This window comes from Canis aureus, chromosome 6 (genome assembly GCF_053574225.1).
Source record: "Canis aureus isolate CA01 chromosome 6, VMU_Caureus_v.1.0, whole genome shotgun sequence".
NCBI classification, from domain to species: domain Eukaryota; kingdom Metazoa; phylum Chordata; class Mammalia; order Carnivora; family Canidae; genus Canis; species Canis aureus.
In genome coordinates, this window is record NC_135616.1 from 55,136,647 (window position 1) to 55,280,825 (window position 144,179).

The 144,179-nt window shown below is 37.5% G+C and overlaps 1 protein-coding gene, 1 long non-coding RNA gene and 1 pseudogene across 2 annotated transcripts; 1 reads left to right on the forward strand and 2 right to left on the reverse strand.

Moving 5' to 3' along the window:
- Window positions 1-34,008: 34,008 nt before the first annotated feature.
- On the reverse strand, window positions 34,009-38,965 carry LOC144316555 (cytochrome c oxidase subunit 7A2-like, mitochondrial pseudogene; annotated as a pseudogene).
- A 13,321-nt stretch (window positions 38,966-52,286) lies between these two features.
- On the forward strand, window positions 52,287-58,775 carry LOC144315216 (uncharacterized). The gene is made up of 3 exons (XR_013380968.1): window positions 52,287-52,433; window positions 52,716-52,818; window positions 58,322-58,775. It is a non-coding gene; the product is annotated as an uncharacterized LOC144315216 (long non-coding RNA).
- Window positions 58,776-66,725: 7,950 nt separating this feature from the next.
- On the reverse strand, window positions 66,726-92,996 carry TNFSF4 (TNF superfamily member 4). Its single transcript, XM_077899720.1, has 3 exons — window positions 92,674-92,996; window positions 71,298-71,346; window positions 66,726-69,760 (listed from the first exon to the last, which is right to left on the reverse strand). The coding sequence occupies exons 1-3, from the start codon at window positions 92,824-92,826 to the stop codon at window positions 69,411-69,413; spliced, it is 552 nt and encodes a 183-aa protein (XP_077755846.1). The 5' UTR covers window positions 92,827-92,996; the 3' UTR covers window positions 66,726-69,410.
- Window positions 92,997-144,179: the final 51,183 nt, after the last annotated feature.

Consider the following 144,179-nt stretch of genomic DNA (forward strand, 5'->3'; position numbering starts at 1 on the left):
GCAGGTGTCCCGGCGTTTCACTGTATCCGTATCTTTGGGATAAACCCCCAGCAGTGCAATTGCTGGGTCGTAGGGCAGGTCTATTTTTAACTCTTTGAGGAACCTCCACACACTTTTCCAGAGTGGCTGCACCAGTTCACATTCCCACCAACAGTATAAGAGGGTTCCCCTTTCTCCGCATCCTCTCCAACATTTGTGGTTTCCTGCCTTGTTAATTTTCCCCATTCTCACTGGGGTGAGGTGGTATCTCATTGTGGTTTTGACTTGTATTTCCCTGATGGCAAGTGATGCAGAGCATTTTCTCATGTGCATGTTGGCCACGTCTATGTCTTCCTCTGTGAGATTTCTGTTCATGTCTTTTGCCCATTTCATGATTGGATTGTTTTGTTACTTTGCTGTTGAGTTTAATAAGTTCTTTATAGATCTTCAATACTAGCCCTTTATCTGATACGTCGTTTGCAAATATCTTCTCCCATTCTGTAGGTTGTCTTTTAGTTTTGTTGACGGTTTCTTTTGCTGTGCGGAAGCTTTTTATCTTGATGAAGTCCCAATAGTTCATTTTTGCTTTTGTTTCCCTTGCCTTCAAAGATGTATCTTGCAAGAAGTTACTGTGGCCAAGTTCAAAAAGGGTGTTGCCTGTGTTCTCCTCTAGGATTTTGATGGATTCTTGTCTCACATTTAGATCTTTCATCCATTTTGAGTTTATCTTTGTGTATGGTGTAAGAGAGTGGTCTAGTTTTGTTTTGTTTTTTTTTCTAGTTTCATTCTTCTGCACGTGGCTGTCCAATTTTCCCAGCACCATTTATTGAAGAGACTATTCTTTTTCCTGCTTTGTTGAATATTAGTTGACCATAGAGTTGAGGGCCCATTTCTGGATTCTCTATTCTGTTCCATTCATCTATGTGTCTGTTTTTGTGCCAGTACCACACTGTCTTGATGATCACAGCTTTGTAGCACAACCTGAAATCTGGCATTGTGATGCCCCCAGATATGGTTTTCTTTTATAATATTCCCCTGGCTAAAAGATGTAAAGGATCTATACCCTCAAAACTATAGAACACTTCTGAAAGAAATTGAGGAAGACACAAAGAGATGGAAAAATATTCCATGCTCATGGATTGGCAGAATTAATATTGTGAAAATGTCAATGTTACCCAGGGCAATATACACGTTTAATGCAATCCCTATCAAAATACCATGGACTTTCTTCAGAGAGTTAGAACAAATTATTTTAAGATTTGTGTGGAATCAGAAAAGACCCCGAATAGCCAGGGGAATTTTAAAAAAGAAAACCATATATGGGGGCATCACAATGCCAGATTTCAGGTTGTACTACAAAGCTGTGGTCATCAAGACAGTGTGGTACTGGCACAAAAACAGACACATAGATCAGTGGAACAGAATAGAGAATCCAGAAGTGGACCCTGAACTTTATGGGCAACTAATATTCGATAAAGGAGGAAAGACTATCCATTGGAAGAAAGACAGTCTCTTCAATAAATGGTGCTGGGAAAATTGGACATCCACATGCAGAAGAATGAAACTAGACCACTCTCTTTCACCATACACAAAGATAAACTCAAAATGGATGAAAGATCTAAATGTGAGACAAGATTCCATCAAAATCCTAGAGAAGAACACAGGCAACACCCTTTTTGAACTCGGCCATAGTAACTTCTTGCAAGATACATCCACGAAGGCAAAAGAAACAAAAGCAAAAATGAACTATTGGGACTTCATCAAGATAAGAAGCTTTTGCACAGCAAAGGATACAGTCAACAAAACTCAAAGACAACCTACAGAATGGGAGAAGATATTTGCAAATGACATATCAGATAAAGGGCTAGTTTCCAAGATCTATAAAGAACTTATTAAACTCAACACCAAAGAAACAAACAATCCAATCATGAAATGGGCAAAAGACATGAAGAGAAATCTCACAGAGGAAGACATAGACATGGCCAACATGCATATGAGAAAATGCTCTGCATCACTTGCCATCAGGGAAATACAAATGAAAACTACAATGAGATACCACCTCACACCAGTGAGAATGGGGAAAATTAACAAGGCAGGAAACAACAAATGTTGGAGAGGATGCGGAGAAAAGGGAACCCTCTTACACTGTTGGTGGGACTGTGAACTGGTGCAGCCACTCTGGAAAACTGTGTGGAGGTTCCTCAAACAGTTAAAAATAGACCTGCCCTACGACCCAGCAATTGCACTGTTGGGGATTTACCCCAAAGATACAAATGCAATGAAACGCCGGGACACCTGCACCCCGATGTTTCTAGCAGCAATGGCCACGATAGCCAAACTGTGGAAGGAGCCTCGGTGTCCAACGAAAGATGAATGGATAAAGAAGATGTGGTTTATGTATACAATGGAATATTACTCAGCTATTAGAAATGACAAATACCCACCATTTGCTTCAACGTGGATGGAACTGGAGGGTATTATGCTGAGTGAAGTAAGTCAGTCGGAGAAGGACAAACATTATATGTTCTCATTCATTTGGGGAATATAAATAATAGTGAAAGGGAATATAAGGGAAGGGAGAAGAAATGTGTGGGAAATATCAGAAAGGGAGACAGAACGTAAAGACTGCTAACTCTGGGAAACGAACTAGGGGTGGTAGAAGGGGAGGAGGGCGGGGGGTGGGAGTGAATGGGTGACGGGCACTGGGTGTTATTCTGTATGTTAGTAAATTGAACACCAATTAAAAAAATATATATATATATATAAAAAATATTCCCCTGGCTATTCGGGGTCTTTTCTGATTCCACACAAATCTTAAGATGATTTGTTCCAACTCTCTGAAGAAAGTCCATGGTATTTTGACAGGGATTGTATTAAATGTATAAATTTCCCTGCGTAACATTGACATTTTCACAATATTAATTCTTCCAATCCATGAGCATGGAATATTTTTCCATCTCTTTGTGTCTTCCTCAATTTCTTTCAGAAGTGTTCTGTAGTTTTTAGGGTATAGATCCTTTATCTCTTTGGTTAGGTTATTTCCTAGGTATCTTATGCTTTTGGGTGCAATTGTAAATGGGATTGACTCCTTAATTTCTCTTTCCTCAGTGTCATTGTTAGTGTATAGAAATGCCACTGATTTCTGGGCATTTATTCTGTATCCTGCCATGTTGCTGAATTGCTGTATGAGTTCTAGCAATCTTGGGGTGGAGCCTTTTGGGCTTTCTATATACAGTATCATGTAATCTGCAGAGGGAGAGTTTGACTTCTTCTTTGCCAATTTGAATGCCTTTTATTTCTTTTTGTTGCCTGATTGCTGAGGCTAGGACTTCTATCCTTGTCATGTTCCTGATCTTAGGGGAAAGGCTCCCAGTGTTTCCCCATTGAGAATGATATTTGCTGTGGGATTTTCGTAGGTGGCTTTTAAGATACTGAGGAATGTTCCCTCTATCCCTACGCTCTGAAAAGTTTTGATCAGGAATAAATGCCATACTTTGTCAAATGCTTTTTCTGCATCTATTGAGAGGATCATATGGTTCTTGTTTTTTCTCTTGTTATGATCTAGCACATTGATTGCTCTATGAGTGTTAAACCAGCCTTGCATCCCGGGGATAAATCCCACTTGGTCATGGTGAATAATCTTCTTAATGTCCTGTTGGATCCTATTGGCTCGTATCTTGTTGAGAATTTTTGCATCTGTGTTCTTCAGGGATATTGGTCTATAATTCTCCTTTTTGGTGGGGTCTTTGGTTTTGGAATTAGGGTGATGCTGGCCTCATAGAACAAGTTTGGAAGTATTTCATCCCTTTCTATCTTTTGTAACAGCTTTGGTAGAATAAGCATTGTTTCTTCTTTAAGTGTTTGATAGAATTCCCCTCGGAGGCCATATGGCCCTGGACTTTTGTGTCTTGGGAGATTTTCGATGACTGCTTCAATTTCATCCCCGGTTATCAGCCTATTCAGGTTTTCTATTTCTTCCCGTTCCAGTTTTGGTAGTTTGTGGTTTTCCAGAAATGTGTCCATTTCTTCTAGATTGCCTAATTTATTGGCATATAGCTGCTCATAAAATGTTTTTAAAGTCGTTTGTATTTCCTTGGTATTGGTTGTGATCTCTCCTTTTTCATTCATGATTTTGTTAATTAGTCTTTTCTCTTTTGTTTTTAATAAGGCTGGCAAATGATTTATCTATCTTATTAATTCTTTCAAAGAACCAACCCCTGGTTTTGTTGATCTTTTCTAGTTCTTCTGGTCTCTATTTCATTGAGTTCTGCTCGGATCTTTATTAACTCTCTTCTTCTGTTGGGTGTAGGTTTTATTTGCTGTTCTTCCTCCAGTTTCTTTAGGTGCAAGTTTAGCTTGTGTATTTGAGTTTTTTCCAGTTTTTTGAGGGATGCTTGTATTGCAATGTATTTCCCTCTCAGGACTGCTTTTGCTGTATCCCAAAGATTTTGAATGGTTGTATCTTCATTCTCATTAGTTTCCATGAATCTTTTTAATTCTTCTCTAATTTCCTGGTTGACTCTTTCATCTTTAGGTGGTCTTTAACCTCCACATGTTTGAATTTCTTCCAAATTTCTTCTTGTGACTGAGTTCTAGTTTCAAAGCATTATGGTCTGAAAATATGCAGGGGACAATCCCAATCTTTTGGTATTGGTTAAGACCTGATTTGTGACCCAGTATGTGGTCTATTCTGGAGAAAGTTCCATGTACACTTGAGAAGAATGTGTATTCAGTTGCGTTTGGATGTAAAGTTCTGTAAATATCTGTGAAATCCATCTGGTCCAGTGTATCATTTAAAGCTCTTGTTTCTTTGGAGATATTGTGCTTAGAATATCTGTCATTTGCAGAAAGCGCCGTGTTGAAGTTTCCCAGTATAAGTGTATTATTATCTAAGTATGTCTTAACTTTGGTTATTAATTGATTGATATACTTGGCAGCTCCCACATTAGGGGCATAAATATTCATGATTGTTAAGGCCTCTTGTTGGATAGATCCTTTAAATATGATTTGGTGTCCCTCTTCAACTCTTACTACAGTCTTTGGGATAAACTTTAATTAATCTGATATGAAGATTGCTACCCCTGCTTTCTTTTGAGGACCATTTGAATGGTAAATGGTTCTCCAACCTTTCATTTTCAGGCTGTAGGTGTCCTTAAGTCTAAAATGAGTCTCTTGTAGACAACAAATAGATGGGTCTTGCTTTTTTATCCAGTCTGAAATCCTGCATCTTTTGATGGGATCATTAAGCCCATTCATGTTCAGAGTTACTATTGAAAGATATGAATTTAGTTTCATCATAATACCTATTCAGTCCCTGTTTTTGTGGATTATTTCTTTGGACTTCCTCTTTCTTTTACAGAGTCCCCCTTAATATTTCTTGCAGAGCTGGTTTGGTGGTCACATATTCTTTCAGTTTCTGACTATCTTGGAAGCTCTTTATCTCTCCTTCTATTCTGAATGAGAGCCTTGCTGGTAAAGTATTCTTGGCTGCATGTTCTTCTCATTTAGGACCCTGAGTATATCCTGCCAGCCCTTTCTGGCCTGCCAGGTCTCTGTGAAGAGGTCTGCTGTTAATCTAATATTTTTCCCCATATAAGTTAGGGATCTCTTGTCTCTTGCTGCTTTAAGGATTTTCGCTTTATCTTTGGAATGTGCAAGTTTCACAACTAAATGTCGAGGTGCTAAATGTTTTTTATTGATTTTAGGAGGGGAATCTCTATCTCCTGGATCTGAATGCCTGTTTCCCTCCCCAGTTAGGGAAGTTCTCAGCTATGATTTGTTCAAATACACTTTCTGGTCCTTTGTCCCTTGTGGTGCCCTCTGGAACCCCAATTAAATGTAGATTTTTCCCTTCCGAGGCTGTCATTTATTTCCCTTAACCTTTTAATTGTTTTTCTCTTTTTTCCTCAGCTTCCTACCTTGCCATCAACTTGTCCTCTATGTCACTCACTCTTTCTTCTACATCATTAACCCTCATCATTAGGACCTCCAGTTTGGATTGCATCTCATTTAATTGATTTAAAATTTTGGCCTGATTAGATATAAATTCTGCAGTCATGAAGTCTCTTGAATCCTTTATGCTTTTTTCCAGTCACCAGTAGCTTTATAATTGTGCTTCTGAATTGGCTTTCTGACATCGAATTGTAATCCAAATTCTGTAACTCTATGGGAGAGAGTACTGTTTCTGATTCTTTTGTGGTGAGTTCTTTTTAGTCATTTTGCTCAGTACACAGTGGCTAAAAATGAGTTGTACAAAAAGAAGAAAAAAAAAGAGAAAAAAAAAAAAAAAGAACCCCCCCCCCCCCAAAGGAAACAAAAACAAGGAGGGATATCCTCTGGTTCTATATATTGTAAATCCCTTGACTTCTCCTGCAGCTTTCCAGCGCTGCTCTGTTAGAACTTGCTCTTCCCCTGTCCTTCCAGCTGGTCTTCTCGGGGAGGGGCCTGCTGGCTGATTCTCAGGTGTGTGTACATGGGGGAGCTGCCCACCCCCTGCCAGGTGCCAGGCTCAGTGGGAGCTGTTTATCCTGTGAGGCCCCTGTTCCCTGGTGGCCCCGCTCCGACCCAGGCACAGGGTGACACAGGGAGGAACAACAAGACTGGAGGTGGCCAGGTCTCCAGCTCTGGAGTCAGCTCCCGCGGTAACTACTACAGCTCCCAATCCACACTGTCCTGGATGCTCTGGGGGCAGGGGACGCTCATCTGCACAGCTCGGGGGCACCCGGCAGCAGGAGCATCCTCTCTGTCCTGTGCCCTCCTCACTTCCGCCTGTGTTCCCCAGCACCCTGGGACCCAGGGCCTGCACCGCTGGAATCACACTCCCAGGGCTGCGCAGCCCCTCCGTGCGGAGCCGCAGTCTGAGCTTCTCCCAAGGCCCTGCGGGGCACGGGCTCCAGCCCTTTTCCAGCTAGGCCCACCATGTGTGGTGCGCTCTCCCCCGGCCGCACCCCCTCTGTTAGTGACCCTGGGAACCTGGAGGCTCCACTGCCCTTCCTGGGATCCTGCCCGAGTTCCCTGGCAGCGCCTTTCCCTCTGGGAAGAATCTGGTGTGGATTTTTAAAGTTCCTGCTTCTCTGGGGCTGGGCTTTCCTGTCCTGGAGGCTTTTGCTGCCCAGCCTTAGCCCGGCTCCTCACAGGGGCTCTTCCCCCACTTGATTCTTTTTTATCTATCTATTTTTTTCCATCTTCCTACCTTTGTTAGAAGCGCAGACTCTTCTCTCTGTAGCGTTCCAACTGTTCTCTCTTTAAATCTCAGGCCGAATTCACCGGTTTTCAGGATGATTTGAAAGTTATGTAGGTAAGTTGGTGGGGACAGGTGACTTGGGGACCCTACTCTTCTGCCATCTTGCCCCGCCCCTCCCCATTACATATTCTTCATATTCTTTCTTTTATTCCTACTTATCTCAAAATGACTCAGGTTTCCAGATGGAGCCAGATGTGAAATCAAATTTTAAATTAGGATAAAGATACTGTGATGGGAATGTCAAAACTATTTCCAATCATGTAATTTCCCCATGGTATTCAATTTTTCTTAGGAGAAAATGTCAACTGAAAAAAAAATCCCTTTATATTCCAACACTGTATGTATACAGCATATACATACTATACTATATAGCTATATAGTATATATAGCATGCATCTATTTTTAATTTTATCCTTCATTTATTTTAAGGAGGAGAGTAATAGGGCACCTAGATGGCTCAGCCAGTTAAGTGGCTGCCTTCAGCTCAGGTCATGATCCCAGGATCCTGGGATTAAGGTCCTGTGTTGGTCTCCCTGCTCAGCAGGGAGCCTGCTTCTCCCTCTGCCCTTCCCCCTGCTTGTGCTCTCTCTCACTGGCTCTCTCTTTCTCTCTAACACATAAATAAAAAATCTTTAAAGATTAAAAAATGTTGAGAGCAATGATAGTAAAATTTATGGGCAAACACAGAGTCAGTGGGAGTATTAATTATTTTTTAATATTTTATTTATTTATTCTTGAGAGACACACAGAGAAAATCAGAGACACAGGCAAAGGGAGAAGCATGAGGGATTCCATCCCAGGATCCTGGGACCACGACATGAGACAAAGGCAGACACTCAATTGCTGAGCCACCCAGGTGTCCCAGTGAGTATTAATTAAAAGAGAGATTTAGAACTAAGTAGAGTTATGGGAACCAAATATAGGGGTTAGTTGTGGAAGTTTCAATGTAGAAGAAAATAGAGGCCCCAGAAGGTTCACAGGGAAGACAGACAGTATAGTAATTGTAGCTAGGATGACAGATTATTTCAACAGCTGTTAGAGTCATTCATGAATGTCTGGAAGCACAAAGACTCATGAGAAAATTCTACTGACAGTAACAATATTGCAACAATCATGGCAACAATGACAGCTAATGTTTATTGATCACTTTCTGTCTTTTAAGTAGGAGTTGAGTAGCCCATAAAAAGGACTTGACCATGCAGATATGAAGTCATCCAATGGGCAAGGCTATTTTAAGTTCAAGATGAGAAATATGTAAACTCACCACCAGTTGTATTTCTATGAACATGTAAAGCATGTGGTTTGCCAGTGGATGGATGGACAAGAAAATTAAATGGCATGGATTTCTGAAATTTATGAGCCAAGGAAAGGGGAAATGGCTCTGACTCCATCATTTCTCTTTTCTAAGTCCAGCCTGCAATTTGTCCACCTCAATGTTGCATGGTGGCTTGGGGAGGTGGACGTGGGGAGGTCTTACTTTCCCAGCTAGTATTGCTCTGCTGTGTTTAAAATAGGAGAAGGAGCTTCAGGAAAGCACCCTGATAAGATATAAAGAGCCTAGCCAAGGGGCCAGGCATTCTAGATTCAGAGTCTGAAAACTCTAAAGCCCTTCATAAATTGAGATGTTTAGGATGCTTTCCTGTCTTTGCAGATGGATTCACCAGGCCACTTCATACTTCTCATTTTTTTTTTATTTTATTCTCTGTTACAAAGAGTTTTCTGTGTTTCCCTATGGAATCCCCCCCCCCCAGGCACATTCATATGTATACACCACACATGTAATTTTGTGATGGGAAATGAATAAATTATAAAGTAGCCAAATTTGTAAAGTGTTTATTTAGTTGCTATGTTTACATATCTAAGTGAAATGGCAGAGAATTTGGATATTTTTGAGTCTAATATGTGAGTGTACAGATGGGATCCTTAGGATATTCTTTTATCATCTTTATAAATCTAGAATATAAAGCTGAAAACAATTATTTTAACTCCCGCATTTTTCCAATAAAGGAACTGAGGACGCTACTTAAAACTCTTGGTGAGCTACTAGTATTTCTCTAAGTAATAAATACTTCCTTAGAAAGCGTTGCAGCCAGTTCTGGTACAAGATGATGATATAGGAGACTTCTAAACTCACTTCCTCCCATGGACACATCCAGTGCATAGCTACACATAAAGCAATTCCCTCTGAAAGAAATCTGGAAACTATCTGAGCAACTTCTACATATTGGGTGAATGAGGAAAAAAAAAAAAAAACCATATTGAATCTGATAGGAAAGGCTGAGACACACTCTCATCATAAACCCCACCCCAATCATAGCACTATACAATTGGGAGAGAACCCCCAACTCTCACTTTCTCCGTGAGGAACGAAGGATTTGGACTCTACAACTAGCACCCCAAATTTGAATACTCCCATCTGAGGGGTGGTTCTTCAAAATACCTCACTTTGAAGCCAGTGGGGCTCTCTAGCTTCATCCATGTTGTTGCAAATGGCAAGGATCTTCAAAAAAGCACCTCGATAAGGTATAAAGAACCCAGCCAAGGAGTCAAACATTCCAGAATCTAGGTCTGAAGACTCTAAAGCCCTATACAAATATGAGATGACCACAAGACCAATATGAAAAAAAAGACACAACTATTAATAGCCTCTAGATATTAAATGGACTAAATTCTCCAACCAAAATACATAGACTGGCTGAATAGATTAAAAAACAAGATTCTTTTCATATTGGTGAGCATGGGGGGAAATGCAGCTCTTCTGGAAAATAGTATGGAGATTTCTCAAAAAATATGATCCAGTAATTCCACTACTGAGTATTTACTCAAAGAATACAAAGACACTAATTCAAAACAATATATTCACATCTATGTTTTCTACAATAGCCAAATTATGGAAGCAGCCTAAGTGTCTATACATAGATGAATAGGTAAAGAAGATGTAGTATATGTACACAATGGAATATTACTCAGCCAAAAAGAAGAATGAAATCTTGCCATTTGCAACAACATAGATGGACCCAGAAACTATAATGTTAAGCAAAATAAAATAATCAGTTAGAGAAAGACAAGTACCACATGATTTTGCTTATATATGGAATTTAAGAAACAAATGAACAAAGAAAATAATGAGACAAACAAAAAACAGACTCTTAGCTATAGAGAACAGATAGTTACCAGAGGGGAGATGGGTAGGGCATGGGTGAAATAGATGAAGAGGATTAAGGGTACACTTATCACTTGACATGATGAGCACTGGGTGTTATGCTATATGTTGACAAATCGAACTCCAATAAAAATATGTACAAAAAAAAGTACACTTATCATGATTAACACTAAATAATGTAATATCAATCATTCTCAAACTCCTTTAAAAAATACATGAAAAAAAAATACATGAAGAGAAAACACTTCCAAACTCATTTTAAATCCAGCATTACCCTGATACCAAAATTAGACAATAACACTACAAAAAAAGAGTAATTTTAGCCAATATTCCTGGTAATACAGATGAAAAAAAAACCCTCAAAAATATTAGCAAACCTAATTCACTGGTACATTAAAAGGATCACACACCATGATCACATAGGATTTATTCCTGGGATGCAAGGATAGTTTGAAATCTATAAATCAATTAATATGATTTATCCCATTAACAAAATGAAGAATAAAATGATCATCTCAATTCATGCAGAAAAAGCATTTGACAAAATTCAACATTCTTTCATAATAAAAAAAAATACTCAACAAAACTGAGTCAGAGGCCTTTACCTCAACGTGGTAAAAGCCGTACATTCCAAGCTCACAGATAACATTATATTCAATGGTAAAAAGCTTAAAGCTTTTCTTCTAAAATCATAAACAAGAAAAATATGTCCACTTTCATTACCTTTATTCAACATAGTACTAGAAGTCTTAGCCAGAGCAATTAGGTACACATATATACACACATAAGTGGCATCCAAATTGGAAAGAAATAAGTAAAATTGTGTGTACTTGGAGATGACATGATATTTTATATAGAAAATACTAAAGACTCCATCAGAAAAACTCTTAGAACTAATAAGTGAGTTCAGTAAAGTTGCAGGATACAAAATCAATATGCAAAAATCAATTGTGTTTCTAAACACCAACAATGAACTATCAGAAAAGAAATTAAGAAAACAATCATATTTACAATTGCATCAAAAAGAATAAAACACTTAGGAATAATTTTAACCAAGGTGATGAAAGATCTGTATGCTGAAAAGCATAAGACATTGATGAAGAAAATTGAAGAAGACACAAATAAATGGAAAAATACCCCATGCTCATGGTTTGAAAGTATTAATATTGTTAAAATGTCCAAACTGCTCAAAGTAATCTACAGATTCAATAATTCCTATAAAAATTCCATGAATTTTTCACAGAAATTTTTTTTAAATCCTAAAATTTGTATAGAACCACAAAAGACCACAAATAGCCTGAGCAATCTTAAGAAAGAACAACAAAGCTAGAGGCATCACATTTTCTGAACTAAAACTATATTTCAAAGCTTTAGCAATCACAGCAGTATGATATTGGCACAAAAACAGACACATAAAACCATGGAACACAATAGTGATCCCATAAATTGATAGCCACATGCAAAAAAAATAAAAAAAATAATAAAACCGGACCACTATCTTACACTATATGCAAAAATAAACTCAAAATGGATTAAAGTGGTGAATGTAAGACCTGAAGCTATAAAACTTTTAGAAGAAAGGATTAGAGGGTAAGCTATTTAACAACAATATTGGAAATGATTTTTTTTTTGGATTTGACAACAAAAGAAAATGCAACAAAAGCAAAACAACAAGTGGAACTAAATCAAATAAAAAGCTCTGCACAGCAAAGGAAGCCATCAACACAATTAAAAAACAACTTATGGAATAGTAGAAAATATTTAAATCATATATCTGATATAATGTTAATACCCCAAATACATAAATTACACAGAACTCAATAGCAAAAATTCTGATTAAAGAACAGGCAGAGGAACCAAATAGACATTTTTCCAAAGAAGACTTACAAGTGGCCAACAGGTTCATGAAAAAGGTGCTGACATCACTATTCATCAAGGAAATGAAAATCAAAACCACAATGAGATTCACCTCAAACCTGTTAGAATGACTATCATCAAAAAGACAGAATGGTTCTTGATATGCTTCTTCTCCCTGTTCCCTCAGGGGAAAATCTTATTCCAAATAGGCTAATAGACTAATAAATGTCTTAGCTCATGGCAGAAATCTGCTTTCTAGAAGTACCAATATCACAGAGGCCAGGATTACACAAACTCTTCAGTTTTTTCTCATCCTAATCTTCTCCTGATCAATTCTTACCATCCTCTAAAATTCCATGAAGCACTACTTTCCAGAGAAACCATCCCTTGACCTTTTCATTTTCCATCTGCTCTCAAACCTCATTATATTTATCCATTATAGCACTTACCATCCCACAGTATAATCATCTGCTTACTTATACATCTAGTGGTGATATTTTTTTCTAATCTTTTTATACCCAAAACTTACCTAAGGCCTGCTCCATGGATGATTCTCAATGAAAACTGGACGGAGGGAGGGATGGATTGGTGAATGAATGGCTTTACTAACATTAGATTATCACACAGAAGCACCAGACCAGATCTAGCTCCTAAAGCTTGAGTTTATAAGTTCATTCCATTTTTCTCCCACTAGTCAGAAACAGCTATCACCAAAGCCAAGTCTATGCTGAAATTTTTGTTTCACATTGAAGTTCATGATTGTTTTCCCCCAAAGCATTGTAGCACTAATAATAAAAACTTTTTAAAATGTACAGGTGAGATCTGGTGGTCTCATAGCTGGCTAGATTGCTCCAGCCTTTCTCTTTTATGTGATTCTGACTGCTGAGGGCTTTGAGATGACACTGAAGAAAGCAAGCAGATCAGTGTTTGTGCTTATCCCATTGCCTAAACCCTGTAGTATAAATAGCATGACTCATTGGTCTTGTCTAAACTGGAGGCCCAATAGCACCCTGCCTGTGATTTGTAATTACCAGGATCTTACTGGACACCCTGTAGGCACTGAATGATTACTCTGTATGCTTGTTTCCTGATGTATATCAAACGAAGCTGTAATGTAAACCTTGCCACAAAACCACATCCTGTTAAAGGAGTAAATACAGTGAGTAGATTCTTACCAAGAGGGATAATCGTTATCAGCTCATCTAAAATGGTCTGCCCCCCGAGCAACTCTTGTTTGTTGTCAGTCTAGTTTTGTTCACTCTTTCACTTACTTTGGTGCATTGTACCTATCCCCATAATGGTATCTTCATCTGTATATCAAATTGCAAGGCCCTGAAGGGCTGGGACTGTGTTTGTCTCTATATCTATAGTACCTCACATAGTATGAGTGTTCAATAAACATGTATGGGAAGAGTAAATGAATAAATGAAAGAATATATTGATCCTTTTTAAGTCAAATGTTACATATAATTTGTATTATCTTTCCAAGTAGGAATGGGCTCACCCATCATTTTCACGCATTTGTCCTATATTTTATAGTAGTCAAAAACATACATTGAAGAGGCTAAGTTCAGTCTCTGGCCTTGGATCAAAACAAAATTAACTGGTTCCTACTATTCAGACTCAATGTCTTGATCTTGTTAGGATCATTTCTTTGCTTGTTTCTTTCAATTGTGACTGATACGATATGTAAAGATAAATTTGCCATTTGGGTTTAGATAAGAAATCTGAAAATATTACATTATCCAAGTAGAAATTCCTAATGCCCTTAAGGTGCAGGATGGTATGCAAAAGGAATTTCAGAAAATAAAAATTGTTAAATGAAATTGATATTATGAAGAAAGGGGGACTTTTATTTTCAAATTTTTAGCCATAAAAACACCACGTGAAATAGGAGCAGTAAATGAGGGGTGACACATGATCAGAATACATACATTCTAAGAAATGGAGAAAGTCAAACGAAGACAACATTTTGACTGGAATTACTTTGGTTGAACAGTTTGCTGTTCAGCTATGCAAATATGTTTTCATGAAACCTTAATGTTTTAGCCCTTTGCTAAAGATTCTTTGGTGAAATATCATTCAAGTTTCACTTTTTTTGATACCCATGATGATTATTCTATGCAACTTCTCTGTTTAGACAGCCTCATTTGTCTCCATTTCTGCATACCTATTGTTTCTACCTCCATCATTCTACAGTTCCAAGTCCAATTGCCTTGTCTCAGTCATTATTTTATTTGAACTTTTTGTACGTCTTAAAATTATTGATCAAACACCTCTTGAAAACTTTTCTCAGCTTAGTTTCTAGCCTACCATCCTCTTTTGGTTCTCTCTATGCCTTTTTTTGTCTTATATTCATGCATTTCTATGAATTATTTCTTGATTTCTCTTCCATAATATGTCCGTTAGAGTTCAGTCTTTAGTTCTCTTTTCAGATTACAAAATGTCTCTGGAAAAGTGATGTCAGCAAAATGGTAAACTAGAAAACTCTAGCCCCCCATTTCTCTCTAGAAACACTAAGTAGTCAACAATACATTGACCAAAATAATTATGTGGGGGCCCTAGAAACTAGTCAAAGGAGCTAAAAACTTATATCCACACATAAACGTGTTCGCAGATACTTATAATAGTTTTATTCATAATTGCCAAAACTAGAAGTAACCAAGATATCCTTCAGTAGGTGAATGGACAAACTGTGGTACATCTAGACAACGGAATTTTATTCATTACTAAAAAGAAATGGATAAAACTTAAATGCATATTACTAAGCGAAAGAAGTCCATCTAAAAAGGCTACATACTATATAATGTCAATAAAATGACATTCTGGAAAAGGCAAACTTATGGAATCAGTGGTTGCCAGGGGTACAGTGCAGAGGAAAGATAAATAGGTAGAGCACAGAGGGTTTTTAGGTCAGTGAAAATAAAGTATATTACAATGATGAATATATGCCATTATACATTTGTCCAAACCTATACAATGTACAAAACTAAGAGTAACTCTAAAATAAGCTATAAACTTTGAGTGACTACTGTGTCAGTGTAGATTCATCCTTTGTATAAATTAATTAATTAATTAATTGATTATTTCATTCTGGTGAGTGACATTGATAATGGGAGAAGTTGTGTTTGGGTGCAGGAGGCATATGGAAAATATCTGTACCTTCTTTTTAATTTCATTGTAAACCTAAAAATGTTATTTAAAAAGTTTTTTAAAGTATTTATTCTGTGGAGAAAAAAGAATAAAGTAAAGAGAGCCTAGGATACTTATGAAACACCAAGTGGATAAATACATGCATTATGGGAGAAGATGGGGGAAAGGGAAGTGGAGAAGAAGGAGGACAAATGAAGAAAGGGAAAGGGTCAGAGAGCTAATTTGAAGAAATAATGGTGCATAACTTCCTAAATTTGAGGAAGACATTGATATACAAATAAAAGAAGCTCAGTACAATCCTAGTAGGATAAACTCAGACCTATACCAAAACATGTTATAATAAAATTGTTGAAAGTAAAAGACAAAAAGAGAATATTGCAATCTGCAAGAGAAAAATAACTCATCATTTACAATGGATCCTTAATAAGATTATCAGTGAGTTTCTCAGGACAAACGTTGTATGACAAAAGGCACTGAGATGATAGTTAAAATACTGAAAAAAGCTGTCAACAAAGAATTTTGTATCTAGTGAAACTGTCCTTTAAAAAATAAGGAAGAAAAAAAAAATAAGGAAGAAATTAAGTCATTCCTCGATAAGCGAAAACTGAGAGAGTTTATTACTACTACATCTTCCCTACATGAAATGCTAAAAGGAGTTCTTCAATTTGAAAGAGAAAGATTCTAGATAGTAAATTGAAACCATATGAAAAATAAAGTTGTCCCATAAAGATAAATACACGAACAAACATAAAAACCTGTTGTAATTTTATGTTTAAAATTTTATGTAATTTTATGTTTAAAATTATGTTGCAATTTTACCTCATAATCCCCACTTTTAATTCCCTTATAGAATTTAAAAGATAAAGCATTAAAAATAATTATAAATCTATGTTAATGGGTAGCACAATATATGAATATACTGTGTGACATCAATAACATAAAGTGGTAGGGCTATATGAGTAGAATTTTTGTATGTAATTGAAGTTAAGTTGTGTATCAGTTTTAAATTGTTATAACTTTAGAATGTGTTATGTGATCCCCATTAAAACCACAAAGAACATATCTATAGCATACACACAATGAAATGAGAAGGGAACCAAAATATGTTATTGCCAACTAAACACAAAGGAAGGCAGTAAGGGAGGAAATAAGGGACATATAAGCTATAAGACATACAGATTAACAGGTAACAAAATGGCAATAGTAAGTTCTCTTCTATCAGTAATTATTTTAATTATAATGGCTTAATTCCCTAATCAAAAGACATAGATTAGAAGAATGGTTATAGAAATAAGATCCAACTATATGCTGTGTACAGCAGACTCAATTTAAACCTAAGGACACACATAGGTTGAAAGTGAAAGAATGGAAAAATACATTCCATGCACATGGTCACCAAAAGAGAGCAGGGGTAGCTATATTAACATTAGACAAAATAGACTTTAAGTTAAAAACTGTTACAAGGGGCAAAGATGGGTAGTATGTAATAATAAAAAGGCTACTTCACCAAGAAGAATATTTATAAACATATTTGCACCAAACATCAGAGCTTCTGAATATATCAAGCAAACATTGACAGAATTAAATGGAGAAGTAGACAGCTTAACAATAGGAGTACAAGACTTCAATGCCCCACTTTCATTAATGGCAGATCAACTAGATAGAAGATCAAAAAGGAAATAGAGGATTTGAACAACACTATAGACCAATTGGACCTAACAAACATACATAGAACAATTCCACCCAACAAAGGTATAATACATATTTCTCTCAAGCGCACATAAAGGAGATCATATATTAGGCCACAAAATGAGTCAGTAAATTTTAAAAGATTGAAATCATGTAAAATATTTTTTTGTAAAATATTTTTTGTAATCACAATGGAATGAAATTGGAAAGCAATAGCAGAAGGAAAACTAGAAAATTCACTGATCTGTGGAAATTAAACAATATATTCAAACAACCAATAAGCCAAAGAAGAAATCACAAGGGAAACTAGAAGATATCTTGAGAAAAAATAAAATGAGGTTACAACATGCAGAAAAAGCAGTCCTAAGGGAACACTTACCAGCTGTAAATAATTACATTAAAAAGGAAAAAAGATTCCCAAATCAACCACTTAAATGTACACCTTAAAGAAATATAAAAAGAACAAATTAAGCCCAAAACTGATAAAAATAATAATAATAATAAAATTAGAGCAGAGATTAGGCAAAATAAAGAATAAAAAGTAATAGAGAAAATCAGTGAAATCAAGAGTTGGTTTAGTTTTTAAAAAATCAACCAAATTGTCAAAACTTTATCTAAATTGACTAAGAAAAAAAACAGAGAAGATTCAAATAACTAAGATTAGAAATGAAAGAGGAAATATTACCAACTTTACAGAAATAAAAAGGACTATAAGAATACTCTGAATAACTGTACACAAATAAATTGAATAAACTAGATAAAATGGACAAATTTCTAGAAACACATAGCCTACCAAATTTAAATCATAAAAAAAGAGAAAATCTAAACAGACCTATAACTAGTAAGGAGATTGATTCAGTGATCACAAACCTTCCAAAAAAGAAAAGCTAAAGCCAAATGATTTTGCTTTAACAAATGGCGTTGGGAACATTAAATATCAACATGCAAAAAAAGAAAAAAGGATTCCTACCTTATATTATATATGAAAATTAACTCAAAGAGGGCTGAAACTAAACATAAGAGCTAAAAATATAAAACTCTTAAAAGGGACGCCTGGGTGGCTCAGCAGTTGAACATCTGCCTTTGGCTCAGGGCGTGATCCTGGAGTCTGGGATCAAGTCCAATATAGGGCTCCCTGCAAGGAACCTACTTCTCCCTTTGCCTGTGTCTCTGCCTCTCTCTGTGTGTCTCTCATGAATAAATAAATAAAATCTAAACAAACAAACAAACAAACAAAAAACCTTTTAAAAGAAAACACAAGGGAGAATAATCATGACATTGAATTTGGCAGTGATTTGTGGGTTTGACATCAAAAGCCCAAGGGAAGGAAAAAAATAGAAAAACTGAATTCATCAAAATTAAAAACTTGTGTATCAAAGGACACTATTCACAGAATTAAAAGTTAACTTCAGTATGGAAGAAAATATTTGCAAATCATATATCTGATAAAGGATTGATATCTACCATATGTAAGGAACTCCTACAGTTCAACAACAGAACAAAAAACCCAATTCAAAAACAAGCAAAGGACTTGTATACACATTTTTCTAAAGATATACAGATGGCCAATAAGCACATGAAAAGATGAGAAGTGCAAATCACAACCACAATGACACATGATGTTCTCTCCATTAAGATGGCTATTTAGCTTATTAATTTGTTTATAAAATAACAAGTGTTGGTGAGGATGTGGAGAAATTGGAACCATTCATAGCAGTATTATTCACAATAGCCAAAAATATGGAAGCAACCCAAATATCCATTGACAAATGAATGGATAGACAAAATATGTATAATGAACTGTATATGTCCCCTCCCCCCAAAATTCATGTTGAACTCCAGTGAGGAGGCCTCTGAGGAAGTAATTAAGTCTAAATGAAGTTATAAGAGTGGAGCTGCTGATATGATAAGATTAGTATCCTTATAAAAGGAAAAAGAACACCAGGGGTAAGCTCCTTCATATTGGTCCTGGCAATGACTTTTTGGATTTGATTCATAAACAAAGTGAACAAAAGCAAAATAATCAAGAATGATTACATCAAATTTAAAAGCTTCTACACAGAAAAAGAAACCCTTAACAAAATGAGAAGACAACCTATGGAATGGGGGGAAATATTTCCAAATCACATAACCAGTAAGGATTTAATATCCAAAACATACAAGGAATTCATACAACTCAATAACAAAAAACAAATTCCCAATTAAAAAATGGGCAAAGGGGGATCCCTGGATGGCGCAGCGGTTTGGCGCCTGCCTTTGGCCCAGGGCGCGATTCCGGAGACCCGGGATCGAATCCCACGTCGGGCTCCCGGTGCATGGAGCCTGCTTCTCCCTCTGCCTGTGTCTCTGCCTCTCTCTCTCTCTGTGACTATCATAAATAAATAAAAAATTAGAAAAAAAAAAAAAAAAGAACTAGAGGGTCCCCCCTTTAAAAAAAAAAAATGGGCAAAGGACCTGAATAGACATTTCTCCAAAGAAGACATACAATTGGCCAACAGGTATTGAAAAGGTGCTCAACGTTACTATCAGGGAAGTGTAAATCAAAACCATAATGGCTATGTTAGAATGGCTATTATCAAAAAGACAAGAAATAGCAAATGCTGGCAAGGATGTAAAGAAAGCTTCCATCATCTTAGAGTGTATTCAGATACATAAACACACACATCTTCAAGAACAGAATGTTGGTAGAAATATGGATTTTAAAGGCCATTCTGGTGAAGACCCTAACATAAATGAGAAAGAGATCATTGGAAACTAGAGGAAAGATGATCCTCATCACAAAGTAACAAAGAACTTGCATGAATTGTTTTCTAGTGTTTTGTAGAAAGCAGCACTTGCAAGAGGTAAAATTGGATATTTAGCTGAGGAGATTTCCAAGCAAAGTACTGAAAGAGTGGCTTGGTTTCTTCTTACTGCTTATAGTAGAATACAGGAGAGAGACAAATAGAAGAAATTGTTGAGCAAAAGGAACCAGAACGTGAAGATTTGGAAAGTTCTCAGCCTGTCCACATTACAAAAAATGAGAAAGTTCTCTGAAGAGAAAATTTTCTGAAGGGAGTGTCTGAACTATCACTTCATACAATAATTATGGGACTAAATGAGCAGAAGCACTACCAGTTTTCACTGAAGGGGATAGAGTCAGGGTACAATGAAGGAAGGCTATCAGACTTCTTAGATTCCACAGGAAGGGACAGTAAATCTATATAGCTCTAAACAAGTGCTATTCTTTAAAAAAAAAAATAAAAAATAAAAAAAAATTTTTTAATTAAAAAAAAAAAAAAAGGAGGAGAGGGAAGAGAAGGAAGGGGAGGAGAAAAGGAGAAGAGGAAGAGGAATGACCCCAAAGGCTACTCAGAGATCATCAGAGCTGCCTCTTTGGTTTCAAAAGCTGGGGCCTGGGGCCACTGCCTTGTTTTCAACAGGATAGGGCCTCTACCTACTCTGCCTAGAGCCATGGGGTAGAGCATGAGGTGCTCTTGCTGAGCCTAAAATTCATACAAAATTTCTAAGGAGCCTAAATAGCCAAAACAATCTTTCTGAAGATTCCAAATTCCAAAACATTACAAAACTACAGTAATCAAAACAGTATGAGTATACTAACATAAAAATAGACATGTAGACCACTAGAATAGAATAAAAGTCAGAAATAAACCTTCCCAAATATGGCCAAATAATCTTTGATTCAGATTCCAAGGCTATACAATAGATAAAGCATAGTCTTTTCAACCAGTGGTTTTGAAGAAACTGGATATTCACATGCAAAAGAATGAATATGGACTCTAACCTAACATCATATACAAAAAATTAACTCAAACTGGATCAAAGACTTAAACATAAGAGCTAAAACTATAAAACTCTTAGAAGAAAACCGTGGACAGAAGCTTCAAATATTGGATTTGGCAATGATTTCTTGGATACAAGCAAGCATACAAACTACAACATACATACAAACTGCATACAAACTACAGAAGAAAAAATAGACAAATTGGAATTTATAAAATTTAAAAAATATATATGAATCAAAGGACACTATCAACAGAGTGAAAAAGCAAGCAACAGATGGGAAGAAATATTTGCATATTATATATCTGATAAGGAGGAAAATGTATTGGTAGAAATAAAGAGCTGTGTCAGGATAACAGCCCTAGATAACTTTCTTAATAACTACCCTTAAGGTTTAGTACCTGCAAAGTTTATCCATTTATAAAACATAGGCCCTTAAACAGCGACCTTCTGAAGGAGAGGAACTGTATTCTAGTTATATATGTAGCACCATTGCCTGGCATAATGTTTGGCCCATGATAGGCACTCAATCAGTGTGGAAAAAAGGAAGAGAAGGGAGGGAAGGAAAAAGAGAAGAAGGGAGGTCTGAAGGAATGAAATTTGTGGACTCTATCTCTAGAATCTATATTCTACGCAACCAGACTGGTTCAAATGCCTAACTATCATGGAATTAAGATTTGCCTTAAAGGGAGAGTCCACACATTTTCCTGGTGGACTATTCCAACCTTTTATAAGATTTATTGCCAGGGGGCATCCGGATGGCTCAGTGGTTGAGTGTATGCCTTTGGCTCAAGTAGCAGTCTCAGGGTCCTGGGATCAAGTCCCGCATCAGGCTCCCCACGGGGAGCCTGCTTCTCCCTCTGCCTATGTCTCTGCCTCTCTGTCTCTCTCATGAATAAATAAAATCTTAAAAAAAAAAAAAAGGATTTATTACCAGGAAAATCTTCCTGTTGACTAATCCACATCCTTCCTGCTATGCATGTAATCCCCTTCTACCTTTCCATTTTTAAGTGAATGCTAAATAATTACATTTTTTTAAAGATTTTATTTATTTATTCATGAGAGACAGAGAGAGAGAGAGAGAGAGGCAGAGACATAGGCAGAGAGAGAAGCAGCCTCCATGCAGGGAGCCCAATGCGGGGCTTGATTTCGAGACTCCAGGGTCACGTCCTGGGCAGAAGGCAGACGCATTACCACTGAGCCACCCAGGCATCCCATAATGACTTTTCTAATATGCTCTCCTCCCATGTTTCAGAACTATATTAGGTTATTAGCACAGGTTAGCTCAAACCCTCACAGTAGTTCTGCAAAGTGACTATTTAGTTTATTCTTCAGATGGGAAAAGTGATTGGCCCAAGCCTTCAATATCAGGAAGGAGTAGAGTCAAGCTTGAACCTGTCTGTCTCCAAAGACTATGTTCATCTTCCATACAACCTGCCTATACATCTATCCATGCTTCCTTCATTGCTGACCAGCCTGTAATTATTTAGTTAACAAATGCTGATAGGAACTTACTGCATGCTAGGCACTAAGCGCTCTGCATGTATTGAATCCTCATAACAATCCTATGATTGTTAAGTATCATTACTGTTTATATCTTACAGATGAAGAAACTGAAGCACAGAGAAATTAAGTTCTCATTTTACAGATAATAAGACTGAAACACAGAGAATTTAAGTGGTTTTTCCAGGCTATTAGTCTTTAGCAGGACCTAAATGCCAGTAATTTGGACTCAGAGTCTGTGCTTTGAGCCTCTACACTAAACTTCCTTTATTTTTAGTTTTAAAAAATAATTTATTAGTGAATTATTTTGCTAAAAGTTGCAACTCAAGAAATTGATAACAAAATAGAGATTATAACTTAAGGTTAATTTCCCTACTTGCTTTGAGTCTTTGACATATCTAAAACAATTTGTTCCATGACCAGAGACAATCTTGATTTTCTCAATAGTCATTTTGAAAAGATTTTTGTAATTATAGTATAAAACAGAGATGACAGTGTGTAGAGAGTCCATGTGAATTACTCTCTTATTCTAGAAGAGAGCTTTATAAAGGCATGACTAGGTTTTTAGGGGTGAACTTAGTTCTCTCATCCTAACTCTGGTCAGTCAGTAGTAGTTTCTTGGAGGAGTACATTGAACAGCTTTCAAAAACCATGTTCTACTACAAATAAGTTCAAATAAAGATCAATCTTCAAATTATGCAGAAGACTATGAACAACTTTCTGGCTTCCTACAGGCTTTCTTCCTTTTTATACGAAGTGTCGTTCAGCTATAAGTGCAACGATGCACTACTCTTTCCAGTCAGCAACCTACCATGAACAGATTTAAACTCAGCAAAGTAAGAATAAAACTCATGGTGGCCCATTTTCAAAAACTAAACTAACTTTTCTTTAGTCCTTACCAAAGGCTACAACACAGATTTTCATTTAACTCTCACAAATAATTTGATGAAAGGAGGATCCATTTTGCAAACCAAGGAAACAGGCTCACAGAGTTCAAATGGCTTTCCAAGAGTTTAAGTGGCTTCATGCAAGTAGCAAGAGGCAGAGCTGAGATTCAAACTCTGGTATGACTATGAACAAAAGCCATCCTATTTCCAGTATAGGAGACATTAGGATACCAAGCAAAAAGGATGGGCATTATTACATAAAGGACCAATTAGCTTATGATATTTTAGCAAAATACTTGGCTCTGAAGTCTCTGACAGCTATTACAAAAGGGAAGCAAATGTGGTAAGTGATAAAATTTTATTTTTTTAAAGCGCCAAATTACCTGCAGAAAAAAAAGTAAAGTATTTTCTGGAAATGGTATATCTCCGTGAGTAGATAAGATCTGATAATATTACTTTTAAGTCTTATATAAATCCACATTAGAAAATATTATAATAGATTTTATTCTTCTTGTCCCTGAAAAACAATGAGTTAAGGAAACAAATATAATATAGTCTTGTGATCATTTCTAGCTTTTATTCGAGGTTGGATTTATCAGCACAACTAGAAAATGAATGGATTATATCCATTTGAAGCCAACTTTGAGCCAATTCACTATGGTATTATAGCTACCATCTTCTAGAGAACCCAACCAGCTGGGATCTATTTTTTCTTGAGAGGTGGGGAGTATAAGTATGGCTGCCCAAAACCACACTTTTTCTGATTGGCTTTCAAGTGTCTTTCCAGATGAAAATTAGCTCAAATGGAAAATAAAAAAAAAGAAGTAGATAATTTCCAAGCACTCACAAGTGTCAGCAAGTAAATTTCACATTAACTAAAGGAAGTGAAACCTTTTTTATTCCTGTTTTTAACTACAAAAGTATTTTCCCAACGTATTTTTCCTTTCTGAGTGGTTGACGGGTACCTAATTTCCAGAACTGTAGTAAGATTTGTTAAAGTCAGCTGATTCAAAGTGCTACTGAGTCCAAGTGGAAACTGCTCTATAGGACACAGAATCAAGCATTCATGAATTCTTAGCACCAGCTCTGGCAAATTGTGGCACCAGTCATCCTTTGCTGTATATAACCTGAGAGATATATGCCTTAGGACACACACCAGTGCCTAATTTCCATATTTATTAACAAATAATAAATTAGTTAAGTGTTCAATTGCCTGAGGGAATAAAAGGTTTCATCAACAGACCCTAGTGAGCAGTAAAAGAAAAAGAAAAGTCACCTTTTTCTAAATCATATATTATTGTTTTCCATGTAATGAGATGACATATCAAAAAAATAGTTGCTGCCGTATTTATCTGTACAGAGAACTCAGATTCAGATTTTCTGAAGTATTTATTAAGAGAGTAGTTTTCTTCACAAAGTAAAACAATGTGCTATCTGGAGAGAATGGACCTGCAATATTTTGGTAGTATTCAGAGGAGAGACACGTGCTGCCAGTAAAGAAATTCCACACTCAACAACAGCTTATAATCAAAATAGAGAAACAACTCATAGTAGCATCATTTCCAGACTACATCTCTGAGCTTTGACATGAAGGAGTTCTTTAAATACTCCTTTCCTTGGTTTCTCTGTCCTAGTTCCCATTTCTCTATTCCCCCCTTTAGTCTTTATGGTGGAGTCCTCTTTCCTGGTTGATTCCTAAAATATTGGTATTCATTTACATTTGGTCCATGGTCTTTTTCTCATGTGGCCACTCTAAGTAGGTATGTTATCCACTCCAAGAGCATTAATTACCACCATATCTGATGATAAATTCCAACTCTCTACCTCAAGAGATATCATTGGAGATCCAAATGTACATTTTTACCAGTCAAATCCATCTGGAAATCTTATCATTCAACATGTCCAAGATTTAATTCATCAGATGCCCTTTTAACTATTTCCTTCCTTTTGGATTGCCTATTGTGAATCCATCACTCTACCCATAATCCATCCAATTCTTTATGCCTCTTTTTTCCTCACTTCCTCCCCCTGCTTCATCCAAATCTTGAACAACTCTTGAATCTATCCCATTTTTCTCTGGATCCACAGCCAAATTACCACAACACTCTTGCTGTCCTCCAATTCACTCTTTACAATGCTGGCCCCATGATCTTTCAGAAAGAGGGAGAGAGAGAAAGAAAGAGAGAAGGAGTGAGAGAAAAGGAAATGATAGCAAACTGGAGCTAAGCGTTCCTTAGGCCTACAAAATCAGCAGATAGCCTTTTGAAACAATAACATCTAACATTTGGCTAAGTTATGCTTGCACTGAGATGTTCTGCAGACTCCATTCCCCATCAATTCCCAAACCTTTAGTAAAATTCTGGTGCAGATATATTTTATAAATAGTCCTGAGGAAGGGGTTTGGGGCAAGGGGATTGTAGGGAGCAAAAGACACTATTTAATGCCAAAATTGAAACCGGTATATCAAAAGACAGTTATGTCCAGAATTAGGTTTAGAGTAAGGAAAATTCGCTGCAGTACTGACTGACCAAGAAAATATACATTTGTGGGATGCCTGGGTGGCTCAGCAGTTGAGCACCTGCCTTTGGCTCAGGGCATGATCCTGGAGTCCCAGGATCGAGTCCCACATCAGGCTCCCTGCATGTAGCCTGCTTCTCCCTCTGCCTGTGTCTCTGCCTCTCTCTTTCTCTCTCTCTCAAGAATAAATAAATGAAGTCTTTAAAAAAAGAAAAAGAAAATATACATTTGCCTATTTCCTCTTACTCCCAAATATTTTTTTTTGGATTTGCCTTTTACTGAATATAGAAAGTACCAGTAAGGCTGATTTAGAAGCAAAATAATGAGAGAAATGTGCAAAGCTATAGAATTGCCAACTCCCCTACTCACACGTCTCTCTTCTCTCATTTTCACCTAAACTCAGCAGAAGCAGGTCTGTTTTGCTCCACTCAGCAAGTTTCCACTTTACTTCTCTCTTCTCTCTGAATTCCAGCTTAAAAAAAAAAAAAAAAAAAGGAAAGAAGAAAGAACAAAACTTGTCCTCATTTTCCCCTCAGTCCTGATTGCATTTCCTGCCAAAAGATGGTCCAGTCTTCCCAGACTTTTTAATTGTAGGAAGTACACCAAATATCCTACAGTATCTGGGTTGGAAATTAAACCAGTCCCTCCAGTAATAGAAAGGTAACTGGAGAAAGCTGGAGAACTTGGAGTATTTGCATGACATTAGCACTTATCCTCACATACAACTATTGCCTATTTGTTATAAGCAAGTAAAAGGAGTGATTAAGTCTATGGTCTTGTGGACTCCAGAGTCATACTGCTGGTATTCCAACTCTGGTTGTGTGGCCCTGGGCAAGTTATTTAACCTCTGTTCACCTTGACTTTATCATTATCTAAACTGAGGATAATAGCACTTATCCCACTATCAAAGAGTTACTGTGAAATCTTTATTATATACATCATATGCTTTGCACAGTTCCTGGCAAATTTTGGGTTGACATCTACCTTGTATGGTATCATACCCCTAACGCCTAGCATTGTGGTGAGCACATAGTAGGTGCTTTGTGGAAATGGATTAAGTTCATTAATAAATGAATAAATTGTATATCATTCCCTCTGACTAATATGTATTCTCCTACCTCTTCTCCTCACATGAGAAAATCCTTCCCCATCTTTTGTTTTGGGCTTCATATATATTACCACTAGTCCATGAAAAGCCCTCTTTCTCTCTCTCTTTTTTAAATTGCTGTCCCTATTCCAATCCCCTTTATCCCCACAAGGGCTCATTGTAATATGTACAAAATATGTGTGTGTGTGTGTGTGTCTATTTTTCAAAGGTTTATATATATAAAATTTGTATTTGCATATTTACAAAATATATGCATTATAAATATAATGAACACATTTATATAAATATACATATTTGAAAAATATAGTGTTGCTTCAAGTATGTTTATGTTTTCTGTTTGGGGTTTTTTTTTGGTTTGTTTGTTCGGGGTTTTACAGTGTGGAGGAGCAGAAGGAGAGGAAAAGAGAAAATCTTAAGCAGGTTCCATGCCCAGCTTGGAGCCCCAAGACCCTGAGATCATGACCTGAGCCAAAATCGAGAGTTGGTCCCTTAACAGACTGAGCTACTCAGGTGCCCCCAATTTTAAAAAAAATTTTAAATGCGCTCTATATTCAGTGTGGAACCGAACTCAGAGCTTGAACTCAGAACCCTGAGATCAAGACTTGAGCTGAAATTAAGAATCAGACCCTTAACTGATTGAGCCACCCTGGTCCCCCCTCAGGTATCTATGCATTTAAAATTTACTTACATAAATCTCCATCCAAATTTCTCTCTTCTACAATTAGGGTAAAGCATGCAGTATTTCCCAAGATAGACAAATTTGTAAGACTGTGGCAGAATGTCAAATTCCCAATTAGGAAGGCAAGAAGAGGTATTTTGTGAAGATGTTCAAAGGATATGGATGGTGCAGCCAAGCCACTATCCTAGGTTGGAGAGAGACCATAAAGCATAGCGGGATACTTTTTGAGAAGACTAAAGCTCTAAAAAACATGTGTGGATATATACTTAGACATAAAATGTTCTTTTGTTTTTACTTAAGTTCGATTTGCCAACATATAGTATAACACCCAGTGCTCATCCCATCAAGTGCCCCCTTCAGTGTCCATCACCCAGTTACCCCATCCCACAGCTCACCTCCCCTTCCACAACCTTTTGTTCATTTCCCAGAGTTACTAGTCTTTCATGATTTGTCTCCCTTTCTAATTTTTCCCACTCATTTCCCCTCCTTTCCCTTATAATCCCTTTCACTAAAACGTTCTACTCAAAGTGTTAAACACTGCTCTCAACTTCTCTGATATTCAGGGCTTGCAAACAGGAACTAAATAATACAAGAATCTACCTGGAGTAGACTCAGCACAGACAAATTGCTCCTTCCTTTTAAATAAAGCCTTGGAGATTCCACATTATTACTTCTTGTTTTTGTTTCACAAGAAAAAATTTGCAAGTCAGAAGGCCCTTTTACTCTTGAAGTAGAGTTTTGTAACACATATGCCTCTTTGGAATGTTCACATCAGCTCTAAAGATGTTGCTATGGGTATTATTTTATGGAATATTCTCATTTATAGACCAGGAGTCAGACCACACACACACAAACTAATATAAAACCTTGCTCTGCCCATTGCCTATGTTCCTCTCCTGCTGGAGCACCAAGCCTTCTGCCACAGCTTTCCATCCAAAATGAATTTTGAGGTTCCATATAATAGGATATCTCCCACTCAAACAGTTGGTAACAGACTTTAAGGCCACCAAGCCAATCTATAAGCCCCATGGTCTAAGGCTGGATTACCATAAACTCTAAATTACGTTCTATTAACTTTACCAATCCCTCTTAAAAGAATTATCAATCACTAATTTGGGATTTATAAAGTTTTGCCTTCAGATTCATTTCTCAGAATCTGAGGATATGAATCAATTAATGATGCTATAGGGCTCTGGACTTTTGGAAAAATAACCAACTCCACAAGAAATGTATAGAGGTGAATCCCAGAAAAGGGACCAAGGCTTTAGGCATTAAAAGAAAAACATGGGGGTCTTAAATACTTCAAATATACTGATGTAACTGAAAATTCCTGAAAAGAAGTATGACTAACAGATGGATCAGGCAAGACTATGACTCAAAGTACTGCTGTGTCTAAACAAGAGGACATTTTAGAATTAGGCTTCCTATACTGAAGGAAGCATGAAAAGGTTACACGAGAGTAGAAGGGTGGAGGGAAGAGGCTGCTCATAACTCCAGAAGGAGAGTCAGAGAAGGAGAGAAAACAAGATTTCTCAATAATAAGGCCACACTAGCTGTGTTGTATGACTCTGTGCATATGATAGCATCTTTGGGTATGATTTGGCCTGGAATCCTTTTGTGAAAAATTTTGCAGATACCATATTTCTTGCAATATAATGAGGGCAAAAAGCTATTTCTGATTAAGAATGGCAAATGGTCATGGCTTTAAAAAAATACCTCCCCTTTTTTATTAACCACTCAGGTGAAGTCTGTGGAACATGACAAAGCTGGGAAAAGAAAGAGATATTAGTCCCTCTAGATTCAGAGAGTATGTGGGGAGAGAATCTGGTGTCCCTTAGCCTGACAAGGGAACAAAAATCCATGGAACAAAAAGACAGGGCAAGGAAGGACAACCCTACTTGATCCTATCTTTTGTTTTGTTTTGTTTTGTTTTCTGAAGCACAAATTTTTCTCTGAAAGCCATGAGAAAGAGGCAAGAACTGAAATTTTCTGCAAAGAAATGGTTTTATTTAGATCCAGAATTTCATTTCTAGTGTGATGCTTTCTTGGTGAATGAGCATTCTCTGGGCCAGTTTACCACAACACACATTTATCATCACTCTCTTATGTGGCAGGTGCTGGAAATACAACAGAAAATATGAGGACTTCATCTTTTTGAAGTCTGCAGTCTACTAGGAATGCTGTCTGATAAAAGTTGGTGAGTAAGACCAGTTTTGTGTTTCTCAGACAACCCAAAATGTAATAGGTTCCTGGGGAGTTTTTTTCTCAAGGAACCCTCAGCTGGCTGTTGGGATTACTGCAATCCAACCCCAGGAATTACTTAACTATTCAGATAGTTTATTAGTTGAGGCTGTTGGGGGAGGGTGGGGAGGTTCTTTGTGTTTAGTTTAGTTTTGTTTTTGGCAATGCTATAGGTCTCTGCAATGCTATTAGTTCATAGTCCAAAAAGCAGAAGCAAATTCTAAATCAACTCAAATGTGGTGATGGCCTAACCTCATGAAATGCTTCTTTCTTGAACCTGTGACCTTTTGATTGCTTTATTATTATTGTCATTATTATTGTTACCATTCTTCTCATGAATGGAAATGAGTTGCCTCATTCTACAGGTGTGACTTTATCTTATCAAGTGACTGAGAGAAATGTAAACTCACACAGAAGCTAAAAACAAAATTTGAAGGAGTACCAAAGAGGTCTGTGGGTGTGAAAGTGAATCTATTGGAAGTTTGCTCATCCTGCTGCTTTCTTAGTTCTTCCTTCCCCAGAGTCTAAGGAGCTCTAAACTCAGGGAAAGGAACATCTACTGCTTCATTTTTAAGACTGCTATGTTCTCTAAGGCACTCTAGAAGTCCCCTCATTTGTCCACGGTTAGCCCACCAGTGTTTTTCCAGACTCATTTCAAATGCCCTCCCAAAAACTTTGTGGAAGAACCAGTCATTCCAGCATACCAGTTGTTCACACCATTACCATACCACTTGTCATGCTGAATTGGAATTGCTTATGTTCCTATCTATTCTATTGAAGTGTGAGCACTTCTAGAGAAAAAGATTTATCTTATTCCCCTTCTTCCCTACAGAGCATAACAGAAGTTTGGTTCATTATGTGGAATAAATTAATAAATGAATAATAATGTTTTACTTAGGTTCAAGGAAGCATTCTGAAATCTGTCCAATCAAAATAATAAATGCTCATCTTGGAAAAAAAGGAAATAGTAAGAGAAATTAAGAAAAAGAAGCAGTTCAGCCCTACAGATGCATAGTTGACCAAATATACTTACCAGAGGTTTTTTTTTGTTTTATTTATTTATTTTTTTCAAGGAGAATCTCATAAGGATCAGCTTTAAGAGAAAACACTTTACTACTTTATGGATAGTAAAGCCATTGCCTAGAATGAGTAGTTTAAGTTAGTAAAATACACAAAAAGTTGCCCTCCTTTCTTTTAGTAGTATAACAATAACACATTTCAACTAACTATGGGAATTTGAGACTTGAAATTTGAAATGTTTTAGATCAGGAAAAGTCCCTATCCTTCTCAGAAAGGGTAGTGGTAGAACCTTTCCTAAATCAGTTACTCTAATGCTGGACAGATGGACGAATGCTTACATCCTCTGAAGTCTCTACCACTTCTTCTACCACAAAATCTATTAAACTTAACTTGAATAAGAGAGGATGCATAGGCTGCATGGTTTAGGCCAGATGATTTTGTACATTACTTTCAGTCTAGGAGTCTGTTTTATCAAAGGACAGTTGCTTATGATATTTACAGCCTGGAATAGCTTTCATGATTGATTTAGGATTTTTTTAAAAGGGCAATGAGACAATTCGGCAAGGAAAAGGAAATAAAAGGCATCCATGCTGGAAAGAAAAAGTAAAGTGCTCTCTGTTGACAGATGAGATGATCTTCTATGTAGAAAATTCTAAAGATAGCACACACATGCACACACACACACACACCTGTTAATGCTAACAAAGGAATTAAGGAAATTTCCAGGTTATAAAACCAACACACAAAAATCAATTGTATTTCTATGCACTAACAATGACTAATCCAAAAAGGAGGTAAACAGTTCCATTTAAGATAGTATCAAAATGAATAAAATAGTTACAGATGAATTTAAACAAGGAAGCAAAAGATTTGTGCATGAAAAGTTATAAAACTTACTGAAAGAATTTAAAGAATACATAAATAAATGGAAAAACATCCCACGTTTATGGATTGGAAGATTTAATTCTGCTAAGATGACAATACTACTTAAAGTGACCTATAGATTTAATCCAATCCCTATCAAAATCCCAATTTTTTTTTTTTGCAGAAATAGAAAAAACAATCTTAAAATGTATATGAAATCTCAAGGGACTCAGAATAGCTAAAACAATCTTGAAAATAAAGAGCAAAAGTGGAAGAACTCCCTTCTTGATCTCAAAACTTACTACAAAACATAGTCCTCAAAATTGTATGGTACTGGCATAAGGACAGAAATATAGACAAATGGAACAGAATAGAGAATCCAAAATAAGCTTGAATATATAGTCTTGATTTTTAACAAGGATGCCAAAATCATTCAATGGGGAAAGGACAGTCTTTTTAATGACTGGTGCTGGGAAAACTGGATATCCATGTGTAAAACAGTGAAATTGTATGCTTCCTTATACCATATACAAAAATTACCACAATTGGATCAAACACTTAAACCTAAGAAATAAGACTCTTAGAAGAAAACACAGGAAAAAATCTCGTAACACTGCATTTGGCAATGATTTCTTGTATATGACACCAAAGGCCTAGACAAGAAAAGAGTAGACAAGTCAGACTTCATCAAAATTATAAACTGTTGTATATCAAAGGTTGCTGTCAACAGAATGAAGAGGTAACCCATGGAATAGGAGAAAATATTTGCAAAGCACATATCTAATAAGGGACTAATATCCAGAATATTTAAAGAGCTCCTACTACCTAACAACAAAAAACAAAGAATTGAAACATGAGCAAAAGACTTGAACAGACATTTCTCTAAAGAAGATATACAAATGGCCAATAAAACACACGAAAACATGTTCAACATCACTAGCCATAGGGAAACGAAAATCAAAACAACAATGAAATACCACTTGACACCTATTAAAATAACTATTATCCTAAAAAAAAAGGAAAAAATAAAAAGTATTGGTAAAGATGTGGAGATATTGAAACATTTGTGCATTGCTGGTGGGGATATAAAATGATATAGCTACCATGGGAAACACGGTGGCATTTTTCTCAAAAAGCTAAACAGAATTACCGCATGTTTCAGCAATTTCACTCTTTGATATATGCTCAAAAGAGTTGAAAGCAGGTATTCAAACAGGTACTTGTGTACCAGTTTTCATGGCAGCAGTATTCACATAAAACCAGAAAGTAGAAACCACCCAAGTGTTCATCAACAGATGAATGCATAAACAAAATGTGGTATATACATGCAATGGAATATTATCCAGCCTTAAAAAGGAATGAAAATCTAATATATGCTAAATATAATATATTGAAGATGATTTGTTTCTTTTAAAATTTGCTCTGACCTTAGTTCTATCCAGACATACTGGTGTGCCAAAATTCCTAGTAGTTTACTGTCACTTGAAATAAATTTTTTAAAGAGGGGATTTATAATTCCTTTATAATCTTCTAGTAGTTAAAAGAGGGAATTTACAATCCCTTATACTCAAATATCTCAGATGGTATCTTAATTTAGTATATATATCCCATATATGACCCTAGTTAATTGCATTGGACTTTTGTCAACTTGTACATAACTGCAAAGATTTGGAAAATTGAATCATCTAAAATATGTTCACAAATATTTTGCTGGTCACAACTTAATGTTTTCTTTCCAATCCTCACTTTTAATAAAACCATCACATCCTGTTTCTTAAAGATTCAATTCCAAAGTGGCTTTTGATTACACCAAAGACTAAAAATAGTTTGGTATGATTCACGATGTGTTTTTTTGTTGTTGTTGAGATTTTTCATTCATGTATTTATTCCACAATCAAAAAAATCATAATTTAAAGCCATAACATTTTGAAAAGATAAAGGAGACTTTGTGTCACAGTTGCATTAATAAAACACACTGGTCTAATGTGCAACACTAAACAGGTGTTGTCTGTTCCCGAGGTGGAATAAATACATAACAATTACACATAAAATTTCACTAAAGATCTGAGATGATCTTGAAACCTTGAAACTCTCCAACGAACAGAGGCAGATTGCACGTAATTTTTCTTAACATTTTACCACAAGAAGGAAAAATTCTCACGGTGTCGACTAGCGCAAACCCCTCTTTCATGCTCCTGGCCTTGGCTTCTCTCTTCCTCGGGAGCATCCAAATCCAGGAAAGCCTCTGTCCACCCTTCCCCCCCATATTCAAAAACACAACTGTGGGTCCCTAAGGACTTCAGCATAGACTGCTGCCAATAAGCCTAAATGTGCAACCTTCCTCTAGAACCTCCAGGGAAGTCAGGAGCCCAAGGAGCAGCAGCACTGCTTTACACAATAGTTTTAACTGTCCAATGAGCTCTGATGGACCATGTGTATTTCATAAACAAACCAAAATATTGCCTTAATATCTTTCTACTTTTCTAGAAAAATATTAAGTAAACCATTCAAGTAAAAAAGAAAAATATTTACAGAACAGTGAAAAATGAAAATTCAAAGGGTTTATGCCAGAAAGCAAATCAGTCCTCTGCAGCCTAAGTCATTTGTTTCTGCGCTGCAAAGCCAGGTAGAGAGCAATCAGACAGCAGATGGTCCCCCCACAATGTCAGTGCCATGGTGGTCCGGTAAAGCATTTGGTCAGGTAGGCCTCGTTTCAGGTGGATGGGCACACCATCAGACTTCTGGAAAAACTTCTGCAAAGTTCCAGAGGGAACTTTGTTTTTCCCAGCATAATCATATACAGTAAAATAAGAACTCAAGTTTGGTTGGTGTGGCAAATGTGGTAGGTGGTGCTTCTGGGGAAACCACAGGCCTTAATCCCTGCGGGCTATTATAGGCTTCGAAGCCCACGTTCCAATCAACTTCTGCGTGAAGCCGCTAAACCGGTGATACAGGAGGCGGGTGCCCCGGAACCCCGCAGGCGGGCCTGCACGACTGCCTCAGAGAAGGCGATTCACGAGGTTTGTCTATATATGCTGCTTCCCCTCCCTAACCCTGACTGCTGACCATCTTTTAGCATTTCTATGAGAATGTCGACACATAGAAAGATAGATCCCTATTTGACAAAATATTCTCATAATCTTAATGGAAAAAAGTTACTCTGTGATCTAATAAGTTGAGAAATAATTAATAGAATAGAGTTGGTATAAGAGTCTTTTTCTGATTTAGAGAGACAAATTCAGTTTTTTACCCTAAAATTTGAAATTAGAAATTGAATTTTTGTAGCTTCTCTACAAGGAAGCTTCCTTGTTTCTACTGTGTCAATTTTTTTAAAGATTTATTTATTTATTTGTTTGTTTGTTTATTTATTCATGAGAGACAGAGAGAGAGAGAGAGAGAGAGAGAGGCAGAGACACAGGCAGAGGGAGAAGCAGGCTCCATGCCCGGACCCCGACTCAATCCCGGGACTTCAGGATCACGCCCTGGGCCAAAGGCAGGTGCTAAACCGCTGAGCCACCCAGGGATCCCCAAGTTTTTTTTTTTTTTAATCGTGAAAGAGTATTGGAGTTTGTCCAGTGCTTTTTTGTATTAATTGATCATATGCTTTGTTTTATTAATAGTATATTACTTTTATCGATTTTCACATGTTAATGTAACATTGCATTCCTGGGATAAATTTCTCTTGGTCACGGTGTATAATCCTTCTTATGTGTTGTTAGATTCATTTTGCTAGTATTTTTTTTTTTTTTTTTAGGATTTTATTTATTTATCCATGAGAGATACAGAGAGAGAGAGAGAGAGAGAGAGGCAGAGAAGCAGGCTCCACACAGGGAGCCCGATATGGGACTCGATGCCAGGTCTCCAGGATCATGCCCTGGGCTGAAGGCGGTGCTAAACCGATGAGCCACCCGGGCTGCCCCGCATTTTGCTAGTATTTTTTGAAGATTTTTAGATTTACATCCATCAGAGATATTGGTCTGTCATTTTCTTTGTGATATCCTTGTCTGATTTTCAAAACAGGAAAATGCTGGCCTCATAGAATGATTGTAAAGTGTTTCTTTCTCTCTTCCCTCCCCTGCAGCCACTTCAAATAGTCTAGTCAGTATTAATTCTTTTTTAAATGTTTGGTGGAATTCACCAATGGAATCATCTGAACTTGGATTTTTATTTATGAAGTTTTTAAATTACTAATTCAGTCTCTTAATATGTATGGGTCTATTCAGATTTCTTATTTCTGCTTGAGGCTATTTTGGTAGTTTGTGTCCTAGGAATTTGTCCATTTCACCTAAAGTTTTAAGACTTGTCATACAGTTTTTCATATTCCCTTATAATCTTCTCTAATATTGCTAGTAAAGTCCCTCTTATATCCTTGTTAGTCTAGCAAATTGAGTATTCTCTCTTTTTATCTTGCTAGCATGGCTAAAGACTTCTCAATTTTGTTGTATTTTTCAAAAAACTAACTTTTAGATTTTTTTCTATTATTTTTCTATTCTCTATTTCAGTTATTTCTACTCTAATCTTTGTTATTTTCTTCATTCTGTTTGCTTTCAGTTTGGTTTTTGCTTTTTTCTGAATTTATTAAGGTAAAAGTTTATCAATTTGAGATCTTTCTCTTTTTTAAATATAGGCACTTATTTGCACCTATAAGTTGCACCTATAAGTTCTTTTTAGGAACTACTTTAGCTGCATTCCATAATTTAGTATACTTTCTTTTTTTATTTGAATACTTGTCATTGTATTTTCTAATTTCCCTCATGATTTCTTCTTTGATCCATTAGTTATAAATTTCTACATATTTGTGAATTTTCCAAATTTCCTTCTCATTCTTGATACCTAATATAATTCCAGTGGTGTCAAAGAAAATAACTGGTATAGGTGTGAGTCAATGAAATTTACTGATGCCTGTTTTACAGTTTAGCATATAATTTATCCTGACAAATTTTTATATGCACTGAAGAAAAATGTATATTCTGCTATTGTTGAGTGGAACATTTTGTAGATGTTAGATTTAGTTGATTAGTTTTGTTCTTCTAATTCTTTGTTGAATTTTTGGGATTGAACTCTTTTACTTTTACTTTTTTTACTTTTACTTTTTTTCTTTTTTTTTTTTACTTTTTTGGGGGATTGAACTCTTACTTTCAACCTATTTGTGTCTTTGAATTTAAAGCATGTTTCTTGTACACAAAATATAAATGGATTGTATTATGTTTTCATATATTCTGCAAACCTATACCTTTTGATAGGAGTGTTTAATTCACTTATCTTTATTATAATTGCTGATAGATATGATTTATATATGGCATTTTGCTCTTGTTTGTAATATATGGCTTATGTCTTTTCGCTCCTTTGTTTTTCTGTTACTTTATTTTTTTGTGTTAAATACATATTTTCTACTCTACCCATTTGATTTCCTTGTTGTTTCTCTTATTATATTTTTTATTTTAATAGTTGTTGCCTTAGAGATTCAATTAGCATTTTAACTTAAAACAGTCTAGTTCGGGTTAATATTAACTTTATGCAATAGTATATAAAACCTTTGCTTTGATATACCTCTGCTCCCTCTCCCTTTTTAGTATTAGTATTTTCATACAGATTATATATTTATACATTCCAAGTACAACAGTTTTATAGTTATTGCTTTATGCAGTTATCTTTTAAATCAGATAAAAGAATAAAAGAGAAACAAAAATATGTTTATACTGTCTTATATTTATCTACCTACTTACCTTTTCTAGTGCTCTTTATTTATTCATGTGGATTTGAGTTACCATCTGGTGTCTTTTCTTTTTAGCCTGACGGGCTTCTTTTAGTATTTCTTATTGGATAACTACGCTAATAACAAAGTGTCTCAGAATTTGTTTATCTGGGAATATCTTAATTTCCCCTTCATTTGTGAAGGATAGTTTTACTGGATATATCATTCTTGGCTGACAGTCTCTTTCTTTAGTATTTTGAATATGTCATCCCACTTCCTTCTGGCTTCTATGGTTTCTGATGAGTATCCTTTATATGTGATTAGTCACTTTTCTTCTTGCTTTCAAGATTCTATCTTTGTCTTTCAAATGTTTGTTTATGAAGTATCTTTGTGTAGATCTCTCTGAGTTTATCTTATAGTTTATGGAGGTTTTGGGATATGTTGATTTATTAATGCTTTTCATCAAATTTTGGAAGTTTGTGGTTATTATTTCTTCAAGTATTCTTTCTGCCCCATTCTCTTTTCTTTCCTTCTTAGACACTAATTTTTCATATGTTTATATGCTTGAGTGTGTTTGCAGGTCTCTGAGGTACCACTCTTTTTTTTTTTTTTCATTCTTTTCCTTTCTGTTTCTAAGGACTGGACAATCTTAATTGGCCTATCTTCAAACTCATTGATTCTTTCTTCTGCAAGCTCAATTATTTTAGCACCTCTAGTGAACTTTTTAATTTCAATTTTGTACTTTTCAACTCTAGAATGTCTGAGTTATTTTTTAAATTCCTTTTTATTGCTATTCTCCAATTGATAAGATATTATTGTCATACTTTCTTTTAATTATATTATTATCTTAATATTTTATAATAACTGATTTAAAGCCTTGTCTACTAAGTCCATGATTGGTTTTCCTTCAGGGGCATTTTCCCTTAGCTCTCCTTTATTCCTGTGTATGTGTCATATTTTCATTTTTTTGCATGTCTCATAATTTTTGTTGAAAGTGGATACTTTAGATACTATATTTTATATTATAATAACTACGGTATCAGATCCTCATCCCCTCCAAAGTTTGTTATTGTTGCTGATATTCTGTAATATGTGGCCACTGAGTTCTCTGATAGGTTTCTTTTTTTTAAGTTCTCATTTTTAATCTGGACTTCTAAGGGTCATCCTTGAACCAGTATTGTTTAGTGACAGCCAACAATCTTGCATAAGATTTTCCTAAAAGCTTTACTTGTATGTCACCTTTCGCCAATGGGATCTGTGTGTGAAGACATGTCTTCAAACCTCGAGCAATTTATTAAACAGTCTTAGCTTTCATTTCCTGCCTATGCAGGAACTCAATGTCAGCCAAACATGGACTGGAATGACTAGAGCCTTCTTTTTTTCCCAGGTCAAGTCTTGCATACACGCTGTCTTCTAGATCTCTAGCAATATATCAGGGCTTTTTAAAGTTCCCCAGTTCTAGTTGTGGAAGGGTCTCAGTGGAAACATCCAGATGCACATACCTGGGGATCCTGAAGGATGGTACTCAGGTGATTCTGAAGTTCTTTCCTTATTTTCCAAGGCCTGTCCTTGGTACTCAAACATGTGGCCAAATGTTTAGGTGTTGTTAGGAACAGTAGACTGGTTAAGACCCAGTATCTGGATGAAGTAGTTGCCACATTTAAAATATCATATAAATGCCATATACTGTGGATTCTAGCCACAGATGCTTACATGTCCTCCAAAAGGTTAAGTGAAGCCAGTTGTACCTGACAGGTCACCAATGCAAGAAATATATCTGAGTGGCTTTCCACTGAGAATGAGAATAAGGTTTTAGAGAATGCCGCATGCATTCCAATCACTTGTCTTAACTGTTGCCATGAGGTTACACTTGGCAAAGAGAGGGGGGCAGGAGTAGAGATGGGGAGATGAAATCTGAGAAGCATTTACCCAAAAGAGACTAAATCATTCAAAATACATTATTCAAACTGGAAGAGCCTGTGTTGCAAGAAATAGGGAATCTTTGTATAAGAAGAAACATGACTATGCTTTCATTGAGATAGAAGACTCCACTGCTTCTGTTTCCTGAGTCTTGAATGCCCTCCATCTCTACCCCTTTTCCACCTGACTGGCTACCTGTCCCTAATGAATTAACTTGAACATCTGTTTCTTATTCCCCAGTCTGAGTTGAAGACTGGTTCTCTGGCTCCCGCAGTACCTTACCCATCTCTATCTTCCTCCCACCAATACTGCATGTATTCACTTTTCTGTTTCTCCCACTGAACTGTGAGCTCCTGGATGCCTTTTGTCAGTGTTTAATCTAGTACCTGGGAAAAAGAAGTTATTCATTTCAGTATGTATGACTGAAGTATGTAGTACTGACTGTTAATTACTTTTTATTCTGTTTCTTAAATTTTACCACTTTGTACTTTTTATTCACTCGAATTATTGAGCACCTACCATAGATTTAGTACTAAATAAAATTCAGTCCTTAAAGCTGAAGAGCTTATAATTCTTTGGGGCAGATAAATGCAACTTCAAAATCCAATGTATTAAATACTTTAAGAAAAAAAAGTTGTGGGATCAGAATAGACAAAGCTCTAACTTTCATGTGGTATCAAGATAGATCTAATATAGAAGGATATGTTTTATTTGAACCTCAAAGAATAAGTTAAATTTCACAAAAAAATATGGATGTGGTGGAGAGAATCACTGAACAGTATGTGAAAAGCAAGACAAGATTATTCAAGTTTACATGTTTATTTTTTTTCAAGTTTACATGTTTAACATTTATTATTCCATCCAAGACTTGAAAAGATGGAGATAGATTGACTAAAAGCCTCAACTATATTTACTAGGTGGAGTCTAGAAGATACTTGAATTATAACTTTATGTCATAATAACTATGGTATCAGATCCCCATCCCCTCCAAAGTCTGTTATTGTTACATATTCTGTAATATGTGGCCACTGAGTTTTCTGAGAGGTTTCTTTTTTGTTTTTTTAGTTCTCATTTTTATTTTTAATCTGGGTTTCTAAGGGTCATCCTTGAACTACTGAGTTTCAATGTCAAGGTAATTTCTAAATAAAAATGCAGACTTAATCATCGTATCATTCCATCATTAAGTGGGAAAGGATTTTCAGTGTAACGTCTTCCAATTACATTGGAATGAAATGTAACTTCATTTCATTTCATTTCATCCATTTCAGGGATGAAAATGTAAAATTCTTCCTGAAGTATCCATGTCAGGAGTTCATCCCGTAGTCTGGCCCATATTCTGGCCATGCTTTCTCTAGAGTGAAATGCTGAAGAGAGACATGTACTACTTGGGCCTAAATGCCATCTTTATCCAAAACCAGAGACATTAAAGTGCATGAAGATTAAATCAGATGCATATCTGGAATTCCTAACATTTATTATGGTGTGAAGAAGTGAATAATAAAGGACATTGAGATTTTCAGTGTGTGAAACTCTTGAATATTCATGTACACTACCTCGAACAATATCTTGCTTCTCTCTCTCTCTCTCTCTCTCTTTGTGTAGATTATATTCTATTTCCCTTTCTCTGGCTAAGTAAATTTCTGCCTACTACTTGCTCTATTATGTTTGCCTTTCACTCAGTCACTAGTTACCCAAAAATAAACATTGAGTATCTATAATGAGATTTTAACTATAAAGGTAAAACATACACAATAATATAGAGAATACATAACATACTACAGCATACATACAGAATCACAATGTCACACAGCTGAAACTAACATAACACTGTGTGTCAACTATACTCAAATAAAAAATTTTTTAAATAAAATAAGAAGAATAAGCATCAAAAAATTTTAAAGATCAGAGCGGGCACTTGATGGGATAAGCACTGGGTGTTATGCTATATGTTGGCAAATTGAATTTAAATTTAAAAATCTAAAAAATAAATAAAGATCAGAGAGAGAAAGAGGGGTATATGAGGTCAGAAGAAAGATAATCGGAAAGGACAAACATTATATGGCCTCATTCATCTGGGGAATACAAAAATTAATAAAAGGGAATAAAGGGAAAAGAGAGAAAATGAGTGAAAATATCAGTGAGGGTGACAAAATATGAGAGACACCTAACTCTGGGAAATGAACAAAGGGTAGTAGAAGGGGAAGTGAGCAGGGGGTTGGGGTGACTGGGTGATGGGCACTGAGGGGGGAGCACTGGGTGTTATGCTATATGTTGGCAAATTGAACTCCAATAAAATAAAAAAGTAAAAAAATAAAAAGAAGAAAGATAACAGAGATGAGGTGGAATGTGGGGATGGTGGCTTGAGCTAAGAATAGATGAAAAGATGGGGGGTGAGTGTTTACCTTTGAAGAGGAGACAAGAGGATGCAATTAAGGGAATGCAGAGGGCTTCTGATGAGCCAGCAAATTCTAGTTTTTTAATTTGATAATAAATATATGAATGTTCTTTTCACAATATCTTATTAAGCCATTCATTTGTTTTATGAAATTTTCTGTATGTGCTAAATTTTATAATAAAATAGTTTAGAAAAGAGATTGATGGGTGGGAAAAGGCTGAGTTAATTAAAAATAAGGTGTCCTTAAATCCTTAACACTGGGAAGTCAAAGCTAAGTAAGACAAATTTGAGTTTCATGGCTATCCAGAGGCTCCCATTGTATACACCGGAAGGAGAGATGGTAACTGGAGATAAGTCTGGAAAGGTGAACCTAGACAAGATCACAAACACTGTACACATGTTGCTAAAGCACTTCACTTTCTTCCAATAAGTAAGAGAGAACCATAAAGGGCTTTAAGCATATTTATGTGATGAGATTTTCATTATAGAGAGATAACTCTGGTCATAATATAGAATATGGATTGGGGAAATGAGGTAAAACTGAGGGTACAATATCTGATAAAGACTTATATTGTTCTAACTGCTCAGTTACATGTTTTCCTTCCCTAGTAGTTTTGTGACCTGTTGTATCACAATCTTATATTGTCCAGAATAGTGTACACAATCCTTGTGAGTGAACACCAGCTGCTTTAATCCTTTTTATTAGTGTAGAAAAAAAGAAACAGAAATATTAGTTGAATGAATGAATGGACTGCTGAATTATCTTAATGTCTTGATACTTTTAAAACCTGTTGAGAAAAAGAAAAAAAAATAAAAATAAAACCTGTTGAGTTATGCCCAAATTTATCAACATTATTTGGTTAGCTTCTAAATTTTGATATACTCTTAATTGCATTTATCCCATCTCTATCTCCTTCAATCCCTTTCACCATACCAGGAAAATTTAAAAAGCAATTTATAGAACATAAGACCCTATGAGTATATATGTATATAAAAATATAAGTGCAATATAAATAAAGGAGGACATATTGCTAAGCTTTTCTTGTAGGCATCGTAGGGTTTTTGTTTACAAGGTCACAGAGTCACTGACCAGAACCTAGGCTTGAGAAAACATTGATAGGAAAGAAGAAGAGCAAAGAACCAGAAATCATGTTATTGGTGTCAGCAGTTCCTTAACTGTATAATGCTTGCATCATGTCTGTAGGGAAATATGAGAATATGAGTTATTTTTGAATTTTCTTTTCCATGTTCTGACAAGAACCCTTCCCTTTTTTTTTTTTTTTGTCTTAATGGTGTTTTTTTGTTTCTTTGTTTTCTTTTAAGTAAAATGCCCTAGCATTAATAGGAGGAAAGAAGTTCCAGAAAACATCAGTGATATTTTTTCTAGTTTTTTTTTCCAGTTTTTATAGGAATCTTGTGTGGCTCTGTACATATGTGTATAGGTGTTTTTGAGGTTGGAGTGAAAAAAAATGAGTGGAGTGCAGAGGACTTTATTCTTTTCTGCTAATTCTCAACATACCAGGATACAGGAAAACTTCAGGAAGGACCTAAGATAATACAGAATCAATACAAACTAAGGCCAATTTTGAAAAGCTATATAAGACCTCTTACCTTAAACCAGCAAGATAGTAAAGATCAGCCAGTGGTCATATTTGGAAATCTCTAACTACCTCAGACAGTAGACTTTAGGATGGAAACTTCACCAGGTATTACCCAGAAAGAAAAGAAGCCTATCTTATGGGGGAAACATCCTTCTAAGCCGATCTACTTCTAATATTCTCAGGTCTGGGTGTGGAAAAATAAATGAAGAGCCATGTACTATATTCTAAATATTGGAAAGTTCTAAGTCAAACTAAGAGGCTGTTAAATTAAATATGTTTTATCATCTTACATAGATTGTAATAGTTTGGAAGACCAAGTTCAAGTTCAGAATTTGTAGACTCTTCTCAGAGTTCTGTACTTGAATATGGTAGGATGAGAGAGCTAGTCCTCACACCCTCAGCCCAAAGCTTCCTCCCTATTTCCACCTCTGGCTGTGTTCCATAATACAATGAGCTATGAAGACATGCTTAGGCAATCCAGCCTACCCATCCAAGCTCTGTCAGTATCCCCTGGGCCTACCTTTGGGTCATCTTTTGGATGAGTTTTAGAAAAAGTGTGAGTTCATGGACCACAGCATAAGTTACTGGTGTCTGAGAAGAGAAGAGCCAGGGGAGACTGAAGGCCCAAAACAAACTGTACTTTAACTTAATTGAGAATAAGAATTCTTTCTCTGATTCAACCTTAGATTTCACACTTGACCAGCAGGGGAAAACAGGAAGAAATCTAGTAGAAGTGGTTGTTTTTAGTAAGGGTTTGCTGAGCTCATTAAAAGAGTTGAAAGAAATGGCACCTGGGTGGCTCAGTCAGTTCAACATCCATCTCTTGATTTTGGTGCAGGTCATGATTTCAAGGCTGTGATATTGGGCCCCGTGTTGGGCTCTGTGCTGAGTGTGGAACATGGTTAAGACATTCTCTCACTCTCTCCCTTTCCCTCTGCAGCTACCCCAAAGGGGGCGGGGGAGAATTGAGAGAACTTTGACAAAGAAGCAAAGAATATTGAATTTTGGTCCCAGATCTATCACTCACCAACAGGTCTACCCCCAAAATTTGTGGATCCATAGGTAGAGGACAAAGGGAGGTCCTACACTGTATACCTAGCTGTGTAAAAGTTAAAATCAAGTATCAAGCTGTTAAATAAAATATGTTCTGCCCTCTTACTTTGACAAATATGCCCTCATAATGATTTGAAAGGCTGTTACAAATTTGAAATTCTTGGCCTTTTCAAAGTTAGTATGGAAAATGATGGTGCCAAAAGTCTGCTCCTGACCTGACCCTCAACCCTACCCTTGGTTCCTCCTACATATTGAAGGATCTCACCTGAATGTGTGTCAACACCTTAACTTACACATCCAAACAATATTCAGAGCCATCCCCTCTCCCAACCTTTCCTATCCTTGAGGCAAACTGCTGCTCTGACCACTCTGAGGCCTAAGGATGTGCACACCACAAGCATGGTTCAGTCTCTTGTGGATGGACATAGGGAAAAAACCCAAATAGGTAAGCCTAGAAGCAGGTAAATGAAGTAGTCCTCATACTCCAGGTAGGCATAACCACTTGGCTGTATAAATCCTCACCAATGAAGAGCACAGCCAAGGAAAGGCTAGCATGTGGTTCATGTGCTACAAGTACTACCTACACATGTACCTGGCTCCTGGGGACAAACTGCCCCTGGAGGCCATCATCAAGCATCTTTGAAAGCCACTGGGATTCAGGCTTCATGGCCTCCTCACCCTGAAGACTAGTCCAATGGGGGCAAGAAACTGGGAGCTAAAAAGCCTGACCAGTTCAGACTACCTGCTGAGGTCATAGCTGCCAGACACTGGGGAAACAGTTCTTCTAGGTCTCAGGGCTGGAGGTGTCTGAGGTTGATCCTGGACAAGAAGTTGTAGCTGTGGCATTTAATAACAAATAGTGAAGTTCTTTTTTTTTAAATTTCCCAGCTATGGTTAATAAAAAGCAAATTTTATGTTGGTGAAAGACTAGACAAATAGGTCAGTGGGGGGATCCCTGGGTGGCTCAGCAGTTTAGCCCCTGCCTTCGGCCCAGGTTGTGATCCTGGACTCCCAGGATCGAGTCCCGCATCAGTCTCTCTGCATGGAGCCTGCTTCTCTCTCTGCCTGTGTCTCTGCCTCTCTCTCTCTCTCTATGTCTCTCATGAATAACTAAATAAAAATATTTAAACAACAACAACAACAACAAACCAAATAGGCCAATGGAACAAAATAGAGAACTCAGGGATAGACCCACATGTCGACCAATCTTTGACAAAGGGACAAAGGCAATACAATGGAACAAAAATGGTCTTTTCAAAAAATGGTGCTGGAACAACTTGATACCTACATGTAAAAAAACAAAATTTAAACATAAACATTATATGTTTTACAAAAATTAACTCCAAATGTAAAAGACAAAAGTATAAACTTCCTAGAAGATAATATAGGAGAAAATCTGGATGACCTTGGGTTCAGTGATGACTTTTTATTTAAAAAAATTTTTTTAGATTTATTTATTATTTGAGAGGGAGAGAGACAGACTGTGTGGGTGGGGAGGAGCAGAGGGAGAGGGAGAAAAGAATCTCAAGTGGACTCACTGCTGAGCGAGGAGCCTGACACAGGGCTCAATCTCCCAGTCCTGATATCATGATCTGAGTTGAAACCAAGTTGGACACTTAAATGACTGAGCCACTACGATGCCCCATCATGATGATTTTTTAGATACCACAACAAAAGCATGATCCATGAAAGAATTGATAAACTGGATTTCATTCAAATTAAAATTTTCTGCTCTGCAAAAGACACTGTCAAGAGAATGAAAACACAAGTCACAGATTAGTAGAAAATAATTTGCAAAACGTATGTCCGATGAAGAACTGTGACCCAAAATATACAAAGAACTCTTAAAACTTAATGATAAGAAAACAAACAATCCAATTAAAAAATAGACCAAACAGCTTATCAAATAACTCACCAAAAAAGATATACAAATGACAAATAAGCATATGAAAAGATGTTCCACGTCATATGTCATCAGGGAAATACATATTAAAACATAATGACTTAACCACTACACACCTACTAGAATGGCCAAAATCCAGAACACCAACATCAAATGCTGGTGAGAATGTGAAGTAAGGGGAACTCTCATTCATTGCTGGTGTTACGGCCACTTTGGAAAACAGTTTGATAGTTTCTTACAGAACTAAACATATTCTTACCATATAATCCAAAATTGTACTCTTTAGCATTTACTCACTGAAGCTTAAAACTTATATCCACACAAAAACCTACACATATAAGTTCATATCAGCTGTATTCATAATTTCCCAAACCACGAAGCAACTAAGATGTTCTTCAGTAGGGGAGTGGATAAACTGAGGGATATATCCAGACAATGGAATGTCATCCAGCACTAAAGAGATGAATGGGAGGAAGTGGGGCAGAAGGAGAGGGAGAGGGAGAATTCCAAGAAGGATCCATGCCCAGTGCAGAGCCCAACACAGGGCACAATCCCACGATCCTGACTTCATGATGACCCAAGCTGCAATCAAGAGTCGGACACTTAACCAACTAAGCCAGCCAGGTGCCCTTGAATTTTATTTTTAAAAAGATATTGCTGTAGTCTGATTTGTGTCCCCTCAAAATTCATATATTGAAATTTTCATCACTAATGTCATTGGTATTAGGAGGTGGGATTTGGGGGAGATTATTAGGCCATGAGAGGAGAGCCCTCCTGAATGGAATTAATGCCCTTATAAACACATACACACACACAAAACAGAGAGCTCCCTCACCCCTTCCACCATGTGAAGACACAGTTAGAAGATGTCTATCTATGCTTCAGGAAGTCCTCACCAGACACCAAATCTGCCAGAACCTTGATTTTGAACTTCCCAGACTCCAGAACTCTGAGAAATTAATCTCTGTTGTTACAAACCAGCCTGTCTATGGTTTTCTGTTACAGCAGGCTGAACAGACTAAGACAGAAATCTAGGAAGAAAAAAACAAAAACCACAACACAGTTGGTGGTCAACCTACTCCCACCAGTTTCTGTAAAATACTTGTTAATCGTTTTTTATTTTATATAGCTTATCTCATGTAATTTACTTTATCCTCATTTCAGTGATGGGGCATGAAGAGGTTAAAGAATGTGGCAGAAAGCACACAGATAGATAGTACTTGGTGGGACCAGGACTGAACCCTTGTCTGATTTTCTAGAACACACTCTTTAAGCCCTGGGCCTCGCTATCTTCTGGACTTGAAAAACCTGCATCCTACCTAACCCAACAACTAGCCTTGCCATCTTGGGCTGATGTATTTAATCTTTCTGTATTCTTTTGTAAAATAGAGAAAATTATGTCACTTTCCTAGGACTGTTCTAGGGCTGGAGGATTCAAGCTATGAAAAGCACCTATGAAAACAGAATGCTAGGTATGCTGTAAGTGTTGCTTCCTCCTTTCCCTCTTTCCTTCCTTCCTTCTTTCTTTGGCTTGTTGGCTATTTTCTCTGACTACTTTCTTTTGACTCTGAATGTGCAATTCACAGTAATGATACTGATTTTCCTTTTGGCATACTTATTAGCCAAACACTTCCCTCTACCTGTCTTAAGTCTTCATTTCGACTGTGATCACCTTGTTGCTCATTTTGTTTTTGTAATAGGCCACCACAAGTCTTTTGTTCTATGGGGAAGAGAAGAAGACAGGGTGTAATGTACAAATTATGAGAGTAGGAGGCTCTCATAACCCTGTCATCACTCCTGGAAATGATCTTGTAAGGCACATACCCTTTCACTGAAGTCAGCAGTTCTGTTTTGACGCAGAGGGACAGAAAAGCCTCCTGAGGACGTCTGTTCTTCAGTTCCTGCACATACAAGTTAGGGGCTGGCACTTACTTGGTTTGGGCTGTCTTCTACTTTCTACAATTATGAGCCCCTTGAGAACTGCATCCTCTTGACTTTACGGGTGAATCACGAATACCGTATGTGAAATTAAGTTGCTGGCACAGATCTGGAGGATCAATCTCCTTTCCTGAGGAGAATAAGCTATTTTATTCTCTGCTTAATGTGGTCTAAAGCAAGACCGGTCTATAGAAGGAGAGAAAAAAAAAATCAACTTAAAATCAGAGGAGCTGAGTGATTGGGAACAGACTTCATCCCCAAAGCGGTGTCTCCATTCATTGGGTGGATTGGAGAAAGCAAAAGTCTGAGTTGCTTGCTCCTCCCACTGGACAGGGATGCCAATTTTTATCCTAACTGAAAGAAAATCCCCTCTGACTGTTCCGCCCACCAGAGATTCCTCCTGGGCGGGCCCAGGCTGTTTGCATCACTCCTGCTTGCACAGGACCGGTTGCATCACTGAGAAGCGGAAGCCCTGGAGGGATCTGTCTCTGCCAGTTTCTCTAAGTTGTTATTACTTTTAAAAGTGAAACCAAATATCTGCTTCCTCCATTTAGCACATTCCTGAGGAGCTGCAGCCACATGCTAGATTCGCCAGGCAAGGGAGGGAGCCCTGGGCTCAGAAGTAAAGGCCAGCTTCCTTCTTTTGTGATTCAGAGCCTAGTTACAGCTCAAACCTCTGCCAACTTGCCTTTAATTCCCCCCAACTGCCAGGTTTTTTAAGTCATCGAAGAGGTCCTGCCTTCCTAATACCCAAATAAGGAGATTCAGGTGGGGTCCTGCTCTCAGAGAGACTGAAGGGCTTGGAGTAGACTGGGCCTGGGGTTCAGTGCCAAGATGACCCTGGGACCCAAGGATTTGGAATAATGATTCTTTTTGAAATCATGCAAAATAGGCCCATGAGACACTGGCTGGTACCTAATTAAGGCAGCTTTGCAAGTACCAAGTTTATTCCCTTCCTTGTTTTTGAGCTCCTTGTTATGTAAAGCCTAAGAAGGTTTTTTTGAATAAAGAAAGGCTAGAGAGGAAAACCCAACATGTTCTCCTTTGTCTTTGGTGTACCTATAGGTTGAGGGGGATTCCAGTTTGAAGACCTGGCTATAAACATCCCATGGTATTCATCTTGTGCCCCAGCTCCTCGCCTCTACCTTTACCTACTTCTCTGACTTTGAATTTGCTGAACCAGGGGCACCCTTTTCAGCTGCTGTGTGGTGCTACGTCATGGGCTTCCTCTGTTCGCTGGCATCGTGCAGACTGCTCAGTCACTGCCTGCCCAGAAGTGGAAAGAGCTGAGCCAGCTTCTTATGAATGAAAAGGAAGGAATCATCATAGTCACACCCCACTGCTTTTCCCAAGCAGCTTCCCGGGTATTAACTTGTGCTAACAAATGAAGGGGAAATTTCTTAGGTATAAATTTCCACACCTCAACTCCAAACAGCACAAACTTGCTCCATCCTGAAGCCTAAAAGGAATGTTTTGCAGATAATCAGTGTGTTCTAACTTAATTCTTTAGATTCTTTCTTGCATTCCATTGCTGGCCTGGATTTGTACCCAAGAGGCAGTTTGCAGAAGGATAAATACTGAACAAGGCATATGTTTTTCCACTGAATCTTCCAAACATATTACCATTATAAAATTCAGACTATCAGATGTTTTCTAAAGCTCAGGACTCCATCTTAATTGCTGAGACTTAGCCTGGAAAAATGTTTTATAAATAAAAGCCTCAAAAAAAAAAAAAAAAAAGAAAGAAAGAAAAGACTTTCTTTAGGCACTTTTTTAAAGGACAAAGCTAGAAATAACTGGATGCCACCTGTCCTTCACAGTCACATGCTATTCCAAGCAGGCAAACTGAAGGGAGTGCTCTGGGTGGCATGCTCTAAATGGCACTTTCACTGGAGACCAGAAAGTCATTGCCTTATTTTTGTGTAATGTCTCACACACAACTCTTAAGGATAAGGAGGAGTTAGCCAGGTTAGCAATGTAACAAACCCCGGCTGGAACTGGAAATTCAATGGTGCCAAGACTCTCTTTCAGTCTTTTTCTGATTTATCTGCATGTGGACCTCATCCTCTCTCACTGCTGAGTAGTTTTCTACACATTTGGGTAAAACATGCTCACCAACTCTTGAGTTTGACCTCTTGCAACTTCTACCAGCTGAGATGGTATCTCTTCCTCCACCTTCAATTTTTTTCTCTCTCTTCTCAAGCCCAAAAGTCCTTTGGCAGATAGTTCATTGACTCAGTTTGGAAGACCCAGAGAATGGTTGAATCTGACCAGAGATTTGAAACAATGAGATATGTTCATGGAAAACCAAAATGTTTTGAATGGCTCAAGTGAGTAAGTCGCTAGTGGCCAAGATCATGAATGGTCTTCTAGAACGTATTTGAGTTTTACTTTGAAGATAATGAAGGAGTCATCGGCAGATTTTAAACAGAGTAGCAGCAGGATAAGAGTATATTTTAGTAAGCACACATTCACGTGGAAGACAAGACTTGCAAGGTATTGAGTCGGTGCAGCCATGCATCAACACCTGCGAACTACCGTGTCGTCTCCTTTCTGCACATCTGTGCCTCAGGTGAGATGCAGTGCCAGAGTGGCAATGACCTGGGCTCCACCTTTAGCCTTTAGCTAGACCAAGAGCCACAAGGCCTTGCCCCCTTTAATTGGATCAGCAGAATCTAGTGGAATACACTTAGTCCTGACCCAGGGTAAAGAGAGAATATTTGTGGGTCCTGATTCCAAAGAAGCTTTTTCACCACACTCTCTCTGCCCTGCTTGCCATAAGAGAATGCATCTGAGGGATTATGTTAATAGAAACAGCTTTCATTACTTTCTAGAGTCATTATGGCCCTCAAGAAAGAGGGGGGAAAGTTCATTTTAATTGCATGTTTGGGAACTACGTTAGAAGTGTCTCTACTTAAGTGTAGGAGAGCAAAAAAATTTTCTTAAATCTCTTAGAGTTCCTAGCTGGGCCTGAAAATTAAACTGACAAAGACAGCACAAAAACAGATACATAAATAAACGGAACAGAAAAAAAAAAAGCCCAGAAATAAATTCTAATTATATGGTCAATTAATCTATGACAAAAGAGGCAAAAATATGCAATTGGAAAAAGTTTCTCCAGCAAATGGTACTGAAAAAAACTGGACGAATACAAGCAAAAGAATGAAATTGGATGACTTTTTACACTATACACAAAAATACACTCAAAATGGATGAAAGATCTGCATGTGGGACTTGCAACCATAAAAATCCCAGAAAAGAGCACAGGCAGAAATCAATGGAAAGAAAGAAAGCAATGATGAATCTTCAGAGGTCAAAAACCAAGAGAAAGTAGGCACCCAAAGAAGACAGGCAACATTTGGGTGCATAATGGCTGAAAAATTTCCAGAATTGCTAAAATTTTACTATCAGGTTCAGGACATCTCAAACAAGGTAAATGAAAGGAGACTTACACTCATTGTACTAAATATACTCATCTGCACTTGACATCAATTTCCACCCCCCTTCTATGGGTTTGGTTTGATTTGGATCCATTCAGTTCTGTTGTTCATTGGGAACGCTACAGACTACATTTCCTAGATTCCACAGCTGAGGTTCTGGATGTGATTTAGCTTCTGCTTGTACTCTCCTGTGCAACTTGGAAGACAAAAGGGAAGCAAGGCTGTCTCCCTGCTACAGCTCTGTCTGATATGAGTACAGTCCTAAGATATGAATGCTTCAAGATAACGGTGACAACTGCACTCAATGATGCAGAACCTGACAGGCACAAGCATGGCAATTCCACAGGTATTTGAGGCATTTAGGCTGCTGGACACAGCATTTCTCCATTGGGTCACCCACTCATAGAGCTTCCTGATTTCTAAACTGCAGCTGCATCGGTAAGTTCTGCACCCAGGAGTGAGGACAGACCCCGCCTACCTTCCCCCATGTTAAATGTCACTTGTTCCCTGTATTAAGTCTCAATCTCCTTCCTCCTAACCCTGAGGAAGCTAGCAGAGAAGAAATGAAAAATATATAGAAAATCATCACTCCCAAATGCTCTGTGTTCACTCTGAGGAGCAGCTGCCACTCCTCTGCCTCTGTCTCTGTCTCAGTATTAGATGGAACTCCTTATTCCAGGTGCCTGCCTGGAAGGGTCCCTGAATGGCTGGAGGGAAGAAGCTTTGCTTCAGCCGCTGCCACCTCTGATTGCCTGGATCATCTGCTGCAATGCTGCACCTCTGACATCTGGCCCTCTGACAGGTTTCTGCTCTCTTTTTTCATAGAACTCTTGCAACAGTCCCTTCTATAGTGATTTTTCCTCCTTTTCATTTCCATTTGTTTTTTCCTTGATAAGTTGCAGCCTTATAAGAATAATGATAGCTCTTGGGATGTGTTAGTTCTGCTGTAACATTTTTTGCTTACCAATTTATTTTTTTCAGATTTTGTTTTTTTCATTTCCACCAATTTCCTTAGGACTTAGGCCTTTTCCTCCTACATAATCAAATTAAGTATTTTATTTGTTTATTGTCTCATTATTTTTAGCAGATAAAGCATTGAAGATAAGAATTGACCTCTGAGTATTTCTGTGACTTCATCCCAAAGGTTTTCTGTATTATGAGGAGCTCTAATTTTGAATTTATCCAAGGTCTGTTATTAAGTCATTGGCTTATGTATTTTTTAGTGGTTATACTGGGGAGTTTTAAAACTTTTTTCATATGAATTTTGTCATTATTTATTTGAATTCTTGCAATAATAATAGTAATAACAATGAAGTATTACCGATAACTATTTCTTGTTGTATTGCAATGTGACCAGAGAACACAACCTGGAGAATTTCTTCTGTTGTTCATTTATTTGGATCCAAGAAAAGTGATTCTACTTATTAGAAATTCCTGAACTTGTCTTACTGATATTCACTGATGTTCTCAAACAATGTGTGTAGGCACTAAAGCCAAACAAAGTGTGCAGATGTCTGAAGCCATGAGCCTCCCAGATGTCACTTGAGGTGTATTCACAGGATAAGATATCACAATCTAAAACTGCTTTGTAACAAATTGAAAGGAAACTCCCCCCTCAATAAGCCAAATTCCTAGCCTAATCTGCTCTCTCAATTTGAAAATTTCCCACATTTTCTTGTCAATCTGGTACATGCAGACATTTTTCCATTGAGTTAATGTAGTTTAGTTCCTCTTAAAAATATCATTACTCATTCTACTCCTGTGGCCACATCACTTTAGCAGACTGGTTGACACCATCATTTCTCTCTGACACATGCCATTCTGCAATTATTGGTTTGCAATGATAAATCTGCCACACAGGGAGCAAGTACCATTTTTGGTTTATTTTTGCATCTCTAGAGCCTAACTCACTATGTATTACATACATGCTTGCTGAGTTCAGTTAATCAAATTTTGAAAGCATTTTGTTTTTTAAAAAAACATGTACCTGTCCTTTATTTCTATAATAAGATGTTAGGAAGAGATGCTTGCCCCTTCATCTCACTCGTAGGAGTATGGCTTTCCATTAGGCTACTGAAAAAAAGCTTAATTTGTGATCACTGTGTGTTATAAAGGTTTGAGGTTTAATGTTCACCCAAAGATGGTTTCTGGGTGGTGCTGGATGGTGCTGAGTGGCTCAGTCAGTTAAAGCATCCAACTCTTAGCATCTGCGCTCAGTGTGGAGTCTCCTTCAGATTCTCTCTCCCTTTCCCTCTGTCCCCCAATCATGCTCTCACTCTCTCATGCATGTTCTCTCTCTCCCTCAAAAAGAAAATAATTACAATAAAATAAAATATTCATCCAAAGAACCTCAACTTGAATATGAGCTAACTGCTCTGGTGGTAAGGAAACAGAACATACTATTATATTGAGATTGGCCAACACTACTAGAGTTCGTCAAGGCAAAGATGTTGATGGGAACCAGGTGTGAGAGCTCACCTTGGGTGTTTGTCCTATACAGTCACCTAAAGAGGCAGTGGAACCCCAGCAGCAAAAACCTGGAAATGAATGCCTACAGAAAGCACAGAAACTACAGAAAGCTCAAGTGACCATCTAGATTAGAGAAGTATCTGCTCAGGATAAGGGAACTGAACTCTGAGAGACTTGAACCAACTTTCAAAGAGCCACAAAAGTGCTTCATGAAAGACTCTGCTTTAAACACTTGCCATATTTAAACTGACTTTATTTGGTTAGTTCAATTGATGCTTTTTCTATTCTTTTACATTCCCACACCAGCAAGGAAAGAAAGGATGAAAAGAGAGTTAGGAAAGAAGTTAACCATGCCCTTCTTTCCTACTAGAAGCTTCCAGGCTGAAAGAGGCTGATCCATAGGTAGGAGGAAATGAGCCATTGGATCACATTGGATCACATTTTGAGAGCTCCTAGATACTGTAATTACTGAACATATTACTGTGTTCCTTACTTAAAATGACCATATGTTCTGAATAGAAAAGTCCTGGGTCTACCAGAATCTTCAGAATAGGGAAAGCTTGCTTCTGAATAAACATTAAAGGGATGAAGGGAGACAATGGACCTGCACTCTGCTTATATCATGAGTTATATAAGGTCACTCTACTGCTTAGACTTCATGTGGTCCATCCCCAGTGACAGATACAGGGCAGTTCTAAAGCCAAGAGTTACAAAAGCTATAAAGAGCCAATATAATGTCAGCAGGTCTCCTAGTTCCAAAAAGAGAATTTACTCTGGCAACTTTAAGCAGAAAAGGAATTTGTTACAGGATATTAAATAGCCCAAGGGGATGGAGAAATAAACTTATGGTTGGGTTTCCAGAAACTCCTCTCAGAACCTCACTACAGAATGGTGCTTCTACATTGACTCTGACCTCAGAACCAAGCCACAGCCGTCTACGCATAGCGTTTTTCCTCACATAGCTCACTCTGAAGTTGCATGTCTACTTGATAGAATCTAGATGACCTGCCAGCATCATTCTACTCAATAAAGGTGGAAATCATAATAGAACAATCAAAGTATAGACTCTGTTCAAAAGACATTGGAGGGACACCTGGGTTACTCATCAGTTAAGCATCTGACTCTTGGTTTCAGCTCAGGTCATGATCTCAGGTTCCTGAGATTGAGCCCCACATTGGGCTCCATGCTCAGCGTAGAGTCTGCTTATTCCTCTCCCTCTGCTCCTCCCCTTCCACTCTCTCTCTCATAAATAAAGTTTTTTTTAAAAAAAGACCTTGGACAGCCATACATGACAACGTCTTTAACTCACAGCAAAAATACTTAGTATGCCCTTTATTCTGATTTCCCATCCTGTTCATTGCACCGTAGAGCTTTTTTCTTGGCTTTTTTCCAAAGCCTGGAGGAATGTCTAGGTTTCATAGCTCTTTTTGATTATAGGAGGCTTGTGCCTGTTTAGGATCCACAAAGTTGGATCCTAGTTGCTGCGCTAACTGCCTTAACAGTTTTATTTTTTCTGCTATTCAATCTTAACACTTAGCTATGGACCATCGTGTCCATGCAAACTTCTCAGGGAACTACAACTCACGAGGACTTCTTTTTCGGACAATAGCAGTCCGTATCTGTCTCATTCATCTGCACTTGTAACATCTTTCACTGTGTTGTTATTTAACTATTATCTTGTTTGTAAAGGCGGCTAGAATGGAGTGAAGAGAACTCTCTCAAAAGTTACTTCTCTTAGACATTCATACATGAACATGACAAGCATTCAGAAACTATTTGTATAATTGTCACATTTAGAAGGCAGGACACCACTGGATAGTAAGCTTCTGAAAAACAATCCAAAGTCACGTGATCAAAGTTTTGCTACTTTTTCAGTGTGTACCCACCTTTCCCATGGCTTATAGGGAGCCTGCCCACACAAAGTATCTAACTCAGTGCTTATTTGCCACTCCCACGTTTCAGTGTCTCTGTCCACTTCAGTATCAATCCCAAAAGCATGGCTAGCTTCCAAATTATTTTTCACAATTCTCTAAAGAAAGCTTCTGTAATACCAGTGTGAGCTGTGAGGACATGTCATAAGCAAGCTATGTGACTTGTGACATATGCTGTAGGTCAGTGGCTCCTGAAGAGCTTCTGGGGCATAAGTGAACCTTCACAAACAACTTGGTCTGGACTAGCATCAAATGACTCCCTCCTATGAAAACCAATCTCTTCTTCCTCATAAGAATTTCTTTTTACACTGTTTTCTAAGAGGGAATAGTTCGGTTTGTTACCTTTGGTGCCTCTTTTTCATGGTATAGGCTTTCTTTAATGGTTTGGGCATTTTTGTACTGAGGATCCTGGTTTTAGGTCTGCCTATTCTGGTTACCTGCCTCTGGTCATTGTGAGAGGGGACAAGGGCATGAAGCTGGACCTTAGTCTTACTCTCTGCTTTCAGAACGTACATATACCACTGCCCACTGCATCACACAACAACCAAATTACTTCAGATATACTGACTCAATTCATCACCATGATGAAGGCTCCAGGGTCCCTCCCACTTCTTGTATCTGTGGACTCTAGGCTTGGGAGCCATTCAATCACTTCTACCTCCACCATTATTTTTTCCTGCTTGTGATTTGGTTTATAATTTTGGAGGATTTATTTCCTTGTAGATTAGCTCTAGTGTGATTTTTATCCATTTGGTATCCTCAAAATCTCTCATTCACTGACATAGTAACTATCTAGGGTCTATCTGGCTAGTGTTTATTACAACTGATATCCCCTTAATAGTAGATTGTCATAACAGTTTATAATTTACAAAACTCTTATGATTATCTCATTTAACTCTCTATTAGTTTTAAAACTAATAGTCCCTTAATAGTATGTTGTCATAACAGTTTATAATTTACAAAACTCTTATGATTATCTCACAAAATTCTCACAATTTTGTCATGAAATATTACAAATAAAGAGAGAGCAATTTGAGAGTTTGGTGACTTGTGCAAAGTCACACAATCATAAATGAAGGAAATGAGATCCATGTACTCTATGCAATATAAGTAGGTCACAGGAAGCCCAGTTTTCCTGCAAAGTGTCAAAAGTTCCATTCACATCTTCTTCCCCCATTGGAACAACTGTCTTACCTGTAGGACTCACATTCCAACTCAATCCCTTTATTATGTTGACTAGAACTTTTGATAACGTTCATCTCCATGGTTAGTCATGGTCAATTTTTCACCAAGTTTTAAGCATTTTCAGTACTTACATTTTTAATACTTTAGTTACAAAGAACCCTTCTTTATCTTACTAATGTCAATCAATTTTAGCATCTACCTGGAACACTTAGCTTAACAAAAACAATGAAGTTAGCTCAGGCATGACAGAAGAGAATGTCCAGATCAATAAGCAATGTCTGCCATGAGGTGGAGGGGATGGTGACAGCTTTGAGACACTTAAACCTACAGTTCTCCACTTATTCTGCCTGCATTTCTCTTCACAATGACCTGTCTTTCCTGCTGGCTAAGTTTCCTTTAGTGGGTATGAGACTCAAGTATATTATTATATACTTACATCAAAATATTTCTAGTTTGTCAAGACTATCTATCTGTTCCACAGTGACTTTTAAAGGATTTGGCTGACTTTGACCGAATTTGCTACAGTTACAAAAAGAATCCAGATATGCAGCGAGTTTTATTTATATTTCAATCTATTTTGACATTGACCAGGAAGGTAGGAGTAGGTGACTATTGATAAAATATTTCAATATGTGAGTAATTTCATTAGGTAATTTTTAAACAAACACAAACAAAAGTTGATATATAAGTCTCAGAATGCAGCGTCTCTGGTCCTTGGTCCCAAATCTTTAGAATTCCAGAACTCCATTTGAATACCTTAAAAGGAGAAAGTTCAGAAAGTACTCCTTTATTCGGTGATAGAACCTAAAGCCAAGGGAAACAAAGAACTGATTTTTTAAACTCTTGAAACTCAGCTACTTTCTTTGGTCAGTCTTTGAGGGTGGATGTTTTATTACTTGCCCAAATCATTGGAATTTTTGGAAATCCCAGGTAAGTCCTCTATTTTAAGTAACAATTTTATGTTATCTTACACTCACAGACTCATCCACGTAAATCACAAGCAGTATAATTCACTCTTCACCAATAAGTATCTCCAACCAGTTTTCAATCTCTCCCTAGACACAGACCCCAAGATAAACTAACTTCTGACAATTTATTTTTTCAGAAAGAGAACAAAGAACAAGAAAGTGTGAGTAATAATAAAAACTGGAAAATAAATTCAAACTTACGCAAAGAGTTGATGGTATCAGTACTGCATCTGGCACAAGGAGACATATTCCTCCAAACTCATTACTTAACCTCAAAAGAGCCAAACTGACTTCTTGGATTTTGTTTGGTTTAAATTACAGATGATGTTTTCTTTGAAAAAATATTCATTCTTGAATGAATTTTCCTCTAAACCATGGAGTGTGGAAAGGGAGGAGAACAAGGAAGAGGAAGAGTGAAGAGTACCTATTGATAATGGCAGATCATAGACAAAAGTGGAAATCTGCCATCTCTTCTTCCTCCTGTGGAACAGGAGTCTATGTCATGTAATATCAGAAAAACAAAAAGGACCACCCATCTCTTTCAGAGAAGCTACATTCAGAACTCCTTTTATAAGACAAAATAGCCTAGTTAGTAGCTCATTTGAATAAATTCATAATTTTTACTTTGGTGTGAATTTGTCCACTAATTTATTCATTTTCATTCACTTGTCACCGTACATTTATTAACTGGCTCTGAGATGCCTGAATTGCTGCTAGATGTTAGAGATAAAACTGTAGACATGGCATAGCTATTGCTTTCACTGAACCTAAGTTCCAGTAAAGAGAGCATAGAAGCAATTTATCAATTACGGCGGATAAGAGTCAAGATAGAAAGTATAGGATTGAATGAATGAAAAGGAAGTCTTCCTGGAATAAATAATAATTAAGACTAGAGAGAAAACAAACATTAAACTAATTATAGAGAAGGGAAGGGAAGGGAAAGGAAGACAATATTTTATGTAGAATATAGCAACCAGTTTAAGGAATCAAAAGGAATTTATGTTTGAGATGTAGGTCTTTGAGGGTTGATGGCAAAAGTAGGTAGGCAAACTATATAGGGCTGAAGAGATAGGTAGACATCAGACCTTAAATTCACATATGTCATTTAGAAATTGTGTAAGGATGTAAGAGAAGTCACCAAACAGTGGTTTAAATACGACACAGGGTTATTTTTCTCTCATGTACAACAAATCCAGGAATAGGCAGTCCAAATTATCTCCATCATGGAGGAACCATCAAAGATCTCAACTCATTCTTGCTTTCAGTTCTTCCATCTTTAGTGTGGGACTTCTCTCCTTCAGACCATTTTAAGGTCCCAAGATGGCCACTTCAGCTTCAGCCACTATTTCCTCCAGTCAAGGAGATGGAAGAAGATAAAAAGAACAACAGATTACATTCCTCCCTAGTCAGTTCCTTTTTGATGAAACTTTTCTAGATGCTACACTTGAAATTTTGGCTTCTATTCCATTGACTAGAACTTAGTCATACAACCGTTCCTATCTATATGCAAGGAGTACTAGAACATATGGTTTCTTAGCTAAGCACAATTGCTCTCTTTAACAAAAGTAGGCTCTGTTAGTAAGGAAGAAAGAAAAAAAATATATTAAAGGCAAGTCATAATCTTTGCTTTACCACACCATTTTAACTCTACCCTAAAGACTATGAAGTCTTCCAAGAATCTCAAGTTAAGAAATGACATGGTCAAATTTGTATTTTCAAATGGATCACTTTAAAAAATATGTTTATTTATTTAAGAGAAGGAGAGAAAGAACATAAATGAGGAGCAGCAGAGGCAAGGGAGAAGTAAGCTCCCCACTGAGCTAGGAGCTCAATGTGGGGCTCTATCCCAGAACCCTGGGATTATGACCCAAGCCAAAGGCAGACTTTTAGCCAATGGAACCACCCAGGTACCCCTCAAAAGGACCTCTGAATGCAGGGTAGAGACATGATTGGAGGGGACATGATTATTGGCCAAGGAAACCTGTTAGGAAGATGCTAAATAAAACCAGGCAATAGGTGATGGTGGCCAAAAAGTGTGATTTGGTAAGGACAGAAGGTGAGACCAGAAGGAAACCTAGAGGATGAAGGAGTAAAGACAAGAATCTTGTTGGCATCAAAGACAAATCTCGTCCACTTACCGTTGTATCTAATATGACTTATCTCCACGTAGCCTCATTCTTCTTGGCAAAGCAAGCCAACATTGCATTTAACTCAGCTCTTTGAGTTGTTACGCTACAACTGGGATAATCAGAGTGCTTATACCATGATTTTTAAAATATTACAAATTCATTCCTTTTTTCTATTTGAAATAGTTTTATGAATTTTAATCATAGCAAATGTGTTTTAATAGTAGTCATAAAATCAATATTGCCTGTGGAATCATGACAATGGTGATGATCGTGGTGTTGGTAGCAGTGCTGATGATATCTTTTCCCTTAAATATGGCTGCTTCTCTACTAGAATGTTAGTGTAGTCTCTAAAATTTTACCTGTCTCTAGCATTCTCAACTGATTCCTTGATCCTCTGAGGTTCTAAACTTGGCTTTGTGAGTGGTTCTATATATAATTAATTTCTTATTTTCTCCAATTATTTTAGTTAAGCAATCCTACTTACTGTAAAAGAAAAATCCCCAAACCTCAATGACATAAAATACAGGAAATTTCTTGCTTTGTAGATGAAATAGGTGTTTTCTGATTAAGACAAAAGAGGGAAAACTGGCTTTATTCCATGCAGTTGGTTGCAGATGCAGACTGCAGAAGGCTTCACAGTTTCCCTGCAGGAATTTTCTTGAAGGTGAGCCTTGATGATTATCAGACACTTAGTTCATTCCACACCATACACAACAGTTTTAGAATAGCAATTCTAATATATAACTAACATCAATACAATTAGTAAGAACAGCTTAAACATATTTTAATATATCTTCCTCATTCTCCCCTACCCATTTTAAAGTTATAATATACCTACATTGTCAGAGGATATAGTCATTATATACTATAATTTCTTTCTTTAAAGCCTTATTTTTATAAAAATCAGATGTTTTGTGATCACCACAAGTCCTTAGATCAATGTCTGTGTAGTTATTGTAGTTGTCTGGAGATCATTTTCTAATAAAATTTTTATGAAGGGCTCATGGAAACAATATTTTCTGAGTTCTTAAAAGTTGAAAATAATTTATCTGTGCCCACTATACTTGAATGTCAGTTTTGCTGGATATAAAATCCTTAGCTCATATTATTTTTTCTTTTGGATATTTTAAATGTTTTCTGTTTTCTTCTGGTTTAAAGTGTTTGTGGTAGGCTGCATAATGCTCCCTTCCCCAAAGATATTCATATCCTAATACCTGGAACCTGTGAATGTTACCTTATATGGCAAAAGGGATGGTGCAGATGTGATTAAGTTACAGATCCTCAGATAGGGACATTATCCTGGATTATCCAAATAAATCCTAAATGTAATCACAAGTATCCTTATGAGAGGAAGGCAGAGGAAGACTATAGAAAAGAAAGAAAACAATGTGAGTGTTGAAGCAAGGGGAGAAAAGGTGAGGTGATATGGGGCTATTAACCAAGGAATGAGAATAGCCTCTAGTAGCTGGCAAATAAATCGATTCTCCCTGAGAGCTTCCAGAAGGATCTAGCCCTTTTTATATTTTTATTTTAGCTCTGTAAGACTTTTTACAGACTTCTGGTCTCTCAAACTATAAGAATGAATTTCTGTTGTTTTAAGCCAATTAGTTTGTGGCAATTTGTTATAGCAGACAAAATAATAGTGTTAATAAGTCCGCTGATATTTTTGCCAAGACATTTATTGAATTCTTTACCATTTTTAAGTTCAGTAATTTTTTAAATTCAGTCATTCAGTGTCAATATTCCCAAGGTTAGGCATTATGCATTTTAATATGCGGTTTCAAATACTTTTTTTATTTCAGAAAGGTTCTTTTAATTATATTTTTGGCATTTCTTCTGTTTTCTGTATTAGCTTTCTTCTTCAAGAACTACTGTTATTTTACATGTTGGATCTTCTTTGCCTAGTCTCATTACTGTCACTTTCTCTTGAACACTGAACCCATTAAAACAAGCTGGAACACACATCTGTCTCTAGGCACCATTGAATTTGAGGACACTGGTGACCTGCAGGGGAAACTAGATCCCTTTAACACAGAGCTACATTATGCCTGGTTCAGGACTTGGAGAAGCTTAGAAGATCCGGAAGGAGCTATATTAGCTGTGGGTTCTAGTGTTGCCCCACAGCAACACAGTGAGCTGACAGATCCACAGCAATGACTGTGAGTTGCCACAGTACCTGGCACTGTACACCAGGCTTTGGAGTATAGAAATGGCTGCACCTTCATTTTCACCTTATAAATCACATGCAGACTTCTTGTAACTCTAGGGAGAAAAGAATTCTAGGAATTATGCTTCTATCTTAGCTTACTTGTACTAGTACAAACCCCACCACAATTCACTCCTTGGCCACATGACATCCTTTAATCATAATTTACTTCCAAATAAAGATGATATCAAAATGATACTTCCACACAATGATGCAGCTGTTACCTTGTACAACATGCTTGTTCTCCCTCAAATAAGATACAAAATTCATTCATCCATCTATGAATGATGTTCTTTGCTTTTCAGCTAAGTTACACCTTCTCTTTGATATTCTGTTACTTAAAATATAAGATGTAAAGTTAACTATCATTAACAGATGGCATAGGAATGGAGAATGGAAGGAAAACATTGGTTAATATATACATTAATATAGTCATATCAAAATAAGGAAGAAATATAACTATTATATTCCTCATTTCTGAAACTGGTCACGTGGCCATGGATGGTATTTTTAACTTCCTTTTCCCACTATTCACCCCCACTCATTGGCTCTCCCAACATTTCTGGTTTCAAACAGGTGGTTTCTTCCAATTTTCAGATCTTGAATTAAACATATTTCTCATGTCTCTTCCCAATTTAAAGTGGATAGGCCTTTTTTTTCTCTTAATATTCTGATTTGTTCTTTTCTTGTTTTTGTTTGTTGTTTCTTCCTAACTCTCAAAACAACAATATTTTTAATGAATGAACAAATTAATTTCTCCCTTTATCTATGACCCACAACTTACCAATTAATCAGGTCTGATTAATTTTTTATTATTTATCAGATCCGTTTTTTCCTTTACAGTCATCAACTCTTAGTTTCTTACCTGATATCTTGGCTTCTAGCCTCTCCCAATTCCAGTAAATACCACACACTATATTCGATACTTAGTGGAAAGAAACTATTGCATATTTGTATTTATATTTCTAATACCTAGCACAGTGGGCACGTGGTAACACACAGTAGGAATTCAATACTTATCTGTGGATGAATGATTAAAATTTATTCATTATATAAGGGATGTTATAAAAGAAATCTACTGATTCAACACTGGTCTCCTTATGAATTCAATACTCCAAGAATGAAAATTCATAGGCAAAATTATTTTGGACTTGCAAATGTCTGCTTTTTAAAAAAATAGCTGTGTATTGGACCTCTAATAAAAATGAAATTTGACTGTAAATGTAAGGAGAATTGCTTATTACTCACCTGAAAAAAAGTGCTTTTACATCAATTTTTAAGAGTCTAAAATAGTAGGAACATGATTAAAGGGACAGAAATAGTATTAATGAAAAATGTAAAAATAATGTGGCACACTTTCTCAGTGCCTTTCATTAATTAAATAGGTTTTTGAAGTACATATGGGTAATACATATCTGTTAGGGGCAGAATGGATGATAGACATGATAACAGCAAGTATGGGGGTTTAAGAGTAAAAGAAGATCAAGAATAACAGTTCATTTTCATTTCTAATGAGGAAGAAAGTATCACTAAATACCTAGTGGAATGCCTGGAATAGAGTAGGAGTAGAACAAATTTAGGTTGTCTGTTTGACTATTACTTGATTTATAATAGTGAAGAGATTTTTATGAATTGAAAGGTTCAAGTTGCCTTAAGGAATGATCATAGATTATAGAATATTACCTCTTAAAAGTCATTATGAGTTGAAGATATAGATTATCACATCCTAAAAATCTCTAAGGTGATATATGTTCTTGGTAATAAATAGTGCACCCTAAATAAAAGTAGATAGCTGGACTAAAATGACCTTTTAGAGATTACTTCCTGCTTGTATTTCTACAATATCAAGTCTTCCTGCCGAAACTTTGTTATTGTTCTTCTTTTAACCTCAAACCTCAAAAGCCAAAGGTCAAGACAGCATAATCAGGAAGAAAATGAAAGGTCTTTTGTATACATCAGCAATAAATAGTGTATATGAAAGTAAAAGCATTTTCTAAGCTTTGATATGACTCCAAGAAACCCAAATGCTAAAAGTCTGTTTCACCCCTTGCTCCCTCTGTTTACTCCCACAGATGGGTCCTAAAAAGATGAACAAAATCAATCCATTCTGTTAACCAAAATTATGGTCACAACCACATTTAACTGTGCCCCATGCACAATAGCTTCAGATTTCTCAAGGACTATAGCAGAATGCTAGAATACTCTGGATGCTTAGCATTGTCTTCTTAAGTCAACTCCCAGCCTACTTCTGGATGGAATGCTACCTTAATTGTCCCCCAGTTACCAGTCAGAACTAAAAAGCCTAACATCTCATGCTTTCAAGATTGAATGAGCCGTCGACCAGCTTTTATTGGATGGGGGAGGGGAGTAGTGGTGGTAAAAAAAATTAATAGGCTTCATGTGTCAACCCTCCTAAGTAATAATTACTTTAAAATTTTACCAATATCCTTTTATGTCTTGGTCCCATGGATCATGGATTGAATCAGCCACCATGACTAAGTTACTAGGGATGTTAGGGAGAGATTCCAGGCCCCCCACACACTCCATGAATGAGGCTACTGCCAGGGAAAAAATGTAGTCAGATAGATAGATAGATAGATAGATAGATAGATAGATAGATGATAGATAGATAGATAGATAGATAGATAGATAGATAGATAGATAGACAGGTGATAGATAAAGGCAATTCCAAAGCACTGCCAAAAATTTGAGAAATGGGATATATTTAAGACACATACAAAGAAAGAAATATGTCAGAATGACTGAAATCCTCATCAGTTATTTTTTAGTGCTCATAGCATTTCAGGTTGATATCTTAAAATACTACATTTTAGAAAATATTTAAAAATAAAACCACCCAGTGTAGACTTTATTAAATATTGACTTTGAATTTAATAAGAAACTCTCTATGTCTTTTCCCAAAAGTATTAAAAGTGTGGTTCTTATAATGTTTCTTTTTCTCATTTTCTTCTGGTAAAAGTAATTTGAAGCTTTTGTTCAACTGACAGAAAGTAAGGTACTCATATGAATTAGGTCAAAATTAAAAGTGATGTTGACAAAAACTTAAACTTTTTCCCAAACCATGATAAATTCTTCTTACTCAAAAACCTTCAATGTTTCCCTTTGTAGGACATGATCCAAAATTCTTAGCTTTGTCTTTATGCTTTCAGTATTTAATCCTCAAGCTACTCATTAATCCTATCTACAACCATGGCCAAACACAAATTCCTATCTTGGAAAAATTGAATGTCCTCAAATAAAAAAATGAGTGAATGAGAGCCATATCCATAGTGATAGCTCCTTGTCCTCAGAAAACACCATGAGAATTCCTACGCCTATGCCTTTGCACATACTGCTCTTCTTCGGCTATGTTCCCCTTCCCTCTTTTCCAGTGATCTCTCCATCCTAAGCCCTCATAATTCTTTTATTCATTTGGCACTTACTTTTTGCCTTGCGGAGTAAGTGACTTTTGCAAATTAATAATTATTAGGTATTGAGACCAACCATGTCTCAGACAATATACTAGATACTCTCGTGTTCACGATAACCCGGAGAGTGTATATTAATATCCCCACTTTACAGATAAGGAGAGTAAAGTTTAGGATATAATTACTACTAAGGACAGGGGACATAATACTCAAAGAGATCATCCCAGGTTTAGAAATGAAACAAGAGTTCCTGAGGAAAAGAACAGTGAATAGTAGAATTGTATTGAATACATCTTTTGAACTATGAGGAGGAGCTCTGAGGACTTGTAGTAAATGTCTTTTCAAAAGCAGAGATGGAGTTTGGCAGCTTGACTACCCCCTGGGCATAGTTCTAATGGCTAAAATTGAAGGCAGATTGGAAACCAGAATACTTGCTCCATCCTTCCCTCATCAGGGAATCAGCTGATCAGAGCAATGAAAGGAAGGGATGCCTTCCATGTGTGTATGACCCTTGATTTTGGCTCATGTCAGGATCTCAGGGTCATGAGTTTGAGCCTCACAATGGACTCTGAGCTTAGTGGGGAGTCTGCTTGAGATTCTTTCCCTCTGAACTCCGCCACCCCCTGCTTGCTCACCCTCTTTCTCTAAAAATAAAAAATAAGTCTTAAAAAAAAGGGAAGGAAGACAGCATAAATAAAAACTCTAGCACTTTAACAAGTAGTAAATTTTGAAACCTTTTATTTTTTCCATGTAAATATCAATATTATTATTAGCTATATTATTAATATCAATATTAATACTTCCTGAGAGCCAGAATAAGCACTAACTACAAAATCATGGCTTAAAATAGGGGACCTGCCCAGTAAGCTTAAGAACAAATTATGATTTGGATAAAGATCAGACTCCCTTATGTTATCCTCTAAATAGAAAGTTACTAAGTAACAATTGAAACTGCTTTTGAAGGAACCATCCAGAAGGCTAAGGCAAGATGTTTATCTAAGAAAAAAATTCCACGCAGTATGAGAGAAAGCTATACATCTTGACTCAGAGCAACTGGCAACCAGCAACACAGACATTTATTATGTACATTCACAGCACTATGAGCATAAGATTCTAAAATCTCTTAACAAGAGAGGAAAGCAGGATTCAAAAATGGGAAATTACTTGCCTAAGGTCACTTAGCAAGTTACTGACTGAATCAAATTAGATTTTCAATTTTCTGACTTCTCATTCAGTTCTTTTTCTACAAAACTTTGTTGTGTCTGGAGAATGTTTAATTATCTTTCTGGAGGAATGACTTAAAAGGGACATGTATATTTTGATGGATGGAAGTGGGGGGTGGGAAGTGAAGCTGGTGCATAACAACAACAACAACAAAATCCCTGCATGGCCAAAAGAGGCAAGCATGGGAAGAGCAAACCATGTGTACCCAAAAGGAGTAGGCATCTGTGAAGAAGGATCATAACAACAAAAACAGACAACCCACAGAACAACTATGCATACATAGGCCTGGAATGTACATGTTCGGGAGAAGTATAATTAGAAATTCCAAGTTTAAAAAGTAAATACATATTTTCTTAAATATTATCTATAGTCACAAACATTTACTTATTAGATATCACCCATTGAATAGCTTCAACTTTGCAGACCATAGTCAATAACAAAGAAATACACACACACACACACACACACACAATTTAAATCCTCTGAATGGTCAAGACAAATATCACAAAATATCTTGCTCAGAACAATTCATGTAAAGCATTTAGCCCAAAGCCTGGCCCAAAGCAGACCCTCCATTAATGTTTATCTATGATTATGATCATGATCATGATTATTATTATGTGAGTGCCTTGCCAGCCACTCAGAGCTTGTCACTCTTTTGCACAATTTCTCCTATTTAGCTTCTTTTCATGATGAATCTTTGTTTAGCTTCTTTCCATAAGAGATGAAAATAAAGGGGCAGGAATATAGTTGGAGATAAATAAACACTTAAGAGGAAGTGGAAACTGTGTTAAATACATAGAAAAAAAAATCCAAACGTAATTGAGACCATTTAGTGCAGGGGCAAACTATTTACCCCCTTTCTGGAGATCCTGAAGGTATCACTATACTGCAGCACAATACATCACTGTGATAACACAGAATTATCCATAAATAGTCTATGTTATGTTATGCACTCTATTTAGAATGGGAGGAAATCCATTTGCCGTTAAAAAATTTATCAAAAATTTGAGAATTTACAAATCATCTGGAAATTTGTCTACAGTGCCATAAGCCTGATGCATCAAGAGGGATATTTAAACTAAAAATAAAGGGATATTTTTTTCTCATTGGTATTGCTGATTATTGGTCATTCTAGTCTTTATCAGTATTAAATCATATGCAATATTACAGTGTTTCTAGACAGATGTCATTTTTCATATAACATAATAACTTCTCAGTGTCTCAACATAAAGTTGCATTCAAGAACAGAATTGCTTCATTTTTTAAACTAGCAATGTGGTATACATGTACAAGAAATAGGGCTGTGTGTGTATCTCAGCATTAAGTGAGAAAATGCACACATGTGCATGTGTTGCTTTGCCTAACGGTGGCAAAAACGTGTTTTCCTTCCCAGACTATTTAAATTCTTACTGACTTTTACCCTGAGATGTCTAGTTTTACTGCTCTCCTATGCGATAAAGATAACCCTCATGATAAATTATCTCACTTTCCCAGCTTGGAAAAATCTCTCTCAGTTTTTCTAAAATGACTGATTAGATTTTTCACAGCATCACATCCCCAGAATGATTCTTTGAAGGGAAATTTCTGTTAAGAACATTAGAGGCTGGGAAAGCAAGCAAAGTAGTAAAGAAAAAAAGCCCAGAGCACAGAGTACTCCTTAGCTTGCTGTCTTCAAGTCCTGACAGCTATTTTCAAGATTTTCCTCCACCAAATGAGAGAGGTATTTAGGCACTATGCAAACAGCAACTAATTTCATCTTGGAGAGACAGCTTTGGCTGCCAAGGGTTAGTCCACACCACCTTTGGCAGATTCATAGCCCCTTCCTTGGTCCTCTTCATTTTGACAAAGCCAGATGTCAAATTTCCAGCAAATGGTAGTCAAGTGTCTTTTCCAAAAGAAAGGTTATTCTGACAATTTCCTGACTAATAGAAATAATGTGCTTTAAGGAAGAAGCACCTATTTTCTCACTTTTGTAGAGGTGTCTAGTAGGCTTGAGGCAACCATGAGGGATGAGGGATAGGTGACTTAGAAGACATGAGGATAAATAAAATTAATTGGTGTAAAATAAGTTTTAAATATCCCTGAGTTGGGGGATCTGCTTCTGGTCACATCCCGTGTGGCCATATGTGGGGGCTAGTTAGGACAACTTCTCCACTCCCAAGGAAGAATCAGAGTCCTGTCCAAGCCCAGTTCAGTGTTCATGCTGGTGCTTGGCTTAGGTGCAGCCCTCAGGTCCTCAGTAGGCACAGAAGCCACCAGGATTTTGATGAATGAGAATCAATTCCCCACCATTCACCTGGATGTCTTTGTAGGAGGTACTGTGAGTGGTCACATTAAAGTAGACTTTGTCCTTGAAAGCCAGATAGGCCACTCCAATGGAGTCAACAGATGTGACCTTGCTCAGAGAGAAGAGGGGTCCCCGACCCTTTCGGTAATAAAGGCTGAGGCTGAGCTCCTCAGAGAAGTAACCCTTCAGAGAGATGAGATAAAACCCATCACAGTTAATGATGATTGAGTTGTCTTGCACCTTCATAGTTTCATCCTTGCTTGGGGATGTGATGATGCAACCTTTCTCATTCTCACACCCTAAAGGAGACGAGGGCAAGAAGAAAAAAAAGTGATTCCTTAGGACGGCATTCGGCAACCTTCCAATATATCTAAAAATATGTGAAGAGAAAGGGATAGGGAGAGATTTAGAAAAGAATGAAAGAGAAAGTTGCATTTCTACATGAGGGTTGGAGTCTGCTTTACCTGTGGAATGGAAGAAGAGGCAAAGCCAATACTAGTGGCCAAGAGAGTTTCAGATGGGGTTGGGATTCAAAAACAGAAGTTTTAGCAATTTGCAGTTGTCACAACAGACCAGGGGCAGGAAATGGAACTTTGAGCTTTCCCTGATTTTTCAAAATCAGGAGGGATTGGTAACTTCAGTGCTTCCTTTCTTTTTTAATGGATAGATTAGGGCAAAGGATAGCAGGAGTGCCCCTTGCCAGGGTCACACCATACCACCTTCACACAAAGCAATTGCTTATTAATGCTTCCCTAGCCTCTCACCACCTGACCGTGAAATGCAAATTTTTCATATGCCCTGGACACTGGACTTCTCAACAGCATTTACTACTAGCCTTTGCCTTTAGCAAAGTCACATAAATTTAATAATGCTGTTATACACAGAATGTCTATGTGCTTGGTTCTGCTCAGTAAGATGCAGGTGGGAGAGCTCAAGAACACAGACCTGCTTCTCCATTTTACCTTCTTACTGCTAGTTTTTCTTGAAAAAATGCCTTGGGAAGAGTTGCTACTACAGGAGGAAAAAATTGAGGAATGGAGGAGGACACAGATTGATGTCTTTGGTAGCTTTGTGTAGGGCAATTGCAGGTGTAAGGCAAAAAGACTAAATTTCTTTTATTTCTGCCTCAGCCACAGTATCATTCTGAATGGCCAAGGAACCACATCTCAGATTCCCCACTCTGGCCCGTATCCCTTAGTGATAGGAAAGAACAGGTCCTCACTACTGGGTATAATTAAGTTAATTCTTACTTTGCACCAGACCCAGGGGAATTGAAAATGAGGGCCATTTATGGAAGGTACGATAAACTTCCTTTCAGGCTCAGAAGAATTTGATAAACAAATGAATATCCATATAGAAACTATTGGTGATCATCCTAATATTAATAATGTACCTGAATAACACTATCCTGGTAGTTAGAGGATCACCTTGCCTTCATATTTGGGACCCTCTCAACTCTCGTTAAGACAAAATCTTGTTCTATAACTGATTTAGTGGGAAATGATGTGTCATACAGTCAGACAGCCTTGTAAAAAAAAAGTAAAGCCTTAGTTTTCTTACCAAAAAAAAAAAAAGAAAGTGAGAATAATTCCTACTCAGGGTTCCTGGGAGGGTTAAGAAAGGGTTAAGAAAGTGATTAATACAGTGACAAGCACATATTTGGTAACTAACTACTCCCTTTTCTTCTTTATACACCTTCTTTGTACTTAATGAAAACAGCATGGAATTGCAGGATTTGCTTCCCAAATGGTAGGGAGTGATTCTGTTTTCTGGAAGAAATTAAGAAACAAGAACAAAGATTCTTTTAAAAACATGAATCAATTGAGCAATACTTACTGGTAAATTGTACTCTGATACTTTGAATTGGAGGATACTGAGGCGGCACCTGAAGGAGGAAAAAGGATATATTTTTAGGAAAAAAAACTGAGCAAATGAAATTGACAAGTCATATTTTATGAAGCAGAAATGCAGGAGTATAGGAGGAATAGCTTGACAAAAGACTTCATGTTTTCTATGAAGATTAGATCCAAACTTCTTAACCGCCTCCTTGATTTTCTGGAACATCTCCTAAGATAAGCTAAGAGTATTCTACTCTGTCATGCCAGCATCCAAGATCTGTCCTCACTTCTGCCAAACTCTTCCCGGCATATTGCTTTGGTTCTCTGAGCCCCACTTTCCATTTTGGATGACGGAGCATTTAATAGTGATCTTAAGAAATCCATTCAGTCACAGAGATCCCCTCATGAAGAAGGCTATAACCAATCAATCCATCATGGTCACAAACTCTCAGAATGAACTAGAGGTGAATCCTGGAAGCTTCCTGGCTGCTTGTTCTTTCACTGCAATGCAGGAGTAAGATTGTACCATTATCAGGTCATATGCTCAAGAGAAACTGGTCTAATCCTTCAGAGTTCTGTAGATTTGAGTGTATATATTTCTAACACCGTTTCTTTCTCTTTTGTTTAATGACTTCAAAAACCTACCTTGGATCAAGGAAGTACTCAACAGCAAGAGAGAAGTAAAACAATGAAGAAAGGAAGCCTGATAAAATATTGGTAGAAATTTGATGGGTAAAAGAACAAAGCAGTTCAATATGGAGCAAACTCCAAAATATATAAAGTGGGAAAAAAACAACAAAGAGAAAAATCACGTATAAAGTATATTACCATTTAAAAAACATGCATGGGCATTCAATATATCTGAAGGAATACTCAGAAAACAGGTCAAAACGTTGCCTCTGGAAAATGCAATCGGAAGCCTAAGCCCAGAATTGGGGATACTTTCTTTTCATGGTTTACTTTTTCATATTTTATTTTATTTTATTTTTTTAAGATTTTATTTATTTATTCATGAGAGACACACACAGAGAGAGAGAGAGAGAGAGGCAGAGACACAGGCAGAGGGAGAAGCAGGCTCTATGCAGGGAGCCCCACGTGGGACTCGATCCCAGGGGTGCAGGATCACACCCCGGGCTGCAGGCAACACTAAACCAGTGCGCCACCGGGGCTGCCCTACTTTTTCATATTTTAAAAATTTCTTACCATATGCTCATGTTACCCATTAAAAAAGGAATTTAGAATCAAAAACCAAAACAAAAAGCACCACCGATTGCTCCTGCCAAGAACAAAATTTTTCTCACAGGTTATTTTTAGTGAGACATCCTGATCAAAGATTTGGAGAAGGATTTATTTTCATACCCTGGGGTGTGGAATCCCTGCTTCCTACTCTCCTGGCACACCAGCTGCAGTCAAGTGGATTCCACCGGGGACTGCCCACACAGATGAGGAATCCCCTACTTCTCTTCTAAGTCAAATCACAAGCCTTATCAATCTGAAAAGAACAGGCAGCAGAGGAAGGAAGAGCCTTTTGGCCTGACAGTGGGTAGACCTCAGAGGCAATATTACCTCAGTGGTGAGTACATGGTAGAGGTGTTGACTTGGATGACTTGAGAGTCTTTGGTTCTCTCCCCTATATGAACTGTTTGTGAGGGCTGAATTAGTGTCCTTTGTGCTTAAGGAAGAGGGCCTCAGAGGGCATGTTACACTATCGCTATAATCCCCTAGGTGAATAAATGCCCCCACTGCTCTCCATTCGGTTGGTGCCAGCATGAGTGGCCATGTTATTAAAATCACAAAAAGCCTGTGCAGTAGCATAAACAGCATAGGGCTCAGCACATGGCCACCTTCGTTTTAATGTCATGTTCAACATCAGGCAGGTTCAACATCATCTTGGGCAAGTTTCATAACTTCCCTAGAAATCAGTTTAATCATCTTTAAAAATTACCAGAAAATCAAGATGCCTGGGTGCCTCAGTGGTTGAGCATCTGCCTTTGGCTCAGGTTGTGATCTCGGGGTCCTGGGATTGAGTCCTGTATTAGGTTCCCTGTGGGGGAGACTGCTTCTCCCTCTGCCTATGTTTCTGCCTCTCTCTGTGTATCTCTCATGAAGAAATAAATAAAATCTAAAAAATAATTACTAGAAGATCACAGGCATCCCTTCCAGCATTAACTGTCCAAGATTTGGGTTTTAAAAGTTGGAATTTTAAGTCCATTTTAATAAAAGAGAAAAACACAAAGCCTCTTTATCCAAAGTTCCATCTCACTCTCAAATCTAAAAGCTCTCATGATTTAATTTGACTGACTGCAGAATCTCTAAAAGTTCTGTACAAATCAAAGAAATTTCTGAATGTTTTCAGGTACTCTGGTGAAGTAGGGGTGGTAGTAACCAAGAGGACATTCTCTGAGACTGCAGTGCTGAGAGGCAGCAAAGAAAGCAACATATGACTTTCTCTCTAGGGCCGATCTAACAGAACTCCAGACTTAGGCTTCCTGTTCCTACTCCTAAAGAGTGCTCAGTATTAGACTTTTACATATTCTCAGAAGTCTCTTACTAGCATCAATACCATCAAATCCACACAATGTTGTGAAATAAAATAAGATATTCCTTCCTTTTTCTTGCTTCCTGCCCTTGCATAACTTTTCCCTTCATCCTCCATATTTGATTACTTCATGCTCACTACCCCACCCCACACACACTACCACAGTGTCCAATTCAAGACCTTCCATAGCTTGGCTCCAACCTCCTGGTCAAGTTTTATTGCCACATATATCCTGTCTGTGTCTTATGCTAGCTAACTGTTTTCTCTAATCTTTTTGCCCTTGACTAAAGCTTGGAAGACAAGACAGAGATCATAGACTTGGGAGTCAGATTCAGTTCAAACTATGACTTGTGCAGCTTGAAAACATTGTATATTATTTCTTTTTTTAATATACAAAACAGTACTATGTAAGATCTTTTTTTAAAATTCAAATTAGTTAACATATAGTGTAGTATTGATTTCAGTAGAATTTAGTGATTCATCACTTACATATAATACCCAGTTGCTTATCCCAGTAAGCACCCTCCTTAATGCCCATCACCCACTTAATCCATCCTCCTACCTAGCTTCCCTCCAGTAACCCTCAGTTTGTTCCCTATAATTAAGAGTCTCTTATGGTTTGCCTCCCTCTCTGTCTTTATCTTATTTTATTTTTCCTTCCCTTCCCCCATGTCCATCTGTTTGGTTTCTTAAATTCCACATATGACTAAAATCAGATGATATTTGTCTTTCTCTCACTGACTTATTTCACTTAGTATAATACCCTCTGGTTCCATCCACATTGTTGCAAATGGCAAGATTCATTCATTTTGATGGCTGAGTAATATTCCATATATATATATATGTGTGTGTGTGTATATATATATATATATATATATATATATATATATATATATCACATCTTTTTTCATTGGTTGATGGACATATGGACTCTTCCCATAATTTGGCTATACTGTTGATAGTGCTGCTATAAACATTGGGGTGCATGTGCCCCTTTGAATCAGCATTTTTTTATCCTGTAGGTAAATACCTAGTAGTGCAATTGCTGGGTCATAGAGTAGTTCTATTTTTAACTTTTTGAGGAACCTTTTTGAGGAACTTTTTTGTTTTCCAGAGTGGCTGTACCAGTTTGCATTCCCACCATCTGTGGAAAAGAATTCCTCTTTCTCTGCATCCTCCCCAACATCTGTTGTTTTCTGAGTTGTTCATTTTTAGCCATTCTGACAGGTGTGGGGTGATAAATAATCATGGTTTTGATTTTATTTGCGTGATGATAAGTAATGTTGAGCATTTTTTAATGTATCTGTTGGCCATTTGTATGTCTTTGGAGAAATGTCTGTTCATGTCTTCTACCCATTTCTTGACTGGATTATTTATTTTTGGGGTGTTGACTTTGATGAGTTCTTTATAGATTCTGGATACTAGCTTTTTATCCAATATGCCATTTGCAAATATCTTCTCCCATTCCATAGGTTGCCTTTTAGTTTTGTTGATTGTTTCCTTCACTGTACAGAAGATTTTATCCTAATGAGGTACCAATAGTTCATTTTTGCCTTTGTTTCCCTTGCCTTTGGAGACATGTCTAGTAAGAAGTTGCTGTGGTTGAGGTCAAAGAGGTTGCTGCCTGTTTTCTCCTCTAGATTTTGATGCTTTCCTGTCTTACATTTAGGTCTTCCATCCATTTTGAATTTATTTTTATGTATGGTGTAACAGAGTGGTCCTGTTTCATTCTTGTTTATGTCACTGTCCAGTTTACCCAACACCGTTTGTTGAAGATCCTTTTTTCCATTGGATATTTTTCATACTTTGTCAAAGATTAGTTGACCTTTTAGTTGTGGGTCCATTTCTGGGTTCTATATTCTTTTCCATTGATCTATGTATCTGTTTTTGTGTCAGTGCCATACTGTCTTGATGATTACAGTTTTCTAATACAACTTGAAGTCTAAAATTGTGATGCCTCCTGCTTTGGTTTTCTTTTTCAACATTACTTTGGATATTTGGGATCTTTTCTTGTTCCATACAAATTTTAGAATTGTTTATTATAGCTCTGTGAAAAATGCTGGTGTTATTTTGATAAAGATTGCATTGAATGTGTAGATTGTTTTGGGCAATATAGACATTTTAACAATATTTGTTCTTCCAACCCAAGAGCATGGAATGTTTTTCCATTTCTTTGTGTTTTCCTCAATTTATTTCACAAGTGTCCTATTGTTTTCAGTGTACAGATGTTTTATCTCCTTGGTTAGGCTCATTCCTATCATCCCTAGGTATCTTACAATTTTTGATGCAATTGAAAATGGGATGGGTTCCTTGATTTCTCTTTCTATTGCTTCATTATTGGTGTATAGAAATGCAACAGATTTCTGTGCATTGATTTTATATTCTGCAATTTTGCTGAATTCCTGTATCAGTTGTAGCAATTTTTTTGATGGAGTCTTTTAGGTTTTCTACATAGAGTATCATGTCATCTGTGAAGAGTGAAAGTTTGACTTTCTTCTTGCTGATTTGGATATCTTTTAGTTCTTTTTGTTGTCTGACTGCTGAAGCTAGGATTTCTAGTACTACATTGAACAACAGTGGTGAGAGCAAACATCCTTATCATCTTCCTGACCTTAGGAGAAAAGCTCTTGGTTTTTCCTCATTGAGGGTGATATTAACTGTGGGTCTTTTGTATATATTTATGATGTTGAGGTATGTTCCTTCTATTCCTTCTTTCTTGAGGGTTTTTATCAAGAAAGCATTCTGTATTCTGTCTAATGCTTTTTCTGCATTTATTGAGAGGATTATATGGTTTGTATCCTTTCTTTTATTAATGTGGTGTATCATGTTGATTGATTTGTGGATATTGAACCATCTCTACAGTCCAGGAATAAATCCCACTTGATAACAGTAAATAATCCTTTTAACGTACTGTTGGATTTAACTAGCTAGTATCTTGAGAACTTTTGCATCCATGTTCATCAGAAATATTGATCTGTAATTCTCCATTTTTAGTAGGGTCTTTTCTGATTCTGGAATCAAGGTAAAACTGTCCTCATAAATGAGTTTGGAAGATTTCCTTCCACTTTTGTTTTTGGAACAGCTTTAGAATAATAGGTAAGAATTCTTCTTTAAATAGGTAGAAGTCCCCTGGGAAGCCATCTAGCTCTGGACTCTTGTTTGTCTAGGAAGATTTCCAATTACTTATTCAATTTCTTTATTGGTTAATGGTCTGTTCACATATTCTATCTTCCTGTCTCAGTTTTGTTAGTTTATATGTTTCTAGGAATTTTTATATTTCTTCCAGATTGCCCAATTTGTTGGCATATAATTGCGCATAATATTCTCTTATAATTGTCTTTTTTTTCTTTGGTGTTGTTATGATCTCTCCTCTTTCATTAATGATTTTATTTACTTGGGTCCTTTCTCTTTTCTTTTTGAGAAGTCTGGCTGGGGGTTATCAATTTTGTTAATTCTTTCAAAGAACAAACTCCTACTTTTGTTGATCTGTTCTACAGTTTTTAAGTTTTCCATATCATTTATTTCTACTCTAATCTTAATTATTTCCCTTCTTCTGCTGGTTTTAGGCTTTATTTGCTGTTCTTTTTCCAGCTCCTTTTCGTGTAAGGGTAGGTTGTATATTTGAGACTTTTTTTCCTTCTTGTGGAAGGTCTGTATTGGTATATACTTCCCTTTTAGGACTGCCTTTGCTGCATCCCAAAGGTTTGGCCTGTCATATTTTCAATTTCATTTGCTTCCTTTTATTTTTTTATTTCTTCTTTAATTTCCTGGTTAACCCATTCATTCTTTGTAGGATGTTCTTTAACCTCCATGTATTGGTGGTCTTTCCAATTTTTCCTTGCAGTTGACCTCAAGTTTCATTGTTGTGGTCTGAAAATATGCATGGAATGATCTCAATTTTTTTGTAATGGTTGAAGCTTGATTTGTGACCTGGTATGTGATCTATTCTGAACAATGTTCCATATGCACTTGAAAAGAATGTGTTTCTGCTGCTTTAGGATGAAATGCTCTAAATATATCTGTTAAGTCCATCTGATCCACTGTGTCATTCAAAGCCATTGTTTCTTTGTTGATATTCTGCTTAGATAATCTGTCTATTACAGTGAATAGGGTGTTAAAGTCCCCTATTATTGTATTATTTTCAATGAGTTACTTTAAGCTTGTTATTAATTGATTTACATATTTAGCTGCTCCCAAGTGGGGTCATAAATATTTACAATTGTTAGATCTCCTTTTTAGATAAATCCTTCTATTGTAATACAATACCCTTCTTCATCTCTCATTACAGTCTTTGTTTTAAAATCTAGTTTGTCTAAGTATTGGTACTCTAGCTTTCTTTTGACGTGGTAGATGGTTCTCTACCACCACTCCCACTTTCAATCTTGAGGCATCTTTGGGTATAAAATGAGTCTCTTGTAAGCAGAGTATTGATGGGTCTTTTTTTATCCTTCTGATACCCTATGTCTTTTGATTAGAGCAGATGGTCTGAACAGACTCAATTTTACATTCAGAGTAATTATTGATATGAATTTAGTGCCACTGTATTACCTGTAAAGTCATTATTCTTATAGATTGTCTCTGTTCCTTTCCAGTTTTTGGTCTCTCTTTTCCATGCAAAGGGTCCTCTTTTAATAAAAAGAAAATAAAGGTAAAGAACCTATTCCTATTTCCAGCAGAACTGAAGCTGATGCTTTGGAGCACTCTATAATCGGAAGACTTGGTACACGTGGGGGGGGGGGAGGGTCTTCTGAGGGAGAAACTTGCTGTGCTGGCTCACAGTCAGACCTGCTTTAATAAAGATGCCGTTATGAGGCACAGGGGAATGGAGTTTGGTATGACTCCAGCCCCCGCCAGTAGAGGTGATATTTCATGTTAAAGTCCAACCATGCTGGAGGGTGGTGGGGGGTGGAAAATGGCATCACTCCACTCTCTCATTCTCAGGGAGGGGAACTAATGGCCACTGTTCAGGAGGCCCTAACAGAAAAGTGAGCAATCTCCTTTTCTCTGTCTGTCCTTGGTTTTCATCAGATCTTTACTTTCAACCATCTGTGCCTGACCATTAGCATGCCCTATTCCTCAGTTCTCCTGTGTTTTATCTCTGGCCAGCACCCGGGATTCAAAAAAAGAAATCTTAAAGTACGTGGCAGTGTGTGGACTCACTCCCCTCCTCTGGAGGAGAGCCTCCAAGAGCTGTACCCAGCACCTTTATGTCCCAGAAAAAACAATCTAGAAATATTACATACTGTTGCTGAGCATTAGTTTTCATCTCTATGAAAATAAGGCATAATATTACTATTGGGATATTCCAGACGACTGTGAAGGTTAAGTAAGATAGCATGTGAACACACCCAGCAGTTAGCCAGGCAAGCATTTGAAAAATACTTGTTTCTTTTGTTCTCTTTGCTGAGAGTGTCCCTCTATCTGTGTCTACTCATCATAATATCACCACCTTCAAGGCCTAAATCAAATCTCTGATTTTTGGTTTCTGCACTCCCATAGCAAGTATTTAAAGTCACTTTATTCACATGGATGTTTATAGCAGTTTTGTTCATTATTGCCAAAACTTGGAAGCAGCTAAGATGCTCTTCGGTAAGTGAATGGATAAACAAACTGTGATATATCTAGCCATTAAACTATCACTCAGCGCCAAAAAGAAATGAAGCTATCAAGCCATGAAAAAAGATGGAAGAATCTTAATTGCATATTACTAAGTGATACAATATGAAGAGGCTACATACTATATGATTCTAAATATATAACTCTGAAAAAGACAAAACCACAGAGACAGCTGAAGATCAGCGATTACCAGGAGTTAGGGAGGAGGGAGAGTTGAATAGGTAGAGTACAAAAGTTTTAGAGTAGTGAGACTATTCTTCATGATACTGTAATGATGGGTACATGCCACTATTCAGTTGTTAAAACTCATAAAATGTACAACACCAAGAATGGATCCTAATGTAAAAAAATAAAAACAAAAACACTCTATTGACTTCCATTCTACCACCATTGGATATAAGTCTCACCTGCTCTACAAGACTATTTAGGTGTGTGACCCTGGTAAATGGTATACTACTTTGATGATTTTCAGTTTTTTCATCTGTAAAATGGAAATAGTAAAATTTATATCTTAAGAGGGTTGTTGTGAAGATTTAATGAGATAATGTTTTGTGAATTTTCAGCATTTGGCCTGGAACAGTGTATTTGACAAATGTCAACTATTATTTTTGGATGCACATGGGAAGACAAGATCCATATCATGTTCTTAATTTATTCTGTGCAACATTACTCAATCTTCATATATGACTACAGAATGAGGGAACTAATAAAATAATGAATAAGACTACCAAAGTCCCTGAAATATTCACTCTCTGGCTCTCTATATCCCAAGGAAGCAGTACAAAAGGATCTGGGCTTCATGAGAAAGATTATCAGAAAACAACCAGGAAATATTTATTTTACCCACATGCAAATAAACATGGTCTTTTTTAATATCAAGAAAACCAAAATCCTCAGATCCTCTCCAAGTACTCAAAGAAAAGGGAAAATATAAAAGGTCCCAAAGAGTTTCCATATAAGAACAAGCTATAGAATAAAGTTTCTTCAATCTGGGTAGTCTGAAGAACCCACATAATTCTCAAAGGTAAAATGCAAAATCCTGTAGGTCAAGCACATCAGAAAAAGTATAGTCCTGATTGAAGGAAGTGGTTTCAAAAGCATGAGTATAAAAGAAATAATTTCTTTGATGCGAACAAGAAATGTTTTTCCTATCATTCCTATTATCAATTCGATAATTGATTGAATAATATGATGGTCATATTATTTGGTGGTTGAAAACAGCATCAACAATTACTGTGTATCTGTTGTACGGCAAGCATTAGATTCAACTCTGGGAAGACAAAGAAATAGGACAGATGATTCTATTTTGACAAACTTATATGCCAGTTGAGGAAATAAAACCCTCCCTCTACATAAAAATTTTGTTGTAAATGTCAGTAGACAGCGTATGCCATAAGGTTCCAGAGAACAGAAAAAATGACTGCAGGCTTTGGCAGATCAAGGAAGAAAGACTTGGACAGAGGCCTTGAAAGAGAGAAAGGAGTCAGATAAGTAAAAGACATTCTGTGGAAGAAAGGTCTAGAAATGAGACCATTCTTGGTATTCACGAAAAAGAATAAAAAATCATTAAGAACTTACAACATGCCATGCACTAAGTTATTCTTTCTCAGATTCATTACCTAATTTGCTGCTCAAAATAATCCTAGTAAGTGTGAATAATGATTACCCATGTTTTGCAGATAGGAAAATGAGAATCAGTGCTGTTAAGAACTTGCTCACGAATAAACAGGTATTAACTTGAGTTTGGCTGAACTCCAAGTTCCTGATAATACCCCTTCTCTTATCCTATATTATCTTAAGAGGGGGGAAAAAGACCTATGAAAACATTTGTCTGATGGTCCAAGATTAATTTGAATTATTTCCATCAATACTGATCAGGATTAACATATTAGGTTTTAGATAGTTGTCAAAATGTTCAGCTATATCTCAAAATATCCTAAAGCTCTCCAGGAAAAAAAAGCTCTTCAGCCAACTCTACAAGGTTGTCTGTGTAGTACAGTTTGGCAAAACTTTTAGCTGGGCTCTGGTTGGGTACAATTGTCCTGGCAAGGAGCAGCAGGCCCATGAACAAGTACAAAGTAGGCAGCAAGAAGGTGCTACAACGAAGAGTCAGAATTAGGTCCTTTCCTGGCCTCTCTTAGGATCTCGGGCACTAATCTGTCCAAGAACATGGATGGGAAATATCTGATGTCTAGTATTTACCTAGCAGTCTGTACCATGTCCTCAAAAAGGTGAGGCTTATTTCAAGAGGTCATCTTTGGAGAGTGTGAGTTTCTAATTCTGACTCATTGGGATGTGCCATGAGCCTGCCAACTTTATGCTCATTTGGCATCTGTCCTAGAGAAGGGCATCTGTGGCAGGAAGGAATGACATTCATCAAATATGAAAGCAAAAAGTGGGCTCTTCATTCACTGTGTGGGCCTTGCCCTTCCTCACTTGATTTCAGCCCACAGTGTCAAGATCCTACATGGGAGTAAGCTGGGTTGTGAATCAGTGTTGGATGGTGGGGAAACAGATCTGTGTTGGAGACTCCCCAGTTCACCATGCTACCTTCACTGGGATGTGAACCACTCCTTCCCCCCGCCTTGGGCTTCGTGTCAATAGGGGAGAGATGAGAGATCATGAAAGCACAACCTCACAAGCTGTCAGGATATGTTTCAAGGGGCCTCTGAAAAGAAAGATGGAATTTTTCATCCTTAACTCAGAACAGTAGGCTGGGAAAGTAGACTCTCATTCTGGGACACTTAATGTGTACTCAGTGGAAACAGCCTCTTTGCAAAGGGCCTACCTGTGATCAGGGAAGTTCACAAGCCCACTCAGAGAAAAAAAAAAAAAAAAATGGGAAGAATGGGCAAAACCTGGTTATTTGGCCCCGGGGGCGGGGGGGGGGGGTCTCTTCTATTCAGAAAACCTCATCCCAAAAGGTACATTTCTTACAGATGTATATGTGTGGCTTTGAAAACCTCTTTGAATAGTCATTTGTGATTTAATGAACACAAATCAAAGCCATTTTAATTGTCATCCAAACTTTCTCTTTCTCCATTCCCACCCTTCACCATGGCTGCCACCACCTTTTTGCTGTAATCTCTCTCTTAATGTTTATTCTCCTATCTACTACACAGCCCATGTGGTATCCTAAATGCAGCCTGCTCTCTCTAACCACTTCCACTCTTCCTACCAAATTTACTTAGTAATGGATATTCCTCAGAAAAGGTACTGGCCCTCTCCTCTCTATCTCAGAGAATAAGAACTGTGGTTTCATTGTCCTGAATGCTTAGTAACTAACAGATTCCTAAAGGAAACTAAATGAAAGAGCAAAAGCATCCATATGACATGAGCACACCCTTCAAAATTATATGATTGACCTAATGCAACCAATTATTTATATCCTCCAGGGAAGGGTTTTCTTAATCTGGGTTTCCCTTTCCACATTAACTGTCCTCAAAGTACCCTGACAGAGGAATCCGCCAAATCATTTTCAAGAATTCCTTTTCTCATTTCAGTGATTTAGTTAAGTCTCCATCATAATATCCTCATAGCAGCTTAGTGTCTAAGCAACTGGAAGGGTCAGTTTACAATATACCCACTGCATTATCACACATTTTACAATGCCTCAAACATAATGCCATAGTAAATAAATGTTTGCTGAGCTAAGGCGGAACTTAGCCCCTTAGATTGTGCCCAGATCTTAACTAGTGGCTCCATAATCACATATCTGACACTGGCTCTAGCCAACACAATACATTACTCAAGGCTTTTTGAAATTGCCTTGTTCATCCTTGAGTACAAAGAGAATAGCAAAATTATTACAATCGATATCTTTCTATTTGAAGTCACTCATTCCCCATCTCACTTGCTATACAAAAAGGAAGGACTATTGATTTGGGAGCGCAACTCAGTAGGGCAAACAAGGTACTGGTGTAGGAATAGGAACACCTAGGTCTGGTCTTAAGCCAGAACAAGTCCTTTCCCTTCCTCAGTTTCTAATTTCTTCATCTTGATGTCTAACTTCAGTTAAGTTGGTGGAATATGCAGTATGGAATAAGAAGTTCTTATTCACACTGTGGTGTAAGCAATGCCTATGAACTCTTCCATGTCAGAGATTAGGCAAATCACAACATTCAAAAGAGAAATCTCAAGAGATTGATATGAAGAACTTTTGAACAGAGATCTTTTCAACACAATAAATCCTCTACTGTAATAAAAGCAGCAAGCCTCCTCCCCAAATGGCTCCCTCAAAAATATCTCTAGTGTTGTCTGTGCAGTGAAGCTCTTAGTCTCATTTGCATAAACCTAAATAATCCTCAACCTGTACTCTGGGCCTAAGTAATCCTTGACCTGTATTCTGATGGGTACTGAGATTGATGATGGGTAAAAAGCATCAGTAGGATGATGATGGTGGTGACAATGACACTGAAATTTTAAAGTAAAGCCTTCCTAAGGTGTAAAAGATAGATGAGAGAGAGAGAGAGGCATAAGCATGGACATAGGGATAGATGTAGATAGTGGAATATTATGCAGCCATAAAAAAGGATGAGATCTTGCCATTTGCAACAACATGGATGAACTTAGAGGGTATTATGCTAAGTGAAATAAGTCAGACAGAGAAAGACAAATACCATATAATTTTACTCATAAGTAGAATATAAAAAAACAAAACAAATGAATAAAAAAAGACAGAGTCAGATCTACAAATACAGAGAACAAATTGATGGATGTGGGAGGATAGAAAAAAATGAGTGAAGGATTGTGGGAAGCACAGGCTTCTAGTTACAGAATGAATAAGTCAGGAATAAAAAGCATATCACAGGTAATATGGTCAGTGATACTGTAATAGTAATATATGGAGATAGGCAGTAAGCATAGCAAATTGAATCACTATGTTGGACACCTGAAACTAATGTAACATTGTATGTCAACTCTAGTCAAATTAAAAAAAAAAAAAAAAAGCTAACTAAAGCATTTTTGATAATGAATAGAAGAGAAGCAAAGCACCTAATGCAAAAGTATGCTTGCTTTAAAATCCCAGTCAAGAAACTAGGTATTGAAGCTTTGTGTGAAACTTCTTACTGAAATTTCTTACTATACCCTACTTGGTTATCCATTACTTCTCACAGTGTGTTATTGCTTCTTTAACTGTCTTGTTTCCCCACTGGGTTGGAAACTCTGGGAGGGCAAGGGAGAGCATAGGCTGCCCACTGCTTCTCAGTGTCTGACAGGTAACCGGTACTCCATAGATATTATTTTATTTTTTATATGATTCTATTTATTTATTTATTTGAGAGTAAGAAAGAGAAAGAGAGAGAGAGAGAGCACAAGTGGGGGGTGGGGGGCACAGACAGGTAGGGAAAAGCAGGCTTTCCATTGAGCAGGGACTCCAGGATCATGACCTGAGTCAAATGCAGACACTTGACCAACTGAGTCACCCAGGCACCCCTCCGTAGATATTGTTAAACAAGTAAGTGAATACAAGTAAGTTTGTAGTGTGTTAAATAAGTACCACCCTGCCCCATTCATATCTACCTCAAACCTCAGAAAGTGACTTCATTTGGGTCTTTACAGATGTAATTAGTTGAGTTAACATGAGACAAACTAGATTAGGGTGGGAGCTAAATCTGATATGACTGGTGTCCTTAAAGCAAGAAGAGAGGACACAATGATATACATAGGGAGATGATCAGGCAAAGATGGAGGCAGAGCTTGGAGTAATGCAACTGAGCCAAGGAACTGGCTGGAGGCCACCAAAAGCCAGAAAAAGGACAGGAATAATTTTTTCTCTAGAGCCTTCAGAGGGATCTACCCTCCAGAACTGTGAGAGAACAAATTTCTGTTGTTTTAAAACACGTAGTTTTAGGTAATTTATTATGGCAGCCCTAAATAGCTAATACATAGTTGAATAGCCATTTCCAGAGTGGGCAAATCATGGTATCACATTAAAGTAAGTCTTTGAATCAGAGTGTGATGGAATGAGAAAGGCCAGGGAGATTATGTAGTCTAATCTCCTTATTATTTACAACAAATAAAAATAAAAGAGAGAAAATAGGCTCAGAGAAAAAGAAATAATGAGATAGTGCTCAATTTGAGGTCCTTTCTTGTCTATAAATATACAACACATATAATAATCCATCTTATAAAAATAATCTATAAGGTATTATGCAACTATTAATTCATTGATTAACATTCATTATGTCATCGATATTTGCATAAGTAGATTTAACTCTCTTCTGAAAAAGAATATTCCTCCTCAATACCAGGTCATAAATCTTTCCTTCAATTTTTCTTCATAAACAACTAATGTCAAAAATGGAAATAAATTTTATAACAGCCATACAAAATTTTTAAAGCTTAGGGTCATAGAGTCAAGGCCAAGGGTAACGGAAAAAGACAGGACTAGAATTTAGACCCAGTCTTAATTTCTAACCCTGACTTTTCTACATAAACCTAGGTAAGTCTCTCATGCCTCAAATTTCAGTTGCGAAACTGAACAAATCTCCATCTAATTTCCTCTAAGTTTGTAGTGAATTACAAAGGACAAAAGTAGGGAAAAGATCTGCAAAAAGGAGGGGCTGTTATTGCAAGTAACAGCAGGAGTAATACCCCTCAATTGTCCCCCCCCAAAAGAGCTTAGAGTTCCTAGTCTTCCTCATACCAGATGCAGGGCAAGGTTAAGAACTCTCAGGGTGCTGGAAGCTAAAAACATTAAGCACTCAACACACAAGTAATTCAAAATATATTTTGTATTCCTAAACTGTAAAATGTGTGTTTTACAACTTATTTCATAACCCAACAGGTTTTTTATCTGCCCTTTTGATGGTTTTGCTGCTGACTTGTAATGTTGTCATTTACATCCAGATCTTTGATGGTTTCTGTGGTTCTCTAGGCCCATGCCTTAGCTATAGCTACAGGAAAGCCCAGCCCTGGACCCTCACTTCCCCAACAGTTTGGGAATGAAGGTTTTCCAACCATAAGTGCTTATTACATAGTGTTGGTAGAATTAAAGTTGAATCTACTTGTCCATTTTTCTGTCAGAGTATGTTCTTAAGTAGCATTTACATGTTATCAAAGTTATACAAATTTAACCAAATTAATAACCCACCTAAGGCACATTTAAGAATGAAAGTCCTGATGAATGGAAAAATAATTTTTCATTATGCTAGTCAGATCCCCAATGTTTCCAGTATTGTGAACGAGACAACATGCCTTTTCTAGCCATAATTTTCTACCTGATTTGGCAACCAAGTCATTGGAGAATTGGATGAAATATATCAAACTTGAATAGGAGAAAAGGGGATGGGACAGGCCGTGTTCTAAATACATCATTTTTAGATCTCTGAACCACTTTCAGACACTAACACCTTATACCTTCATAATTCTCCTCTTCACTCCTCCTTTCCTCTCCAATGCAGTCATGAGCTCTTACTTAGAAATTTATGTTCAAAAATGCTAGGATTATTACAAGGGTTTTTTATTTGTTTTTAATCCTAAAAATTTCAGGAACAATGTCAAGCTTCATGAAGTTAAGGTTAACGTTAACTATGATATGCTTTCTGAGGTTGAGTTACAGTGTAGGTGTCCACATGTATACATGCCACAAAGTAAACATTTTAATTAACAGTTAGTGGTCCTATGCCTATGAAAGCATGTTCATGAATAATAATAATCTCAGCATTTACAAAGCTCTGTGACACAATATTCACTCCTCACAGAAACCAAATTCCAGTTTTGGAAATGATTAAATGGATACCCTGGGAATTTCACAGAATTTACCCAAGGTCACAAAGTTAGAAGGCTGGATCAGGAACCAGTCATCTGATTCCTACACACTGTTGCCTACACCCCAACAGCTCCTCCAGAAGGTTGAGACGTTGTTTTATAATTTCATGTAAGGAAATGTTTTAATTCCTTTGCTTGAAAAGTTAAGGATATCAAAAGTATGGTGGCTAGAAACAAAACACATAAGCTATAAGATGTCAGGACTACAAGTTTCACCTGTGATAGAGGGATAAGCTTTCCACTGTGTATTTCTGTTGTTGCCTTAAACTCACAAGTATAACATAAAAATAACATTGTACATGGCTCCTCTAACCTAGCTATCGCCAAAAGATTAACATTCATTTTCCCATGAATAAAGAATCCCTGAAAAGGGTGGAAAACTGCAGTTTCTCTGAGAGTAAAGGGCACAAACGTAATTGCTATTAAAGGAAATAGAATTGGAAGGGCAGGGTGGTCAGCCCTGGGCAAGGCTGGTTCTACTCTATGCTAGTAGCTGAGGTCAAGGGAAAGGAACTGGGAGGTTATACTCCTGGGTCTATACCAAGAGCCCTTCTGCTCACTTCCCAAATCTCCTGTGTGTATGCATGTGTTGTTGTTGTTGTTGTTGTTGTTTTTCTGTATCTGTATACGTATATGGCATTTTCCCACATGTTTTCCATCCAAATTACTCTGTCCTATTTTGAGTACGTGGGTCAGAACATGTATCTAAATTTTTCACTTAGAAGATATTACTACTTGTAAAGAGTGAACAATATTAGGCCCCCCGACAGTGTTCATCCTCTTACAAATGGATCAGCACTTGGCTTCCTGAGAAAAGTTTTCTAATCTTAATTCCTCAGGAAAACAGTAGGCTCTCTTTAAAACAAAAACAAACAACAAACAAAACAAAACAATAAATCTGAGAATGGTTAGTTTTACTGTGGTGCCCCCTAGTGCTGTAAGAGATTTGATTCACTTTCTGTATTTGCCAATACGTAGACCACACATGAGAGAAGCAAAATTTAGAGAGGCAACAATTTTAGTAATTTATCCTGTATTTTCTTTTGCATAGAATGGAGTAAAGTGTCCTCCCTTACCATGAGTCACAAGACCCTTTGTGATCTGCCCCCGCCTAGATTTTAAGCTTCATCTTCTGCCACTTTCCCTTGAACAAACTTCAACCACTCTGAACAAATTGCGGTTCTACTAAGGAACCCTTCTGACCCTGTCTAACATCACCATCTCTCTCATCCACTTAAAGAATTTCCACTCCTCCTTCTAATATCGGCTGAGGCATTCATCACCTACTCCCCCAGTTTCTACCATCTCTGAGTTTTGGGGGTTTATCTGTAAATAGACTATGTCTAACACCTGCTCAAAAATCCAAAGATTGTATATGGGTTTTTTGTTTGTGTGTTTGTTTGTTTAAGATCTTATTTATTTATTTATTTATGAGAGACACAGAGAGAGGCAGAGACATAGGCAGAGGGAGAAGCAGGCTCTATGCAGGGAGCGCAATGTGGGACTCGATCGCAGGACTCCAGGATCAAGCCCTGAGCCAAAGGCAGACGCTCAACCACTGAGCCACACAGGCGTCCCAGATTTTTTTTATTGTTTATTATTTTTATTATTACTTTCCCTGAAAACCTGAAAACACATAATGACAAGTTCAGTTCAACACTTTAGATGTTTCTCTTTAATTCTCACAGAATTGCTTACTGCAGAAATGCAAACTCAGATGTATTAGAAATCGCTTATTTGCAGGTCTGTCATTAAAAAAAAGAAATTCTAAGAAGTGTGTTAGATTATATGGGGATGCATTTAAATTGAGCTAATCTGCGACAAGATGCTTTCAGGCAAAAAAGCCTCTTTCACCTCTTTTTCCTCCTGATTGATACAAATAAAAGTCCAAGTTATAGCCTGAAACTTCATCAGGAAACTGAATTCTAATTCTGGGCATCATTGGTACAGAACAGATCACTCAGTTTCTAAGTACCTCCACTTATGTTCTTCCCAGCAGTAAAAATGGTAAGAATGTAAATCTTTCACCATGGGATTTGCTGAAGAATTATCACTAAAAGCCCCTCATTCACATATATAAAGTGCTACGGTAAAGGTGGTGCAAATCTTGGGAGAGCCTTGGCCTCCAAAGCCCTGAAACACATGGATGCAATTTACGAAAGCTTCACACGTTATAGGTCAGGTCCTTTCTACCATTGTTCCCAGCTGAAACCACAGGTACAACTGGGAGCCTCATACTTTAAGTGGAAGTCCCAATAAATATCCAAACAATGTGTATTGGTTTTGGTGACAGAAACACTCAATTTTATAACTTGTATCATGGATATTCTTCTAGGGTATCCAGTTCTTTCCCCTTTCTAAATAAGGCATTTAGCTAACACAGAATAGGTTATATAAATATATGACATATAAATAACTACAGGGATGCCTGGGTGGCTCAGGGGTTTAGCACCTGCCTTCAGCCCAGGTTGTGATCCTGGAATCCCAAGATTGAGTCCCACATTGGGCTCCCTGCATAGAGCCTGCTTCTCCCTCTGCCTGTGTCTCTACCTCTGTGTGTGTGTGTGTGTGTGTGTGTCTCTCTGTCTCTCATGAATAAATAAATAAAATCTTTAAAAATAAATAAATAATAAATAAATAAATACAGATTACAAATATATGTGTAAATTTTATTTCCTCCAGTCCCTTCTTAAGAAGTAGGAAATTCATATGCTTAGACATAAAAATCTGTTTACTTATATTTTGTATTTCTCAAATCCTCATACCCATTCTACAAATATATATAAACTACATACTCACAGGATATTGAGCTAGACGAGATCTTTCTGATCATGTGATCCAACTGCCTTGTGTTAAAATGAGTAAATCAAGGCCAAAGAGGGAAGTTACAGGAGTGGGTAAGATCTATCTTTTTTTCTAATATCTCAAAAACTAAAGCTTCTGCTTTTTACATAAGTAAATACAACTTAACAGAGTTGTAAGAAACAGAAGTTTACTAAATAAACTTGATTGAAGGGAAAGCCCACTGTCAAATGAGGTTTAATAGTTATATCTATATTTTTTACAGAGGCATGCATGTAGGCAGTTATTTTATAAAGCTAAAAGTTAAATCTAGGAAATAAGGAAAAGTCATGATTATTCTCCAAATATGTTTTCCAACAATAAAAGAGATCCAGTTTAACTGGACAAACGATCAGCATTTCAGCTCAATTTCACCCCTCAGACATGTATCACTGGAATATTATTTTTCTAAAAGTAGAAGTTTGATTTACATCACCACTGCCTCCATCCTTCAATCAAAATTCCAAACAATCTTATCAATGAGTTTAGAAGGCCACCAGTCTATGTCCCTTTTATCAACAACTATACTACACCCTTGTCTCTTTCTCTCTCACACACACACACACAGAGCCACCATCACCATTTGATCAAATTCCAGGGAGAACACACATGAGCCACCTATGCTCTCCTTCCCCCTAATAAACTACATGAGATTAAATGTAAGGACCCACTGTGCTGCTCTGGGTCCTACAACAGTACAAGAAATTGTATTAGCTAAGACAGTCTAGCTAAGAAATAAGAAAAACAATAAAGGTGATGTAAAGTGAAGAATTTCAAATATCTGTGCCAAAAAAATTCTGTGCTCCAAGTATATGAGAGCACATTTCTTAACCAAACAGCTCTAACATATCTCCTATGTCTTTGCTTCCATTTCTGTGCCAGGATCAAAGAAACCTATTCTCTCCCAGAGATCAGCTCACTGAATTCTAGAATCCTGGAAACCCGCACTTAGCTTTCCCTCCAGGCTCTGTCACAGAGTCACTGGGTGACTTGCCAGAAAGGATTCCTCTCTTTCTCAATATCTCCTAGGTATTGACAGTCCCTGGGCAGCCCCGCCACCAGTTGGCTATATATCTGTTTCACCTTTTCCTCGCTCCTGCTCAGAGCCCTAGTACAATTGTTAAGCCCTGACTGGGGCCATCTGTCCTGTCTTTCTATCCCCCCATAGTGTATGGAAATACGTAACACTGTGGTTGTTTGAAAAAGCACTCTCAGGGCTCCTGGACCTGGTGAATGCACTCAGCTGTTCTATTTTTGGTCATTCTCTTTGTTTTCTTCTCAGAAAAGCCTGATTCCGGTCTGTCTTAGGCATCCTGCCATGGACACGTTACTCCTCCCCCACCCCTCCCCCCTAATCTCCTACTCTAATTTCATCGAAGGGGCTCTGCATAGAGAAGGAAACATGTGACAGGACAAAGAGAGGACTGGCCCATTGTGCTCATCGGCCTGCAGACTTGATATGACACCAGCTATACTTCTGGAATTTAGGAACATGAGCCCTTTCTGCGGTACAATGATCACAACCACACTCCCACCAGCCTCTGTGCACCAAAAACCCCTACTTCCTGTAGACAAAGACAAGCCCAGGCATTGGTTAGGACTCTGCTTATCTTATCCTGGTCTAATTTGAGGTACCCAGTCTCTGACATGGCCATCAGAAATTAAAGTTCCTCTTGTCTCACCTTTACCAGGGAGAGACTTTTCTAACCTAAAACCACCTGCCAAGGAAACAAGAATTATCAGACTAGCCCCACCAAGGGAACATGGGAAAACTATACGTTTATTTTCTTTTCGGTGGAATCTCCTGCAGTCAAGAACATCCTTAATGACCTAGTAGTGTTTGTAGATATAACAAGTTAAATAAGAAAAAATAATATAGAAGGAACCAGAACAACGAGAAGGAAAAAGGGAAAGAATATCTTCATTAAGTGGGGGAAATATTTAGAAAGATGGTCACCCACTACATAATGCGTTGGACAGAGTAGGGAAAGACAAAGTGATGTCTGTAAGTTGTGACTAGTAGAGAAAGACTGGAAAACAATCTCTGATTAAGTTGTTGTGGTAAATATTTGGCCACATGTGAGTACATGTGAACACAGACCTCTCAGCCTTTAAAATACACAGGTGAGCTAAATAAAGGACTATTGGTACCTTCAGCATTCTTCAAAAAGCAAATCGCCTGTGGGGTTTATGAATACAGTGGCAAAGTGGAATTGGTCCCTTTCTTATTTCCTCTTTATATAAATTCCCTGATCAGATGCTCACTAGCAGAATGAGTAAAGCAAGTGTGTATCAGTGACTCCAAGCTTCAAAGCGAGAGTTCATAAAGGAATACCAGGATTCTTGCATTGCAAAGAAAAGAAGAATCCAGAAGCAGGGCCTTTGCCCTACCTACCTCTACTGTGCCTCACCACCACCACTACTGAAAGGAAGGAAGGAAAGGAGAGACAGGAGGGTGTTTGACCACACTTTACAATCACTGAGGGACAGGTGAGGGGCAATGAACAGTTTTGGCATCAGATTATTTCCAAGTGACTGGAGCTGCTGGAGCTGCCATCAGCATGAGCTGGAGGAAACAAAGTGCCTACTGGAGCATCCGTCTTACCTGAGAAGCATAGAAGTGCAGGCAGATGTAGGTGAAACACAGGAGCAGACCCAGCCCCTGAATTATGGCTGCCACCAGCAATACCTTGTTCTTCTGGAATCTTCGCCCTGGCGTGTTTCCCACATTCTGGTCCAGGGGTTGGACCCCTTCCATCTTCACAGTTTAGATGTAAGGGAGATGAAAACTGTGGCAAAGGGGAGCAAGCCTGAGGGAGACTGACCTCTTCTCCACAAAGGAGGAGATGGAGGGAAAACAATCAATCGTAAATACACAGAGGTCCCAGGAGCTGAGATAAGAGGCAATTGAAAGAGCAGAACGCACTCTCTCAGTTTTAACACTGCAGCTTCTGCAGGCAGGCGGGGGAACTTCTTTGTGACTAATCTGAATTTCCCCTTTACTTTCTTTCTTTTTTTTTTCTCTGGGCTAACAGGGAGTTGTTTTTGTGGCATTCCAGTTCTGATTTGAGTGACTGTGAAATGACAGTCATACAAGTGTGCTAATTTCTTAATTTCTCATTGCACCAGTAACCAAATTGTGGGTCACTTGATAGAGATAAAAATCATCATCCGTTGATGTGGGAGTTCTGCTATCCCTTCCCTGAGGTGTCTTAAATCATAGAAGAGATTTGAGGGAAATGTTGGACTTAATTTCTCATCTGTGTTTTATTGGGTAACTAAGCTTTGAACCATTATACAAACAGACATACATTTATACACATACATTATATACATCTATATAAAAGCACACACAGACCATTCTCGAAAGCGAGAAAGGAAGAAAATAGGATGGTGGATCATGTAGCAATAAAGAGAGAAGATCCTCTAGTTTTAGTACATTACATTATAATAAATAGTATCTTGAGCATCCACTATCATCAGACACTGTGCTCAGCAGCTTTACAATCTTTTTCTCATTTGATCTCTTGAGGCAAGTTTAGGAGACATTTAAATAATTCATTTTAAACATAACAGAAAAGAAGCAGAAGAGTATCCTTACTTTTTCCCCTTCCTTCCACTTTTCATTTTTTCCCTTACCTAATTTTTACAGGAATGAAGAAATCAATAGCTTCAAATAGATTGAGGTCAGGGTGGGACTTAGAACTTGGAAAGTAAGAGTAGTCTACCAAAAGATGGACACTACTTACTCTTTAGCACTGAAATAAATGGTAAAATGAAATACATGATGAAATGATTTATAATGTCAAGTCCAGATGGACAAATATTTACTGGACACATAGTAAACCCAGTGCTGTACTGGAGGACATGGAGATAGATGTTGGGGAGGGGAAGTTTAAGGCAGAACTCTGTTTCTTCTGGGGGCAGTAGATCTCTCTAAGCTCCCCATGAGCCATTCAACAGATGTTTAAAGAAAGAAGGGAGGAGGGATTATTTTGATATCAACAATATGAGATGCTATAACAACTTAATTTTACAGGAAGTAGATATGAGGTATATTCCAAAGAGAAACAGTTGGTGGAAAATGGAAAATACTTTTATTATTATGGCATAAACCAAGGAAAGTATGAATTAATACCCTCATTATAATCATTATGCCTGGCACTTGGAGAACACTTTGGTCTTTGGAAATTCAAGTTTTTGTCTGAAAGATAAGGTAACACTTTGTCATAGACTCCAAGCCAAAATTAAAAAGCAAATTCCATTGAAACTTATCTCTAGCTAGTTAATCCTATGAGTAAAGTTTGTGTAATATTCAGGGTGTGGAGGGAAAAAATGAATGAAAAATCAGTGTGTAGAGCCCATTGCTTGTGTAATAGTTGATAGTCATAAATACATGTTAAAATTGGTAATGATTTACCCTTTTATTTTCAAAGCCTGACTAGAAAAGTCAAAACCTAAAATACTATCAGAAACAATAAAGACTAGCTGGAAAAGATCTTGGGAAAGCTATTAATGCTGAAATCATAGAAAATACTTTTAAATGACTGCCAAAAGGATGGATCTAACATATGTACTTATGCCTTTGAGCCACATCTCTTCTCATTATTGATGTCATAGTTTCTATGAAGAAAAACTACAATTACTGTTTTTTGTTACAGACAATGAGAACTATACAACAGAATAAATTTCCATTTTTGTGTCATCCCAAGAGAGCACGGAGTTGACCACTGCAATGGTAGGCCTGCACAACTTTGGCATACCTCCCACCTCCCTGTCATAGTCTCCAAGCACCATATTTTGCTTACTTGTGATTTTTTGTTGAAGTTCGAGTGATGGCATACAATGAATGATTTCTTTTTTTTATTGAACTCATTCTCACAGCTTCTTCACATTCTTTGTGGGAAGCAGAGGAATATACCCAGAAAAAATAAATATAAATTAGCCTGGAAGTTCCAGGCAAGACCTTCTGACAGACCATATCAGCATCTCAAAGTTGGTCTGGCATTTGGAACAAGTGAAACCACCATCTGAGACATCACTGATGGCATTCTATCTCAAGAAGCTGGACAGTCCTCCATCTTCAAGCTGATGTTTTCAACGAGGTCAAGTATATTACCTGAATCTCTGTGCCATTTTGTAAAGCTTCTTACGGAGATCACACACACAGACATACCAGAGCAAACCAGCTTTGGAAGGAAGACTCAGACTTCACTCTAAGCAATTATCTTCCCATAGATCTTTGACCTCTAAATGAATAGCTATTTCGCTATTTCAGAGAAGTACGGAAAATAAAAGGCTTTGACAACTGACAGAATACCTCACGCTTAGAAAGCAGCAAAAACTTACAAAAAAAAACTTTTTTGGTGTGTGTGGGTTATCTGTTTTGTATTGTTCTGTTTTGGTTTGTTGGTTTGGTTCAGGGAGGGGGTGGTAAAATCTGGCTTTTCATTGTTTTCTAAGTCATCTGTCCATTCAACAAGCACAGGCCTGATGCCGGCATACTGCTGCTAGGGAAATGACGTAAACAAAACACGTTCTTCTTAGTCCTCAAAGAGATCATAGACAGGAAGGAAGGACAATCACAGGTGAGAAAGGAAAAGCAGTAATAGCCGGGGCAGGGAATGAGGGAAACGCACACAACCAGGTCAAGCTGCTTGTGCGTTGCCATTGTGGGCTCTGTGACTGGAGAGGAGGACTGTGAAGGAGAGTGGCCAGGGAAGAGGCTGAGAAGCTAGCAGAAATGGACTTTTGTTCCAAGAAATTTGGACCTGTGCCAGCTGAGGAGAAGAGTGTGGTCTGAACCCATGTCTGCCCTGAGCTGTCCGTGTCCTCCATCCTTGACTGGGAGGCTTCACCCTACAGAAAGGGCAGTCTTTATCTTCCCACAGGGTGTGTGTGGCTTCCCAAGCCCCATGTGGACGAAGAGCCACATCCACCCAGATAAAAGCCCCCTTCTTTAATTCATAAATTCAGAGAGGGCCCCTTGTTCTAATTTACAAAAAGACAGCAGTATGAGCTGGGGTGGTCTCAGGAGTTTGCACTTATTTAAGTGAGAATTAATGTTTTAAACTGAAGCAGAGAAGAGAAGATATTTACAGTGGCTATTAACTCACCAAATGTTTTGAGGGCCTATCCTATGCCAACCTCTGAGCATACAAAGGGAGTCATAACTAAGTTCTCTCCTAGGACAGGTGACAGATTAAGATAGTTGGTGATGGAAACAAAAGCATTTTGAAATTTGAATGTCAAAAGCCTGACTTGCCATCTGCCTTCTCAACCTGCTCTTGATCCTAATGTCCTCATCCTGGTTAAGGTTTCAGCGATCCAGGATCTCTAAACCCCAGAATCAGCTTTGACTCTTCCTTGACCCCATTCGGTAAAGCTTTGTAGGGCTATTCCTGCAACATGGCTCATACTTTCCTCCACTTTGCCTTTCTTACTGTTTCTGATCCAAGTCCTTACTAGTCCTCACTTGAACTCCTGAATGAAACTTCCAGCTTCTCTGCCTACTTCCAATCTCTTTGATCTCCAGTGTATTCTGCTTCAGCGGGCTCTTTAAACCCAATGATGACCAAAATCCTGTCATGGGGTCCCCCATCTCAGAGGATGCAGCTGAAATTCATTAGCTTGATATTTGAGTCACTCTGTAATGGGACCTCAGGTTTCCCATTTCCACTCCAAACCTATCTCCCTCTGTTTCCTGATGATTTCTGATAGTTGCTGTATGTCAAATATCCTTACCCTCCATCTCTGACAATAAAGGTCTACACACTACGTACACATTTTCCCTGAAGGGCTGACTGTCTTATGAGACAATGAGCTTGCAGTGTTCCAAAAAAAAGCTAAACAAACCCTGAGTAATCTTGTTCCGGGAACACTAGTACCAAGTCGGGGAGTCTGTATGAACAGTAGTTCCGGAAGTCTAGTTGATCATCAGAATCATGAGAATAGTTCTTGAAAAATTCAGATTCCCGATCCCTTCACTCTCGAAATACTGATTTGAGAAGTTTGGAATAATGCCTTATGAATCTGTATTTCTAAAACTTTCAATAAGAGCCAGATTTGTGAATCTCCCCAGACAACCACTTAAAGTCTCTTTCACTATTACATTTCTATGATAAGGAGACTTCCCTGGGCCTCCCAGAAGAATACAGTTGTTTCCATCACTGTGTCAAGATTTTTTTATCATGGGCTCTCTTGTCTAATAACAATTTAAATCTATTTCAGGCTCCTCCATGATGTTGCATGATCCTAAGGATAAGAGTCTTGTATTGCACTAACTCTCAGGGCTAAATCCTCTTCTATGAAGATTTACCAAACGAAATAGAATTTGCTTGCAGTAGATCTGAAGTGTGCTATTTTCAGGATCAAAAAGAATGACAGTCTAAACAAAACTGAAAATGGCACTATTAAATACAGAAGTTTCCTGATAGTGGACTTTGGTCTTAGATGTGAAAGATTAGCAAACCTGAAATGTGTACTTTTCATCGAAACCGGATGTACACCATTATTTCAAATGCAAATGTGAACTCTTCTAGTGATATTTCATTTGGGTTTCAGATTTATTAGACCCTCATTTTGTCAACCCCTTTTCTTCTGATGCTGATTTTCCCCTTCATTCTTCAAATTTGCCACGTTTCCTTTATCTTGAGTTGAACATTGGCAGTTATCTTAAAGCATAATGATAGATTCTAAAACTTAATGGCACAAAAACAGCCACAGAAAATTTTCTCTCTGTGGAAATATGCCCAGGAAGTAATTCACCATTATGAACAGAAAACCTCTAGACACAACATTACTTTTTAAGTTGTGTATGTAAAACATGTGGCACTGACAAGAATATATAAAAGTTTATAAGATCTTTTGATAACAATGTAGGCAGCTTTCTTTTTTAAAAAATCAACTTTACTGAAATATAACTATAGACAAAAAAACCACTTTAGCTCTTTAAAGTGAAAAATTAGATGTCTTGAGTACAGATACTCATAAAACCACTGTCATATACAGAATCTTTATTTACACCCAAAAGATAATTTTTCTTTCAAAAATAATCATTCCAAAAGCAAATCCAGATTACATAAGATATTCCGTCCTCGTTCCAACATATATTTAATTGGATATAAATTGGAATTCAGATAAACCAGCGATTCCCAAAGAGGGCGATTGGGCTCCCCCAAGAGTCGTTTTTTTGGTCACATCTGGAGATATTTTTGGTTGTCTGGATTTGGGGTAGGTGTTACAGGTTATCTGCTGGATAGAGCACAAGGATGCTGCTAAACATCCCACAAAGTGTAGAAAAGCCTTTCACTACAACAAAAAATTCACGGTTTAAAATGTCAATAGTGCTGAGGTTGACAAATCCATTTCCATAATTGAGCATGAATGAAGCAATACAGTACTCACTCTCTAAATATTGCATTTGCTTACTGTCCTGCCTGAAACTCCTCTCCATTGCCCAGCAACTAATCTATGAGGAGAGTACTATTTTTCTACCCATTTTATAATTGAGAGAACAGGCTTAGTGAGATGAACTAACTTGTCCAAGGTCACACAGTAACCTATGATATGGGATTTGAATCCAGATCCTTTTATTCTGAAGCCTGTTCTTAAGTTCTATGTGATACTCCTTATTTTTTAAAAGATTTATTTATTATTAGAGAGAGCAGAGGGGAGGGGCAGCGGGAAAAGAAGAGAGAAACTCAAGCAGACACTGCACTAAGCACAGAGCCTGATGTAGGACTCAATCTCACAAACCAAGCCAAAACCAAGAGTTGGATTTTTAACCAACTGTGCCACCCAACTGTGCCACCCAGGCACTTCAATACTATTCATTTTTAAAATGAAAATACAAGCTCTGTGTCTGGCCCAGGCACCTAGTAAACAATCAGTATATCTAAGCAGATGTTAACATTACCAAATTCACACAGCCACTAATTCAGTAACAAAATAACTTATCAACTGGATCTGATTTTTTCCCAAATCATTGGTGAATAGAATACATGCTTATGTTTCTTGTACGTCTTCTGTGTGCCAGGAACAAATCCTCCCTTCATTCAGTCCTTCTGGGAACACTGTGAATAGTTATTACTAACCACATCTTTAAGATGAGGAACCAGAATCTCAGAGTAACTTAACCACACAGTGTTGGGATTTAAACCAAGATCATCTGGGTTTGTTTAACCATACCAAATCTTTCATAGCTGATGGTATAGACTGAAAGCTTGTGTCTCCCCACAATTAGCTGTTGAAGTCCTAACCCCCATGATGGTATTTGGAGGGTAATTAGATCATGAAGGTTGGAGCCCTGTCTGGAGGATAAGTGCCTTTATTAGAAGCACTAGAGAGCTTGCTTTCTCTGTCTTTCTCCCTGCCAAGTGAAGGGTACAGTGAGAAGTCAGCCACAAGACAGGAAGAGAGATCTCATCAGAACCTGACCATGTTGATTCCTTGATCATGGCCTTTTGGCCTCTAAACTGTGAAACAATAAATTTCCATTGTTTAAGCACCCAGTCTGTAGCATTCTATTATGTCAGCCCGAACGGACTGAGACAGCTGGAAATTATACAAATTATACCAAGGGAGCATTGTTTTTCAAACTCTCTCTTGTTTCTACCTTCAGATACATGCACTCTATGATAACAAGGATTTTATCCTGTCACCTTCAGTGTACTTCTAGGAAACTCTTCTCTTGAATGTACTTCTCATTTGGAGCTAGAGTAAAAGAATCTATAGAAAACACTGAGCAACGTGTCTAGACAGGGTAGGCCTTCAACAAATGTTGTAGCATGATTTTTCTTTAAATCTGTAAGGGTATTTTAGTGTTTATTCTTTCACTGACATATAAGTTCATTACACTTCTTAAAGCTTAGGTTTGATTAGCAGTCTCTCTCTTTTTGAAGATAGTTTTCCCTTACCTTCCTTACCCTCAATACCACAGTATGGTTTGTTCACTCATTTCCACCTCCCACTACTATAATAAGTCCTAGGGGTATGTCCTTTCTGCAAAAATCACACACACACAAAAAAAACCCTATAACTTTATGCAAGTTGGTTTAGGGAATTCCTCAAGGCCTCTCCTTCCTACTTTCTGCTGTGTTCCTTGGTGCTTTCTGCAGTTCCTACTCCTTTCCTTCCTATATGACCTCAAACTTCTCAACTTCTCTTGGTTAAACTTGGATCCTAGATGTCAACTTCCTGTTTCATCACTGACCCAAAAGTCTCAAAGGATGCTCTGCTAGGAATTCCTCAGGCTCCAGTTTCCCCAAATCACTCTGGTCCAATGTGGTGTACCACAGCATCTTCCCTCTGCACTAGGCTCAGTCTGGGGAAGCTAGATTAGGCTCTTCTTTTAGCACCAATTACAGTCTACCCAGATTCTGCATAAATGTGCCTGTCACCCCATGGGGAAGAGGGTACAGACACTAGCCAATGTCATATGCCTCTGGTCCCCCCAGCATCAGTCCATGGCTATGCTCAGTATAGGGACTAAATTCAATTCGATTGAGGGCTATAGCTTATTCTAATTTGGGGGGGGGGGGGGGAATTCTACTATTCTATCTTTCTACCCTTCTTGCTCCATGATTCCTCGCCATTCTTTGATCCCACTTTGCTTTTATTCTTGAGAGTCCAGGCAAAAGTCAAAAGACCTATATGCAAATAAAAGCTTTGTTACTTCCTATTGGACAAGTTATTTAATGTCCCAGCCTTCATTTAGTCACCTATGCTCAATCGGTAGATGATAGATGATAGATAGATAGATAGATAGATAGATAGATAGATAGATAGATAATAACCTTGTAATTAGGATATGCAGCTGTCATTAATAAAAAGGAGAAAACACTACAGTATGAAGAGATTTACAAATAACTAAAATAAAGTCGTATCAGAATTAAGAGACAACTTGAAATGGGGTTGCTTTCTTCTCCTTATAGAAATTCTGTTTCCTTAACAAAAAAGGACAAAAAAAGTACAGTGCTGAAAGACAGAGAGAAACTTTGATACATGGTAGCATTCAATAATTGTTAGTTGTCATTATTAGTTATCATTATTGTAACTTAAAACTGACCATAGTAAGGGTATTAACATCATCGAAATTGGCAAATACTACAAATTGGGGCTTTTTTTTTTTCCAGAAAGAACTGTTTTACCAGCATACCACTAGACTAGTGCCACATATTGAAATGATAATATTTTGGATCTATGAGGTTAAATACAACCTTATTACAACTAATTTCACCTGTTTTTATCTGCTTTTTTTATGTGGCCACTAAAAATTTTTAGATTACATTGTGATATTTCACAACTAGAGAGTGTTGGGCTAGACAGATCTTAATCCATGTGGTAGCCTGACCCTATCACATTCCACAGTATGATCCCAAGTATTTCTGGGCATTCCAGAGAGAGCTCAGATGCCCCACAAATCAGTCCAGATTGATGCTTTTCATCTTTGTCAGCAGTTCTCTCTTTGAACCATTGTTCCTCCTGAATATTCAGGCCCTTTGCATGGTCTAATCACCTTGACATTCCAAACTGATCTCTGTAGATCCCTGTTCCTATTAGCTGTTGGTGAGGTCCCCTCCATAGGTACTACAAATGTCTACTGACAGCACCCAAGAATCCAGTATATTTATCTCAAGTGCCCTTGCCACTTTATGTCAGTTTTCAGGTGGCAAGAGAAGGGCCAGCTCAATGCCCATTGATGAAAACATTCTAAAGCTCTTTATACACAGTAGCTCCCTCTTCCCTGATACTCTCAATCTCCCTCTTTCTAGTTACTAAGATCTCGTCTTCTGTTCTTGGCCCAGATATGGGGAACAAAATTCCCCTAAAACACAAAAAAAAACTACCTTTGATGCTTCCTAGCTCTCCCCACCTCTAACCTTTACATTATATTAAAGCTCTTTCATAATGTGTAAAATGTGGGATTCTGTTATTGCATGGTTAGTAAAAAAATATTTTTCATTGGTCTTTTAGTTACTTCTTAAGGAAAAAAAAGGGAGAAAGTTTTATTTGTTTTCTTTTTCTATTTGCATGGGAGATGAATTAATACTAACAACTTAAAAAAGCAGTAAGACACAATAATCCTGGCAAGATGTGAAGTACCTTGACTACTAGGGTTGTGGCAGTAAAGATTTTGACATGATCAGATTTGGAATGTATTTTGGAGGTCAAGCAATAAGACTTGCTGGATTAAATATGGCAAGCAAAGGAACTCAAGAAAACAAAGATGATTTCTGGACAACATAACAGAGTCATTATGTAGTGGTGCCATTGGCTGAGTTAAGAGGAAGACTGCAGGGATCCCTGGGTGGCACAGTGGTTTAGCTCCTGCCTTTGGCCCAGGGCACGATCCTGGAGACCCAGGATGGAGTCCCATGTCGGGCTCCCTGCATGGAGCCTGCTTCTCCCTCTGCCTGTGTCTCTGCCTCTCTCTCTCTCTCTATCTCTCTCTGTGACTATCATAAATTTAAAAAAAAATTTAAAAAAAAAGAGGAAGACTGCAGAGAAGTAGATTGGAGAGACAGTTGCAAATCAAGAGATCTGTTTTGGACAGCTCCTCACTTAAACACCACAGAGATGCTTCAGATGACTCCAAGAATCGTTTTATTCTTCCCACTTTACAGATGAGAAAACTAAAACACAAAGAGGTTATGTAACAAGGCTAAGGTCATTTGGCTGACTCACTCTATGTGATATTTTCTTTTACACAACAGTGTAGAGGTTAAGATGGCTGAATCCTAACCCCACAACCACTTTTTGCTAGTTGTGTGACCCTTTGCCAAGGCCCTTAAGTTCTCTAAGCCTTGATTTTTGTCCTCTTGAAATTGGAAAGTTTTCTGCTCAAAGTTTGAGTAAGAGCAAAGTGCAGCAAGATAGGCAATTTGCATGACATAACATATAATAAATGTTTGGTAAGTGTTAGCTAACGTTGTAGTTGGTCATTTCAAAACTAGGAATATTATAGCATTATGATCCTGGAGTATTCATACTAAAAGAACCCATCTAGGAGGTATATGTTCTCCCTCCAATTGGCCTTCAGTTTTGTTTCTCATTGTTAAGACTGCATCCAGAATGAGAACCCAAATGCCTATGCTGGATATTCTCTGACATCTAAAAATTAGGGTTGGGGAGAAGCAAGTAAGACTTGAAATAAATCCTGTTTGAGTAAAGGAAACATCAGAGGCAAAAGACAAGATATAAAAACTCCACTGAAAGGGTCTGAAATGACCAAAGAGAAAAAGTCCCAGCCTTAATCAGGGAAAGTTAGTTGTCTCAGTGAAAAAAAAAAAAAAAAAAAGAAAAGAAAAAAACCACACACGATATAATCAGGCAGTAAAAATCTTGATCCTGGAAAGCCAAAAGTGAAGAGTAATCAAGAGCATTTCCCCCACGCCGACCTTACAGGAAGAACTGATCCAAAATTAGCAAACTTGAGAGATTTAGCTTAAATGCCTGGAAAATTCCTCTCCTGAGCCCACCGAGGTGCAGCAGCCTCCTCCACCATCCTGTTGTACACCTTAACATCAGAATGCCTTTGTGATATTGCCCCTTCTCCTGCATGGCACTCCATCTGGTAAGAAAATATAGCAGTGCAAAATTAGTGTCAACCGAAGTGGGCAAGGGGCTAGGGAAAAGGTGACTCTTCTGAGCAGTCACCAAATGATGCCTTTTCAATACTTTTAAAGGTAAAATGGGGATATGATCATTAACCCTGGTATGAAAAGCCGTCAGAGAAAGCAAGGCAAAGCAAGACCACAGAGAGACAAAGTAGAAATGGCCAGAGTGTCAAGCCTTTTCTCAGAAGTGTAGGGCCTATTCCACGCTAAATTCAGTCCCTTGCCAGGCAGGCTCTTTCCAGGTTGGATCCTAGCCACAAATCTGGGATGGAGTCTCTAGTTCCTGCAGTCTGGGGAGTCAGTCTAGTATAAGGATTAAGAGCAGGGGTCTTTGGAGACAGGCTACCTGAGTCTTAATTCCCGCTTGCTTCAACCTTTTCAGTAATAATGGAAGAATTACTGAAGCAATTGGGCAAATTAACCTTATTAAGCCTTGGTTTCCTTATTCACAAATGTGGTAAGGAATATAATGATTGTATAACAAAGATGGGAAAGAGTATTATAACTTAACAGGGTCGCTATGAGATGTCAGAGAGATAATGCTCCTAAAGCACCTGGAACATGGTTTTCAGTAAGCATTTAGACTTATTTTATCTGTATCTGGAGTTCCATTCTGATTAGATGAGGATTTCTCAGGGAATGAGACTTTTCAGAGGGGAAAAAACTGTCAGGAATTTCTTTCTTTTCAGTCCATTTCTTTGCTTGCCCACATTCTAGAAAATGGGCACCCAATAAGTTCCAAAAATAAATTGCTACAGAAAATAGTGGGGAAACTATTGCATAAAGTCCCAACAATAAAAAAATTGAGATAGGAAGACTAGACCAAGGTGGATTTCAGAAGTTCACTGGAAGGGATGAATCAGTGAGGAGGGCTAAGAAAGGCCAACTTTCACATGCTTATGGAGGTTAGGGGCATTTCTAATGTCATTCCAATGTTGAGTTGTGATTTCCTCCTGTACATTATTTTGATCCCCCTTCTTCCTATTCTCAAACATATTGTAGACAACCAGACAACCAGAAAAACTGTATTGCCTGGAAACAAACAGGAAAGGGCAGGAGGAAACTCTATTGTAGGTCTGTCTTATCTCAGTAAGAGCTCCAGTGGAAAGAAGACACAATGGCAGAAAATAGAGAGCTGGCCAGGTAATCCTGGGGAGATACACATAAGGGGGTTGCCTGGGGAGATGCCTTTCAGCTCTGCAGCCACTCTGGAGGGATATGCCCCAGCCCAAAGGCCCCAGGTGATTTCCCCTTCAGAAAAGGCAGCCTGTGATTATGGCTAGAATGCAGGACGGGAGGGCAGAAAGCCGGAGGTAGTACTAGGGTGATTAATTTTCAAACTAGGACACTTTGTGAGCGAAAGGGAAGACTATTCAAGACTACTCAAAATAATATTGTGTCAACAATACATGCTAACACTATCCAGACAAGCCAAGAAGTGACCACCCTTATCTGTGTCCATTGTCGTAGTCTATGCACAAACACGAAACTGGATGAGTGGAAGACTCATCCTAAGGAACAAAGAAAGAAAGGCAGATAAGTGATGGGGGAGGAAGTAAACATCTTTAAAAGCACTGTGACCTACCAGGCCTATGTGGAGCACCTCATGTTCATGATCTCATTTATTCCCGGTAGCATGGGAATTCTAGAAAGTGATGTAGCTGGTGTGTGAACTCAGGACTGTCTGAAGCTACACTTCATCTTTTTCTGCCCCATACTACCACCCTGGTCCCAGCACTCATCACCACAGTGATAGGTCATGATGATGACCACTGCTCTTATTGAGTATCTGAAAACTCCAGGGGTTCTTTATATATAGTTGCTCATTACAGTCATCAAAAACCTGCAAGGCAATGAGGAGACAGAGGTTCAAAGAGGTAACTTCCTCAACTCACACACCAGTAAGTATTGGAGTCAGAATTCAAACTCAGGTCTGCTGGCTACAGAGCTAGTAGGACTACAGAAAGAGTAACACAGAGATGCCGGGGTGGCTCAACAGTTGAGTGTCTGCCTTCGGCCCAAGGCGTGATCCTGGAGTCCCGGGATCCACATCAGGCTCCTTGCATGGAGCCTGCTTCTCCCTCTGCCCGGGTCTCTGCCTCTCTCTCTGTGTGTCTCTCATGAATAAATAAATAAAATCTTTAAAAAAATAGAAAGATTAACACAATTAAACACGGTGAATACAATTAAACACAGGAAAGGGCTTGCAGCTGTGCAGCATAAGTAGCTGGGGAGAGAGCTTAGCCATGAAGCAAACTTTCCCACTTAAACCTCGGCTCCAGCTAGACCTGTCCTCCCTGTCCCAAGACCCTTTGCTCACCATGCTCTTTGCAGCCTTTTTTCAATTAATTGGCCACACTGTTCCTTCATCTTACAATCATCTGCCCTTCCTCTCTATGTATAAAACTAGCCTTCTTCAGAGTTGTGCTTTACTTCCGCCACTGTGCATTATTAGTACAGTTCTGCTTCCTGTCTGTTCTGGCTGTCATTTTTTTTTTTTTTTTTTTTTTTTTTTTTAACAAGGAGACTCTAGATGACTTTCAGAGCCATGGTTCTTTCTCCCTTTGAAATTCCACAGCAACTAGGAGGCTACAGTCATGTGGTAAGCGATGGGCCGAATACCACTGGATTGAATGTTTACAGAAATCTTTACCCCTGATCCCAATGTTGAAAGAAGAGACCCCAGGAGAAACAGAAGTCACTCTTTCTTATACATATACATCTCTAAAAAATTCATTGAAAATGAAAAATAATAAATAACCCCCAGATTTCCATTTACTCATTAACTCTTTTCCTCCTCACTTTGAGCCAGTCTTTTAAACTGACTTCTCTTTCTCTAACACGTGTGCATGCATGACCTCTTCTTTTTTTTTTTTTTTAAGATTTTATTTATTCACGATAGATACAGAGGGAGAGGAAGCGACATAGGAAGAAGGAGAAGCAGGCTCCGTGTGCGAAGCCTAATGCAAAACTCAATCCCAGGTGCTGGGCCAAGGCAGACGCTCAACCACTGAGCCACACAGGCACCCCTTGACCTCATTCTTGAGCCAGAATTTTTAGCAATGTGCCAAAATTCACTAGTAAAGGGAGAAGGCTGTAGTGTTTCTCAGCGCCATGTATGTGTTTGAAGTAGTTTCTTAAGGGAGGCCTAGACAGATGATGGCTATCCCAGCAAATGCCAGGTTAGACAGAACCCAAATAATTTCTGGGTGCTGGGATTTAGGTGCAACCAGAATGAAAAGAGGAACTATTGAAGTGAAATTAAATTGCCACTGTTTGGACCAAAATACATGGAGGTTAAAAATAGGAACAGAGAAATTAGGTTTGTTTCAATCCTTAAACACAGAGATCATGGATCAAGAATGATATCAACTATAGATGTAGAAGAGAAATAAGAGTTTTCTAGTCATTTTGCTAGAAAATAAAAAGACAAAACAAAAATTATTAAGCACTGAGTCTAATAAGCCTTTGCTTATTTATTTTTAAAATAAGTTCATTTTATCTGACTTACAAAATATGAATAATAATGATATGGTGGTTTTTAAGTTAAAAAAATGAATCAAGTATTGATTTGGATGGGCATAATTTATCAGACCTAATTGTCATACATCACCATACAGATAGTATAACACAACTTCATCTTTTTTTCAGAACATGATCACAGAGTTGATTTTACAAAGGGACAGATTACTAGCAGTCCCACAAATCTATTCTCCTGTTATGCTAGGCCCTTTGCCATCCAGGCAGAGACTGTTTCTCAGCTTCATTAGCAATTGTGGCCATGAGATTTAGTTCTCGCCAATGAAACATGAGGGGAAGTGATATAGACATATATCACTTGCTTAAAAGGAAATTGCTTGTTCTAGACTTCCTCTTTTCCCTTTCTTTTAACTGAAACATGGATATGCCACATGATTTACCTCTGACTATACAGCTAAGCAATCACTCCCTATAATAACACAGAGCAATAAGATACAAGAAGTGTGCACCCCAACTGACCTTATAAAGCTAGACTGTTATATGAGAGAGACATAAATTTCTATCTCAAGTCACTGTATTTTGGAATCCCTTTTTCAGTATCTTAGGCTTTTCTATAATCAATACAATTAAAGAGAGATCCATCCTGTTTTCTCAAGGGCTCTTTTAATCTTTGTGAATCAAAATCATTCTCCTTTGAATCATCTGATCATGCTACCATCTTTGTTGATCCCCTCTTCTTCAGTTAACTGATCTGAACCTGCCCAGAGCCTCCTTTCTCAAAAGTTTTATGTATGATTCTCCAATTTTACTTTCACAGACTCCTTAATATCTTGACTCTCTTGCAAGATTTGCAGTTTTATTCATCACTCAATTTACTTTGCATTTGAATGTTCACAACCATAGACTTAGAAAAGATGGATAAGGGTATTTATGTGGGGACTAATTTCATTATTAGCCAACTCATTAGTAATTATTTTATGTTGTAAAAGCTTTTCTTTCTCTTTACAACCTACCTGCAGGGCCTTGGATAATGCTACTTAAGTGCCAAATAATCATACCTGAGATTTTCAAAAAGTGTTCAGGAAAAGGAGAATTTGTTGCCTATTATTTTAGTGGTTAGCCTGAACTTTTTCCCATGCATACTAAACAAACTCAAAGTTTCATATTTTTACTCTCCTCTTAAGCACTACACAGATCTTAAATGTTTTGACTTTAATCAATGTAACTCCCTGACTTTAATGCTGTAGCTCTCTGGTATTTTGATTCTGTTCTGTTTTGATTTGTTCTACCATGTAGGTATTATCCCTGTTATTATTTTATACAGTCAATGTCTGTTCTTAATTTAACCACATATGTAATCACATAATTGCTCACCATTTCTTTTTGCAGCTCAGACTTTCCATTCATGTCCAAACCCCAGAGAGGACTGACTTGTGGTTATAAATTCTCAGGGGAGATTTTTCTTCCTCTCCTCAAACTAAAGTCAAACCAGACAAGTTTCCTTGCTGTCCCATTCTATGGGAAATATTTGAGTTTAACCTTAAACTAAGACCATAACTCTCTGGTATCCCAGCTTTGTGAGTTTCTTATGAGATGTCCACGTTAGTCCAACTTTAGGCTTTATCCCTTGCTTGTTTCCTAAGTCCTGTGCACCCATTGAAACAAAACATCAAGGTCATCAAGATTTATTAGATAACCCCAAATGAAATCTGCTTGGATGTGCATTTGCCCTCAAGGTTCCCACTTTCACTGAGTTTTCAACCTCTGTGGATGTCTTCCTTTCTTGCTGGCTCAGAGATGCATTTTTTAAAAATATTCTTTATATTCTTTCCTTTTTTTGTTGTTGTTGTTTTCAACTGGAAGATAATTCAGGATATCTAATCCCCTTGCTGCTAGAGTTAAATTCCTCATTTTAAATAATTTACATTTTCCTAAATAGGAACTTTTCCACTGTATAATGATAATTATTATTATAGCTAATATTCACTGGACATTACTATAAGCTGTGTACTGTTAATTATCTTCCATTTATATTAAGTCATCTAATCCTCACAATACCACTAGAGAATCACACCCAGGTAATCTGACTCCAGAGCCCATATCTGTTTATAGGGCATGGATAATAAAGGAGAGTTCTATTTCATATGTATAAGAATAAAAATATACAGATCTTTCCTAATTAATGAAACCAGTGAAAATTCCACAGAAATGCCAGGACTTGCTTTTCTAGTGCTAGGAATGAGTCACACAGATGTTGGTGATGGGCTCTGTGCTCAAGAGACTCACACCTGTTGTACAGATGGGGTTATAGGTACAACATAATGCCGGAATAGTAAAAAGTTTCATAATATATGCCATATCCTTTATAGAGTGACTGTAGTGGACCTGGCCTTGAGAGGGCCAGGCCTTTAGGCTGTCATTAACCGCAATGAGAAAGAGGGTTCTAAGTGATTCTCAGTGTCTGCCATGGCCCAGGATATGGAAGCACCATCTCTGGAATACTCCTGAACTGAGAACATGGAACAGGATAAAAGCTAGTTGTTGAGTCAGATCTTCCTGCCACCTACCCTGGCCAACTGAGCCAAACTTCCCCAAGCTGCCAAGTTCTGTCTTAGATCTTCTCTCCTCTTCCTAAATGGTAGAAAGTAAAAAGCCTCACCAAGGTAGGTCTGTGGTTGTCCACTCTTCACAATCTCTTTCTCTGGGCTATGTTCTACCTAACTTTACTAAGTGCAGCTTAGTAAAGTTGGCTCATGTCTTTAGAATTTAGAAAAAGGTAAGGTGAATAGAATAAAAAATGGGCATAGGAAGGATCTGGGTTTTTTTTTCTTTTTTTTTTATCTATCTATCTATCTATCTATCTATCTATCTATTTATTTATTTTTTATTGGAGTTCAATTTGCCAACATATAGCATAACACACAGTGCTCATCCCATCAAGTGCCCCCATCAGTGGGTTGGTTTTTTTTAAAGATTTTATGTATTTATTTGTTTGTTTGTTTATTTTAGAGAAAGACAGAGCAAGTAGAGATAGAGAGAAAAAGGGAGAGAATTTCAAGCAGACTCTGCTGAGCACAGAGCCCACCCAGGGCTCAATCTCATGACCCTGAGATTGTGACCTGAGCCAAAACCAAGAGTTGGTCACTTAACCAGCTGAGCCACCAAGACACCCCAGAAGAGGTCTGTTCTAAGTGGGGAAAGGAGGGTAGAGAGACTGTCTTAATTTTTCTGAGCTTTCTAAATCCAGAAATGCTGGGAGGCACTTTTAGTGGCGACAGGTCTAAGTTCTAGAATCATTCTGCTGCAGTTTGAATCAGCTGTATCACATGATATTTGAATTTGGGCAAGTTATTTAATATCTCTTAGCCTTAGTTTCATCATCCATGAAATCGGGATAATAATTATACCCATATCATAGAGTATATAGAGACCAGCAATTCTCAGATTTGTTTTTAGATTTTATTTATTTATTCATGAGAGAGAAGCAGAGACACAGGCAGAAGGAGAAGCAGGCTTCTGCAGGGGCCCGACGTGGGACTCGATCCCGGGACTCCAGGATCATGCCCTGGGCCGAAGGCAGGCACTAAACCACTGAGCCACCCAGGGATCCCCTCAATTCTTCTTAACTCAGAACCTATTTATACCCTTAAAAATTATTGAGGATCCTTAAGAGCTTTTATTTACATATGCTATATCTATCAATATTTAACTACAGCAAAAATTAAAACAGAATATTTTTAATATTTATTCATTTAAAAATTAACCCTATTGCATGTTAACACCAATAAAAAAATTTTATAGGAAAAATGTATTTTCAAAAAATTAATGAGAACAATTTACTTTTTTAAAAAATATCTATCTTAATGAAAGGCAACTGGATTCACATTACCTGTTGCATTCAATCTGCTGTGATACACTGTTTTGGTAGATGTATATGAAGAAAACCTAATCAACTACAAATGTGTAGTTGGAAAAGAGAGGAGTGTTTTTATATTCTTTTCAGAAAATTGTGGATATCATCATTTAATTACATACCAGAACTTAACAAGTGGTAGTTTCTTAAAAGTTAGTTACATGTAAATAAAAATTATGTCAATAAATTTATACTGAAACTTTAAGATACATTGGAATGTCTTGCATTTTGAAAGAATCTTTTACCATCCATAAATTTGTAACATAATTCATTGATCATTTAAATACTGGCTCACGGAATTACATAGATATTCCTAACACTGACCCATTAAATTATTCAACAGCCAGGAAAAAAAATTGCATTCATTCATATCACAGCTGTGGTCATCAGAAGAGTCTTTAAGTATTTGTAAGCAATCACTCTCAGGTGGTATGCAAGTTTTCCAAAATTTACTTTAACTTGAAAGCTTGGATTTTATCATTGGCAAAAAATATTGCCAAATATTTTTCTTGAAGTAACAGGCTCATTTCTGCCAAATACTCAAATCCTAAAAATCAAAAAAACTGTTTCTCAGTCTGTTTCTTCTCCAGTAAAAATTCTGTTTCATGAAAAAACAGCTACTGAACTCCTAACTCAATTATACAATATAGTACCATATTTTAGTATGTAGCACAAGGTCCTACTACACTTTCCATGTCATCATTCAAAATATTAAAAAGATGGATACTGAAAGAGTCACAATTCAATAAAATTCATTTTTGCTGCCTCAACGGACATTCTTGTGTGAAACTGACTTTTTTGTTTTCAGTGAGTGCTTAAAGAATGTGGTGACTATTACAGAGTGGCACCATTGCCTTAACTGATACAAAAGTGACAGCAGTTTTATCCACCATCAGTGCAAACGCCAGGCACTGTGTGAAAGTGAAAAAGGCAAACTTGTGACAGTATTGTCATGAAATAGTTTTGACCTCACAGACTACTTAAGGCACCCCAGGATCTACAGATGGCACTTGAAAACTACTACTGTAAGACCAGGTATCAGCAAACTTTTTCTGTAAAGGGCCAGGTAGTAATATTTTCAACTTTGCAAGCCATCCTGTCCTTGCTGCACCTACTCAACTTTGCCAGTGCACCACAGAAGTAGCCATAGGCAGTAAATAACAAATAAACATGATTATGTTCCTATAAAACTTTTTATAAAAACAACAGACAAGAGTTGGCTGAAGGCCATAGTTTGCTAACCCTTGGTATAGACCAAATGAGATCATGAATATTCCACCACTGGGTATTTAGCCCCAAAACATGAAAACACTAATTCAAAAAGATATATACCCCCTGATGTTTATTGCAGCATTATTTACCATAGACAAGATATGGAAGCACCCCAAGTGTCCACATAGATGAACAGACAAAGGAGTTGTGAGATATATATGTATAAAAATATATACACATATATGTGTATGTACATATGCCTGTGTATGTATATATATATACACACACACGCAATGGAATATTAGCCATTAAAGAATTAAATCTTGCCGTTTGCAACAACATGGATGGATCTAGAGAGTATAATGCTAAGTGAAGTAAGTAAATCAGAGAAAGGCAAATACTACATGATTTCACTCATATGTGGAATTTAAGAAACAAAACAAGTGAACAAAGAAAAAAAGAGATAAAAAACATACTCTTTTTTAAAAAGATTTTATTTATTTACTCATGAGAGACACACAGAGAGAGAGAGAGGCAGAGACACAGGCAGAGGGAGAAGCAGGCTCCATGCAGGGAGCCCGACATGGGACTCCATCCTGGGTCTCCAGGATCATGCCCTGGACTGAAGGCAACGCTAAACCGCTGAGCCACCCAGGCTCCCCAACAATAGACTCTTAACTATAAAGAACAAACTAGTGGTTACCAGAGGAGAGGTGGGTTGGGAGATGGGTGAAACAGGTCAATGAGATTAAGAGTATACTTATAGCCATCAAAAAGAATGAAATCGTATCATTTACCTCAACATGGATGGAACTGGAGGACATTATACTGAGTGAAATAAGTCAATCAGAGAAAGATAATTACGTATGGTTTCACTCATATGTAGAATATATGACACAGCACAGAGGATCATAGGGGAAGGGAGGGAAAACTGAATGGGAAGAAATCAGAGAGGGAGACAAACTAAGAGAGACTCTTAGCTATAGGAAACAAACTGAGGGTTGCTGGAAGGGAGGTGAGTAGGGGATGGGGAAACTGGGTCATGTGATGAGCATTGGATGTTATATGCAATTGATGAATAACTGAACTTTACACCTGAAACTAATGATGGTACCATATATTGGATAATTGAATTTAGGTAAAAGGAAAAAAAGAGTATACTTATTGTGATGAACACTTGAGTAATGTATAAAATTGTTAAATCATTATATTGTACACCACAAACTAATTTAAAACAGTATGTTAATTATACTTGAATTTTAAAAAAGCACTTAGCACAATGCATGGTTTTTGGTTTAATTATTATAATTGCTCAGCCAATAGTAGCTATTATAAGTTTTCATAACTCTCCACCACAAACACACACATATGTTCATATACATATATACCACAGCAAGACTGATAAGCCTTAATAATACTGCCTTCTGTTTCTGCCTTTTATTATACATTGAATAATCAAGTTAACCCAACTGTTTTCTGAAATGATAGAGTCACATAGGTAAAGAAGTAAACAATAAAGAGGTATTAATAGAAGTTAAGCAGAAGGGTATTAGGAGTTTTAGGCACACGCAAATGAACTTCACAACAAGACATGGTTTATTGGACAACTATAGATCCATCTGTGCGAAATTCTGGGTCCTGGTTCCAGATCTGTCCTTAACTAGTTTTTAACTTTAACTTCTCTGGGCCTCAATCTCCACATATTCAAAATGCAAGACATTAAGTTAGATAGTATTTCAATTTCCTATTGCTACAATAACACAAGGTTATTGTAGCAATAGGTAAACCAGCCACCAAATATCAGTGGTACATAATGTTGGTATTTATTTAGCTCATGAATTTGTGTGTCAGCTGGAGGTTGGCTGCCTGAAAGTTTCCTTGGGTAGGTAATTCTACATCATGTGTCCCTCATTCTCTTTCTGAAACCCACAGAGGAGTCTTGGCATTTTCGTCTCATTGCAATGATAGAGGTGCAAGGAGGCAAAACAGACTTAGGCAAGACCCCTTAGGCACCAGGCTTGAAAATGATATATCATCAGCCTCATTCTATTGGCCAAAGCAAGTCATATGGCTAAAACAAAGTTGAAGAGTGGGGAAATACACCTCTACTTTTTCAAAGGGTAGAATTTCACAATCATATGTCGAAGAATGTGGTTACAGGGAAGAATTGGGGCCATTGATGCAATATACTACAACTTGTACTTAAGATTACCACTTCTGATAAAAATTATAGCATTTTTTAAATTGAAAGTCTTGCCTATGCAGTTTTTCAAGAAATTAAGATCTTTGTTTATGATTTCTTCAAATTAGCTTGGGCCAATAAAAGGAAAGAAAGATGGACAGAGAAGGGTAGTAAGAAAACTATGGGAATGGGAAGGAATGTCATGGGAGAGGTGAAGAAAGAATTAAGGGGGGATGTGAAAGGAGGGAGATGTGAGAGAGGAGGGCAAAGTAAGGGCATGATGGGGCATGTGAGAGGGAAGCCACTAATGACTAAGCCTCATCAAAATTTAACCTGAACCAGCAAAGTTATTAGGAGCCCGTTAGAAACAAATTTAGCTCATTTTTTAGGAACTAAGTTTTTAAAACGTATCTATTCTGATTCTACCCAGAATAAGCTAGATGGAAACTGTGATTGTCTAATGTATACTTCATTTTCAATATTTCTGTAAAGCTAATTTAGCACAAAGCATGTCTAATTATTTGAAAGCTTTAAAGCTTTTATTGTAGACAAATCAAATATCATAGAGGATTGCCTATTTCTAAAAAAAGGAAAGTGAGATCTTAAATCATACTTTATTATTGAACTTCTTTTCTACCACAGTTTCAGAATGTGTTCATAGCTTTATTGCATCATTTCACATCATTTACTGATTTCCGACTGCCAATATCTGATTTGATACTAAGCTTGATCTTATTTCCAGCATTATATTCTGTTATTTCCATTTTGCATGTGTTTCCTTTATTCTTATATGACTTCTTTCAATTACTTTATACAATATGATTTTAGGCCTACAGACAAAGCAAATTTTGAAGAGGTCACCTAATTCAATAACAGAAAAAATAATCTCCTAATCTTCATTGTTATTAAGGTGCTTATTATGATGAAAGTTAAGAACATGTTTATAACTAAAGAGTTAGAAAGCTGGAATCAGCCAAGAATCTGAAACCAAAATGATTAACATTTTCCATCTGCAGAGTCTCTAAACTCTGAAACTAGTTTGAACCAATTCACATTTAGAGGAAAGTGAAGTGTAGGAGGCAGGAGCACAAATCAAGTCTCAAGCATGTAGGTTCCAGAGCCAGCTCTGCTACTAGTAACCTGGCAAGTAACCTACCTTCCCTGTGCCAATAGTGTCTTAGTCACAACAGAAGGAAATGAGAAAACCAAAGATTCCAAGATTTTCTCTCCCAGAGCCCATGTCTTACAAAATGTTCTTGTCGATTTTCATGTTTCTTCCTATTGTCAGATAACCCACCGAAAGCACTGAGATTTTTGAGTTTTGCATTTTTTTGTTTTTTGTTTTGTCCTTTGATCATCAGATATCAAGGTAATTATCTCTCAGTGGTATAGATCCTTAGGTATCCATTAGGTAAACATTATAAGGAAATGATTTTTCACTAGGGAAAGAAAAAAATAAGAAGTCCTGAATACATTTGAGGTGACACTGCTAGGTATGTTGCATTATGTCATCTAATCTTCACTGCAATCCTTTGAGCGAGATTTAATAACCTTTGTTTAATAGGAAAAAGAGACTGAGGCTTGGAGAAAATTACTAAATTGCCCAAGGTCACTAATTCACTCATTTAGTCATCTATTTAATAAATATTTATTGAGTGTGTGCTCTATGGCAGGTATTATTTTTTTTTTTTTTTTTATTTATGATAGTCACAGAGAGAGAGAGAGAGGCAGAGACACAGGCAGAGGGAGAAGCAGGCTCCATGCACCGGGAGCCTGATGTGGGATTCGATCCCGGGTCTCCAGGATCGTGCCCTGGGCCAAAGGCAGGCGCCAAACCGCTGCGCCACCCAGGGATCCCTATGGCAGGTATTATTTTGGTGGAGGAACAGACAATAAAAGAAAACAAACAAAAAAATCAAACAAACAAGTAATATTTATGTATTATAAAAACTATGAATAAAACTAAACAGGGTAGGAAGCAATGGGGATAAACAGATACCTACATGATATAAAAAAGAGATCCAGTCAATGATATGGAGAGAAGAAACAGCAAGTAGAGCATTTTTGAGTCAGAAACATGGCCATTAAGTAGTGGAACTAGGATAGGATTTAAAATCAGGTCTATCTCACATGTAAAGTTTGTGTCCTTCTATTATGCTCAGAAAATAGAGGTGCACTTAATTTATCTCTATGGAATAGGCTGTGAGGATAAAAAATCTCAAAATATCTTCAGAAAATAAAATTATACTCCATCTTTACTGAAAACAGCAATCTAGGAAAAGTGGCTTTAAGGGTGTCTGATTAAAAGTGAAGAAAGCTTTTCCAGATTGGACTATAGAGGAAGCCTGTAGAAGGACCTTTTATTGAACAGAATTTCTAGGTATAATTTATGAGACATGGATGAATGAGAATTTGTTCCAGCCCTTGGGACTTTGAGAGTCAAAACTGACCAGCAAATGCCATCTTTTTGAGAAACGTTATTATTGAAAAGAATACAGAATGAATACAAAAGTAGAGATGAGATTGTACTTACTTCTTTGACTAGAACAGGGCTAGTAGAGGGCTTCAATACTCTTGCTTGCTTTTTAACTTTTATAGTCAGAGAATCATATCATTTCATGTCCAGAAAGAACTTTTTCCTGTGATATACATCACTGGAATTCACCCACATCCATCAACTCTACCACCACCCCTCCACAAAGGGCTATTCAGAGGCTTAACTTTGATCAGTAATTTCAGAACCAATCTGCTGAAATCTGATGCATATTACAGACTTACTTTGGGCCATATGCAGCCCTACCAGGCAGTTCCTGGGTACAAAGGCCAAACATTGATTATCTCCCTCCCAGTAAGTTGCCTTTCCTGAATGTGTACAGCTATCTCCATCCTATGTCCCTCTTCCAACCCAGGGCCTGGCCACAGAGCTTTCTATGTTGATCCTTCTTCTGCATGCTTTCATCCATGTACCTTGCTCTCTAATATTATTCCATCCTTCCTGAAAATGAATGATTTGTCTCATACCCACATTCTGTTTCCCAGATCACCCACATATTCTCTTCTGCTCAAGAGCAGCTTCCACCCCCCAAGAACTTGTAACTCAACTGTTTTCCCTGATAAGGGAGGCCAGCAGATTTTTACATAAGTCTCATGTGATCCTGAAATAAGAGCCGGGAGTAAGGGGGAAAGGAAGAATGAGATGGATAACTTCAGGCCTCCTCTACTGTAGCAGTGTCTACCTCCTTGGGTTAAGAGGCAAAGAACAATCATCCATTGCCTGTTAGTACTTCGAAGCCCTTTTAAAGGAAACAAGATTTACATAAAATGCAGAGTAGTTCCTTGGGACTTGTAGGTGCTGTTGATACATTTATTTATTTTTTCTACTGAAGAGCCATTCCTTTCCTACATAATTTAAGCTCAAAGTAGGCGAATTAAAAGCCATGTTGATTCAATCTCTGGCTAAATGTCTATCCTCCACTTTTTATTTGTATTTGAGTCACCTTTAAGTGTTCCTACCAAGTGTTTCAGTCTCAGCTTCAACAAAGGCTCATCACCTACCTGGAGAATAATTCCATCCATGGATTACTTTGTAAGAAATGCCTTCCTTATGTACCTTCAAATCCAGCTTCTGGTCATTAGTTTCTTCATATTTCTAGGTTGTATGCCTAGAAATTTCCAGCCACATGTACCTCCTGAAGTTCTCTCTATACAGCAGCAGATATTTCCCAAAAGAGGGCATACGGCAGGCTGTGGTGGTGAAACAGGAGGCAGAAAAGCTGGAAAGAAAAACATTAAGAAATATCTGCAAGCAAAGACAGTATCACATGATTTTTGACCATATTATATATAATCTAATTTTGTAAACTATATTATATATAATCTAATTTTGTAACTATGGAAGGACAAAGTGGCAAATAGTGGGGTCCAACACACCCAAGTTCCAAACCTAGTTTTGCTTTTAACTACCATATGACCTACGTCAACACAGGCTATCTCTGGGGACCTCAGTTTTCTCATCTGAAAATGCAGGGGAGGTGTTTGGGGAAAAGAAATGTGCTAGATGATCTCCAAGACCTCATAGGAGTATGGCACAGAATAATGGCTTTGTCATCAGTCAGATGCACAATTCTGTCACTTTGTGTGTGACACTGTGTGTCCACTGAAAACATTTCAAGTCTCCCTGAGCTTGTCATTTTTCTCTCCAATGAAGGCAATGATCACTACATCACTGGACTATTGCATAATTAAATGATGTCTCCAATATCAATTCTTGGCACTCAGGAAATGCAATATCCTCTTCTTTCCTTCATCAGTGATCCATTCCTAGAAACTAATTCCTGACCAAATTTGCTCAGTAGTCAAATATGCCCTCATGGGTAGCCAAACAGAGATATGCTGACCCAAAAGATCTAGCTGTTGACACCCAAAATTAACAGCATTAACTTCAAAGGAAAGGGGGGAGGAAATAAGCCAGTGTGGGAGGGCAGTTAAGAGAATATCCCTTAAAGTTTCTTGGCACTTGAATTGTCCACAGGCCTAGAGCAGAGGAGCTTTCCTGGGGTCCTAAGGATTTCTGAGAATCATTCTCAGCATCCAGTAGAAAAGGACTCATAGTTCTTGCAGCAAAAGGCATCTTCTTTACCTCTGTGGATTTTGATTAATTTTTTCTAACTTCTGAGACATCAGAGAATTAAAAGTTTGTCATATCGCTGAAAGTTGGTACATAATATTCTCTCTAATATTTTCCAACCATAAGATATGAGAATCCAATCCAAAGAAACACCTGGAGACAATCAGATCCAGGGACATTTCTAATTATAATAATGTGACCAAGGTCAAACTAAGAGAATCAGTAAAACAAGAAATAAAAGGAGAATATTTAGAGGTTTGGGGGAGATCATAACAGTACCAAACTAGAGTAGTCTTCCCTGCCTTATTCCACAGGAAATATGTTCCAAGACCCCCAGTGCCTGAAATTGCAGATTGTACCAAATCCTATATTTACTATGACTTTTCCCTATACATACATACCTACAGTAAAATTTAATCTATAAATTAGGCACAATAATAAGTTAATAACAATAAGTAATAATAAAATCAAACAAATATAAAAATATACTGCGATTTCTTAAAAATATTTATTTGAGAGAGAGAGAAAGAGAGAGAGAGAGAAAGCAGGGGGAGGGGCAGAGGGAGAAAGAATCCTGAAGCAGACTCTCTACTGAGTGCAGGGCTCAGTCCCAGGACCCTGAGACCATGACATGAACTGAAATCAAGTTAGCTACTTAACCGACTGAGCCACCCAGGCGCCCCTGTAATTTTTTTTGAAAGAAAGAATCTCCCTTAGATTTGGTTTTTGTCCGCTCAGTTTCCAGGAGATCAAAGGGCCAGGCAAGTTCAGGGCATAGGAAACTTAGTTCTACTCTCCTTTTCTTGACTAGAATCATTTGTCTACCCCAAGTCTTGCAACAGATACGTCATCTGATATTTATGCAAAGCTGATATTTTCTGCCACACTTTCCCCTAACTTCATCCTCACAAGGATCCTGCAGGGTACACAGAGCAGGTCCATTTCACAGAGGTATCTGTGACCTACCAAAGATTATTCAACCAGCTTGTGATAAAGATGAAAGAAAAGTGCACATCTCTTGTCTTGCATTCCAAATTCCTGTCTACTAGCCCAGGGTGCCTTCTTATCTATTTGTCCTCACTGGGAGTCCAAAGTGCCTACAAAAAGAATGGGCTCAGGGGTTGGAAATGCACTCTCCAAAAGCCAGGGTTCCATAATCTTCACCCAATACACATTCTCCCCCTTCCTCCCTTCCTTTTATCCTCTCTCCCCCTTTCCTTCATCCCTTCCTCCTTACCTTCCTCCCTCCTTCCTTCCTCCCTTTCTTCCTCCTTCCTATTTCTTTGGAATCAGGTACACAGAACCAAGTTAATCATAGCTCCCATTTGTGGTATACTATTATTATCAGTTAGAGTTGGGTCCCTTCATTTGTGGTATCTTAATCTATTATTTTTTTCATCTTTGTCCCCCATCCATAATTCCATTTCCTTCCCCTGTTCTATAGCCAGACACTCTCTTTCTAATCCATTTTTTTCACACAATTACTTAAAGATATATGTATTTTTAAAGCATATGGCATGTTTTGTGTTTGGTTTAATTTAAATAAAAAGGATTGCATAAGTGTCATCCTGTTTCTTGGGTTAGTTTTTATTCAATATTCTGTTTTTTAGACCTAACAGTATTGCTAAATGTAAATCTAAACTATTGTGTTTGGCTAATGCTGAGAATCTCATCTTCATATCACATTTTATTTGTCCACTGCCTTGAAAATCAATGGTCATGTAGTTTGCTTCCAATTCTTTGCTACCATACATACCACTTGGGTGAGCACCCTCATAAACATCTCTTGAGGACTTTATCTCTGGGTTATATGCCTGGAAGCAACAGTGCTAGTCATAGGTATGGGCATGCTTAATTTCACTATTATATGTCAGATTGTGATCTGGAGTTAGCTACACCAGTTTATAATGCTCACAACAAACAGTTCATGAGGTTTCTCCCACATCTTTACCAGCCTTTGATATTATCTGACTTTCCATTTTTTGCCAGATGATGAGCATAAAGAAGTATTGTTATTTTAACTTGCATTTCCTTGATTATTGGTGAGAATTGGTATCTCTTTAAATATTTATTAACCACCAGGATTTTCCTTTCTGTCAATTACCTAGCCTCATCTTTATCTATTTTTTCTATTAAATTTTCTGTCTTCTTGATTTGTAGTTCTTTTTATATTCTGGATATCAATCTAAGTTCAGATCTTACTATTACATATTTCCTATTTCTACAAAAGTCAAAACAAAATGCTTTCATGAGAAAATAAGATGGAATGCAACCTTGTCTTGCCAAGAACCTCTTCCCCCTCAACACATTCCAGCGTCTATTAATTTGGTGTCTGAAAGGTCATGACGCACCCAAAGAAGCTAGTGAGCTGCATGTGAAACCAATTTTGTGTTCTATCCTCTGCCACATTTCAGCAGTGTTACTGGAACCCCCTAGAAAAATCCCAGGGATACATAATAGCATCATATATTGACCTTTTCTCCCTTTCCAATGAGGAAGACTAGACCTATGATTCTTATTAAAGTGATCTTATTAAAGGATTCACGTATCTCTTTTTCGTTCATAGACCAAATATTTTGCAACAAGAAAAGCTAACATGCTCTGATCACTTCCTATTTATACCATTGATGAAGGAGGAGTTTCCCACTCTAAGTAGACAAAATGACAGAACCTGACACTGGACAGATGAGATTGGCAGCAGTGTTTTAGTCACATATACTCACAGCCCAGGAGAGAGCATATACCACATGCCACACAGGGCCACATGGGGATAGCACTCAGGAGCAGAGTGAACCAGCAGAGACTACGGGAGGCAGGTTTTGGAATAATGAGAGAGCGGGATGATCCCTGGTTCCTGTGGGAGAATATGATTTGCTTGTTTGAAAAATTGTATGAACTGGCAGGAAGGTAAAGCCCATTAGGTTGAGGACTAGGTAAGTTGCGGCAGATCTGGCTGATATGGGAACTAACCAGTTAGGAACCTTCCCACTAGGTTGGAGGCATATCTGGCAAGAGCAGGAAAACTCATGGTGAGGCTTCCGGGGTCCTTTGAGGCTCAAAGATGTCAAAGCAGCATTTAACATTTTAAGTCGTAAAATATGTAATGCTTACAGTTTTACCATTAGAGGTCCTTTTTCTCTACTAATTATGCTTGCTTGATTTTAAATTTAAGAAAGGAAAAAAACATGGCCCTCATGGTCAAAAATGAGATAAGACTTTGGATGGCACTACAGACCACTATGTTTTCCCTGGGGCAAAAATGAAAGTGTTCAAATAGTCTTTCTCTTTTTAGAATAATTTGGTTATGCTGACAGAAGTCTGCTTACTAGTCACAATTACTTCTGCTTTGTAATTCACACTTTAGACACCAAGAAACTCAGCCAGGCCTGAGACCCTGCACCATTCAGATATTTTGAGACTCTCATGTTTAAGTGGGCAGAAGAAACATAGATTATAGCTGAGCATTGCTTGACAATGAATTTTACAAGAAATAGAGAATAGAATTCCTTTGGCTTATATTAGTGTCCTTGTTTCATTTTGATTAAAAGATCTAGAGTAGACTAGAAAGGGAATTATAGTAGGCAGAATAATGACCTGAAAATAATATCTAACATGGCAAAGGAATTCTGCAGTTGTGATTTAATCAAGGACTTTGAGAGATTATAACGAAATATCCAAGTGAACCCAGTTTAATCATATGAGTTCTGAGAAGCATAGGAACTTTCCACAAAGAGGGATGTGACTATGGAAGAAAAGTTAGAGAGGCATAATATTGCTGGCCTTGAAGATGGAGGAAGAGATTCATGAGCCGATGAAGGGAGGCTGCCTCTAGAAGCTGGAAAAGGCAAAGAAGTGGATTCTTTCCTAGAACTCAAGAAATACAGTCCTGCTGATACCTTGATTTTATAGCCTAGTGAGATCCATATCAGACTTCTGACATACAGCATTATAAAATAATGAAATTGTGTTGTTTTAAGTCATTAAGTTTGTGACCAGCAATAGAAAACTAATACATATTTCTAATTTTGGCAAGTCTGAAAATAAAAGACATGTAGCCATCCCCAAAACAGAACATGAAAAGTCAAAGATAAAAATCTTTCCATTTCCTTATGACTTCCCCTTTTATATCATCACTCTCCTGTCTGCCCTCTCCCACCACATTCTCACATCTCACTTATCAGCTCACAGTGGTGGCATCTCCATCTCTTCTCTCCTTTGATCCCATGTTCTAGGACACACACAGACCTGCCCATGCTTTCCATGTCCAGGTCTTCACCATTCCACTCATTTGTGGTAAGGCTATCTTACAGTCCTCTCTTTTATGTCTCTGCTTTTAGGTTTATCCCCTTCTATTCCACAACAGTTTTAATCATCTCTCTCTCTCTCTCTCTCTCTCTCTCTCTCCCTCCTTGGAATAGACAGGGCAAAATTTGTCTTGATAAATCATTGCAAGTTTTCCAGAACTGGAAGTGGTCATTCGTAATTCCAAAATTATGTCTGTGCACTAATCTTTTTATAGATCCTGTTGAAGCCACTCTTTCTTCCACTGATCATACAAGTGTTTACATATTAAGGAGGAAATATTAAACATTTAAAACATAAAGTTCAAACTATAAAAACGATGTATTTGGCAGAATAAAATTAAGCCTGTCATTTCAGGACTTGTAATACTACAATTAGATAAAAACATTTTAAATGAAGTGGATTAGGACAGCTGGGTGGCTCAGTGGTTTAGCGTCTGCCTTCGGCTCAAGATATGATCCTGGAGTCCCAGAATCAAGTACCATATCGGCCTCCCTGCATGGAACCTGCCTCTCCTTCTGCCTATGTCTCTGCCTCTCTCTGTCTCTCATAAATAAAATTTAAAACTTTTTTTAAAAAATCAAATGAAGTGGATTATTTGTTATGTCTTAGGGCCGAGTCTCATATCTGGTGTTACATGGTAGGAAGGAGGGGTGGTATCGGCTAGACAGTGCAACAGTTGATAAGTCTAGCTAATCCCATTGAAGCACGAACTTTGAAATAGAGACAACTATGAAAACACAAGCTTAGAAATCAATAAAAATCTTGAAAGCACATGCAATTTTCCATAAGGGTCAAAGTGACCCCACCTGCACAGGTGGCATTTGGATATATATACGCATGTTTGTTATTTTGTTGATACGCATGCGCTATCTTTCTGCAGGTGTGTCTATATCACGTGTGTGTGTGTGTGTAAGTACTACATGCTTATAAAATGTATTACTTCTTAGCTCTGTTCCTGCCTAACTGGATTTTTTTCTTGCCTGTACTATTTTAGAAGGGCATCTGATATAGTAAGATAAAACTAGCGTGATCATATTTTATCTGTATGATGATGGGTTATATTAGAATAGTAGTTCAAATTCTGAAGAGTTCTCAATTCCCGCAGAGGAGGGGAAGAGGAAACAAGAGGGTCCCACTCCACTTCAATCAAAATAGCTTTGCTTTTAACTTTCTATTTAGCTTCGACATGATGCTTCATTTAAAAAGCAAAAACAGAAACAGAGATTAGCTTTCTTTTAAAAAGTTTTGAAGTCACTGAACGAGGTGATGAATAAAGCTTCTCATCTATAGTGTTGATGATTTTTATTATTTATTATTTTGAATAGTATCTCATTTCTCATAGAGATAATCTTTGCTTTTGGAAAGATTATTCTGGATTTACTTGCTCTCCTCATCATTCATAATGTTTAATTTATTACAAACAAAATAGCAAATTCTTTTTTTAATCTTAATTCCAGAACAATTAACATTTAGTGTTACATTAGTTTCAGGTATACAATATAGTGATTCAACACTTCCATACATCACCTGGTGTTCATCACAAATGCGTTCCTTAATCCCCATCACCTAGTTCACCCATCCCAACCCTCGCTTCTGGTAACAATTAGTTTGTTCTTTACAATTAGGAGTCTGTTTCTTGGTTTGTCTCTCTCTTTTTTTTTTTCCTTTGATCCTTTGTTTTGTTTCTTAAATTCTACATATGAGTGAAATCATACAGTATGTGTCTTTCTCTGCCTGACTTATTTTGCTTAGTATTATACTGTCTAGCTCCATCATGTTGTTGCAAATGGCAAGATTTCATTCTTTTTTAGAGTTGACTAATATTCCATTGTATATATATATATATATATATATATATATATATATATATATATATATATATTATACCACATCTTCTTTATCCATTCATCAATCAGTGGACACTTGGGCTGCTTTCATAGTTTGGCTATTATAAATAATGTTGCAATAAACATAGGTGTGCATGTATCCCCTTGATTTAGTGTTTTTGTATTTTTGGGTAAATACCCAGCAGTGCAATTAATTACTGGATCAAAGAGCAATTCTTTTTTTAACTCCCTGAGGAACCTCCATACTATTCTCTGGAGTGGCTGCCCCAGTTTGCAATCCTACCAACAGTAAAAGAGGACTCCTGCTTTTCCACATCTTTGCCAACACCTGTTGTTTCTTGTGTTGTTAATTTTAGTCATTCTGATAGGTGTGAGGTGATATTCATTGTGCTTCTTATTTGCATTTCTCTGATGATAAGTGATGTTGCCCATCTTTTCATGTGGTTTTTTTTTTTTTTTTTTGGTTTTTTTTTGTTTTGTTTTTTTGTTTTTTGCCATCTATTTTCTTTTTTTTTTTTAATTTATTTTTTATTGGTGTTCAATTTACTAACATACAGAATAACACCCAGTGCCCGTCACCCATTCACTCCCACCCCCCGCCCTCCTCCCCTTCTACCACCCCTAGTTCATTTCCCAGAGTTAGCAGTCTTTACGTTCTGTCTCCCTTTCTGATATTTCCCACACATTTCTTCTCCCTTCCCTTATATTCCCTTTCACTATTATTTATATTCCCCAAATGAATGAGAACATATAATGTTTGTCCTTCTCCGACTGACTTACTTCACTCAGCATAATACCCTCCAGTTCCATCCACGTTGAAGCAAATGGTGGGTATTTGTCATTTCTAATAGCTGAGTAATATTCCATTGTATACATAAACCACATCTTCTTTATCCATTCATCTTTCGTTGGACACCGAGGCTCCTTCCACAGTTTGGCATATGATCCTCTCATTGGATGCAGAGAAAGCATATGCCATCTATTTTCTTTGGAGAAATGTCTGCTCATGTCTTCTGCCCATTTTTTAATTGGATTATTTGTTTTTTGGGGGTGTTGAGTTGTACAACTTCTTTGTATATTTTGGATACTAATTCTTTATCAGATATTTCATTTGTAAATATCTTCTCCCATTCAGTAGGTTGCCTGTTAGTTCTCTACTGTGTAGAAGCTTTTTTTTTTTAAGATTTTATTTATTTATGAGAGACAGAGAGAGGGAGAGACACAGGCAGAGCAAGAAGCAGGCTCCTTGCGGGGAGCCTGATGCAGGATGCAAGACTCAGGATTTGACCTAGAACCTCGGAATCAGGGCCTGAGCCAAAGGCAGACGCCCAACCACCAAGCCACCCAGGCATCCTTGCGTAGAAGCTTTTTATTTTGATGCAGTCCTAATAAAAATAAAAGTTCATTTTTGCTTTTATTTCTCTTGCCTAAGGAGACATACCTAGAAAAATATTGCTATCCCAATGTCAGAGAAATTACTGTCTGTGCTCTCTTCTAGGATGTTTATGGTTTCCTGTCTCTCATTTAGGTCTTTAATCCATTTTATTTTTGTGTATGGTATAAGACAGTAGTCCAGTTTTCCCAATATGTTTTGTTGAAGACACTGTCTTTTTCCCATTGGATATTTTTTCCTGCTTTGTCAAAGACCAATTGACCATACAATTGTGAATTTATTTCTGGGTTTTCTATTCTATTCCACAGATTTATGTGCAAAGTGACAAATTTTTAACAAGATTTTCTTAAGAAAAGTTGAACATAAATTGAATCTAATTGCCACTATGATAAAGTATGTGTAAATAATAATAATTAATAAAACATCCTTGCAACCTCTATTCCCTTCTGCCCCACCCCAGCCCCCAACACATATACCACCACCATCTATGAGTGTTAGTTTTTGGGTGTTCTGTCCTCCAAACATCTTTTCTCTCTTTTCAAACATTCCCAAGTGTAAGAAAAGAATGTGGTAAAATTGGGAGTAGTTCCACTTTCTGAAAGTGCCAGATCTTGATTTCTATTCCCTTTTTCCTATTTCTATAGAGCCTCCTTATAGCCTCCTTTTTCCAGGGAACCTGGTACCTTAAATGTTATCATCTTCTCTTATTTTCTACCAAACCAGGTCTCAGAAAAAGATGGGTGAGCTCCTTCAAGGTTTACATTGACATTGAAACCACATGTCTCCTCCCTTCTAGGCAAGCATACCTTTCAAAGAAGCTCCTGACCAATTAGCACCATCTGTATGAGTAGCCTTTGGAGGTTGGGAGTTCCTTGTCACTGAACATTTTTGCCACTGGTTCTGGATAACTCTTAACATGAAAATGAAAAGTAGGAGTTAAAATGTAAGATGGTGAGGTAGACTGGATATTGTTTGAGATTCCTTCCAAACCTACGATTCAATGGCTCTATGGTAAAACAGAATATAGGGTATGTTTTGCAGGAGAAGCAAGGGAAAGGATGCAGCTGAGGTTTTACTGATATTTTAAACATATTAATAGGAAAAAATTGCAAATTCTGAGGGAAACTTGGCCTACCAAGATTTTCACTTGAGAGCATTGGACAGAAGGGAACAAAACTAGAACTTTAGCCACCTGACAATAGGAACCATTAACTTCATTTTTTCTTTATTTCAGTTTTATCTGTAGCTAAGCCAAGGTTTCAGGTACCTCTGATACCATTTGGAATTTTTTGCTTTTTTGTTTTATAAAACCAATAAGAAAAACGAAAGTAGAAATGCTATATATATGTTTTTCGGTGACTTAGGAAAGTACAAGACTATACAATACTTGTCCCTACTTAAGTATTTCATTAAGTTAATTAATTAAATAGCTATTTATTTTGCCCCTACTATGTGCTAAGCCCTGTGATATGAATCTATGATTTCTGAATCATAGATTTATGAATAAGTGGGTATGGTCCTTGCCATCTCTAAGCTCACAGGCTAGCAGACAAGACAGACTATTAAACAAGAGCTTATGATAAAATGAATAAGCATTTTTGTTAGAGAAGTTCAAGAAACATATAACATCCATACCTTGCTTAGTATAGAAGAATTAAAAGTTTCCTGAAGAAAAGAATATTTAAATTGATGTCAGAATATTGAGTAGGAGTTGAGGCACATTGACTGCATGCCTTGTTCCTTATTTAGATAGAGAGAACATCATGTAAAAGGCCTAGATGGGAGATAGCATATGACCTTCTAAACAAGCAAAAACAAGAGCATCTGGGTGGCTTAGTCAGTTAATAATCTGCCTTTAGCTCAGGTCATGTCTTGGGGTCCTGGAATCGAGCCCAGCATCAGGCTCCCTGCTCAATGAAGAGTCTACTTCTCCCTCTCTCTGTGTGCTCTCTCCCTCTCAAATAAATTTAATTTTTTTTCAATTAAAAAATAAAGAAGCAAAAACAAATTCATCATGGTTGCAGTCCAAGTGGTCAGAGACAGACAGGAGAAGTAGGTAGAGGCCAGTAAGAGGTAGAGGCCAGGTAGAGGCCACATTAGAAAATTGGGAGCTTATGCTATTAGCAGTGGAAAGCTATTAGAGGGTATTTAAGTAAGAACATGACATAACAATTGGAGTTTTAGAAGAATCACTTTGACAACAACATGAATAAAAGATAAGAAAGTAGCAAATGAAGAAAAGAAGACAAGAAGGGTAGATGCAGTGGGTTGGGATAAGAGTGAATCATCTTTTAGGAAGTAGAGGTGACAAGATTTGATTAATTAAATTAGGATAAGGGATAAGGAGGAAACCATAATGAAGGATAGCTTTCCAGGTTGAACAACTGTGTGCATGATAGGGCCATTCTTCAAGGCAGGAAACACTGGAGGGGCTTGACACATATTTGTAGGGGCTGGAAGATGGTAAGTTTAGTTTTAGACATATCAAAATTGATACATTCTAAAGCAGTAAGAGGTCTTACGAGCACTGAAAGTTGATCTAGATATCAAGAAAAGGGTTCTTGTTGGTCTCTGAGGATATCCCTTACATTATTAAAATGCAAAGTTGAGAGAAATATCCAAAGATAAAATTGTCCATTCAATTTTTCCAAAATAACATACCAAGAGAAGCTATACTCTTGATGCCTTTGAATGGATTGTATATCTTGTTCCTTGTGATATCACTCTTGTAGCAATGCCACATCCTTCCTGCATACCAAAGGGTGGGAGGACACAAGAAAAGGGCAAAGCTCAGCTGGGTTTTAAAGTCAGTGGGAGGACTTGGGCAGAGCACTTGTGACTGCTGGGAAGTAGCCTGTCTACCCACTCAATTTCACAATACAGCCCCTCCCCTGAAGTCAAAGCTTGTGCACCTGGACACCAAAGCTTCCTGCCCTTAGCAATAATACCAATAGTACCAATACTTAGTGCTAAATATTTAAGCCTTAGTAGAAAGAAGATAATAATAGTACCTGCTTCACAGATTTTGGAGGGGTAAGACAATTCATAATTAATAATTATGGCAAGCACAGTGCTTGACACATCCTAAGTACTCAATAAATGTTGGGTGGTGGTGGCAGTGATGGTGGTGGTGGTCATACTAATGACTCATAGGCATTATATGATCTTGAAATTCCTAAATCATCAAATCATCGAATTCTTTCATATTTAAAAAAAAGTTGGTGCAGAGTATCCTTAATTGTATTCTAATCATATATAATTTGATAATCCATATATGGCAACACCCTGTTCATCAATAGAGCTGATAAACCATTCAGTATCTAACTACTCTATGTATCTGGCATCTATAGGCTAAATTGAGATCATTATCTCAATTTGCTCAATATTTTGTATTTCTTGTCTTATAAAAACCTTTAAAGGATCTAACTAATTTTGTTCATTTTAGCACATTAATAAAACTTAAATGATTAAGTTTAATTTAACTGATCATCTTGAAACAGTCAACATTAGAAGGAATATGCTCATATTAAAATGTTAATGGATTACACTGAAAGTTAATATAAAGATATAGGTTAAGAGGTAGAAATTTTTGTCTTATATATATAAAACTTCCATCCATAGGGTCTTATTTACTTCAGTATCTCAACAAAAATTTCAATAAATATTTTTTGAAGAATGGAAGAAAGAAAAGTAGACTGAGATCTGAAGCTTTTAAGATCAAATGTCATTTGAAAGACTAAACTCATTAGAGATACCACCAGACAGAATTATTTCATAACATACTATGAATAGTATATTCCTAAAATAGTATATTCCTATAATAGTATATTCCTAAAATACACTATTTTAGGCTTCTTAGCCTAAAATTACGCATGGATGATCCAGCAGCATCCGTATCACCAGGTAACTTTTTAGAAATGCAAATTATGAGGTTCTGCCCTAAGACTCACTGAATCAGAAACTCTGGGGTGGAGGAGTGAGGGGTGCTAAGCATTCTATTTTAACAAGCTCAGTTTTGGAAACCATTGAGGGGGAAAGCACAAACTGGGTCCACAGACTTTGTAAAGCTGCTGGGTGTTTAAAATGGCAAATACTAAGTAGATGTACAAATCTTGGTCAAAATACAAGCAGATTTGTTCCAGAATTCTACAGTCAGCTGGCACACTTCACTTCACACCATGTAAGTCAACTGCAGATTCCATATAGGCATCTGAGTTTCCACTTATGGTTAACTGCCCAACAGAGATTGGAACAAGAATTTTGTTATAGAACTAAGTGGGAATAAAATTAGTTAACCTATGAATTCCTTGAGGGCAAAGACACATATTGTTCATTATTGGATCCCCACTTTCCACAAAAGTGCCTGTCATGTAGAAGGTACTCAATACCTAATTGTAGAATGAATGGGTATTACACATGTGGGAAAACCTGACCCACGTGGACCTCAACATGGTCCAAATGGGAAGTTGATGATAAACACCTGGGCTTGAGTCACAGTTCCAGTCCTTGCAACTCTGTGACCTTGCACTAATTTCTCAATCTCTCTAAGCTTTGTTACCCTTAAACGACAAAGATAATGATAAACTCTATCCCATAGAGTTATTCTGATGATTAAAAGAGAAAAAAAGGGGCACCTGGGTGGCTCAGTGGTTGAGCATCTGCCTTCAGCTCAGGGCATGATCCCTGTGTCCTGGGATCAAGTCCTGCATCACGCTCTCCACAGGGAGCCTGCCTCTCCCTCTGCCTATGTCTCTGCGTTTCTCTGAGTGTTTCTCATGAAAAAATAAATAAAATCCTTAAAAAATAAAAATAAAGTAAAAGAGAAAAATAGAAAGAGAGAGTACATAGCAGAAAAAATATATAAAATACATACTGTATTTCAGTAGTACTACTTTGGAGGACTCAAGATGATTAGGGATAAGGCCCCTGTCTTATCCAATTTACATTATAAGGATTTAAGCCTATTCCATATGGAAACCTGTTTTCCCTGAAAAGAAGCATAGAAACTTTTTTTTTTTTTGAAACTTTTTTTTATTGTAGTCCTTCCCAGAAGGTAGAAAATTACAACTAGAGAATAGGATAAATGCCCTATTATTGTATGACTCTTGAATTTCAGGCAGGTTTCAGTTGGCTAAGAAGGTCAGAGGTTTTGTTTATAGTGACATCTCTGCTAAAGTACAGATTCGGCCACCTTTTGTGATATTTCCAGTCCTTAGCTCTGTTGATAGGATAGAAACATAAGAAAGGATAGAGGGAGGGATGGAGGAAGGAAGATAGAAAAGAAATAAAAAGCTCTCTGGAATCCTATCTTAAGGGATGATATAAATACAATTGTTAATAAACATGTTGGAGGAATGCTGGCCTAAGATCCTAATAGCCTAATTATGTATCTCTTGATATACCTTAATACAATCTTCATACAAATCTGATCAGAGATTTGAAGCTTAGATTGTTGAAATTATTGAAATACAAAATCATTCATTGAAATTAAATGTAGTAATTACATAAGAAGCCCTTCCAGCATGGAACTTTCCATTTTTCTCCTCCTTTGGGATAATTATTATGTAATACTTAGCACTAAATGGTTAAATACATACTGCACCCATGCCCTGGGTCTAGGTTGAAAGAAAGATTATTTGTTTTGCACAGAAAACATTCAACTTCTGTATTTCTATGTACTGCGAGATGGCCTGGACTCCAATCAGGAAGCATCTCTTCCCACCAGGGTAGGTTTCATGCTCCATCACTGTGAGCAGACCAGCAACTAACACAGAGAACGCAGCAACTCAGGTACCAGAAGGAGCCTCAATCAGAGCAAGACCAAGAGAGATTTCTCCAGTTTAACAAGGGACCGCAGCAGGCATTTCATAGCACATTTTGGTAGTTGCAAGCTTTCACTGGAATTTTGATAGAAGTTTTACTTAAAATGTATTCTAAAAGTGAAGATGAGATGATTTCCAGCTCAATTCCAGTAGGATAAGTTTCAGAACTTCCTAGGAATTATTCATGCCCTTCTTTCATGGCCTTAATCATGGGCAACTTTAAGACTCCCATCCCCTGCACTTCTGCACTTCTTCACATTTGGAAATATGTCTAAGTCTTTTCTCTCAAATCTACTCACTTCGTCTTGCCAGTTATTTCTTTCTTTTTTTTTTTTTTTTTTACCAACACTTCAGTTTAATGTCTTCCTTCCTCATTTTGGACCTGATATTTCCTATCTCCTCTCACAGCCAGATTTTCCTCAGTGCTCAGCTATTAGACCTTTTTATTTTTTTAATTGAAGTCCTATATAACCAGTCATATCCATTCCAATCACAAAAGTTCAGCTCAGAGATTTCCACTTTTCCAAGAGAGATGTCAAGAGCAAGGATCCTGAAACATGAATAAACAAATTCACTTAGAATGGAATAAGAAGGGCAAATGCCAAAGATGGTCAACAGAAGCCAGAAGAATAGGGATCCATAGCACACCAGTAACTGCCCTTCACCACACTGGCAAAGGGTTCTCAAAGGATACTTAGGAATATTAGTATTCAGAAAATTAAAGTTGAGCCTTGGAGAAGGGGAATGATAAGGAGGACATGGTCCCTGCAACTTGGCCTTACTAGCACAAACATAAATTGAGGCAAAAACATCAGGACCTTGCAATTGCTTCCCCTCTGATTCTTGTCTGGTAAGAGCTGACCTATAGGTAAAAGGAATGAAGCCAAGATAAATCAGCCTCTGGTTTTGCCCTAGACTTGTCCTAGGCAGACAAATAGACAAGCTCCTTTGGCATTATGGAGTTTTCCTGCTTCAGCTGAATCAAGTACATAAACTAAAGTAAGCTGAGTTTCCTCAAAAGCTTCCAAATTACTTTGTCTTTTTAGTCATGGCTAAACATTAGTTGTAGGAGAAGATGGATGCAGTAGCAAACAAATCAGTATGTAGTCATCAGTTCTATCTTCCCAGCTGTCTTGAAAGGCATCCCAGAATGATAGTTACAAAACTGAAGACATGGAGGTTTTAGGTCTTATACTGAGTTTAGAGTTATGTTTGGATGACTGTCTGCACAAGACCCTAATCTCTTCAATGTTCTATTAAAGAATCAAGTCCTAAGTGGAGCAATTTTTAAAAATGAATGTAATGCAAAGGCAACTCTAAAACAAAGTATGATGAGTGCAGGAAAATCATTAACATTCAAATTTCTTATGGGAGGCCATATGCCTGGATATTGATTTCTACCTTATTTCTCACAAACAAGATCCGGGATCCTGGAGGAGTAGGAATTACTGGATCAAGAATTATGGGCAAACTAGAATATCTTGGGTTTATTAAATGCAATTTAGAACATCTTTTGACCCCCCCAAAAAAAGAACATCTTTTGAACAGAGGTTGAAAGGAAGTATTCAAGAAGAAAATAAGAAAATAAGACTGATAAAGTTAAAATATAAAGATCAAAAGAGGAACTGTAAGCAACAAAATAGAAACCACAGAAAATGGAAACATGAAACATAAAAGAAGAAAAACATGGGGCTCAGAAAGAAGAAAGTACGTTTGATAAGCATATCTTTGCCCTATACGCTGGTTCTGAAATTTGGCTGCACATTAGGATCATTTGAGAATTTTTTAAAGGTCTAATGCCTAGGTCCCACCTCTAGAAATTCTGATTAACTGGTCTGAGGAGGAGTTGGGAAAGGAGGTAACACTTGATTTCTCCTTTTCAAGCAACTCATGTGTTCATGTCTGACTGAAGTTGCTAATTATGATCAGTTGGACCTTGATACTCACGTCCATACCAGAATGCTTGTAACAAGGATTTTTAAAATGCACATAAAATGACAGTGTGTCTTCATGCTTTTTTTTTAGCCCATGTGAGATATATAGATATAGATATAGATATATAGATAGATGATAGATAGATGATTAGATAGATATAGATATAGATATAGATATAGATATAGATGATATAGATATAGATATAGATATAGATATAGATATAGATATAGATATATCTGGCTTTTTTTTCAATTTGTTGATTCTTTAATGCTCCTCAAATTCTTTTTTTTAAGAGTTTATTTATTTATTCATGAAAGACACAGAAAGAGAGGCAGAGACATAGGCAGAGGGAGAAGCAGGCTCTCTGTGGGGAGCCCGATGCCGGTGGGACTCCATCCCATGACACCGGGATCACGCCCTGAGCCAAAGGCAGACCTTCAACCATTGAGCCACCCAGGCGCCCCCAATGCTCCTCAAATTCTTGAGCAGATTTTGGCAGTATGATTGATGTGGGAAATTTTTATATGAGAAAAAAAAAATCAGTTCATAATATAAAACCTACTTTACGGGAATGTTATTGATAACCTCTAGGGGGAGCTCAAGGCTCCTTCTCCCCACCTCCCTTCTTTTGCCACCCCCTGGAGAATTGCTTGGGTTTAAGTTTAGGATTTTACTGTTTTTTTGATATGAGATGGCACCATATTGCCAAGTTAATACTGTTATAATGTTATAATGTGGATGTGGATTCTCTTCTTTGGAAAGTGAGGGGGAAAGAGAGTAAGATATGCTTTTGGGTTTTTCTGGAGGAGAAAAAGAATTTCTTCTGTTGGCTAAATAGGCACAGATTAGCAGAGCAAAAAGGAGTCCTTTGTGGGTTCCATTGAAACTTCTTGGAGTTCTACACTAGGCTTAGCACCTAACCTAATATTTCTTTGCTTTGTCTTGCTTCACCTTCATCATCTGTCAGCTTTTATCTGCCCAGCCCCCCATCTCCATCCTCACAAAGAGGGGGCAGGGTTGGTGCAGGTAGGGTTCACATAGTGTCCTAAAAAAATATCATTTTAGTAACATCACTATTCTTATTTGGGTATTATTTTTTAAAAAGAAGACATTGGGAAGAGAGGATAGTTGTTGAAATTCAGCCTCGAAAAAGATAAGGGAAGTTAAGTCAAAAAATATCAAGGCTGAACTTCTTAGTTTAAATAATAGAAAAATAACAGTGCCTGACTTTGCCTCGATTGTCTATCAGCATATCTATGAAGACACAAACAGAAAAATACTAGCATAATATTTAATAAAATATTTTACCAGATGCTGAGCAAAACTGCTATAAACCACTATCTTAGTTTGCTTGGGCTGCTATAACAAAATACCATAGACTGCGTGTCTTAAACAACAGAAATTTGTTCTCACCGTTGTAGAGGCTGAAGAGTTCATGATCAGGATGCTGGCCAATACAGTTCCTGGTAAGAGCCCTCTTCCAGGATTGCAAACAGCAACCTTCTCCCTGTGTCCTCACATGTCAGAGAGAGAGAACACTGTGTGTCTCTTCCTCTTCTTATAAGGGAGCTAATCCCATCAAAATGGGCCTCACACCCATGATTCTTCAAAACCTAACTGTCTCCCAAAGGCCCCATCTTGAAATACCACCACATTGGGAGTTAGAGCTATACGAATTTTAGGGGAAGACAATTCTGTCCATAGCAACCACAGAAGAGAGAGACAGTCAAATTGAGAAACTTCCATAACTAAATCCTGACCTTGGAAACAAGAGTAAAACCTGGATAGAATGAAAACAGAATGAGGCTTCCATCTCTTACTGCATTACCCTGTCATCCTACCCTAGAAGCATGACTTACAACAACAATCAAAAATAAATACTTTCCTTCCTTCCTCAAGGAAGACCCTATGAAGTGGATGGCCAGGCCATTCCTCTTGCTCCATTTTTAGCCATATACTTACCTGTAAAGATCATTCAAGTGTTGAAATGCATCCCTTACTCTTGAGTTCATAGACCTTCAAAGAATTCTGATACATTTCAAATGTAGATTCCAAATATAATATCAGGTAACATTGCAGCTTTTGGTAGGTGAGGCAGAAAGGTTAAAATTATCTTCTTGGAAGGACACCTGGGTGGCTCATTGGTTAAGCATCTGTCTTAGGCTCAGGGTGTGATCCTGGAGTCTGGGGATTGAGTCCCACATAGAGCTCCCTGCATAGAGCCTTCTTCTCCCTCTGCCTGTGTCTCTGTCTCTCTCTGTCTCTCTCTCTCTCTCTGTCTCTCATGAATAAATTTTTAAAAATTATCTTCTTGGAGTCTGTTCTTTAGATCACTTCTCTGCTTTGAATTCATTGGCTGTGTGACTGATGTGATTATTTGAGCCCAGATCTTCCTCTGCCCTGGAGAAAGCACTAACACTTCTACTTTGCACACCTGAGAAAGAATCTCTTCTCTATCTCCCAAAAGTATTAATCCAATCTAATTGCACCTCTGCACTAATGACCCCACTTCAACTTCAGTATAAGTAAATTCACAAAACTCCAAATGCTGCATGGTAGAGATTCTGTTAATCTAGTCCTTCATTGTTGACTTTCATTTTCAGCATAATTAAGGTTTTAGACATACAGCATCTACATTGAGAGGAATATCTTTAGATAATACTTTATTAATCTTCTTAACTAGAATTAATTTGATGTCTGGAGGAGCATTGCAATGACTTCTGACACAAACTACCTGGAGTTGGACCAAACTTCACAGCTGAAAGGCATGGTAACTCACAAGACTGGCCTCATTTCAGACAGCAGCTGCAAGTGCAGAGGTCCCCAGGTCACCCTCACTTCTGATCGACTATCTACAAATTTGGGTATTCCCATTATCCATTCAAGTTCAATAAGCAACTAGAACAATTCAAAGGACTCAAAAAAGCCACTATATTTTCTATTAAAGTAATATTTTAGCAAAAGGATACAAATAATAAAGTTTGGGAGGGTTCCAAATTTAAATCTTCCATTGTGCTCTCCATATAGAGTCAAGATGCATTACCCTCTTCACACATCAATAGAATACTCAATAACAGAACAATGCCAACTAGGGAAGCACACTCAAGCTTTGGTGTCCAAAATTTTATGCAGATTTCATTACATAGACATCATTGTTGGAATCATCTGCTGAACTCAATTTCTAGCCCCACCCTCCCTCTCTAGCGATCTAACTAATATCACTGTGGCTCCAAGCACCAACCCTCTAATCACATGGTTGGTCTTTCAGGCATAGTCAGCCTCCCATCTTGAGTCATGTCATTAACACAGACTAGCAGTGGCCAACCTTGTGTCAGCCTGTTAAACCATGAGGGCTGACCATAAATCCACTCTATCACTCAGGAAATTCCAAGCATTTGAGACTATGTCCCAGGAACCAGAGACAAAGATCAGCCCAATTTTTTATTATACAGGCCACCCCCTGGCCTTTGGCCATGGTTCTTTTTATATACCTAACATTTGGGGAAGCCAATGGATGGTAGGTACAGGAGGCTTTTGACTCAATGTACCAGCACTTTTGACCACCAATATCAGTATTATCTCATCAATAATGCAGTGTTACACCATGAGTATGATACATATAACCTGAAGAATAAGGATAAAAAGATATTGGCATATTATTGGAGTCCCACTAAGTAGTTATGTAACTGAACTAAAGTGAATTCACTCCCTGGTGAGTCACAGATAGGGTTCTCACACAAAGTAAACTTTATGTGAAGCAAATAAGGAGATCACAGGGAATAACTTCCAAAGCCATGACTCCCCAAGCAAAGGTGAATGGGTTCCTTTAATTTAGGGTTAGGGTGAATATTTAGGGAAGCTTTGTCATCATATGTAGAGGTTGGCATGAGGCAGGGTATGTGCCTTAAGGAAATGTGCCTCTATACATTATATGTTATGTAAATGAGGCTTGTGCTCGTTTTAGTGTTATAGTATTATAATGAGGTAAAAGTAGATGTCGGTCATTCTAGAAGTCACTTATGGTCCATCTGCATAGGTGTGACTCAGGAGTTTAGCTCAAATGGGTCTGTGTAGTCTTGGCCAGTGGGAGGTCTTATCAAGGCATTGCTATCATTTGAGGGGTGGTTTCAGTTTCCATTTGCCTGAGTTAAGAGATAAGCTGAAATGAAGAGCTTAAGGAAAAATGTTGAACAGGTGGGCACCAAAGGTCAAGTCTTGGGGTCTAGCTGGTAACAATTAGCAATTAGTCCATTTATCATCATATCATATAACCAAAATGTCTCTCTGGACAAGGTTCAGGTTTGCTGGCTTCCATGTTATCACCTCATTTTCAAAAAATAGAAGTAACCGCAGAAAAATAAGGCATCACCGTTTTAGACATCTGGTATAATCAAGCTAAAAAACAATATAATCCCTTGCTCTGAGCCTCTTTCCAAGTGTTAATGTAATACATTGGAATTCCCTTATTGTGTAACCCATTCATTCATTTTCCCTTGACTATTATCTCTCCTTCTCTCCATTTATACACTAAATGTTTGACATTTATAAGGGATGTTAGGTTTAGCTATTAGGCTAGTCTAGATTGTGAGATACATTCATTTAGCAAATGCCTCCCCCTCAGTCTACTCCCATCCATATAAGGTAGGATTATATAAGTAAGGAATGAATAGGCTGTTTCTACCACTAAGTAGTACAGCTGCATTAACTGTCAATGTCAGTTTTGCCAGATGTAGTTAAGATACAGACCACCCCATCAAGACCTTAGGAATTAATTCTAAACCAAAAGCTTAAATCAGTTTCATGATTACAAACCACCCGTTTCCAATGCTTGCAATGAATCCCTCATCCTAGAACCACTGCATGAGTGGGAAAAGATAAGTTGAAATGATATGGGGAAAAAAGAAAAAACGTAGTCATTGCCATACCATGATCCTCTCTCACCTCTTTTTCCCAATATACCAGGAAAGCAGAGGAATTTATGTAGTGGGAACCCTCCATTGGTCCCCTTCATCTGGAATGTGAACACACACTTATGAAGGTATGTAAGCCAGCCCTTCATGTCTGTATCTCTTCCCAATGGTTTTAGACAACCAATGTTCCAGCTACCCATTCCAATTCTCTTTTAAACTGCTAATCTGAAGAAGATATCTCTCAGCCCATGGTTGGTCAATACAGACTGTGAAATGTGTTCCTTAGTTGAAGAATTGTGACTCAGTGACCCAAATGGTTGCACAATTTTCTGTTCTGATCCTATTGTAGTACTTTTAGCATTTACATGTACCATCAGGTAGACAAAGCCTACTCCAGAGTATCTATTCCTGTCTGGACACATTTGTAGCCTTCTGGGGCTATTAGCATCAGTCCAACTTGCCAGCTATGAGCACAGCCTTGCCCCAGGAAATCTGCCCCATAGCCATCTGGAATCTCTGCCTCTGTCTTTGGCCAACAGAACAGTTCCAATGGAGAAAACAGTGTCCAGAAGAGTTCCATAATAAAATGTAATAGTTTATAGAGCAACATGCTGCTAGAGGATTGTAAGGACGTGCTTATGAGCAGGGAGCCTCTTCCCCCAGAGCTATCTCTGAAAACACCTTAAAAACTGCCAGACCTATCACCACTTGGCTAGTACCCTCTAAAAAGCTATCAATTAACCAACAAATAACTGTTTGGTTTATGGATGACAGTTCCAGAGCAAATGACCAGCATTTTGTTTGAAAAGTCACTAGTCTGGTCAAAGGAGGTAAAAACAAATCAGTATAGTGGGCTGAACTGCACTCTGTTTGACCGTGTTTGGGATTTTACTGTCTCTTGGGCAGTGATCAATGGCATGGCTATATGGTTAGGCAGAAGAGCAGTGGTCAAGTTGGCTATAAAGGGGTGCTCATTTGGGGCAGGGTCCTATGGAAAATGTTGTGGTAATTTGGAGTGTGTATTAAAGTAAGATATGTCAGGGCTTCTGGGTGGCCCAGTCAGCTAAGCAGCCAACTCTTGATTTCAGCTCAGGTTGTGATCTCAGTGTCTGGAGACTGAGCCATGAGTCATCTGGCTCCTCAGTCAGTGGGGAGTCTGTTGGAGTCTCTCCTTCTCCTTCTGCCCCTCCCCTTGCTCACATTCTCTCTAAATATATATATATATATATATATAAATTAAATAAAAATTTAAAAATCATTAATAAAAGTAGGATATGTCAATACCCATTAGAATAACCACCTTCCAGGATTGGAAGGTGATTGGAATCAATGAGTAGGTTTTCTGGTGCACTCACTTAAGGTGGCCATCTGAATCTGTAACATGAGTGGACCTGGGGCAACCGCAGCAATGCAGAGATTGGCTGAATCTAGACATATTACTCTTGCACCTTTTGAATCACAAAACATTAATAACATCTGTTATGAGGTAGTAAGTAGTGTTACTCCCATTTCCAGTCCTTGATTCCTGGACTGTGAAACTTGGCTATGGGAGAAAGAGCACCATATAGGACACTGATTCATAACATATATAGTCTTCTGGAGAACTTTTCTCCAATCTGACAAGGCACTGTCATCTGGCTAGCACTGTTACTGGCTCTTTGAAAAGTCATTCTACTATTCCTTCAAGCTAGTTGCTTCAGGATGATGGGAAACATGATAAAACTAGCAAATTTCATGAGCATGAGCCTATTACCACACTTCGTTTGATGTGAAATAGTCCTTTGATCATAATTAATGCTATGGGGAATACCATGATGGAATATTTTCCTTTATGAGTTTTAAATTTAGTGTTATGCTTAGGAAAGTCTTCACCATTCCAAGATTATATAAATATTTTTAATTATTTTATTCTGGTATTTCCATGGTTTCATATTTTTGCATTAAATAATTATATTTTTAATTATTCTAGAATCTTCTAATTATTTATGAATGGAATGAAGTAGAGATTAAAATCCATTTTCCCTCTAATGATTAATTAGTTGTCTCAACAATCTCCATGGTTTCAATTGCCACTTTTATTGTATGCTATGTTCTTACATATGTTTGGGTCTGTTTTTAAGTTTTCTATTTAGTTCTGCATGCCAGTACCTATATTTTACTTACTTTTTCTTAAGATTTTATTTATTTATTCATGAGAGACACAGAGAGGCAGAGACATAGGCAGAGGGAGAAGCAGGCTCCCCAGAGGGAGCCTAATATGGGACTCAATCCCGGAACTCCAGGATCACACCTTGAGCCAAAGAGCCACCCAGGCATCCCTATATTTTACTTTCATGCTAATGTTTAATATATGGTAGTTCAGTTCTATGTTTCTTATTTTCAAATATTTATTGACTACTCTTGACTATTTATTCCTCCAAATGTAGATTCATATTGTCAGGTTCAGAAAATTCTGCTGTGATTTGCTTTGTGATATCACCAATTTTATAAAGTAATTTACAGGAAATTTGCCATCTTTACTATTGAGATACTCAATTAGAAATATGGTATGTTTTGTCACATTGTCATTTCTCCTTAATGTTGTGGTTTTTTGGTTTGTGTGTGTGTTTGGCTTTTTTTTTTTGATAGTTTTCTATTTATTTGATACTTTCAATTGGGAATGAGGGGTTTGTTTCGTTTCACTAAATTTTCTTGCTTGTTTTTTCATTACCATCCATTATCTTAATTTACTTCTGTGATAATAGTCTCCTGATTGGCCTTTCTGTTTCTAATATCTCCTCCTCTACTCCATCCTATTGCAAAAGTCAACTTTCTAAATGGTAAATCTAATCATAAAACTCCCCTCCTGTAAGCCTTAACTCTTCACTGCCTTTGGGATAATATATAAACTGTTTAAACCTGATTTACAAGGCCCTCTTCTCCTGCCAATTCTTCTAGCTTTATCCCTCATGGGTGTTCCTCTTCTCTCACATTCTCCACTGAGGTTCTGAGCTTTAGTTCTCCAAATGCCCAGATAGCTATTCATGCTTTTGAACATGCTTGTTTCAATTAAACCATCGTGGCCTGCTTTGCCATCCAGCAAACTCTTAATTGTCCCACAGGAACCAATTCAAGTGTTATCTCCTGCATAAAACTTCCTAAGAAACCCACAGTACTGATCAGCTTTTACCTAGAACCACTACAAAACTTTTTTAATCTTTATATCTCTTACTAGAATATATCATATATTTGTTTCTCCTGCTAAACTGTGGACTTTTAATGCGAATGAACTTACTCATTTTTTTTATTCTTAGTGGCCAGAAGTGCTTGGTATAAAGTAGGTCTTACTGATTGTTTGTTGGATTAATAAAATAGAATAATGATAAAGCTATCCTAATAAGACATAAACTCTGGTTTCCAAAAGCTAAAACTGTACTGAACTTAATTTCCTTTATTAGCAGGGCAATACCTATTCTTGTTATAAACACAGTGGGCATCCTGGAATTACAAATTCTGATGCACCTTTACCCGGCTGCATTATGGTTTATGAGATAATCCATAACTAACAAAAACATCTTCTCTGGAACAAGGGATTTCAGTGATGAATTAAAGAAAAAGTCATTGAACACTTTCCCCTCAAATAGGTACAATACATATGGCAAATGCTGATTCCTATTCCACATACCAGTAGGTCCATCCAATTATGGAAACAAATATCTGCTAGTTTGTACATGTAATAGTAATCACTCATTTACATTGTGAGACACTGATCTAACTAGTAGGATTTTGTATCTGTCAGAGTTACCAATGGAGCAAAATGGAATTTTCAGAAATATATATAAGAATTGCCTATCTGGGGGACCTGGGTGGCTTGTTAGTTAAGTGTCTGCCTTTGGCTCAGATCATGATTCCAGGGTCCTGGGATTGAGTCCCACTTTGGGTTCCCTGCTCAGTGGATAGTCTGCTTCTCCCTCTCCCTCTACCCCTTCCCCTGCTCATGCACTCTCTCTCTCTCGAATAATTAGATCTTTTTAAAAAATAATTTAATATAATCATAAAAGTGGCATTTCTAGTCATTCAGGATAATTATTTGATAAATGTTATTGGGATAATAGTTAACCAATTGAAAAAATATATAGATGTTGATTAATCCTCTATTATTTAACTGAGTCAATTTGATAAGTAAAAGGAAAGGGTATCTCATTTCTTATATATTTTCAATAAAGAGTATCTTTATTTTGTATTTCTGAGTAAGACTGAGCACCTTGCCATGTTTTAATTTGTTTAGATTTCCTCTTCTGTGATTGCCTATTCACATATTTTGGCCATTTTGTTCTTTAGTCATTTGTCCAATTCTTGTCAAGGGCTTAAGCACATGCTGAAGTGACCTACTACACTTTCAAAATCTATGGGGATGGAAACAATTACCCAAATACTTTAGACAGTTTGTACTCATGGGCACAGCAGGCAGCATCTGTTCATATCTGTTCTCCCTGTCCCCAAGTCCCATGTGGTGAGGGAAAGGGCTTGTGTGGGTACTACATACAAAGGTCCATGTCCCAGCTGAGAAACCCCAAGCTTAGGAAGCTTCTAGTCTTTTAAGGAGCCGCAAGCAGTTCTGTACAAACTTTGTTCCACAGAAAGATACCATCTTTGCTGTTGTGGACTGGAAGCAAATCTGCCCTCTCACCTTGAGAGAGATACCATTTCTAGTTTCAAAATGAGGCTGTGTGCTATACAGTCCTAGAAAAGATAGTCTGGAACAAAAGCTGACACAAGATGTGTAAAAACACCATGGAGAATTGCCTCCAAACACATCCACCTCCTATTTTCACACTTCTCTGAGTATAACATTATACTGGCCACTCTAATCTGACTCAAACAAGA

What these genes read in the sequence shown, in the direction of transcription:
- TNFSF4 (XM_077899720.1), bottom strand. Translation starts at nt 92,826, where the DNA reads ATGGAAGGGGTCCAACCCCTGGACCAGAATGTGGGAAACACGCCAGGG. An exon ending in TGCACTTCTATGCTTCTCAG is followed by an intron (nt 71,347 to 92,673) that starts GTAAGACGGATG and finishes TTCCTCCTTCAG; the next exon opens with GTGCCGCCTCAGTATCCTCC. An exon ending in TATCAGAGTACAATTTACCA is followed by an intron (nt 69,761 to 71,297) that starts GTAAGTATTGCT and finishes CGTCTCCTTTAG; the next exon opens with GGTGTGAGAATGAGAAAGGT.